Source organism: Peromyscus californicus, unplaced genomic scaffold, assembly GCF_007827085.1.
Source record: "Peromyscus californicus insignis strain IS unplaced genomic scaffold, ASM782708v3 Scaffold_3__1_contigs__length_106647218, whole genome shotgun sequence".
NCBI classification, from domain to species: domain Eukaryota; kingdom Metazoa; phylum Chordata; class Mammalia; order Rodentia; family Cricetidae; genus Peromyscus; species Peromyscus californicus.
The window spans coordinates 7,720,448-7,826,704 of NW_026294551.1; the positions used below are offsets into that span (position 1 = coordinate 7,720,448).

The 106,257-nt window shown below is 51.0% G+C and overlaps 4 protein-coding genes across 5 annotated transcripts; 1 reads left to right on the forward strand and 3 right to left on the reverse strand.

The window, feature by feature from the left end:
• Nucleotides 1–14,216: 14,216 nt before the first annotated feature.
• Nucleotides 14,217–17,297, reverse strand: Gpr142 (G protein-coupled receptor 142). Its single transcript, XM_052755944.1, has 3 exons — nt 17,273–17,297; nt 16,334–16,495; nt 14,217–15,076 (listed from the first exon to the last, which is right to left on the reverse strand). The coding sequence occupies exons 1-3, from the start codon at nt 17,295–17,297 to the stop codon at nt 14,217–14,219; spliced, it is 1,047 nt and encodes a 348-aa protein (XP_052611904.1).
• A 6,843-nt stretch (nt 17,298–24,140) lies between these two features.
• Btbd17 (BTB domain containing 17) lies at nt 24,141–30,084 on the forward strand. Its single transcript, XM_052758496.1, has 3 exons — nt 24,141–24,331; nt 26,632–26,908; nt 28,783–30,084. The coding sequence occupies exons 1-3, from the start codon at nt 24,247–24,249 to the stop codon at nt 29,855–29,857; spliced, it is 1,437 nt and encodes a 478-aa protein (XP_052614456.1). The 5' UTR covers nt 24,141–24,246; the 3' UTR covers nt 29,858–30,084.
• Nucleotides 30,085–30,652: 568 nt separating this feature from the next.
• Kif19 (kinesin family member 19) lies at nt 30,653–57,690 on the reverse strand. The gene is given in 21 exon segments (XM_052758277.1): nt 30,653–31,379; nt 31,589–31,748; nt 31,977–32,374; nt 33,460–33,547; nt 33,688–33,793; nt 34,022–34,155; nt 34,746–34,867; nt 34,959–35,229; nt 35,674–35,869; nt 36,009–36,183; nt 36,727–36,892; nt 38,395–38,517; nt 39,316–39,462; nt 39,888–40,010; nt 40,012–40,083; nt 40,431–40,556; nt 42,221–42,357; nt 42,653–42,740; nt 43,429–43,539; nt 55,203–55,283; nt 57,111–57,690. Coding segments are annotated over 21 exon segments (2,994 nt in total). The 5' UTR covers nt 57,150–57,690; the 3' UTR covers nt 30,653–31,248.
• A 7,878-nt stretch (nt 57,691–65,568) lies between these two features.
• Dnai2 (dynein axonemal intermediate chain 2) lies at nt 65,569–99,859 on the reverse strand. Of its 2 annotated transcripts, none has more exons than XM_052758913.1 (13): nt 99,045–99,859; nt 92,622–92,821; nt 89,745–89,906; nt 88,718–88,839; nt 86,471–86,613; nt 84,499–84,612; nt 80,415–80,554; nt 79,192–79,314; nt 74,159–74,382; nt 71,879–72,014; nt 70,880–71,026; nt 68,718–68,945; nt 65,569–66,302 (listed from the first exon to the last, which is right to left on the reverse strand). In XM_052758913.1, the coding sequence occupies exons 2-13, from the start codon at nt 92,802–92,804 to the stop codon at nt 66,186–66,188; spliced, it is 1,839 nt and encodes a 612-aa protein (XP_052614873.1). In that variant the 5' UTR covers nt 92,805–92,821; nt 99,045–99,859; the 3' UTR covers nt 65,569–66,185. The 2 variants fall into 2 exon arrangements, with proteins under 2 accessions (XP_052614873.1, XP_052614872.1); XM_052758912.1 differs by having other exon boundaries at nt 98,799–99,859.
• Between the last annotated feature and the right edge of the window lie 6,398 nt (nt 99,860–106,257).

Here is a 106,257-nt window from a genome sequence, read left to right on the forward strand (position 1 = left end):
GGAGCAGGGCTGAGGCTCACAGATCCTTGGCTGTCTCCCAAAGTAACCAGCAGCTATGTGCAGAATAGCAGCTTGCTTCTCCAAATACATCGCCGCACCACCTCTGCTGAAAAAAGAACCCTATGTTTGGGGAATAAATGTGCATTTTGCTAGGAGCCAGGCACTCATCGACAGCAGATGGATGGTGGCCCAGGCTGGCTGAGTGGGCCAGACTTCAGCGCAGGCAGACAGTGTGAACCAGGATGGGGACGGGAGCCAGCCGAGGAAAGCGGAACATCGGGCTGGTTGGAGGTTTGCATCCCAAGAGCTTCGTCAGCATCTTGTGAAGCTTGATGTAGTTGAGAGCCACTCAGAGAAATGTGTCTGAGGAAGGGCAGGCTAAAGAGAATCACAAAGAGACACTGACTGTGTAACAGTTCAGGTGTCTTAGAACAGTGATTCCCAACCTTCCTAATGCTGCGACCCTTCAGTACAGTTCTTCATGTTGTGGTGACCCCCCACCATAACATTATTTTTGTTGCTGCTTCGTAACTGTAATTTTGCTACTATGAATCATAATGTAAATATTTTTGGAGATAGAGGTTTGCCAAAGGAATCGCAACCCACAGGTTGAGAACCACCACTTTAGAACTTATTTCTGGGGGCAGGAGAGATGGCTCAGCAGTTAAGAGCACTGGCTGCTCTTCCAGAGGACCTGATTTCAATTCCCAGCACCCACTACAGTTCTAGGGGATCCAGTGTCCTCCTGACCTCTGTAGGCACCAAGCACACACATGCTAACAAAACACTCATACACATAAAAATAAAACGCTAATAGAATCAAAACTTTTTTCTTGCATAATAGAAGAAGTGGGTGATGACTTTGCCCCTCACTGTGATTGATCTTGGGGGTTACCCACAACTGGCAGAAGAGGAACTATGGAGGAAGATGCCTTCTTATGGCCTTGGCTCAGAGGAGGTGCGCTTGTGTCTGCTCACAGTCTAGTGAGGAGAACTTAGTCACGTGACTGGACACAGTCACAGGGTGCTGGGAATGCAGTCTTTGCTCTTCAGTGAGGACAAGAGTGGGCGTTCTGGCAGATAGTTAGCCGTCTCTGCCGACCGACCGCTATCAGGGCACCAAGGAAGAGCAACTCATGCTGAGGTATTTTGCTGCCTGATTGTTGTTATTTTGCTTTCTTTGGGTTTATTTGGGAGCTGGAGAGAGCCTGGGGCCTCACACATGCTAAAGGAGAGCTTTACCTTTAAGTCCTATCACAACCTTGTCCCCAGTGTTAAGAAGTGACAGGTCACTCATATACATAAGTGAAATAAGTATTTAAAAAAAAAAAAGGAAAGAAAGTTTCTCTCAGCCGGGCATGGTGGTGCAAGCCTTTAATCCCAGCACTTGGGAGGCAGAGGCAGGAGAATCTCTGTGAGTTCTAGGCCAGCCTGGTCTACAGAGTGAGTTCCAGAAGCTTATACCAGCACTGTTGCCTTTTGTTTTGTTTTGTTTCTGTTTTTCGTTTTTTAAGAAAGTGTCTAAGAAGGAGTCTTCTGCTTCAGTTAGGAAGTCCTGCTGGAATAACTAGAACAGAATTTGCTTCTGTGAAGGATTGATGGAGCTGAAGATCTGGCTCAGCGCTTGTGTGTATGGCTTTTCTTTTTTTTTTTTTTAAGATGTATTTATTTATCTATCTATCTATCTATCTATCTATCTATCTATCTATCTATCTATCTATTTATTTATTTATTTATTTATTTATTTATTTATTATGTATACAGTGTTCTGCCTGCACACCAGAAGAGGGCACTAGATCTCATTATAGATGGTTGTGAACCACCATGTGGTTGCTGGGAATTGAACTCATGACCTCTGGAAGAACAGCCAGCACTCTTAACCTCTGAGCCATCTCTCCAGCTCCCCGTGTGTGTGTGTGTGTGTGTGTGTGTGTGTGTGTGTGTGTGTGTGTGTGGCTTTTTCAGACGAACTAGGTTCAAGTCCCAGCACCTACATCAGGTGGTTGGCAACAGTCTAACTCCAGCTCCAGGTAGTCTAACGCCTTCTTTTGGACTCTGAGGGCATCTGCACTCACACATCCACATATCCACATGTACACATGATTAAGAATAAGCCTTTGAAAGAAAAAGGAATTTATGAGCTTCCGGTTGAGTCTCTAGAGGGTTCTACAGGATCCTTAGGACATCCCAAGGTCAAGACCTAGGCACTGGTTTGGCTGAGCTCTCCTGGAGCCTTGAGGAATGTGGTGGTTTGGAAGAAAATGACCCCCCAAGGGAGTGATACTATAGGAGGTGTGGCCTTGTTGGAGGAAGTGTGTCACTGTGGGGGCGGGCTGTGAGGTCTCTTTTGCTCAAGCTTCCCTCAGTGTGACAGTCAGTCGACTTCCTGTTGCCTGCAAGATGTAGGATTCTCAGCTCCAGCAGCATGTCTGCCTGACGGCCGCCATGCTCCCCACCATGATGATAATGGACTGAACCTCTGAAACTGTAAGCTGTCACCTCAATGAAATGTTTTCATTTATAAGAGTTGCCATGGTCATGGTGTCTCTTCACAGCAATAAAAACTTAATTAAGACAAGGAAGAATCCCCTTTCAAGGTCATTTGGGCATTGACATCTGGTCCTTTGGGATGGGAGGACTAAGGTCCCTGTTCCTGTGTTGACTACTGGCTGAAGAAATAAAATGTTTCATGTGGCCCGCTTAAGGTGCTTCAATCTCTATTGTGCTTGGGATCTCTTGACTTCTGCTGCTAAAGAATTCCCTGCTGTTAATGAAGTCCTGTGATTTGATCAGGCCCACCTAAACAACCATCCTATTTAAAGATTCATGCGATTATTTTATGTGTCTGAGTGTTTTCCCTGTGGGTGTAGATGGATGTGTGCCATGTATGTTCATGTTCCTGGTGCCCCCAGGAGATCAGAAGAAGGTGTCAGATCCCTTGGAACTGGAGTTTCAAATGATTATGAGCTGCCATGTGTGTGTTAAGAATCAAACCCGGAGCCGGGCGGTGGTGGCGCACGCCTTTAATCCCAGCACTCGGGAGGCAGAGCCAGGCGGATCGCTGTGAGTTCGAGGCCAGCCTGGGCTACCAAGTGAGTTCCAGGAAAGGCGCAAAGCTACACAGAGAAACCCTGTCTCGAAAAACCAAAAAAAAAAAAAAAAAAAAAAAAAAAAAAGAATCAAACCCGGGTCCTCTGGAAGAATAGCAAGTGCTCTTAACTGCTGAGCCATTGCTCCCGTTCCAGGACCATGTTCATTAAAGCTAAACTGACTTTTGTTTTCTGCCTGGAGAGCTACTCACTTGGAGTGACAGATGGGCCTGGCCACAGCCTTTGCCATATACAGGGGCCATCTGGGAACAGAGAGGAAATGTCCTTTCCCCCTGCAAGCTCCTCTCTCTAAAGCTTCATAGAGACCAGACTCCCTCAGGAAGAGGCTCAAGATGGAATAGAACACATTGACCCCAGAGAAATACTCCTGGCCCTGCCACTGGGGGTCTACTGGACACTCCTTCCTTCTTAGGCAGGCCTGGACTCAGTGTCTACAGGACTTGGCAGCTCCCCGGGCATTGACTGGCCTACTTTTGATCTAGTCCGGAGTGGTAGCTGCTGATTTGTTCCCATACATGGTCCAACATAGAAAGGACGGGGAGCTGGATGACCCTGCTTGTGAGGCTCCCCCACAACCATCTCAGCACGGTCTCTTGTCAGACTATTGGCTTCCAGATTCCTTAAAGGCCCTTTAGAGCACCTCCAGGGGTTTTCTAAGCGTGATTCTAGCTCCTCCCCCAGCCAGCCCCTGCTCTCCTACTGGGCCTGCCCCCTGTAGTTACACAAGAATGTGGGCACCTGTAGCAACAAGTTCTAGGAATGTTTTCTTAGCTGCAGGGGAGGGGGGGGGGCGGAGGGGGCGCTGTCCTGGGGTGCCAGGGAGCTAAAGGACCCCTTTGTGTAGCTCTCTCCTTCCAGCCTGGAGCTGCCTTCTCACATTTATCTTCTTTCTCTCCTCCCTGGGGGGTTTTGGGTCTTGGGGAATTTCAACAAGGTCCCTCATTGCACCAAACACATGATGCTTAACTTCCCATGAGACACCTGTGTGATCTCTTCCCTTTCTCCTGGGTACCATGGAAAGCAGCAAGAGGCATGGCAGAATTCTCTGAAGGGAATAGGACCAAGGTAGTTGAAGGACCCCAGCAGACCCCAAGGTTCTGCAGGATTGATGCATCGACTGCAGAACCAGACTGGACAGGAGGCAGTACAACCTCAGCAGCGAGGTGTGTGTGTCTGTGTGTGTCTTGCCTTTGCTGCACTTCAAAGCCGCAAGGGCAGTGGTGGATAGATGTCCTACCTGCCGGATAGCTTCTTACCACCCATGTATTTGTCAGATGCTGTGTTAGGTGCTGAGAATTGTGTGGGCAATCCGTAGGCTCGGAGTCTGTTGGGAGCTGCTTTAGGGAGAGGTGGGAATGAAAAGCTGGGAAATCAGGAAAGCAGGGTTGGCCATACTGAGTTACAGGATTCATCCTGGAGGCCTGAGAAGCCACTAGAAGACTTTATGCTGTGACCGGGTCAGGAACGCTTCGGGAAAGATGACTGACCACAGAGAAGAGGCAACCTGCCACCAAAATCCTGCTGCTGTGACAGAGGCCACGGGCAAGGTTCTCCCTGTAAGCACCCATAATCCACTATCGATTCGTAATGGAAACAGAGTGTGCCCTTTGCCAGTCTGACTCGGCACAGAGCAACTGGTTTGCCACGAGTCTGCTGTTACTGCACTTTGCCATCCTGTCTCCACCAAGCCTTCTGGCTTCTAGACAAACATCCACCCCACCCCCCCTTCCTGCAATCCGATCCTCTTGGCATCCTTAAACCTCTCCATTGTCTCTCTCCTCCTCTGCCTGCCCAGCCACAGGGCATTTCCCCCCTCAGCCCTCGTGAACTTTCTGCAGAAAAGGAGAGAGGAGGGAGGTTGAATGACGTCAGTAACGCAGGCAGTTGTAGAGGGAGCTTCCACCCCAGAACCCCCTTGCTTTGAGCTCCATACATGTTCCTTTCCTAACCGAGCACTTAGTACCTGGGATCCTGTTTCATTTATGTTGCTATGATAAAAATACCTGAGCAAAGCAACCTAGAGAAGAAAGTCCCGTCCCTCACCTCCATCCCACTCACACTTCCCGGTTCCAGTCCATCACTGAAGGGAAGTTCCACACAGTGGTAGCAGATGACGGGTCACATTGCATCCATAGTCAAGAGGCAGAGAGCAAGGACCGCTGTATTCAGCTCCCTCTCCCTCTTTTCTTTCTTTCTTTTTCTTTTTCTTTTTCTTTTTTCTTGAGACAGCATTTCTCTGTGTAGCCCTGGCTGTCCCGGAACTCCGTCTGTAGACCATAGACCAGGCTGGCCTCAAACTCAGAGATCACACGCCTCTGTCTTCCGAGTGCTGGGATTAAAGGTGTGTGCCACCATGCCTGGCTTCCCCTTTTCATTCCATTCCAGTCTGTGAAATGATGTGATCCATACTCAGGGTGTGGGGGGGAGCCTTCCCACTTCATTTAACCTAGTTGAGAAACTCCCTCATCAGTGCGTCCACAGGCCAACCTAATACAGACAATCCCTCGTTGAAGACTCCCTTCCCAGATGAGTCTAGATTCTGTTAAATAGACACTAACTACCACAGACCCCCTACACACACACACACACACACACACACACACACACACACACACACACACACACACACACACACTCCTTGCTGCATACTTGCCCAGAGCCCACTGCTTGCTCACAGTGGATCCACTCTGGACTCTCACTTTGCTTCCCAACAAAACCCCCTTAATGCTTTGCTGTTTGCGAGTACTCCTTCAGTTCTTTGAACTAGACTCCAAAAAATCTAGACAGACCACCTCGAACAGCCTCACCTACCCAAGGCTGCATACAATCTCCCTGCTCACCCCAAGCCCTGCCCCTGTGTGATAGTCTGCAAGGCTATGATGGGGTGTCCGGGCACTACACTTGCCTGGACTCATTCAGGTGATGGGCTGCATCCTGTGTAACCAGGAGGTTGGCTGGATGTCCTCAAGCTCTGGGATTGGAGAAGCCTTCCTCAGATTGCCACCACAGCCCTTCTGCATGGCCTGGGGGAGGTGTTCAGCCAGCGGTAAGCAGAACTGGAGTTCTGGAAAAATCAATGGCCTGCACCTGTTGCTCACCAGGCATCTTTTCTCCTCCTAGGTGTGGTCCTCTTCCTGAGCTCCTCCCCCATGAGGTCACTCTTAGGGGAACCGGGGAGGAGGGAGCCGGAAGTAGTGAGAATCTAAAAGGCTGCCCACACTGTGGCCACATAGGAAGTGGTTTCTGCTTTTTTTTTTTTTTTTTTTAATTATGTTCACAGAACCAAGGCGCCGCCTGCGTGCACCTGACCAGGGGAGCCCAGGGGAGCTGGCCTTAATCCTAGCTCCTCTTGGGCTCTAAAGAATTCCGAAGACAAAAGGTTGGGTTAGATTACTTGGGTCAGCGCCTGCTTCTGCTTCCCAAATGCCAAAACTGGGCCTTGAGGAGGGATGGTGGCCTAGGCCACATGGCCATGGCAGGACAAGTCAGGTCACCTGATACCCAGGCACCACCGACTCCCTGTGGCTGGTGCCGCACAGGATAAGACTCCTTTACTGTGTAACCACAGATGAAATAGAGTCTCAGGAGTCACACGGGTCAGCACAGAGACTATGGGGGCATCACGGAGTTCTGTCCACCCAATGTCTGAGGGTTGAGTCCCTCCCTATTACTGGGGTTGTTGAGATCGGAGCCTGGTCCCCATCAGCTCTCACAGGCCAGTCTTCATCACCCATCCCCACCAGACCAATTAGACAAGTTGACAAAAAGCAGAAAAAAGAGATTGACTCAATGTGGCTACAGTGGGGAGGTGAACAGAGGACCAGTGAGGCTTTTCCCCCAAGTTCACCTTCAGGGTCCCCGCAGGAGGTTTAGTTTAGCTGGTTTGTTTGTTTGTTTGTTTTTACTTTCTTTCACTTTTGAGATTATAATACAGTTACATCATTAGATAATTTCTTTTGAGATGAGTTCTCTCACTGGCCTGGAACTCCACCAATTAGGCTAGTCTGATGGCCATGAAACCCCAGGGATCTGCTTGTTTCTGCTTCCCCAGCACTGGGATCACAAGTATAAGCCACCACACCCAGATTTTTCTAACGGATTCTGGGGAACAAACTTGGATCCTTGTGCTTGCCAGGCAAACTCCGTGTTTTTCTTTCTTTCTTTCTTTTTTAATTAAGGAATTTTTTATTCATTTTACACACTAACCACAGATCCCCTTCTCCTCCCTCCTCCTGCGCCTCCAGCCTCCCCACACCTCATTCCCTTCTCCAAAAGAGTCCATCACTGAGGGGAGCCAAGGCAGGAACCTGGAGGCAGGAACTGAAGCAGCAGCCGTGGAGGAACACTGCCTACTGGCTTGTTCTCCGTGGTGTGCTCAGTCTGCTTTCTTAGACAGCCCAGGACCACCTGCCTAGGGGCACTGTCTACATGGGCTAGGCTCTCCCACATCAACCATTCATCAAGAAAATGCCCCCACAGACGTTTTGCCTACATGCCAATCTGATGGAGGTATTTTCTCAGTTGAGGGTCCCTCTTCTCAGATGACCCTAGCCTGTGTCAGGTTGATAAAAAACTAAAAAAAGGTAGATTTCCTTTTCTGGCTCCTATTTGTTGTTATTTTGTGATAGAGTCTCTTGTATCTCAGACTAACCTTGAACTTGTTGTGTAAGCAAGGCTAGCCTGAACTCCTGAGGGTCCTCTACCTCCCAAATGCTGGGATTACAGGTATGTGCTCATGTGCTATACTGCACCTGCCTGTTTGTGTTTGTTGTTGTTTTTGTTTTGTTTTTTCAAGACAGGGTTTTTCTGTGTAGCCCTGGCTGTCCTGGAACTCACTCTGTAGACCAAGCTGGCCTTGAACTCACAGAGATCTGCCTGCCTCTGCCTCCTGAGTGCTGGGATTAAATGTGTCCACCACCACCCTCTGACTTTGTTGTTGTTGTTTGTTTTGTAGGATTTATTTATTTATGCATATGAGTGCTCTATTTGCATGTATGCCTGCATGACAGAAGAGGGCACCAGATCCCATTACAGACAGTTGTGAGCCACCATGTGGGTGATGGGAATTGAACTCAGGACCTCTGGAAGAGCAGCCAGTGCTCTTAACCTCTGAGCCACCTCTCCAGCCCTGTTGTATTTTAATTCAGTGCTGGGGATCAAACCCAGGGCTTCTCTTCTTGCACACTAGGCAAGCACTCTACTGACTAAGCTAAATACCCAGTTCTGTCTGTCTATCTCTCTGTCTGTCTGTCTCTCTGTCTCTCTGTTTGTCTGTCTGTCTCTCTGTCTGTCTGTCTGTGTGTCTGTCTGTATCTATCTATCTATCTATCTATCTATCTATATCTATCCATCCATCCATCCATCCGTCCGTCCGTCCGTCCGTCCATCCGTCCATCCATCCATCTGTCATCTGAGGCAGGGTCTTTGTGTAGATCTGAGGCTGGCTTCAAACTCATTACAGCCCATGCAGTTCATGAACTCATGATTCTCTTGCCTCCGTCTCCCCAGTCTCAGGATTGTAGGCATGCACCCACCACCATGCCCAGCCTTCTGTGCTCTTTGAATAGAAGCTGGGGACTCTGGAGCAGGTCTCAGTTGGAGAGGGTCCTGGATGGCCACCCATCCTTCTGCCTGAGTCTTCTTGCAATTCTTTCCCACACAAGGAGCTCCAGAACTCAGCAGCCTACCACAGCCTGCAGACTTGGCAGGGTGGGTAGAAGACTCCTTCCTGCTTTGGGGCAAGAGGAAGGGTCCCAGCAGAGACTCTGGGGGTATCTCTAGGGACAACAGTGGTGGGTGTGGGATACAATGAGTCCAGTCCTTTTCCTACTCACTGTGTCGTGACCCACCTTCCTGTCAGGTCAAATCCCCTTGGAGGGCAAATGCCCAACAGCTGCCCCAGACAGAAATCATTCTCATGGGGTAGGGGTAAGGGTCCTGGTGGAGATGGGGTGGTGTGGAGCAAATGAGACCCCAGAGATATGGACTGGACCCAGATGGACCAAACTCCCCATGGTGGAAATGGAGACAAGCATTGCTGGGGTCAGCAAGAGGGCCTGGACCCTGCTAGTGAAGAGGTAGTGAAAGGAGCATTCTCCATACAGCCACGCTCAGGAAATCACCAGACTGGCCAACCCTGGTGTGGCAGAGGGAATGGGACTTCAAAGACAAGGGGACAGCTAAACTCTCCCGTCCACTAAGTCCCTGCTGGCTGTGGGCCCTGTGGCAGTCACTTGGGTTTTCCTATAAAAAGTCAGTTGAAAGGGCCTCTGGCTCTTGCACCAGATGGGTCAGCCAGACAGTCCTGCAGCGCCCCCTGCTGGAGAAGTTAACAGGGGTGTTGGGTAGCGGGACTCCCCCTCCTGGAGGCCACAGGACAGACCCAATGGGTGACTAAGAGTCCCGAGAGACTCCCATGCCAAAGACGGCCCCATGGTCGTTTCAGAACAGCATCCTGGACAGCCAAGGGACTCAGTTCGGAAATTAAGCCTGGGAAGACAGCTCGGTGCAGAGTGCTCACCTAGAATGAATGAGGCTCCAGATCTGAGCTTCAGTGGGAGTAGGACGTGTGGGTGTGCTCCAGGGTGAACGAGCCCATGGGAACTAATTTGGGGTATGCTGGCTGGTTCGAAGGCCATCTTCAACTACTCAATGGATTTGGGTCCAGCCTGGGCTACATGAGTCCCTGTCTCAAGAACAAAACAAAAAGTCAAGGGTCTTCAGAGCTGTGGGAAAATTCACTTCCGTTGTTTGAGCCCCAGACTGTCTGACTTTGTGATGTCAGTCTTAGAAAACAAACGGGATGGGTCCAGAAAATCGTTCTCCAGCCAACTTCCAATCAAACCAGCAGAAAACCATATAAAGACTTGGGAGGAGGTGGGAGTGAGGGCCCACGCCTTTAGTCCCAGTACTTAGGAGGCAGAGATAGGCAGATCCCTGAATTCCAAGTCAACCTGGCCTACAGATTAAGTTCCACGACAGCCAGGGCTACACAAAGAAACCCTGTCTCAAAGCACCCCCTTAAAAAAAACGCTTAGGAAGAAATGGGAGACCTTTGACAAGTGACTGTCCCCCAAAGCTAATGAAGCTAAGTGATTGTATGACTGACTGACTGACGCATGGTCACCTGGAAGCCAGGACCCCAAGGAAGGACTTTATGACTCCAAAGTAGATTCCCATCAGTCCAGATGTTTCAGCAGGAGTGTGGGTGAGTGGGTAGAGAGTGGGAGGGAGGGGGAAGGACAAACAAACTATTAGGGGGAGGTCTTCTTCTCCTCTAAAAACCATTTGAGAGTTTATCAACAAGGAAATGCTTCAAAGAAGGTATGGCGGCTCACATGGTGACCTAGGCAACTGTGGCATTGGGAATTGCTCTAAGTTCAGGTCATCCTGGGCTCCATAGTGAGGTCTGGTTCCAATGGCCCCCACAAAAACCCTTAAAAGTTCACAAAGAAGCGAGAACAGATTGTTTTGGGAGTTTGTTTTGTTTTGTTCATTTGATTACTTTGTTTTTGCTATACAACCAGGCTGGCCTCAAACTCATGATCCTCCTGCCTCAGTTTTTCAAGTACTGGGATTACAGGTGTGTATCAACATGCCAAGCTGAGAGCAGATATGTGATGGCATTTGTCATTTATATTTCAAGGTTACACTTAACAAAATGATCGCTGATTAATTTTTAAATTTATTTTTATTTTATTTTGAGATAGGGTCTCACATAGCTCAGGATAGCCTCAAACTCCCCATGTAGCCGAGGATGACCTTGAACTCTTGATACTCCCGTCTCCACCTCTCCAGTCCTGAGATTACAGGTGTGCACTGTGTCATCACTCCTGTCTATCCGTCTACAAAAATGTTAAAAGTTGTGACCCAATGCATTTCCTCCTTATTTTGAAAATCTTATTTTAATTCTTTTGTGTGTAATTGTGTGTGATGTGCAATTTTGTATATATGCGTGTACGTGTGTGGGATGCACTGAGCCATCTCCTCAGTCTCACATTTTTTTACTTATTTTTAGACAGGGTCTGGATATGCTACCCAGTGGCTCTCCACTTCCTGGACTCAAAAAATGCTTCTCCTTCTGTCTCCTACCAAGCTGAGACCACTGGTGTTTCCCATGGCACCTAGTGTCTAATGTGTTTTGTTAGGGAAACATGGTCCCAGGTCCCGAGTCTGTCAAGCCCAGGACTAGAGAGTTAGAGACAGAGCAAAGCATCCCTGAAACACCTTTGCTCTGCATCACAGAACACCTGGCTCATGCTGGGTGGACCAGGAGCTTGCTGGTTTGAGCCTTAACATTGCTCTGGACCAGCTTTGGGGCTTTGGGCACAGCAGTTAACTGCCCTATGCTTCCCGTTCCTCAGTAGGCTAAGTGGTTATGGTACTTCAGTGTTTGAAAACAGATGCTAGCCAGCATGTGAGTACAAATGGAGTCATCTTTGCATTAACACCCAATTTCTGGTGGCTCAAAGTCGCCACCGGTGCTGATCTCTACCTGCCTCAACAGTACCTCTCCAGCCATTTTGAGGGAAGGATGTTTCTGGTTTCACCAGTGCTCAGGGACAGGTAAGAGCATTTACTTTCTCTGGTCTCCCTGGGAATGGGAGCACCTGGCATTTGGAAGAAGGGTCCTGTAGCTGGCCCAGCCCCTGATGTGGTTGTCTGCTGTGGGGTGTCCTTCTGTACACTGTGAATATGTGTTGCTCTCATTGCTAATAATAAAGCTGATTGGCTGATAGCCAGGTGGGAAGCGTAGGCAGGACAACCAAACTAAGGAAGGGAAGAGAGCTGCTGAGTCAGGCAGCCGCCAGCTAGTCGCCGAGGAAGCAAGACATACAAAAAATGAGGTAACAAGTCACGACTCATGTGGCAAAGCATAGATAAGAAATATGGGTTAAGTTAAATGTAAGAGCTAGCTAGTAATAAACTGGAACCATTGGCCAAGCATTTATAATTAATATAAGCCTCTGAGTGATTATTTGGAAGTGGCTGTGGGACGGGGCGGGACAGAAAAAAGCCTCTCTTACAATTGTCGTTGCTGTCTGTGAAGACAACTGCTTGTCCCTGATCCTGGCACTCCCTTGTAGGATTTCAAAGGTTTCCCACCGGAGAGGAAGGAAACCAGTATTCCATTTGGCTCAGTATGAAAGGCAACTTTTGCTTTCTCCCCAGAGACTCCATGTAGGGGATGGACTAGTCTGAGCTGAGACAGACACTATCCATTCCTCTTGGGGTTCCCTCTTCCCTAGTTGCCTGCACTTGCACCCCCTGTACCCTAAGCAGGGAACAGAGCCCCATGTATCCACCCTGCCCTGCACACATCTGTGTGCGCACACTGGAGACTGATGCTCAGTGCCGACTGTGGCAGAGCACATGCAGGCAGCTCCCAGATTCCTAGCCTCTTCTCCCATCTCAGCATTGTGTGTGTGTCTCAGAAGCAGACCTGGTGGCTGAGAACATGCACGCATCTGCTCTCACAGGGTGTAGCCAGAAGCCCCCTCCCCCATCCCCAAAGGCCTAGAGCGGCAGCCTAGCAGACACCAGCACACCAAAGCTGCATCAAGACTAGAAATCATCTCTCAGTTCAAGTCGTGCTGTCACGACATGCTTGTGACATCCTTGGGGACATTTTGCTTTTTCAGAGCTTGATGGCATTGAGCATGGTGGCTGAGGGATAAGGGTGACAACTCCCATTGTCCTCTTTCCAGAGGTGGTTGAAGGCTCCTGTCTGAGTGCACTGCTCTCCTGACAGGTGAGAGAGGAAGGTGGGGAAAGCTGAGTATTTATTCTGCACCAACTGTGTGTCTGGCCTCCATCAGCTCTTTGGCTTGCATCACTCAGACAGTAGCAATGAAGGTAGGTGCAGCTCAGCACAAAGCACCTACTTAGGAGAGAGGTCAACTCAGCCTGAATGGGAAGCAGCAAAGGGCCCCGGCTAATGTGTTTACCCAAGGCCTGCAGCAGGTGGGCGGTCCATCTGCTGGGTTTTCCCTGCTGAGCCCCAGGACGGGGGAGGGGGAGGCAGTGCCAACAAGAGGGGCCCAGCAGGGGTCAAGGGACTGGGGGAGACTTTCCAACCCCATTAGCTCAGCCACTCTGCCTCACTTCCTGTGCTGGAAAGAGACCTTCCTCCGAGGCTCAGGGGTTGACGGTACCTGTACACACACACACACACACACACACACACGCACACGCACACGCACACGCACACGCACACACGCACACACGCACACACACACACACACACACACACACCAGTTTCTAGCACCCTGGGCTGATGATGGCAAAGCAAGACCCATAGACTCACTGTGGTGCTGGTGCAAGGAGACATTCAGAATCAAATTAGGGTATCTGAGACCAAAGGGATTGCTTCTCCCTGGCTGGGAGGACACCCACTCTGCTTTAAGACACTGGGGACCTCTCTTTCTCATCTAGGTACCTCCCATTGCTCAGCCAAAAACATGGGCTCCCTCAGCCCAGGAAAGGCTTGAGTCTCTGCTGATAGCTTCCTTTTCAGACTCCAGCTTTACCACTGGACGCCAAAGAGGCCACCAATTTAGGGAGCGGGAGGCAGGCCAGGTTCACATGAATATGTGCATCTGTCCATCCATCCATCATCCCATTCATCCATTCGACTAACATTAATGTTTCCCCTGCATGTGCCAGGTGGGAAGCCCCTTACAAAGGGGTACCCCAGCAGCTGTTATGATGTGTGGGCCAGCAGAGCCCTGTCCTTTCCCCTAGAAAATGGGAATTGGAATGAAGCTAGCCTATGGGGTGGCTAATTTTTTTTCTTCTTTCTACCTGGAATCACCCAAAGGGGGAGCCTTTTCCTCTCCCCAGATTGCAAAGTTGGTGAAATGTTGATGGATACAACCACAAAGGTCTCAACAGGAGCGGGGGAACACGTCTTTAATCCCAGCACTCAGGATGCAGAGGCAGGTGGATCTCTGAGTTCGAGGCCAGCCTGGTCTACAAGAGCGAGTTTCAGGACAGCCAAGGCTACACAGGGAAACCCTGTCTTAAAAAATCAGAACAAAACAGTTGCGAAGGTCTCTTTGCAAGTGGCCCTGAGGCCCCTGGGATATCTAGCCCGGTCCCCTTTCTCTACAACTCTGTCCCTACGGACTTCAACACAAGTTCTACTACTGTGCCCTTGGGCGGTGACTTTAAGGTACAACACATGTGGACGTCGCGGATGACCTGACGGACTGTGGCTCTGAAAGTCTTGCTGATAAAGCAGTAGAGGCCAAAGTTGACAGCTGTGTTGAGCATGGCCACCATGTTGGCTATGTCCAAGGCCAGGTGGACCCTCCAGTCCCGGTGGACGGGGGCCACGTACAGGTGGTACAGCATGACACAGATGCGCGGTGCCCAAAGGATAGCGAAGAGGGAGGTGACACCCAGGAGGATGGCTGTGCTCTTGCTCACCCAGGGCTGCAGCCCTCGCTGGCTCTTCTTCCGTAGCCGGAAGACGATGGCTGAATTGGTGACCAGGAAAACGTTGCAGGGGATGAAGTAGACAACGAGGCAGTGAGCCCACTTGAGGAGTTTGTCCATAGTGCTGGGGGGGTCTGCGTCCCTCCACACATCCAGCCACCAGTAGAACGGGATGCCGGTCAGCAGGGCCGTGCTAAAGACGGCGGCAATGGCGCGGTGGGACCTGCCTGGGGACGAGGTGGCCCGATGGCGCAGGGGACGGCACAGGGCGTTGTAGCGGTCCACTGTGAGCAAGACTGCAATCCAGACTGAGGCGTGATTGGCAGCAAACTCCAGGATGTTAGCCGTGCGTACCACAGCCTGGGGCACCTTTCGGGCCAGGACGGCTCCCTGCAGGAGGAAGCCCACGAACACGATGACCACTTGCGTGACGATATCTGAGGCTGTGAGTGCCAGGAGGTAGTGGTAGGAGGGCTTCCTGGTCCTGGCAGCGAGGCGGGCCAGGGCCACTGTAGTCAGGACATTGACTGATGGAGCCCCGCGTCATGGAAGGGAGAAGTCAGAAGCATTAGAAGGGGTGTTAGAAGTGGGCTTCTCAAGATGTTTGCATGGCCCCTCCCACCTGACATGGCCCCTCCCATCTGGCATGACCCCTCCCACCTGACATGGCCCCTCCCACCTGGCATGGCCCCTCCCACCTGTGTGCTCTGTTTCTAGTTCCCTCTTTTAAAAAAAAAAAAAAGATTTATTTATTTAATATGTATAGTGTTCTGTCTGCATGTATACCTTCAGGACAGAAGAGGGCACCAGATATTATTACAGATGGTTGTGAGCCACCATGCCGTTGCTGGGAATTGAACTCAGGACCTCTGGAAGAGTAGCCAGTGCCCTTAACTGCTGAGCCATCTCTTCCGCCCTTCAGGCCCTCTTTACCTCTTCCTGCAGTACTGGAAGCTGAACTCAGGGCCAGACAAGTGCTATACTATCGCAGTACATCCTTAGTCCAGGAGCCTTTTTTTTACTTTGTATTTTGAGACAGAGTCTAAGTTGCCCAGGCTGGCTTGAAACTCACATGGTATCCTGGTAGGCCCTGCCTGTACTTTCTGTTTCTGCCTTCCCAGATCCAGCTGACCTCAAACTTCCTGTAGGGTTGAGGATGACTTCGAACCTCTGATCCTTTTGCCTGTATCTCCCAAGCACTGAGATTACAACTGTGTACCATTACACCCAGTTTATGTGGTGCTGGGCTCGAACCCAGGGCTTTGTGCACACCACCAAAGCCCTCCAGCTTGTTGGAAGTCTAGTTTGAGTGGCGGCTCACTTGCCTAGCACACCAAAAGTCCTGGGTTCTGTCCCCAGTAAGCACAGAACCAAGTCAAATGAAAACCAAGCAGACTCCGTCAAGATGGGTGTCTAGTCAGCCTTGCCCCATCGCACCCCAGGCCATGGGCCATGTTGGTAACAGATGGGCTCATCTAGGTGGGCACTCACATGTTGGCATTCCAGCCTACGTCTTTCTCAGGATTGTTATGTCCTTCAGAGCAGAAGGATAGCCTGGGAGCCAGGTGTAGGTTCATTTACTAGATTTAGGGAGTGCACCCTGAACAAGGCCACTGGCCTTTCCTACATCAACACGCTGCCCCCTCCTCTGGCTCCAATCTGCACAGTAGGTTACACAGGGATTGAGACAGCGCTGCACTGATCCTCTGTGACTTAGCCATCTTGAGAGAATCTGGACTGGATGAAGGAGGGCCTGAGGTCCCAGACCCTAGCTCTCCACTCACCAGGCAGACCCAGGCTCAGCAGGACACTGTAATAGATGACAGGGATGATACCAGCCACGCATGGTGACCTCTCTGGAATCTCGGGCCAGTGGCCATTCACATCATCGTGTCTTGGGTTACTCCCATTGAGTGTAGGCAGCGGAGTCACTTGTGGCTGCCCAGCTAGGAAGGATGGAAAGGCAGAGTGACAGCAGTTACTTTTTTTTTTTTTTTTAAAGATAGGAGCTTGATTGACAGCAGTCCCTGTCTGGCCCTAAGGCCCTTCTATTCAGTACTGCTCTGTAGAGAGCCCTGGGACAGCTCCAGCCAAATGTGGTCTCTGTTGCCCGTGGCACTCTCACCTCCTCCACCCCATCTGCTCTCTTATCAATCCAAAGAGCCCTTGGCAGGGGCCTACCTCCCCTGCATCATCATCCCTGCCACTAAGGAAACTGGCTGCCCTGTGGTAGCTGTGGACACCTGGGGTCTGGAATGGGACCGGAGTGGCTGCATCTTTAATAAGGATGCTGCGTGACCAACCGGCGGCTCCCGGCAGCTGCTCAGTTCCATTCACCAGCCAGCCCCTCTCAGGAAAGACTAACTGGGATTCCTTCCTTCCTAAGCCAAGAGTGTCCCTCTTCACAGGTTACCACTACTGATGCTCAAATGACTCAGCTTGCCCCATGGGGAAACTGAGTCCCAGAGTAAGGTGGCACAGTTGTCTAGGGGCTAGTATGGAATGACAGTCCCTACACACATCTTCTTTGGCCTCTGGTCATCTCAAGTACACTTTAAGTCTTTTTAGAATTTAACTTACAGCGTTTTCTTTCCTGCTCAAGATGAGTGGAGGAGCCTCCCTCCCCCTCCCCCCTCCCAGTTCCACCATCTCCTCCCCCCCTCCCCATGTCCTGCACTTGCCCTTTATCTTACTACTCCTTTCCCCATTGGAAAATATCTTACCTGTCTCTGGTCCTGCAAGCCCCATAGTGTTGAGTCCTGGGCCCCAGGTCACCAGCAGCTTTTCCTTGAGCTCCCCACAGCACCTTGCGGCATCACAGGCTGTGACCCTCACTCTGGCTCTCTGAGGGAGGGTTATTTGCCTGCACGCTCCTCCCCGTAGCTCTTAGTCTGTTGGTGCAGAGAGTGGGGGAGTGGGGGTGGGGAAGGAGACAAGGAAGAAGTGGGAGAGAGGGAAGGAAGCGCGAGGGTCCCAGCCATGGACCCTCCAGTGGATCCAGTGGGAACACAGTGACTTCTCCTATGGTATAGCACTGGCAGAGAAAGTCTGCTGGGTAGGGGGCTTCGGGACAGAAAGGCTGTGGATCAGGATTTGCTTAAAGAGGTATGTCTGGGCTTGGAGGAAAAGGGAAGGGAGGTGAAAAGGCGGGAAGGTGGGCCCAGCTCTGGAGAGCTGCCCTGTGCTCAAGGACCCATGGCAAAGTGGCCCGACTCAGTGGGGGCAGCCACACCCTGGAGTTGAGGCTCCTGGGGAAAGCTGAAGGATGCAAGGGGCTGATTCTATGGGCATCCACATGATGCTTCTAGAAAGGAGGACATTTGTGTGCCGGAACTGGGGGATTAGCACCAAGCCTTAGAGGAAGGCAGGCAGGGCTTAGATCCCCAGAGAGGTCCCAGGGATTAGGTTCAAAAAATTCTTACCTGTAGACACCACAGTGGGTGGGTAGGATGAGGTCCAGGCTACCTGAAGGAGCAGGGATGTCAGGACAAAGGCCAGCAGGAAGCCATGTGCTGTGCTACTCCCAGGAGAAGGCTGACCAGACTGCTAGCAGTGTGGAGCGCACAGGACCCTGTGCTCTAGCAAGCTGGCTTTTTTTTTTTTTTTTTCCTGGACGTGGCGCAGCCAAGCAGCTCTCAGGAACACCATTCTATGGTAAATAAACACCAGCCGGTGCCAGCAACGCTCCAAAGAAGCTGGAATCTGTGGCCGGCAGCTCCCTGCACCTGGGTGAAGAGTAACCAGGTTGGCCTACCATGTGCATCAGGACACAGACTCCAGGGGGACTGCCTGGGGTGCAGAACTGAGACCTATTCTCTGGAGTCACTTTTCATGACTGCCCTAGTCACTGCTCTATTGCTGTGAGAAGACACCATGACCAAGGCAACTCTTATAAAATAAAGCATTTAACTGGGACTTGTTTACAGTTTTAGAGGGTTAGTTCATGGTCATCATGGTGGGGGTAGACAGGCATGGTGGTGGAGTAGCCACTGAGAGTTTTACATCCTGATCCACAGGCAGCAGGCAGAGAGTGGGAGATTGGTCCTGGCCTGGGCTTTGGAAACCTCAAAGCCTACCCCTAGTGACATACCTCCTACAACAAGGCCACACCTCCTAATCCATTCCAAACAGTTCCATTCACTGGGGACCAAACTTTCAAACATATGAGCCTATGGGGGCCATTCTCATGCAAGATACCACAGTGGTAGTGGCTTAGTTTCTGGAAATGTACCATAAAGTGTGGCAGGGAATGATGGGAATTTTCTGGCACCCTAAGGTAGAGCCCATGGCTCACTGTCATACTCCCAGCAGAAGTCTGTGCCTGCCCTCTGGTGGCCACACAGGGATCCTGCAAGCTTCCACCAAGCCTCCTTGGCAGCAGGGAGACTGGGGCAGGTGCTGTCTGCTCAGGACAGGTCCCCAGATGCAGTGTTGGAAATTCAGCTCAGAAAAAGCAAGTTCTGGGGCTGGAGAGGTGGTGGCTCAGAGGTTAAAAGCATTGACTGCTCTTCGAGAGGTCCTGAGTTCAATTCCCAGCAACCATATGGTGGCTCACAACCATCTACAATAAGATCTGGTGCCCTTTTCTGGTGTGCAGGCATATATGCAGATGGAACACTATATACATAATAAATAAAATATATCTAAAAAAATTCAAGTGCCACAGACAGGTCCTGAAGACTTCCGCCTCCCTGCACATGAGTCAGGAGTGACTTAGAGGCAGACCCTGCTTCAAGATGCTGGGAGGACAGCCATGTCTGAGGAGCAAGGAAGGCTACCTACGCCATTTCTACTTTTTTTTTTTTGAGGGATGTAAACTTTATAGGGAAGCTTAAGTGTTCTTCAGACAGAGTCCAGTACTCTCCATCACAGCTCTTCAATGACCTGTACAGATAACCAGAGCCTTTGGATCAGGGGTGAGTCCAGTACTCTCCATTACAGCTCTTCAATGACCTATACAGATAACCAGAGCCTTTGGATCAGGGGTGAGGCAAAGGCAGGGCAGAGGAGAGAAGCTCCATTTGCTAAGGACACCTCTTCATCTGTGTCTTCAGCTAGCTTAGCTCTTCCAGCCTGACCTTGACCCTTGGGTCCCTCCCTGTGGAAGGGACTTTCTATACAAATATATATGGTATATAACTACAGCCTATTTGGTCTTGCAGAGGACCCAAGTTCAATTCCCAGCACCTGTGTCTGGTGGCTCTCAAACTTCTGTGTGACTATAGCTCCAGAGGGTCCAACACCCTCTTCTGGCCTCCAAGCACAGAGAGAGAGAGAGAGAGAGAGAGAGAGAGAGAGAGAGAGAGAGAGAGAGAGAGAGAGAGAGAGAGAGAGAGAGAGAGAGAGACATAAAAATAAGTAAAAATTTAAAAATTGCCTTGGAACTGGAGAGATGGCTCAGCAGTTAAGAATACTAGCTACCCTTCCAGAAGACAGGGTTTCAGTTCCCAGCGCTCATAAGCTCTAGCTCCAGGGGATCTGATGCCCTCTTCTGGCCCCTGTGAGTACTGCATGCACATGGTGCACAGACATGCATGCAGGCAAAGCACCCATGGATATAAAATAGTAATAAAATATTTTAAAAATTGCCTTTGAATCCTCATGGTGAAGGTGTGACTTTCTAGACAGAAAGTGCTGTAATTCAGGGACATGTGGGTCCCAGGACCTTTCACACCCCATAGAAGATGTCATGCCTGTCAATAGCATTGAGTTCCACACAACAAGAGCTGGGGTCTGCAGGATCCACAGCCAGGGGGACAGCACTCTCAACACTGTCACAGGGGATGGCAGTACTTGACAGGACCTAGGTGGTGGGAGGGATGGGGCCACCAAGTCATCACCAGGCACCGAGCCTGTTCGGAGGTAAATGGCCTCTTCCTGGGGAGGGAGATTCCTTCCTACACTGTGTCTGTGTCAGTGGCCAGGGTGGGCCAGCAGAGGAAGGGACTGTGCCCTCTAGGCAGGTAGCTATGACCTAGCTGGGTAAGGTGAAAAGTGTTACCAACCAACAGCAACACCTCAGTCTCATGGTCCTCAACAGCTTCAGCCACCACCGCCCATCCAGAGCTACCTGGTGGGAGCATCATGTGGGTCACACACCTCTTGCCCCTCCACTGCTCATCCTTATGGCAGCCCCGTTAGCTATCTGCCTACCGGCATTAACACACGAGGAGACCAAGGATCAGAGACAATAAGCACGTTGGTGGGGGTCACACGTGTGGAAGCTGGATTCAAACTCAGGTTCATTCCTCCTTCTGTCTCCCCCAGGCTGTTCTATTCACTCCCTCACACAATGTGCTAGGGAAGAGTGGCCACTGTCGGCTGAGACTCCAGGGAAGAGAGGTCTGTGGACCGGAGGGCTGACTCTGTTGGATGAAGAGGACATTCCGGTCAGGTGAAGGACATGATCAAGGGTGCTGAACAGGAAAGAAGCTGTGACACTGTGAGCTGCCCATAGCATGGTAGTGACTTTAGGGAAAGATCCTCTACCCTTTGGAGATGGGTCTCTCATAGCCCAGGCTGGCCCTAAGCTCCCTAGGTAGCAGAGGCTGACCTTGAATTCCCAACTGCTTTGACCTCACCTAGCCTTTCTTTTGTTTAACTTTAGTGAGCCTATAGGGGTGTTAGCCTGGGACCCAAACTCACAAGAGTTTCTCTTCCCCAGTGAACTGAGTCATTCGTGAGTGGACAGGAGACATTACGGGTGTGAGGACGCTGCTAGGTAGGGGCAGGCTGGGTCTCAAGTCCACCCTTCCTCTATGTTCCCTCAAGCTCAGTGTCAGAGAGATCTTCACCTTTGTGGTTTCTAAAACAAAACCTCCCTGTCCATGATGGTAGACATTTCTGGTTGCTTCTAGACCCTCTTGAGATACCTTGCTATCCACTAAGAAGATCGTGTTCCCAGAAAAGCTATCCTGAGCTTTCGGACATGTATGCCCTGGCTGTGCCATCTCTGGCTGATGATGCACATGTACCCTGGGCAGGAAGTCACACTCTGCTGGCTCCTCTCTGGGGACTGTTCTTGCTTGTGAGATCTTCAGACTTGTGCTCAAGGAATGACGGAGCTTCAGGACCACGGTGGTGGTAGAGTGGAGGATGAGGAACAAAATGTGGTGGAGTCCATCTGTCACCTGAGCACTCTGCTGTACATATCCTGTTCCAGACATGTATGAATACACAGCACGTACATGCACACATGCTTGCACACACTGTGGCAATGGAAGCTTTGCCTAGGAAGTCAGTTTCTAATTCATTAGAAGAGAGGCAGGGATGAGGGGAATTAGAATCATGGGAAGGGCCTGTCAGAGGTGGGGGGTGGGGAGTCTTCTAGGTAGCCTGAGACATCCTGGCTCCTCACACTTGAAATGCCAATCACCTCTTTCTAGTGGGTAGACCTGTAGCTAGAGTTTTCCTGCCTGGCCCACAGTCAGGACAAATCTCTATCACCCGCCAGTCCCACAGCCACTCAGACCCGACCAAGTAAACACAGAGACTTATATTGGTTACAAACTGTATGACCGTGGCAGGCTTCTTGCTAACTGTTCTTACAGCTTAAATTAATCCATTTCTATAAATCTATACCTTGCCACGTGGCTCGTGGCTTACCGGCATCTTCACATGCTGTTTGTCATCGTGGCGGCTGGCAGTGTCTCTCTGACTCAGCCTTCCACTTCCCAGCTTTATTCTCCTCCTTGTCCCGCCTATACTTCCTGCCTAGCCAATGACCAATCAGTGTTTTATTTATGGACCAATCAGCAACACATTTGCCATACAGAACATCCCACAGCATAGATCATTGCCTGAGGTGTCTGTAACCATCCATTGGTTTGCTTAGGAAACACAACATCCAGGCCCACCACTGGGAACGCTGGGCAAGTAGGCCAGACATCTAGAGGGACTGGTGAGGAGGGACTGGTGAGGAGGGACTGGTGAGAGTCCCGTGGAAAGGGGGTGAGAAGCATTACCACTGAATAACAGTCATTCTTGTTGATGGGCATTGTGCATGGAAGTGAGGCTGCCTCCAAGGCTGGACTACCCTGTTGCACACAGGCTCAGACAGCTTCAGTGGAGCCTAGGTGTGGTACAGTCTACAGGAAGGGTAGGCAGGCAGCCAGCGGGAGATGGATGGTCCATCTGGACAAGGGAGACCAGGCGTGAGAGAGCCGGGAGGCAGTTCCGCTAAGCCGGGCAGCTCTGATTTTGCCAACCCGGACAAGGTTGGTGCCAGACCCAGTTCTTGCTTTCTCTGTGGCTCCAGGAGGATGTGAAGCTGTCGGGTCTCTCTGCACCAGAAAGAGACAGAACTCAGTGCAGAAGCTGGTCCTGGGGATCCAGAGAGCAAAGGCAAGAAGTTCCAACATATCCCCAGAGCAGGATCTGGCCTCTGAGAAACTTAGATTTCCCGGGATCTGCTGACTTCCATGTGTCAACTTCAAGGGAGTGTCTCTCACAAGGAACTGGGGCAAATCCTGTTGATTCTATGCAAAAGTGAGGTCTCAACAGCACACACACACACACACACACACACACACACACACACACACACAAATGAAAACACACATGCATGTACATACACACCACACACTTTTGTACACACACCCTCAGACATGAAAACACACATGCATGTACACACATCACACACTTTTGCACATACACACACACCACCCACATAGACATGCACATACAAACACAGGACTTTAGACACCCTCCATCTCCATTGCCTTTGTTCTCAGAACATTTCTTTGTACTGTCTGAGATCGAAATCTAGCTCCCTGCCTCAGTTTCCCTATACATGGACTATTGTGCCAGGTTTGCTGCACAGTTTCTTGGAACTTTGGGAAGCGGGGCGGGGTGTGTGTGTGTGTGTGTCACACACCTGGAAACTAGGCAGAAGCTGGTGAAGACATCTTCTAGGGAGGGGAATTCTTGAGACATGGGGCCATGCATAAGGTGAACTGAAGACTTGGGCCTCCTGGGTAGGGAAACAGGCTGTGTCCCTAGAGCAAGGGCCACAGTGTCCCTGGAAGGAGATGGTCAGTCCCTGTGCAGATTTCCAAAAGGCTCATCACCTTTTCCAGAGCGTGACAGGAACTCTCTTCAACAAACAGAATGAGAACAATCTCCATTACCCCATACTCCCATTCAAGGTCCTTATCCTCTCCTCTGGAGAACTGGCCCACCCTAAAATGAGAGTGGGGGAGGGGTAGAACCCGAGCCAGCTCCTCCTTGCCTCTTCCAGTCTCTCCCTTTGCAGCCTGCTCACCAGGACACTGCCAAGTATGCTCTGTGCCAGGATGGAGGCTGGGCCTGGGGGCTGGGGCCTTGGGGCTGGTGGCTGCCAGGGGTCCCGAAGCCCTTAGCTTGCCCTTCAGAGAGCTTAAAACTTCCCCAGAGAGGAACAGCTAGCCTTGCTGGGTTGTCCAGAGAGGTGGGGGAGGAGGGTGTCCGGATCTCTTCCCCTTGGGGGCCCAGGCCCACACAATAGCCCCTGGGGCTGCCACACTCTGGCTTAAGTAGTTGCCTAGGCAACAGCAGGGGCCAGCTTCAACCAATCCATGGCAGAGACTGGTAGGGGGAGGGAGGCAGGGCAGGAAAGGGGTGCTGTCCCCTTGATGGATCCTATATAAGGAGGAGCGATGGGATTGGAGTGCCCTGGACTTGACTGTCCCTGCAGTGGACTTGGGGGCAGAGCACAAAGATGCTTAGGAAAGGCCACCGCAAGCCTGGGTCCTGGGGCAGCTTCTGGGCTACCCTGGCCCTGGTGGGACTGGTCACTCGTGCAGGTGAGTAGGCCGAGGCGGGATTAGGTGCCTGGTAAGGAAAAAGGAAAGGGGTGGGGACAAGAACTTCTTCTAGGAGCTACATAGGGCAGCCAGTTGGTGGCGTGGTCCAGCCAGCCACGGAGAACACTGGGAGACCCGACATCTCCAAGGACAGGTCTTCAGAAGGGAGAGGGGACAGACTGCCTCCAGGAAAAGAGGGGCTGGGCAGCAGGCAGGGGTCTTAATGACAAAAAGGCCACTATTATCTCAGGCAGCTGGGTCCAGGCAGAGGCCGCACGGGGATGTCATCAGCATTCAGGTCCTTCAGAGTGACAGCTGGGGAGGCAGGGCTGGGAAATTCACCAGCAGCTGCTCCCTTTCTTCCCGGGCCTCCCTCTCCCACACACAGATGCTCACTCCTGTGAGCCTTCCTTTCAACAATCCACACATAAGCCGCATGTCCACCGTGTGTGTGTGTGTGTGTGTGTGTGTGTGTGTGTGTGTGTGTGTGTGTGCATGTGTGTGTGTCCACATGCACTGGGTCTGTCTGCCAGTGCCCTTCTGCAGTTCTCAAACTGTTAGACACCCCCTTTTCTCACTTGGCAAGGCTCCCTGCACACTCTGGCTGGGGGCTATCTTTTCTATAAGGCAGTTTGTGTCCCCATCTGACCCCATGGCCTCCCTGAGAACATAAGAGACAGGCCTCCCTGGAAGGGGGACGCCAGCTTCAACACTCAGTTACCCAGAGAGTCCTGTTCCTTCACCGGCTGGTCCACCAACCAGTGGTACTTCCTTAGGCCCCTTATCTGTCTCACAGCCGGGAAACCCAGTAGAACAGAGCTGGGGCTGTGCTTCCTAGTTGGGTGTGGTGGTGTGACCCTGTAATCCCAGCACATGGGTAGGGGGAGGATCAAGAGTTCAAGGCAAACCCCAGCTAGTAATGAATTCAGGGCTAGCCTGAGGTACAAGAGACCCTATCTTAAAAAACTAAAAAGAAAACAAAAGAGGGGGTGGGGAAGGGAGGGAGGGAGAGAGGGAGGGGAGGGAGGGAGGGAGGGAGAGAGAGAGAGAGAGAAAACCCATGCCTGCTGTCTCAGCTTTGATCTCACTTTGGTCTCCCCAGCCCTGTCCCTGACCCCCAGCCCCACAAGCCCATTCCCACCAAGGGTCTTTCGTGGTTTCTCCCTTTGTCTCTGTGCACGCTTTCCCGGGCTGGCTTCAGAGCGCTCACTTGTGCATTTATTTATTTTTAAAATTTATTTACTTTAGAGTGTGTGTGTGTGTGTGTGTGTGTGTGTGTGTGTGTGTGTGTGTGTGCATGTGGAAGCCTGAGGTCAAGGTACGGTTCCTCAGGTACCCTCTGTCCATCTCCCTTGTATTTTGAGATGGGCCCCTTACAGACCTGGAGCTCATTGATTAGGGTGAGCTGGCTGAGCAGAGAACCTCAGGGTTCTCCGCCTCCACAGTGTTGGGATTACAAGCATGTGCCACCACACCCAGCTTGTATACCTGGCTTCTGGGGATAGAATTCAGGTCCTCAAGCTTAGATGTTCTCTCTAGGAACCCTCCCCTCTTTAGTCACATTTTATTTATTTTACCTTGTGTGTGTGGTGGTGGGGTGTGTGTGCTCATGTGCCACTGCACACAGGCAGAGGTCAAAAGACAGCTTTCAGGAATCAGTTCTCTCCGTACACTATGTGTGTCCCCAGTACCAAATTCATGTTGTCAGCAGGTACCTTGACTGGCTGAGCCATCTGGTGTCCCCCACTTTTATACTGAGTCTTGTTAAGCAGTGGCACTTGATCTGATCCTTTCTATGTAGCTCAGGCTGGCCTTGAACTTGGGGCAATCCTTCCGTCTCACCCTTTCATTTGTATACTTGTTACATATCTATTCTGGTCCTTTGAGTTTTCCTGAGTGTGAGAACTGGGTTTGGCTCATTCACTGCCACCCAGCAGCCGCATGACAAGTACTCACTACACAAGAGTGTGCCACTTCTGACAAGTTTTTGAGGAGGTGAGGGAGGTGGGGACCCAGAGTTTTCTTCACCCTCCCCTGGAGGTCTAGTATCACGGACACAACAGCTGTTCCATGACTTCCTCCCGACCAGAGCCCACCTTGCTTCTAAGGACTCACTCCTGAGTCTGCATGGGGCCACCATGCCCAACCCGGATGAACTCTTGGACACTCATGCACTTCGTGCATGCACACGGCCCCCTCCCTATGCTGGCACCAAGTCACTGGTTGGTCCCTTTGCAGCCTTAGTTGGAGGCCCCAGGCCGGGTGCCTTCTCAGGCTATTTTATGTCCCTCCTGCTGCAGCTCAGAGAGCCGATGTGGGTGGGGAGGCGGCAGGCACCTCCATCAACCACTCCCAGCTGCTGCTCCAGCGACTGCAGGATCTGCTGCGGCAGGGCAACGCCAGTGATGTCGTCCTGCGAGTCCAGGCTGCGGGCACCGATGAGGTCCGAGCCTTCCACACCCACCGCTTGCTGCTGGAGCTGCACAGTGAGCTTTTCCGGGAGCTGCTGAGCAACCAGAGCGAGGTGCTACTGCAGGAGCCCCGGGACTGCGCGGCTGTCTTTGACAAGTTCATCAGGTGTGTAGGGGAAGGGCACCGTGCTGCACCCTGTCCACAGTCCCCCGGCTTCTCCACCTCCAGGGTCACAGAGGTCTGGCCTTAGAGGTTATTATACCTACTTTCAAAAGCCATAGCGTGACACACAACACACACTCCATTATCCCTGCTTCCTCTGCCCTCCTTGCTGTGGCCTGTGTACCACTTCCTGCCCTTGGTATTCCCTTCTGAGTCTACTCAGGCCAAGAGAACTTATAGAAATGATAGATTCTTAGATGGATTTCTTTCTTTTTTTAAGATTTATTTATTTATCATATATACAGTGTTCTGCCTGCATGTATGCTTGGATGCCAGAAGAGGCACCAGATCCCATTATAGATGGTTGTGAGCCACCATGTGGTTGCTGGGAATTGAACTCAGGACCTCTGGAAGAGCAGCCAGTGCTCTTAACTTCTGAGCCACCTCTCCAGCCAGAGACCAGCCATTTCTTAAATCTGCACATGGCTTTGGAACCACAGGGCTAAGGAGTAGAAAGGTCATCCAGGTCTGTGTCACCTCTCTGTTTCCTGCACAGGGGAAGACTTGGAAAATAGTCTAAGGAGGTAACCCTATTCTGATGCCTTTGACATGGTGACTGCAGGATTCCAGACATTACTTCCAAGTTCCAGACAACGGGAAGAGGGATAAAACAGAAGGGTTTCCCATAGAGCCTAGTGGGGGCCTGTGAGCCAGTGGGACAACCAGGAAGAATGAGGGGAGGGGTGGCGGGGGTCGGGGTCGGGGTGGGGGTGGGGGTCACTGTAAGAGAGCCAGAGACAGTAAAACAACTAACAAGGAAGGAGAAAACAGACAACAAGAAAGGCCCCACTGCAAAGAAAAGGGGATCCGGTGATAAAAAGTAGCCTGGGTTGGCTGTGTACTCTGCAGCAAGACTTTTCACTGCCTCTCACCGTGGCAACATTCCCGAGGGGGGCTCTCCCCCTTCCCTAGATATGTTTAAGATTCATCTAGGTGAAAGGACCTGCCTTGTCTAGTGGCGTGGAGGAGGTCAGATGGGCATCGAAATCCAGACTGTGAACTCCGAGGTTATCAACGGCCCCTTCTCATTTTAGCTTATAGTTAGATATCTAGGAGATGCTCAGTAAATGCATGTGATTTCCACAGCACCAGAAGCTAAAAGATATTTGAACAAGCTGTGAGGGAACTTAAGAGGGAAAGACAGGAAGCCTCAGGGCCGGTTCATCCTGTTTGTTCCTGGTTACAAAAAAGGCCCTGTTCTGGGAAAGCCAGCTAGGGGTGGAGTGGGTGGCCTTGTCTGGACCCAGCGCTGCCAATCTTCCTATCTTTATTTTTATGTTTATTATTATTATTATTATTATTAGGTTTTTCGAGACAGGGTTTCTCTGTGTAGCCCTGACTGTCCTGGAACTCACTCTGTAGACCAGGCTGGCCTCGAACTCAGAGGTCCCCCGCCTCTCCCTCTAGAGTGCTGGAATTAAAGGCATGTGCCACCACCTCCTGGCCTCTATTTTTATTTTTATTTTATTTTTTTTGTTTGTTTTTTTTTATTTTTTGAGACAGGGTTTCTCTGTGTAGCTTTGCGCCTTTCCTGGAACTCGCTTTGAAGACCAGGCTGGCCTCAAACTCACAGAGATTCGCCTGGCTCTGCCTCCCGAGTGCTCGGATTAAAGGCGTGCGCCACCACCGCCCGGCCTATTTTTATTTTTAAATCGTATTATTAACTTGTACGTCTGTGTGAGTGTATGCCATGTGTAAATGGGTGCCCTCCTCCAGCCAGAAGAGGGCTGGATACTGGAGACCCAATTCTAGTCCCCTGGACAAGTGCTCTTAACTGCTGAGCCATCTCAACGGGCCCCTTCTCCACTCTCTTATAGGTACTTGTACTGCGGTGAGCTGACAGTCCTGCTGGCCCAGGCTATCCCGCTGCACAGGCTGGCCACCAAATACCGGGTGGCATCCCTGCAGCGAGGTGTGGCTGACTACATGCGTGCGCATCTGGCTGGAGGCGTAGGCCCAGCTGTGGGCTGGTACCACTATGCTGTGAGCACCGGGGATGAGGCTCTGCGTGAGAGCTGCCTGCAGTTCTTGGCTTGGAACCTTTCCGCCGTGGCTGGGAGCGCGGAGTGGAGCGCCGTGAGCCCGGAGTTGCTGGCGCAACTCCTGCAGCGCTCAGACCTGGTGCTGCAGGATGAGCTGGAGCTGTTCCACGCGTTGGAGGCCTGGCTGGGTCGTGCGCGGCCGCCCCCCACGGTGGCCGAGAAAGCGCTGCGCGCCATCCGCTACCCCATGATCCCGCCGGCACAGCTGTTCCAGCTGCAGGCGCGCTCGGCCGCGCTGGCGCGCCACGGCGCAGCGGTGGCAGACCTCCTGCTGCAGGCTTACCAGTTCCACGCCGCCTCGCCGCTGCACTATGCCAAGTTCTTTCACGTGAACAGCAGCGCCTTTCTGCCGCGCAACTACCTCGCGCCTGCCTGGGGCGCCCCGTGGGTCATCAACAACCCGGCTCGCGACGACCGCAGCACTAGCTTCCAGACGCAGCTGGGTCCGAGCGGCCACGACGCGGGTCGCCGGATCACCTGGAACGTGCTCTTCTCCCCACGCTGGCTGCCCGTTAGCCTGCGGCCCGTCTACGCGGACGCTGCGGGCACTGCGCTGCCTGCCGCGCGCCCCGAGGACGGAAGGCCACGGCTGGTGGTCACGCCCGCTAGCAGCGGTGGCGATGCGGCGGGTGTGAGCTTCCAGAAGACCGTGCTGGTGGGTGCGCGCCATCAGGGCCGCCTCCTGGTCCGCCACGCCTACAGCTTCCATCAGAGCAGCGAGGAGGCTGGCGACTTCCTGGCCCACGCAGACCTGCAGAGGCGCAACTCAGAGTACCTGGTGGAGAACGCACTGCATCTCCATCTCATTGTCAAGCCCGTGTACCACACTCTCATCAGGACTCCCAGTTAGCCTGTGGACGGAAAAATAAAGGCCTGGCCTGGATGGCGCTCCAGGGTCTGGGGAGGGGTAGGCTGGAGGTAGAAGTGACTGTGGGTGACCAGGTACAGCTGGTTGGGGCTGGGGTGGAAGGCAGGTGAATGTGGTAGACAAGATGGATGTGGTTTCAGGAACGCCTTTCCCAGCTGATTGGAAAGGAGTGCTCTTGGTACAGAATAAACCGATGCTCAGAGAGGCCAGGGCCTGAAGCAACTCTGGGGTCTCAAAAGTCTGGGGTTCACATGCCCTCCACTGAGCTTTTCCCTGAGAGTTCCCACCCAGACATGAATTAGAGCAGGGAAGACGACCTAATGGTCGGTGATTGATAGCCAGCCTGGGCAATCTCCCTCTTGGATAGGAACTTTCCCATCTTGAGCTGCAAGCTCCAGTGGGCAACCGCCCTTATAGCTTGTGAGGTTTTTTGCCACTGCCTGCATCAAGTCCTTGGCCTCTTGGGGAGGGATCCATGCTAGTCGGAAGGCCTTTGAGAGACTGCCGCAAACTAAACCTTGATCTAGCTCCATCCTTCTAGGGAGGGACAGTCTTGGAATCTTAAGGGGAAAAAAACCCATCCCTCAGTTATTTGTATGTTTGAGCCAAAGGAGTGCTTTGAGATGGGGTGCTGGGAGTGAAAGGGCCCGGAACTGGGTGAATCTTAGAACCAGACACGACACATTCCAAAAACTCCAAACACAACCATCAAAACCCCAGTAGGACTTTATTTATTTATTTATTTATTTATTTATTTATTTTTTTTTTTTTTTTTTTTTGGTTTTTCGAGACAGGGTTTCTCTGTGTAGCTTTGCGCCTTTCCTGGATCTCGCTCTGTAGACCAGGCTGGCCTCGAACTCACAAAGATCCACCTGGCTCTGCCTCCCGAGTGCTGGGATTAAAGGCGTGCGCCACCACCGCCCGGCAGGACTTTATTTAAAAGAAAGGCAGAAAAAAAAAAAAAAAAGCAACAAAGAATTTACAAAACCTGAGTCCCTCCCCATCCCTTCCTACCCTGTGTGAAGTCCTGTGGACTCCTTCCCTGTCCCCAACCTCACCCTTGCCCAGGGGTGGAGTCCTGTCAAACAGCTCCTCTTCCCCATTGCCGAAGTCAAGATTGATCCCAGGTCTGTGCAAGTTTTGGCAACAAGGTTCTGTCCAAGGCTGGGAGGCCAAGCTGCTGGGGCCCCCTCCTTTCTAGTGGCATGGAGAGCATGGAAGAGTTAAGCAGACAACCCCACTGTTTCCGGGTCACAGGAGCCCAGCTCTCCAAGCTCTTGCTCCATGGAATCTCCATCTGCCTAGCTTCCACCTCCCAGTCCCTGCTGCACCCTGTTCAGTCCTGGGGGCAGAACAGTAGGCGCCAGGGCCCCTCAATTATGCCGGAGGCGTCCATCTTTGCCAAGAGTGCTTGAACCATGGGGCAGGCTGGGCCCACGTGTAGCTCTGCGGGAAACACCAGCTGGGTTGGGGGGAACAGAAAGGGGAGAGGGGTTTCCAGAGCCTATGACAGGGGAAAAGCCAGGATCAGTTGTTGAGGAACGCCTTCCCTCCCCACTGGCCTTGAACTTCCTAGCGGAGCAATCCCAGTTTGTTAACCCCACCAATATTGTTCCCTGAATCATGTTTCCAGTAGGGGCAAGAGCCCTGCATATTTCCCCTCTGAGCTGGTCAAGGCCCCTCCTACCTAATCCCTCCTTTGTCGGTACTGACCTGTATTCTGGCTTGGAGGAAATTTGATCTTGGCCAGAGGCAGTGTGACCTTTCCCAAACGTCTGACACCAGGGGATGGCCGCCCACACACTGGCATCCTCCGGTCTGAAATGCCCTCTGAGGGATGAGGCCCCAGCAGGTGTGTTTTGGGACGAGACAGCTGTACAGTTGGAAAATAGTGGAATTGGATGGAGAGATGCTCAGCGCTCAGCTACAGAACCCAGTCTCCTAGCTACTTTATCAGGCTGGGGACAGTTGTGTTTCAGATCAGGGCCTCTGGGTGTAGTGAAGGGCTAGAAGTGCCCTGTACCTTCTTGGGGGAGCTATCCCTCAGGGCCTCGCCCATTAGGAACAGGCGCAGGCATCTCACCCCTGCGTCTTGCCTCACCCCTTGTCCTGTGACCTCGAAGGACCGAGACCTCCGCTTCCTCCTCTTCGCCTCCAGTGACTCCTCCCTTTTCTTGCTGAGGTTTTTCTTCTGACCCCGCACCCAGGGCCCAGTGCCATCACCTCGAGGACCTACTGCCCGAGAGGGGCCCTCGCCAGTGCTGCTGGATAGATTGTCTTCGCTGACATCATGTTGCAGGGTGGGGCTGGGCGGCCGCTTGCAGGCCAGTGGACCAGATGGACGAACATCATCAGCCTCGCTCAACGAGTGCAGGGACAGGCTGCTGCGTTCTGTGGCAGGTGCCAGCAGGTGGCGCCCCTCTGATCCCAGGGCCCGAGAGCGCCGCTGGGCGGCCTTCACCGAGATACACTTGGTCCGAGTCAGGATCTCTTTCTTCTCTACAGCAGATACCCAACCCAAAGTCAAGGCCACTTCCCACACCCCTTCCTCACAGGTCAAAAGTGAGCAAGAGCCAGGACTCACAGATTTCACCCCCAGAACTCTAACTCGCTAGCTCTTTGAGAAACTTGGGGCACCCCCTCAGAACCTGAATTTCACTTGTAAATGGGATTGCAAAAATGAAAACTCCGGGGCTACTTCAAAGATTAACGGAGGCACTGGGAGTCTAGACTGGTGTCGTAGGCCTGTAATCTTTGCTCCTCAGGAGGCTGCGGCCGGAAGATCAAAAGTTCAAGGATGCGGGCCGGGCGGTGGTGGCGCACGCCTTTAATCCCAGCACTCGGGAGGCAGAGCCAGGTGGATCTCTGTGAGTTCGAGGCCAGCCTGGTCTCCAAAGCGAGTTCCAGGAAAGGCGCAAAGCTACACAGAGAAACCCTGTCTCAAAAAAACCAAAAAAAAAAAAAAAAAAAAAAAAAAAAAAAAAAAAAAAAGTTCAAGGATGCCTGGACATGGTGGTGCAGCACGTCCTTTAATTCCAGCACGTGGAAGGAAGAAGCAGGCGGATCTCTGTGAGTTTGAGGCCAGCCTGGTCTATAGAGTGAGTTCCAGGATGGCCTGGGCTGCATGATGAGACCCTGTCTTTAAAAAAGGCCTGCCAGCTGGGCAACTTAGACCGAATCTCAAAATAAAAAGCGAAAAAGGGACAGGGGATAAGCTTAGCGGTGAAAATGCCTATTGTGTGTGAGACCCTAAATTCAATCTCTATTAACGCCCTTCCTCCAAAAAACCCCAAACCGTTTGGACAACGGTTTTAGTCTATTTGTCTAGGGGGCAGAGATTTGAATAGAATTAGCTAGAATCCAGTGGGCAGGGGGTGACAAGTGTCCCTATTTTAATTTCTGATTGTTCCCCATGTCTGTGTGTCCTTAGGCAGGTGGCCAGTCCTTCTGGTACAGCCAATGAATAGATGGGTACCTTCAGCAGGGGCAGAGAGAAGGAAGGAGCTTTGGGCTTGGTCATCTGAGCAGTCTAGACAATGTCAGGCAGTGGGGGCCAGGGCATGTGACATGAAGGGCACACTCACCTTTATGGGACAGAGGGATCTCTGACAGGTTCTCACTGCTGTCCGGGGAAGAGGTGATCTGGCTGCCAAGGCTGTCCCGTGGTGGGGCCTAGGGGGTGAACCGTTTGGAAAGAGGAAGGCCTTGAAGACAGCAGGGACCCCACAATGCACTCTACAGAGGCTGTGTGGCCTTGGGGGTGCTAGCCATTTTGGAAGAAATCTACCCACTGCTGGGCACCCAGAGCTCACCTGCTGGGTCACCAGGGTGCCCACCTGGATGGGAAGTGGAGTGGGCACAGAGGAATTCTTTGCCTGCCAGGCCTTGGGACTGGCCTTGAACACATGGTAGGACTCACTGCAGTTGGCAGAGGAACAGGAGGCAGCTGTTAACCAGGCTAGTCCTACCCAAATCTACCCCCACCCTAGAGGAGAAACTGTTGGTGCCAAGGGAGAGAGAACCCACAAATCCTGGCTGCAGACCCATGCCATCACCTCACTATGCGTCTGGCCCCATCTTCCCCACTGAGCCCTTTCCAGGGCTGACATTCCTCACACAGGTTAGGTAGCTATCAGCAAGTCTCACCTGTCTGTGCCAAGTGGGGGTAGGGCGTTGTTTTGGGGGCGCTGGGTCTCAGAACTCAGTGTCTTCACACTCTCCAGGTCAGAGTCCGGGGTCAGTGTGGTCCCTGCTCGAATGATTTTAGGCAAGGAGCTGTCCTGTGGGTGTATTGGGGGGGGGGGGAGTCAATGACAAGTCCTTGTCACTCAGTAACAACACAGAGTGACAAGGGCTATAAGATGGGTTGGGTGACCCGGAGGGCACCGGGCCTATGAGCTGGGTCCCCAGCAATTTGGGGTCTGCTAGGCAGCCTCAGTGGCACAGCTCAATGGCCTGGTCCAACTAGAGCATTAGGTCCACTTTTTTCCTTGATTTTTTAGAAATCAGTTAATTATTCCATCTGTTTATTGTTTGAGACAGAATCTTGCTGTACAGACAAGGCTGGTTATCTTTCAATCCTCCTGTCTCAGCCTCCCAAGTGTTGGGATTAAAAACTATTCTATTGACTAGTGATCACTTGTGAGATCTCAGATGGCCAGTCCTGACCTTGTGACCCTAGGTGGGGCCAAATGTCAGGCCAGTTAGTAATGCCCAGAAATGGGAACCCTCACCCAGGTTTGGCAAGGCAGAAGGTGGGAAAGAGAAAACAAAAGCAAAAAAAAAAACAAAAAAAAAAGCCAACTGTTGGAACTTGGCTGGCTTGGTGGGGTCCCCATGTCAGCGAATTTAGGCCGGTCCAAGCGCCCACCTGCAGGGCCCTGGAGGCCACGCGGTCCATGATGGTGGCCCGCTCCAGGCTGCCCTCCTCCAGCTCCCGAAGGTAGACTTCATAGAGTTCCTCCAGGTGCCGAGGAACCTCCAGATTGTAGTCTGTACGTGGGGGGAGGGGAGCAGAGGGCTCGGCATGGGCTCAAAGCCCCTCAGACGACGGCCCAGGCCTTGCGGGGCGGGGCGGCCCTACCGTCGATGATCTGCCGCTGGCCCTGGATGATCTCGTCGCAGAGGCTGCGGTGCTGCTCCAGGAGACGTACAGCCTCGCGGCGGTGGCGCAGAGCACTGTCGCGGAGCAGAGCGTGCGACTGCATCTCCGTGTTTTCCACCTCCAGCTCGTGCACTCGGCACAGCAGGCTGAGCACCTCGCGCTGCTCCTCCGAGCCGATGCGCCGCGGCAGCGTCTCTTCCAGGCTCCGGCCCCGCGCTCGCAGCTCCCGGCAGCGCTGCTCCAGCGCCAGCTGAGGGAAGGAGGGAGGCACCGGTCAGCGCTGGGCCAGTCCCACCGGCCCAGTCAGGCCCTGCTCTTAGGCTTTCTGACTGGCCATCAAAACTTACATTTTTTGGGTCTTGCAACTATTCGGCGCTTATGTGCCCACTTGACTCAACCATGCCCTGCGACAGCCCTTATTCCACCACAGAAGATAAAAACCTGTTATTATATTGACTACCATCTTCTTAATCCTTGCTTTATGCCAAGCATTAACTTAACTTCCAGAGACTCCTTTTGGGCATCACCATGGGTGCTCCCATTTTAGAAACGGGAAGTATGAGGCACACAGAGATGCAGAAACTTGGCAAGGTCACCCGGGATCTGTGGCTTGAGCTCTCAGGCCTCCCTCTTCCCCAGCCAACCCTCAGCCTCCTCTTCCTCACTCCCTCTGCCTGCCCCCAAGCCCGTATACCTTCTGCTTGCGCAGCTTCTTCTGTTCACCCACCAGGGCGGCGATGCTTTCCCGGGCTGAGGCCACCTCTGGTGGCTCCAGGTTATCTGGCTCATCTCCTGTGTCTGAGTCCTTCTCACTGTCCTCTTTGGTGTAGGATTCCTTCCTTCGCTCCTCCCGCCACTTGAGAGCCCGACGTGACTTCTCATGCTCCCAGCTGCCGGCGGTCCCCACCCAGGAGAGACACAAGATTCAGCTCATGGGGACAGGGCATTGTGTTTCGAGGTGCCAGGCTCCTCCATGACAAACCTGAACCTGGGGTGGGCCTGGAGGGTCCCAGGACAGGGCAAGCATACCCCGCGATAGTGAGTAGGTGACGGGAGGTGTCAATCTGGACTTCCATGGCCTGGTTCTCCAGCTCCAGCAGACGCCGCCGCACATCCATCTGCTCGTGGAAGGCGCTGATGAGCTGCTCCCGAAGCTGTCCCATCTCCGCCTGCCCTTCCTGCCCGCTGTGTAGCTGTACCTCAGCTGAGGAGTGGGAGAGGTGTGAGCTCAGGCGGACCTGGGGCTCTGTCCCCCAGTTCCTTCCCAGATCACTGCTTCCATTTCCGACTTCTTGGATTCCTCTCCTCCCACCCTTCCCTCCCACAATGTATCTTCAGACAGCTGCCCAAAGACAACTCTGGATCTTCTACATGAATTGAGATTGTGCTAGTACCTCTCACAGCATCCTTGTGCCAAGTACAAAAAGGTGTCCCTGTTTCTCTGCTGTCTTTTGGAAAACCATCACAGCAAACAGGCAGGGCTCAGTGAGGGGTACACGCCTCCTAGCGGCCCACAGGGCAGCCCTCCGTATAAGATCCTCAGATCATCCCATCTCCAGCTCTGCACAGCAGAGATGCGGTCCCATTTAACGCTGGGGAAGGTTCCAAGAAGTGGAGTAACTAGTCCGAGGCCACTCAGCCAGAGGAGCCAGGGTTAATGCTACTGGTCCTAGAACCTCATAAGGCTGCCCCAAGAGGGCTGCTGGGAGCAGCTCCCACCTCCAGACCCACAGGACCATATGCATACCTTGGATATGGCGGATGTCACCTCGCTCAGGTCGGCCCCGGGCCTGGCCCCGCCCCGCCTGCTGGTCGATCTTGCACTTGAGTCTCTGGATCTCACCTCGCAGGTCAGCAATGATGCTAGTGTACTGAGCGATGTGGTAGGAGACATTGAGCAGGTTCTGCTTCACCTGCAGGGAGTCCAGGGTGAGGGGTGAGGGGGTACGGTCACCCCAGGAGACAGGCCTGCCTGTGGGACCTCCCTTTCTCTTCCTTCCCCTTTGCCAGTCCTTTTCAGTGGCAGCCATGGCCTCCTTGCCTCCATCACCATAGGCTCCTCTCACATCTGCATGCCTCTGTCAAACTTATAATCCTAAAATTCCAGCTCTACTCTCAACCTCAGTGGCTCCCTATGGCCTAAGGAGCCATGCCTTCTCCTGGTAGTGAAGTCTTGCCACTGGGATTCTTTTCTCTTTCTTTCCAGATTTGATCTTTTAGTCTCACTTTATGTGTATACATGTGTGTCTGTGTGGGAGTACGTGCACATGAGTGTGGGTGCCTGAAGTAGGTGTAAGATCCCCTGGAGCCGGAGTTACAGGCAATTGTTAAGTGCCTGACGTGAGTGTTGGGATCTGAACTCAGGTCCTCTGGAGGAGTAGCAAGTGCTCTGAACAGTTAAACCATCACTCCGGCCCTATGATTTTTTTTTCTTCTTGGATTCTGTTTCTGCATGCGTGTCCTGTTCTAGTCAGGCAGTTCTGCTGGTCTCTCCACACCCACAACAGACAGCTCATCTCTACTTCTTCTTTCCCTAGTTTGCCTTGGCACCTACTGATAGCATCAATTAAATAATTACCTGTGGGTTTTTTTTTTTAAAGATAGGTCTCATGTAGCCCAGGTTAGCCTTGAACTTATTGTGTAACCAAGGACGACCCTGAACTCCTGATTATCCTGTGTCCACCTTCTAATACTGCGTTGCGGCGTTCACTAGCATGCCAGGGTAAGCTGCTTCTGCCTGACTAGTCACAGTCATGTGGCCTGTCCCTGTGAAGTTCCTGGAGACTGAGTGACAATGTTGCGGGGAGCTGTAGATATTGAAAGAGGGCTCACTGCACACTACTTCAAAGTTAGCCATTCTTCGCTCAACACCCACAGAGGCTAAGACTGACTTCCTGACCAGAGAACATGAGTTTGACCATGAGCTTGGGAACCAGGCAGACTCAGCAGCTCCTGTTGCCCTGTCCTCAACTAACTGTGAAGTCACTTTATATCCTTAAGCTTCACGATCCTAAACTGTATGGTGGGGAAGCTGTAACTCCTGCCTGGCTCTGAGGTCAAATGGGACAGGGTGTTGCAGTGCTCTGAGTGGCACTAGATAAGGGAGCCTTTTACTGTGACCACGGTGACGACATGCTTTGGACATACAGAGGACTGAGTAACCTCTGAAGAGGAAGAGGAGGCAGAGGGATGGAATGGAGACAAGCCTGGGGTGAGAGGCACAAGAGGGTGTTTGGGAGCCAAGGGCTCCAGGCAGGGAGTCAGGGGCTGGGGGTTCAGGGAAAGGGCTTGGAGCAATGTTGGCCTGGGTAAGGAGGTCAGTGCAGAGAGAGTGGAGTGGCTGGCAAGGATCCCCACAGGACCTCAAATCTCAGTCCAGGAGGGTGTGCCTTGGGGGTAGTCCAAGGGCCCTCACCCGAGTCTTAATATTCTTGGCTCGGCCGGCGTAGGTCAGGGTATTCCGGGACTCCTCAAAGGCAGTGCTCGCTGGACTGATGTGGGCGATCATCACTGTGCGGCTGTTCCCCCCTAATGAGTCCTGGGGGGACAGAGATGTAGCTAGAAGGCTTCCCTGGGTATACATACATGACACACACACACACACACACACACACACACACACACACACACACACGCAACATGAACACATGCATAGAGCGGTAGTCCTTTTCAATTATGCCCACTTCCCTGGCTTGTGGATGCAGTCCTCATGGCAGGCCGATGTGGACCTTCACAAACCACAGGCCTCTGCTGGGATCTTGTTTCAGCGATTTCAAAGTTTAAGCCTACAGGGAAATTCTTTAACCTGTCTGTGCCTGGGTTTCCTCATCTGTAAATGTAATACTTCCTAACTCACAAAGTCACTGGGGAGGCTTTTGGCCTGGTGGGAAGAAGCCCTTAAACACAGCAAAGCATGGGAACTCATTGATATCAAGTCTATAACTGAAAGCCAAGAGTGGCCATGTCATGAGTAAGCGGTCCCCCAAAGCAGCTCCATTGGTAATAAGGCTGACCACCACAAAGGTCCCAGATCTAGGTTCTCTTTGACTCACAGCTCTGGGAGGAGGTCCTAGCACAGCTCTTATTCCTTCTCTACCCATGCTTTGGTTAGAGTTGCCAGAAATGTAGATGGCACCTGCTTGCAATCAAATTTCAGATCAACAGTGAGCAAACTGTTTTAGCTTAAGGGAGTCTCAAATATGGCATGAGGCATACTGATACATAATAAACTTGGTGATTCGTCTGAAATCCAAGTGGGAATAGCTGTGCATTGTTTATGTATGGTCTGGCAGGCCCACTCTTAATGCCAGTGCCCAGGTCCAGCTTGTTTGGGTACCTTCAGGAGCCGGGTGAGTTTGCTGTCCCGATAGTTGATGTACTTATTGCCACCCTTGTCGCTCAGTGCGTTGATGCAGTTGCCCAGGGCTAGCAGAGAGCGGTTGATGTGGGCCCCCTCCTTCATGCGCTGCCCCCGGTTCTGTGTCTGGGGAGACAGCAGAGGATATGGCTATGGCCTTGGGGGATAACCTACTGAAGCTTCGTTCATCTGCCTAACAACACCCCAGTGACCCTGGTTATAGACCACGGCCTCTCTACCGAGGTCCCTGACGGTGGAGGTGACAGGGCACGGAAGGAAGCTTTGCTCTGCCTTCTCCCCGTCCTCTCTTCCCTGAGCAGGCTGTCCCTTCAAGATGTCAGGCCCATTGCTCAGCCCCTCACTCTGGGGACTCCACTTGTACCCTGACATCCTTGAGACATTCTCCCTTCCCAACTGCCCCATTCAGCTAGCCTCTCCCCGAAGACTTTCCTCTTCTGAAATCTGGCCTCCCCTGGAGGGCTATCACCCCTGCCCTGATTGCTTCTCTCTGGGGAGCCCTCACTCCTCTGCACCCTTGGAGCAGGCCTCACCTGGGAGGCACGCTCGGAGCCGGCCAGGTCAATCATGAACAGGCGGCCTTGCCGCACCTCCTGTAGGATGCTCTTGACCCGGCTGCGCTGGCGTACTGCCACCTGGAGCACTGCGTGGGAGCGGGGAGGACGTCTGGTTGGCAGCCGTGGGCTCCTGTGTCCTCTGCCGGTTCCCCTTCATCAGCAGCTGCATGATCTGGGAAGAAAAGATGGAGGTGACTTTGGGGGACCCTGTAGAGAGAAGCCTGAGGTTGGTGGGAGAGGTCCAACCTATTAGCTTTCCAGGGTGGGCTAAGGGGCCTGGACAGTCCTCTGCAGACAGGTCTCTGTGTAAATGGAGACTCAGCTGTGTGGCCTGGCTACTTACTAGAGTGAGCATGCTAGGGTATGATGAGTATGTTAGGGCGTCATGAGGGTTGTGACTTCTCTTGCCACCACTCAGGGTATCTCTGTCTCAGCAGCTCCCTAGGTTTGGTCCCTTGTCCTGCTCCCCTTAGAATGATTGTCCTGCCTACAGTCCCTAGCCAGTTGCTAGAGACTTGCCTCCTTGGCATTGATGGTAGAGACTTCAGTGATTCCAGCCACTTGGATCACCCCTTTGGAGTCCTCCCTCAGCTCCAGGTACCCCAGGGCGGGGTTCAGCAGGTCCCGGATCATCTCATTGTAGATCTGATGGGACAGCAGGGAATGGGGAGGGAGATGAAGGACAAGAGGTCCAGGCCTGGAGCAGCTGAGGGGTTCCCTCTCCCCTAAGAAAGGAAGGACCATGTGCTTCTGTTTGTTGGAGACCAGGCCCTGTGTGTGGGAGAGAAATTCTAAGCGGGGGAAGCACTTCCTTTCCGTGATGGTAGAGGCTTCAAAGCCAGTGTTGCAGGGGGTTTCAGAATCACCCGGGGCTGCCTTTGCAGAGAGGCCAGTTCTGGGCTGGACACATGGACCTGATCCCTGGCCAGATGAGGGAGCTCAGCTTGTTTGCTAGGCAACCTTCCGGCTGCTTCTCTAAGGTGTCACCATCCCCCACCCCAATCAAGGCAAGCCCAGCTGGCTGAGTCAACACCTGCTGGCTGCTCCCCAGCTACTCCTTCAGAGCCATCGTCACCCCATCACCCCGGAGATTATCAGCTCCCAGAGGAGCCAGATGGAGGCTGGCTTGCTGGCTTAGATGTCTCCCCCCACCTCCTGCCTCCTTCTGTGACCACCTCTCAACCCATGAAGTCCTTAATGGGAAGACATTTGCTTAAGGCAGTTCTCAACCTTCCTGATACTGTGACCCTTTTTTTTTTTTTTTTTTTTTTTTTTGGTTTTTCGAGACAGGGTTTCTCTGTAGCTTTGCGCCTTTCCTGGAACTCACTTTGGAGACCAGGCTGGCCTCGAACTCACAGAGATCCGCCTGGCTCTGCCTCCCGAGTGCTGGGATTAAAGGCGTGCGCCACCACCGCCCGGCTCTGTGACCCTTTAATACAGTTAGTTCCTCATGTTGTGGTGACCCCCAACTGTAAAATTATTTTTGTTGCTACTTCATAACTATAATTCTGCTACTGTTATGAATCATAAATACCTGATATGCAGGATATTTGATATTCGACCCCTGGCAAAGGGTCATTCCACCCCCAAAGGGGTTACGATCCACAGGTTGAGAACCACTGGCTTAAGGAATGGGCTCAAAGGATTAGGACAGGTGAGCTTTTGAGGATGGTAGCCCAACTGCTTGCTGCCCAGGCTACTGTGAAGTGCAATACCACGTTAGAGCCACAGGGTTCCAAGTTGGAACCTCTGCTCTGTCATCATCGTGTACCACAAAGGCAGTTGCCTAACTCCATGTCTCTCTCTCTCTCTCTCTCTTTTTTTTTTTAACATTTATTTATTATGTATATAGTGTTCTGCCTGCATGTATACCTACATGCCAGAAGAGGGCACCAGCTCTCACTATAGATGGTTGTAAGTCACCATGTGGTTCCTGGGCATTGAACTCAGGACCTCTGGAAGAGCAGCTGGTGCTCTTAACCTCTTAGCCATCTCTCCAACCCCCTTGTTTTTATTTTTTGAGACAAGGTATCTCTGTATAGCTCTGGCTGTCTTGGAACTTGCTCTGTAGACCAGACTGGCCTTGAACTCAGAGATTAGACTGCCTCTGCCTTCCAAGTGCTGGGATTTGAGGCATGCACCACCATGCCTGGCCCTTGAGTCTCAATTTTTATCAAGTGGGGCTAATGCTATACATGTGGGGTGGGCAGCAGACATACTGAGCACTCCAGGAACTTCCAGTGACTGACTCTAGGGAGGTGGACCCTCCTATCTTATATGCCTCCTATCCAAGCCTGGTGGGGACTTACCTCCAGGTAGGACATGGACACCTCATATTCCATGTCATTGCTGGTCTCCTCGATGGCTCGGAACAGGTCATTCAGGGTCCGAACATAGATGCCCGGCTCATGGTCAGTGCCCAGCATGGTGTAGGTCTTCCCACAGCCTGGATAGGACAGGCATGTGGTCAGCAGGGCAGGGGCCAGGGGTGAAGCCTTATTGGGGAGGTACTCTGGAAACCCTGAGCTGTCATGTGTGAGGACGCACCCTCCTAGATGGCAGAGGAATGGGGCCTTTGTGGGAGAAAGGGTCTGGGTGAGAAAAGGTTTGGATCATTCCCGTGCTCTGTTCCTGAGCCTACTTGGCCAGGCTGGTGCTCTGATGAAGGGTGAAGGGCTCGGTTTTCAGGGGACACAACAAGGGTGCTGCGGTCCTTGACTATGTCCGAGTTTCCTCCTCACCTGTCGGGCCATAGGCAAACACAGTGGCATTGTACCCTGAGATGACACCTTCAATGAGGCTCTTGGTGGTGGCCTGATACACCATCTCCTGCAGGGGAGAAGAGACGTGTTGGAGGTCTGAGACAGGACCAAGTTCTGTCTGGGAACAGGTAAGTGTCTGTCTCTGGAGCCCTCAGCTAGAGGTAATTGAGTGGGGGAAATGGAGGAAGGGAGTCTCTGCTTACACCCCTCAGGGGTGACACCAGTCTGCAAGAGGGTTCAGGACACTGGAGAAGCCTCTTTTACAGGCAGCTCCCCCACCCCACCCCTGCTCTGAGGGTGCAGAGTCAGCCCCTGGGAGCATCTGAGCATCCGGAAGATAGACAAGATGGGATCCCTGGGAGGGTGTCAGTTTTCTCGAGTCTCTCCTACACCTGCTCTCTCTGTACAGATGGGCTTCACAGTCCTTCTGGCCCACGGAGGCCAGCTGTGGGGTGTCTCAGGTAGCTACTGTATGCAAGTTGGTATGCGAGTGCTAACTGAGCGTGCTTCTGCAGAAAGTCAGGCGTGCGGCCCTACAGGTGTACAGGCAGTCTGTCATGCGGGGTCAGGCCACGTAAATGTGCAGGTGAGGTCACGCAAGTACTTGTCGACTTTCACAAGTGGGCAAAGTTCCAGAAAGTGGATCGTTGAGTAAATGTTGGAGAAAAGGTGAGCAGGGTCCCCTGAGAATCCTCCCTTGCATGGCCAAGTGTGAAGGGGTCTCTCCTGTGTTTCCAGACCATGCTCTCCCTCACCTGGGTGGCAGTGAAGTCAAAGGCCACGTCAAAGAGGTATGACTTCTCCCGGGACCGGTGTGCCCGCAGGATGTCATCAGGGTCCTCCATCGGGTCCATGAGAACCACCATCTGCAAATGTCCCCGAGGGGGGAGACCACAGTCACCTGGGGTTCCCACAGTCTGGAGACCTCTCCCAGCACTGTCGGCTCTCTGGGCTTCAGGGAGACAAAGCCTCTTTAGTGATGAGTGACTGTCGCCTGAAGAAGGTAGCAGAGAATGCTGTGTCTGTGTGTGAGGGGTGGCATGTGAACCCCAGATCCAAGGCCTCTTCCACAAACCACAGTACCCATGCTGTCTTTACTGGCGGAAGAACTGCAACACCGCTCGTTGTCACAACACACCTTTTGTGACAAGATCCATGTTGCCTACCACACCCCCATCTCTAGCACAGCCTTGCTTTATCCCATTTCAATAGCAGCAAAGCACATGCTCCTGCCTGCCAGGTGAGGAATTCAGGGTCCGGAGATACTTTTCAGGCTACACACTAGCTTATGGAGGGAACTCAGAACCCAGGACCTGGGTTCCAAACCAGAAGACTTTTTTCCCTCCTGAGACAGGGTTTCACTGTGTAGCCCTGGCTGTCTTGGAACTCTCTTTGTAGACCAGGCTGGCTTTGAACTCAGAGATCCATTTGCCTCTGCCTCCCAAGTGCTGGGATTAAAGGCATGCGCCACCACTGCCCTGCAAATCCAGTAGACTTAGCCGAATCTCTGCAGCTCGGTGGCCCTTGGACCCTGCCTGACCCTCCATGACTAGCCTCTAGACCATTGTAGAACAAGGCAGGTTAAGAGCGGCTGACAGCTGCTGGCATGTATGAAAAGAGCAGGTGGGCTTGGGTCCCTCCTACATGAACTTAAAATAACTGCATCCCTGGCCAGGACCTAGGACTAGAAAGAGAGACGGCAGGACCCTAGGCTGGCATTCTACCCTTGTGGGGTTGGGGTAGCTGTACTCCATGTATGTGTGTATACACATGCATGAAGGTGCAGAACGGGGCTGGGTGGGTTTCTCCCCTGTTCTAAGAACAATCTCTGAGCCCACTTCACTCTGCCCAAGCATTCTGCCCAGGTCCCTGTGCTGAGCTTTGCTGAGGGCTCTGAGCAGGAATACAGGGCAAGCGGCTGGGTTCTTGCTAGGGTTCCTGGTCTAGGGTAGGGTTTGAGATAGGAAACATCAGAAAACACTCAGGTACTCTGGGGTGAGGGGTGTTTGAGTTTCAGGGAAGGACAAAGGGAGTAGGCATAGAAAAGGACACTAGGGACATGCTCTGGATCCCAGCCCTGCCTCTCATTAGCGGAGTGGCCTCATGCCTGCATGGGGACCTGCCTGAGCCTCTGTCCCCTCCCCAGGGGAGGAAATGGTGGTGTCATCTCTTTCAGGGCTGTGCAGAGCCCATGAGACAAAGTGTGTGACACACGCCGAGTCTCAGCGACCCTCTTTCAAGGAGCTATGAAGAAAGAGAGCGGGCATGGAGGCAGGGGAGGGACAGGGAGGGTAAGTCACTAACTGCCTTAACCCAAGACGCTGCTGTCAAGCGGAGGGTGGTAAAATGAAATAAACAGAAGACAGGCTGAGAGTGGCAACATCGGTGGCTCCCTTACACAATATAGGTACCCCTGAGAGCTGCCTGGCACCTGGAGTGCCGGGCATGGTTCCCTAGACACCAGACTCTGCCAGACAGCCAGGGGAAATAAGCCGTCCCATGATCCTTACTTAATGAGGTGGGGCTGTTCCCAGGGGCCAGATGGTGTCTTGCCTTAGAGCCCATCCTCTACCAGGGAGGGGAGGGGCAAGGAGAGAAGAGGGGGCACCTTCACTCCCAGTGCACACTGCCAGCACTCCTGGTGCACACTAACATTCGGTCTTGGGCACACTAACAAGCACTGTTTCTTTCTTTCTTTCTTTCTTTTTTTTTTTTTTTGGTTTTTTGAGACAGGGTTTCTCTGTGTAGCTTTGGTACCTGTCCTGGATCTCGCTCTGTAGACCAGGCTGGCCTCGAACTCACAGAGATCCGCCTGGCTCTGCCTCCCGAGTGCTGAGATTAGAGGTGTGTGCCACCACCGCCCGGTCAAGCATTGTTTCTTTATTTTTCTCTTTTTCCTTCTTGTCTTGTCTGTAGCCTTGTTAGCTTTGAGCATAGGGCAATCCTCCTGCCTCAGCCTCCTGAATGCTGGGATGACGGGCATATACCACTATACCTAGCCCCTTAACATGGATTTCTCATTATTACTCTTGGCCAGGCATCTCGTTGCTTGGAAACAGCAGAGCCAGAGATGGGGATTCTGGCTACTTGGCTCCCAGGCTGGTATCAGCGCATCTTCTGAAACTTCCCTAACCTCTCCTGCTTCCTCTGCTGTCACAGGGGCTGGTGGGTGCCTTAGCAGTTTTCATGGTCTAAGTACCCCCCCACCCCCCACCCACTTCTGCTCACATTAGTGCTCATTCTACCTGAGGGAATATGATGCAGTACAAGTAGGTAAACTGAGTCCTCACAGAGGGCCAAGCAGGAAGGGGCTGGATTTCACAGGGCAATTGAGAGAAGGCAGAGACAATAGCCATGCCCCCAATCCACCCCTCCCAGGGAACAGCAGGAGAGCCAGGGCTCATGACTTTTCCAAAGGCCTTGTGAATAGGCTGGGCATGGAGATGCAGAGGTGACCGAGGTTGATGATGAAATTGAAGATGAGGCTGTAGGAGACCAGCCTACATGCTCAACTGAACCCAGGAGCTTAGGAGGTCCCAAGTGGATTCCTCTGAGTCTCCCAGTCAGGCCTGAAGATTTAGGAGGACAAGGGCCTTGGGATTCCCAATAGACTCCACTCCACATTCCATGTGCTGGGATCAATAACACCCCCCACACACACCCCACACACTAGTCACCTGGAGCCGCCTGCACATGGGCTCTCTGAATTCACCTGACCTCAGACATCTGCAGGACCCCTTCTGTGGTTCTCCAGAGGAGGGTGACTCCCCAGAAGACAGAAATCTCTGCCAGTCAGATGGGGCTCCTGGTGAGCTGGCTGGAGGGGAGGATCACAGACAGGCTGGGTGATGGCTTTGTGCAGGGAAAGGCCACCAACTCTGACCCTTCCCAGGTGGCTAAAGGCTAGCAGCCACTGTGATCTCTGTGCAGAATGACTGGGCTTGCACTGCTCCCTGGGGACTTCACCTGTCCTCAGCTGCAGGTCTCTCCTCAGGGCATCAGCCCTAAGGCTCTCCAAGCCTTCTGTAGGGTTTGATTCCTATCCCAGGCTATCAGCAGCTTGAGCCCTGCTCGGATTTCAGACCTAGATGAAGATAAACCCTGGCTCTGAGGGCCCTGGCATGGGTCTCCAAGGGCCGCAACAGGAGCAGAACCAGCTATTACAACTGTCATCTTGGGTACTGGGGTTCCTGTGGACACAGAGTCTCAAGGGATTTTCATTAGGGAGGGTGAACAGCATGTATTGTCACCCACCATAACAGATGGCCTTTATATAACTTCCAGGCATTGCCAAGTTCACCTGGACACCCAGTTTCTTTGATGTTGGAATGTTCCTGCAGCAGAGCACTGTCATCCCACCTGCCACCACCCCACTTAATGAGGGCTTTGTTTGGGCTCCATCTGTCAGGACCCCCCTCCCATGCTAAGCCCCAGAATACCACTGTTGTTCCTGGCCACTACAGCACACAATGGAGCCCTTGTGCCCCTTGACCAGGTGAACCAGAGCTGAGCCAGGCAAGAAGTCTGGACTGCCATGGAGACTGGCTTGGGGTGTTCAGACTACAGCAACTCATTTGTGGAGCACCTACAGTGTACCCTAAACATGGGAAAGGCCTTAGAGAAACTGAAACATGAGGCCTGGTTTCTTGCCTTCTGACACTCTCAGATTCATGACTAGGAGAGAGCTGGTGTATAGAGGAGAGACCCCCAAATCCGGCCAGGACAGGAAGGCGGCCTGGAAGGGATGATATTGGTATTGTATCTTCAAGGATGAGCAGAAGCAGCCAAGAGGAGCGAGGCCGGACATGGTCTTCGGTCTCTAGAGAGAAATGCAGGGTGGAAAGAAAGCCTTATTTTTGCCTTTGGTCTTTCTTGCTGGGTATCCTCACAGTGCTGACCCAGGGCCTGCTGTGAGCCTGCAATGACCCTCTGAATATCACCCTGGCTGGTACACAGCGTATGCCCAAGGACATTTGCTGAATAAGGCTGCTCTTGGAGGCAGTCTGGGGTGTACCAGGCACCACGCTAAAGGCTTGGCATCTCATTTTCTGTGGCTTTCTCTCCTTCCAGACAGGGTTTCTCCATGTAGTCCTAGCTGTTCTGGAACTCTCTACATAGACTAGGATGGCCTGGAACTCAGAGATCCACCTGCCTCTTCCTCCTAAATGCTGGGATCAAAGGTGTGTGCCACCACCGCCCAGAACGACCGTACTCTTACTATGACCTCATCCTCACTTAAGTAACTACATCCACGGTATGTATTTCTTGGAAAAGTCCTTGTTTAAGATCCTAGAGTTAGGACTCCAACATACAAACTTGGAGTGGAGAAGGGGGACACAATTAAACCCCTAGTGAGTGGGCTTCCCCCCCCCCGCCCCCGCCAGCTGTTTTCCCAGTCACTCACTGGGGGCAGCAGAGATGGGTGGGCTGAGGAGGAGGAATCTGGGTCCTGGAACTGAATTAATTTGCATCTAACCAACCAGTGCCCTGCACCGAGAGCACAGTTTAATGTGGTCCACGTCTCCGCAGCCCAGCCACAATGGACACCTCATCACAAAGTGCCAGGGAGCCAAACCTGACGGCTCCTACCTGTCATCCATGAAGGAGGCAAGAGGCAGGAGGATCACAGGAAGTTTGAAGCCAGCCTGGTCCACACAGGGAGACCCTGACTGAAAGAAACAAACAATACAACCACAGCTCTGCCTAGGTGGTTTGGAGAAGCAGGGAAGACACAGCCATTTATGAGCCCACCAGAGGGGTCTGCACAGCCTTCTGGCCACCAAGCCTGGAAGACAATAGTCATTAAGGCCACACAGCCCCCAGACACCTCCTTGCACATGGCAAGCTCTTGTATGGGTTCCTCAAGGCAGCTCCCCTGCCTTACAGAAGTGGGTGTGGCCACAGCCCAAAGCAGGTGCGGCACAGGCACCAGGGCCTCTCACGCCCTTGGCCAGGAGACTTCACTGAAGACACAGTGAGAGACGGTAAGAGAAGAAGTCAGGCAGCCTACCGGTCTCCTTCCCCATCGGTGAACCCCTGCCCGGACTTGAATGACACTCACCTACACACCCAAGTAGCCCCCTCCAGGCTCAGCTGCCCTACAGCCCTTGGGCTTAACTAGGCAGAGGGCTGGGCAGCTGTGGGCCTCCCCTTCCGGTCTTCACTCTAGCCTGGCTCTTTGCTCCATTCAGATGTTATCAGGAGTTCTACAGTCACCATTGGAGATGTTCCTTTCAGATCTCAGAGACAGTGTTTCATGTGACCTTGAGTGTGCCTTGAGCCCAAGACATCATTTCTGTGGGTCTGTGAATCTGGCCCAGTTGGAAGTAAAGAGGGGACTCTCAGGGCTGAAGCCATGGCACAAGAAGCCACACTGACACCTCAGCTTACTCAGGAAGCCTCAGGTGGTCTCTGGCTTCATCCTCAGTCGAGAGACCCAGGCTCACGGTCCCTGTATACTGACAGGTGGAAATAGAACAGAACCCCGATTCTGGGTGGTTGTCAGACCTGCAAGACTGATTCCGGAGTTTTGTTTGCTAATGAGAACATCTGTTGCTTGTTGTATTTCTAGCTGTAGACACAGAGACCAATGAGCCCTCACAAAAGTAGACTTTGGTGCCAGGAAAAGCAGAGCCCACTGGGCCCATAAGGCCACCAAAGCTCAGCCAGCTGCAGAGGGCACAGCTACATCTGACTGATAGCCTAGTCAGGACCTCATCTGATTCCAGGACTCTGAGGACCCGAGGCTCCAGATGGTGGGTGGCGTGACCTAGAAGGTAGCCTGATGTGATGTCTCTCAGGGAACCTGCTGATTCCTTTATCACAGATCCCCAAGGGATGCTGCTTGTAAACCACAGATTTCCCAGATACCACCTAGAATCACATAAAATCTTTGGAGAGGTGGGCCCGCAAGTCTGAAGTAACAAGCACCTTCTCCTTGTACCCACCCAACTGCTAGGTGTAGGAACCCTTATATACTTGTAGCATTATGCATCAGAGCCAAAAAAAAAAAAAAAATCAGAAATAACTAAAATGCCCATCAACTGTTGAATGGGCAAACAAGTTATGGTATGTCTACACACTAAAATATAACTTGGTCATGAAAAAGATTGCTATTCTAGTATGGGCTATAATATTCATGAACCTTGAAAATGTTACACTAAGGAAATGAAGCCAGACATGAAGGACCACAGAGAGTATGATCCAATCACATGGACATACAATGGGATAGAGAGATAGGAAGCAGCTTGTGATTGCCTGGGGATGCAGTTAAACTTGCTCTATTCCCTGTTCATTTCCCACTATGCTCTGCTCTTGAGGAACAACAGAGTCTAGGAGCCTCTATATGGCTGGCACAGAGAGCCTCATATTCCACTGTGCCCAAGGCAGCAAGCAGGCTAGCTTCAGCTGCATCTTTGGAATCTGTTGCTTTACCCTGTGTTTGTCTTTCACAATGGCCTCTGTGCCTGGTCTATAATCCTCTCCACAGCTCTCGAGGGAGGTGGAACAGGTGCTCCCTCTCCAGTGCTCTGACAGGAAACAGAGGCCCAGGGAGTTATTAGTGGCCCTCAGGCACCCAGCCAGGGATGACAGCCTTTCTATCCCAGGCCACCCTCCTGCTCTGCACTTTCCCCTCCCCCATTGCTCTGGCCCCTCTGTGGGCCTCCTGGGGAGCCCTTGTGTGGTTCCACAAGACTCCAGAAACGGGCAGTCGGACAAGTGCTAATTATGGGATTATACATATTACTGGTTGATTTAAATCCTGCAGATAAACACAGTCTGGGGAGCTGGGAGGAGGCTTGGGGAGGGGTGTGTGGGAGAAGAAAGTGACTGCACCACCCCTACCTGGCATACTTTCTAGACCCCTTCTGATTTCTTGGCCTCCTTGGTGGGGGGTGGGGTGGGGCAGTTTCTGGCTTCAGGATCCATCTCAGGAGGGCACCCACTGGGAGGCAGTCACAGGGGACTGAAGAGAGCTCAGGCAGGGGTTTACTCAACCCTGCGGCCAGAGCCGCCCCACAGTTCAGCCTTTGAGAGAAGTAACTCTTATGCCCCCTTCCTTAGGGCAGCCGCCATGTTTAAGCATTCACACAGACCCTCCGATGAAGACTCTTCTAACAGAGGCAGGAAGATCACTAGGGCTCTGTGATTTCAGGCCCTAGAAGCCACTGGAACCAGCCCCTTAACAAATCCAGTGGAACCAGCCCCTTAACAAATCCAGTGGAACCAGCCCCTTAACAAATCCAAGACCTGCTTCAACTTTCCCAGAATCCAGACATACATTGGCCTGCTGTTTTCCTTCCTTCCTTCCTTCCTTCCTTCCTTCCTTCCTTCCTTCCTTCCTTCCTTCCTTCCTTCTTTCCTCCCTCCCTCCCCCCCCCCCTTTCTCTCATTTTAATTTATAAAGAGACAGAGTCTCATCATGTAGCCCAGGTTGGTCTCACATTTGCTATTCTCACATTTGCTATATCAATGAGCTTCTGATCTTCCTGCCTCTACCCCTCAAGTGCCAAGGGTACAGATGTGCCACCATGTCCAGTTTCTGTGGTGATGGGGATTGAATCTACGACTTTGTGCGTGCTAGGCAAACACCCTAACAACTAAGATACAGCCCTGGATTCACACTGGCCTCTTGATGTTCAGGGACTTTGCCTGTTGACATACCCTCTTCTGTTAAATCTCATTGCTATAGGTACCAAGTTCCAGATGTCCCAAAAGGATATGCTCAGTCCTAAGGCAGGCTCAGGAACCCTCACAGTGACTGAAATCAGTGAGTAACTGCGTCCCCTCCACTTCTCCCTACTTAGGACCCATGGACACGTGGGCTATGGAAGTACCCACTGTCTGCTGATGACCAATGGGCTGGCTGAGCTCCTGGGAGGGACTGTACTATAGCCTTGGATCACCTTACTCTGAGATGACACCCACAGAGAAATCCACTCAGCTCGGAGGAGAAACAGAAAGCGAGAGGCAGGACCTACCACCCAAGGCCCTAAGGAGTCTGCTTGGCAAGCCCCTCAGAGGGGCCAGGACACAGAGGCCATGACAGCCCCAGCCCCAGGGATAACCACCCTACCTGACCTCTTCTTCAGAAGAGGCAGGGCACTGTGCTGACCACATGAGCCCAGCCACATCACCATTGCCATACTGTCCCGGGTTAGCTCCCAGCTCACCCCACTGCCCAGCCATCATGCCCGACGTCTGCCAAGAGAAGAAAAGAGAAAACTGGCCTGACTGAGCTACAGCCCCAAGCCCTCCTCTGGGCCAGGCATCCCTGGAGAGGGACAGGCGAACAGCAGGGTTCTGAGAGAGGGGCAGGACCAGGGTGCTGATTAGAGCAGGAGGCAGTGAAGTCTCTCCTCCATGTTGGTTCTTGGATTCCTGTGACTTAAACACCTAGTTGCCAGGGCCTATGTGCCAAGGGCGGCTTCCTCAGGAGGCTGTCAACTTGGCTATTGTTGGAGCCACTCCCAGGCAGCAACGAGAGGGGCTAGGCCAGGCCCTCCCGTACAAGCCCCTGGGGAGCTGAGGGCAAAGTGTGCAGGGGGCAGGGTGGAGAGCCCATAATGCTTAGACAGCGCTCTGAGAGCCTCGGCTGACAAAGAAACAGACTGTTGGGTTGGCCCAGCTCTGGCCTGGTGGGAGGTGTAGCTCACTGGGGTAAGCTCGAGCCAGGCCGGGCAGCCCTCCCTCTGCCCTCATAGACAGAAGGAGCCAGTGTCTGACAGGCGTGGGTACTTAACAGGGACTGTTCCCATCACTTCATATTGATCAACCCCCGAGGTGGCCCGGAGCCAGGAGCAGCCGAGAGAGACACCATTGTCCCAGCCCACGAACCTGATATCCTTGGCGGCAGATGGACACACAGGGAGTGGTCTTGTCCAGGAGGAGGCTTCTCCTCCCAAGTGCTTTGACTCTTCCAGCCGTCCCCTCTCAGCAGCCCACACAGCAGCTCTGGGGGACCCCCTCTCTACAGACCAGAACTGACATCCATGGAGCTCTTCCTGTGCACCAGGCACTGGGCAGGCACAAGTAAAGACCTTCCAAAGAAGTCCTTTCGGGGGGTCTAGAAAGAAGGCTCAGCTGGTGAAGTTGCTTGCTGCCAAGTCTGATGATCTGAGTTCGATCCCAGGGAGCCACAGTGGGAGAAGATTACCAGCTCCCCAAAACTGCCCTCTGACCTCCAGACATGCACCGTGATGTGCGTGTATCTGATCCCTAGCCCCACTCTGGGATAAAAATAAAAGTTTTTGTTTTAAAAAAAAAAAAAAGAAAGAAAGAAAGAAAGAAAGAAAGAAAGAAAGAAAGAAAGAAAGAAAGAAAGAAATCTTGTTGTAGAGTGTTTGCCTAGCCTGCACAGAACCTTGGGTTGAATCCCCAGCATTTCATAACCTGCGAATGGTGGTGCACACCTATAAATTTAACACTTGGGAGGAAGAGTCGGGAAAATCAGGTCATCTCTGGTTATGTAGTAAGCTCAAGGCCAGTCTGGGTTGTATGAGACCCTGTCTCAAACAAACAAACACACAGCATCAAATACCACAAACCAGTGAAAAAGAAGGCAGCGGGCTGTCTTCCGCACTTAGGGTTGAGACTCTGATACTGTCTACGCACATTCTCTCTGCCCCTACTCACCATATGGGGTGCTTCCAGGCACCTCCATTTCCCCCAAGGGCTTTGTGGAAAGGAGCAAAGGAGAAAATCATCTGGGCCTTGCTGAGCCCAGCCCAAAGGACCTGGCCCGGGCAGCATCTGTCCACAGCCTTTCTCTGCAGCTCTCACCCCATGCTCCCTGACCCCAGAGCCCACCCCACCGCACAGGCAGTGAGCCCTGGCACTCAGAGCAGCCAGCCACACAGCTCTGAATCACAGGCAAGGGCCACTGTCAGGCTGCCACACCAAACCTGTTCCAGTCTCCACCATTGTGCCCAGGATCACTCTAGTACCTGAGTCTCAAAGTACCTACCCAAACCAACACAAAACAGACATCTTGACCATGCTGACCAAGAGTTTGGTTTGGGCCCTACCTATATCACCCCACCTCATGCCTCTCACCCCCTTCCTTGAGCCACAGTAGCTTTTTCTCAATGATGAAGTTGCACTGTGGCCCCACCTCAAGGGTCTTGCACACTGCAAATCCTTCTGGTTGCAGTTTTCCCTCTTGAGTACATCCCTAAAGATCTCTTTATCATCATCATCATCATCATCATCATCATCATCATCATGTTATTATTCTCATTATCACTTTCAAGACAGGGTTTCTCTGTGTAGGCCTGGATGTCCTGGAACTCACTCTGTGTAGACCAGGCTGGCCTTGAACTCACAGATCCACCTGCCTCTGCCTCCTGAGTGCTGGGATTAAAAGTGTGCACCACCACCCAGCAAGATCTCTTCTTTATAATTCACTCCAGTTCCAGTTAAGACAGGATGTTGATTTGAAGCACATGGTAGCATAGGATTCCTGATCCTCCTGCCTCGGCCTCATGAGTGTTGGGATTACAGACACATGCCACCACATCTGGGTTCATCACTACCTCTCCTTGTCTTTTTCTTTCTCCTTTTTCACGTGTATGTGTGTGCGCGCACTTGCATGTATGTGGGTATGAGTGCATTGAATGCACGTGTACACGTCTAAAATTGATGTCAAAATTTACTGTATTTCTCCTGAATTACTCTTCAGCCTTCTTGGATCACTCTTCCACATTATACATGAAGACAGGGCCTCTCAATCAAATCCAAAGCTACTCTTGTCAACTAGCTCACTCTGCAGGTTCCCTGTCTCTGCCTTCCAAGACTGCCACCACACCCACAAACATTTTTGTAGCATTTTATGTGGGTTCTGGGGATCCAAACTCCTCATGCCCATGAGGAAGCGTTTTAACCATTGAGCTGCCTCCCTAGCCCTCAACACTGTCTCTTAAGGGAGCCTCGGTCCAGTGCCCCTTACTCCTTTCCTGGCACCAGGCTCTTTTTTTTTTCTAGCCCTCCTAGGCTGCAAATCTTCATTTGTTTTAATTCTTATGAGCGCCTTGTCTTCTCTCCCCATAGTAAACTTCTGCAACAGAAGAAGGACGGGGCTTTTCATGTTGGAGGGCTTTCCTAGTTCCCAGCATGCTTTAGGTTCCTTATGAATAATTATTGCCGCGTATGCCCTCCCTCATCATGGTGACATGAGGACCAGGAGAGCAAACGGTGAAGGACTTTGCCAACTTTGCATGTTCTAGAGGTGAGCTTCTGATAGACCACCTGAATATGTGCTCTGTGGTTAGCAGGCGTATTTGATGGGAAAATTCACACCATGCGCACCAAGATATATTTTATGTTCTGGGCCCACCCAGGCTCTGAACGCCCTTAGTTTTTCTTGGGCTGATTTAGGAAGTCTTCCCGGGAGAAGAAAGCTTGGTGATGCTGTGGATAGCCCACCCAGAGGTTGCTGCGGTGAGATACAGAGCTCTTGCTGTCCTGCCAGGTGTGCCAAGCAAGCTGAGCAGGGCTCCACCCTGCAGTGCCTGGCTGTGGCCCCAAGTACCTGCTCGTCCACCTTGTGAGCGATGAGGGTAGCTCCCTCCTCCAGCTCAGCCACGTTGATGGGCCGGACCCTTAGTGCCACCTGGGAGGAAGATTAGAGCCCTGGGTTAGGAGGACCACACATGGCCATGGAGGGAGGGAGGAGGTCTTTGAGTTCCTTCCCCAACAGTCCTGTGTTCTCCAGTATCCAGCCATCTCTGACTCCTTGGTTCTGAAGAAAACTGTGAGTCGAGGGCATTGCCTAAGGCAGAGGGCAGCAGGTCCATAGGGTGTCTGGCTGAGTCTGAGTTTATGTCTCGTCTCAAAAGCCTGTACCTCAGGGGGAGCCCCAGGGGAGAAACTGTCTACACAGGCTGCATCAGTCACATGCCCAAATTAAACACTTGCCACTCCCTTGGGCTTAAATCTGGAGTCTTGGGGACCAGGGCCACCTGTCTGCATCTGTGAGTGAGGTGCTGCTGGGAAGCGTGGTAGGTTATGACAGGAATGGCTTGGAAATTATGATGGGATAGACATCTTCTCCTTGTTATCCTAACAACCTGAGACGACATCCTACCACTCCCAGGAGAGTGTCACCAAGGATTTTCTTTGCTCTTTATTTCCTGGCCAGTGAGAAAGATGGTGGTTCTTTGCCCTATACATGTGTCTCCCAAAAGAACAGAGTTGGCCGGAAGGGGGGGGGGGAGCTGGAGAGATGACTTATCGGTTAAGAGCACTGACTGCTCTTCCAGAGGACCCGGGTTCAATTCTCAGCACCCACATGGCAGCTCATAGCTGTCTATAATTCCTCTTCCAGGGGATCCAATTCCCCCATACAGACATACTTGCAGGCAAAATGTTTATGTATATAAAATAAATGTTTTTTTAAAAAGAAGAACAGAGTTAGGGAGTGGGGAGATTCCCTTCTGCTGGATGCTGGGTGGACCTAAAGGGTCCTCAGTTCATTTCATCTGCACAGTCTTTCAGATTGTCCTTATCAGCCTCCTGGCTGGACCTCCTTGTAGGAGGGAGAGAACCCTCATCCCTGCCCTAAAGACAATGAACATTCTGGAGCAAAGCCTTTCAAAGAAGCCTTTTTTGCTGCCAGTGAGAGTACCACAGAGTCTGGGACTGGCCGCTGGGGCTGGGTCCAAGCTTCCCTTCTCTTTGCAGAAGCAGCTTCCCGACATAGAGCGGGCATTGTAGTAACATTGCCCTGCATCTGGCTACCATCGTCTTCGGCTGCTGCAGGACCATTTGTAAGATCAAAGGCTAGGGGCTAGGAGAGGGAGATCTCCACTGGTCTCCCAAGTACCAAGGCTTCTCCTTGTGGTTTCAGCCTCCATCCCTGATAGCCAAGAATCTCTCTCTGTCTGTGGTCCTACCCCTACCCTTCCTGCCATGTTTTCATCCATCACAGGCCAGGAGACCCTAGAGACTTTCCAAGTGGCTTCCAGCATTCCTCTAAAATATCAGGAGTCCTGATTTAGACAGAGCCTGGGTCACAGCTCGTAACTCGCTACTCCAGACTTAGTGCTGGCTCTGTTTTAGCGGGGGCTTTTGTCTTCCTCATCTGTGGCTCCAGGCTTCTTTTAAGCAAGACCTGGCTGGGTTTAAGTTCTCTCGTTCACTGAATACTCCGGCTTTTTTTTCTCAGGCAACAGCTCGGGCCTCTTTTGGGTCTTGACCTCTGAGTCTTGGCCTAAAGAAGGCTCTTCTTGGAGGGAGGGAAGTGGGGTGCTAACTTCTCAGCTTCAGGAGGTGTCATCATACTTCGGGCCACCTGTTGTCTAGAACTTGGGCAAAGTTGTTCTGCACAGTCCCAGACCCCTGTCTCTCACGTGTCCTCTTAGTGGACATTAATGTATGAGGCTGTCAGGTCCCAGGACTGGTGAAGGGGACCAAGAAGGAGCTTGGTAGGGGGTCTCACCATGAGTTGCTGGTCCTTGGAGTCGCCATTGTCCTTCATGACTGCGGCAGGTGGAGAGCCTCAGGCCCCGACAGCTGGCATGGCCGAGACGCACCTCCACCGTGGTCACCTCCTCGGGTCGCTCTTCCGCCTCCGCTGCCTGACAACCCGAAACCAACAACGCGCTTGTAGCCCGGGGGCTGACCAGGAGGCGGGGCCGGGAGGGCTCGGCCGGCTCAGCCCCGCCCCCTGTGCTCGCTCCGCCCCCTGCTCTCCGCCCCCTGAACCTGGGCGAGCAAGATGTCTCCACCCAGAACGCCCCTCGGGCTTGCGCTGCTGCGGCAGTGACTGCTGCTGGTGCTGAAGCGCTCCGTCAGACTCAGTGGACTCCCGGCCTCAGCGTCCGGGCCTCCTTCCGGCCCAGCGGCGTCCGTTTGGTGGCTCCTCCGCACACACCCGTGCCCAGGCTCGCGGCTCCTGGCTTTGTCCTCTGCGCTCCCGGCATCCGCCTGGCACGCGACTCGCTGGGCGGACGCACCCTTGCCCCGATCATCTGTTGCCCTCCTGACTGTTGCTGGGCGTCTCCAGAGCGCTCCAGGCAGCCTCGGGTTTCCATGAGCGATGCGGGCACCGCGGCTGTGGAGGCTAGTGCCCTAGGGTGTGGATGGCTGCACTCACTGTCCAGAGGCAGAGAGGATGAGACCACGGGTGAAGAACTGTGCCCTCACCCTGTGGCACCTGGCTTGGTGGGATGTGTCTTATGGAAAAGTCCCCTTGGTGTTGGCCCACTAGCAAACCACGCCTGAGGCATAAACCCAGAATCTAGGTCAAAATGGATGGACCCAGACTGCCTGCCAGGCTAGCACCACCCAGGAGAGACCACCGTGGCCCCAGGTTGCATTTGACTTAGGTTAGTTGTGGATGTGGGTCAACACAGTCATAAGCTTACTTAAAACATTCTGCGGGCCTTCTAGATGGCACGTCCTGTAAGGGAGCTTGTCCTGTAAGGGAGCTTGTCCTGTAAGGGAGCTTGTCCTGTAAGGGAGCTTGCGATCAAGCCTTACTACCTGAGTCCAATTCCTGAGACCCACGTGGTGGAAAGGCCAGAACTGGCTCCCAAATGTCCTCTGATCTCCACATGGGCACTCTAGTACATATGCATAATACATAAAAGTAATTTTTTGAGTAAAAATATTTTTGTGGGGGGAGGAGGGGGTTGGAGCTAAGAGCTCAGGAGTTAAGAGCACATGCTACTTTGGCAGAGGACCTGAGTTCAGTTCCCAGCATTGATATCAGGCAACTCACAACGCCAGTAACTCTAGCACCAGTGAATGGATGCTTCTGACCTAGGCACCTACACACACCACCACTACCACCACCACCACCACCACCAACACACCATTAAAAATGAGTCTTTTTTGGGCGGTGGTGGCGCACGCCTTTAATCCCAGCACTCGGGAGGCAGAGCCAGGCGGATCTCTGTGAGTTCGAGGCCAGCCTGGTCTACCAAGTGAGTTCCAGGAAAGGCGCAAAGCTACACAGAGAAACCCTGTCTCGAAAAACCAAAAAAAAAAAAAAAAAAAAAAAAAAAAAAAAAAAAAAAAAAAAAAAGAGTCTTTTTTAAAATGACAAGTTTCTTAATTTTTATTTTTTATTTTTTATTTTTTAGGCAGTGTTTCTCTGTAGCCCTGGCTGTCCTGGAAGATCAGACTGGCCTTGAACTCAGTGATCCCCCTGACTCAGCCTCCTAAGTTCTGGAATTAAAGGCATGTGCCATCACCCAGCTTGTTTTTTGTTTTTGTTGTTGTTGTTTTTCTGGGTTAGAGAGTTTCTTGAAATTAAAAAACAAACAAGCAAGCAAGCACACACACACACACACACACACACACACACACAAACAAAAAGTGCATGGCACAGTTCTCCACTGTGAACTTTGTAGATGTCAAAAGGCTTGCCAGGGGGCCAGGTGAACGGTGAAACAATGGATAAACAGTTGCAATTGTTCATAACAGTAGCAACAGTTCTACCCTGGGTGGAACAATGGATAAACAGTTGTAATTGTTGGTAACAGTAGCAACAATTCCACACTCGAGTGGAACAATGGATAAACAGTTGCAATTATTGGTAACAGTAGCAACAATTCCACAACTCCAGGTGCCCAGTGGAAAGATTCCTTCCCTCAGGAGGCCTGCATAAAGCAGGATTCTAGTCCTAAGGTTTTCTTCCTTCAACCGGCTTAGCTTCTGGGAGCCTGGGTTTCCCGTCCTCATTGTGTCCCCTGGATAGTGTTGGAACTCTTCCTGAATATAATGATGTCCTTTTTGTCATCTGTCTCCACTGAAGCTGAGCCCAGAACCCCTGCAAAGAGCAGAGAGGGAGATTCTGTGGGGTTCCAATTCAGGGAAGAAGCTGGAAAAGTCAGCACTCCCATCCCTCGGGGCTGTGGTGGCCGCCTGGCATACACCCAGAGCCAGAGCACGATGTCAGCCCGTGCCTTGGGACTGGTTTCCTGGGCTTCCCCCAGGAGCTTGTGTTAGGGATAGTTATTAATAAACAGCAGCAGGAAGCAGCCGGCAGCCCTGAGTTTGATAAATATATAATCCTAGCTAAGCTTGGAACCCAAAGTCTGTTGCAGGGGGTCCCCAGCTTTGCCCTGTTCTCTGGCCCCAGCAGCCTCGGAGACTGGCCAGTTTGCAAATGGGAGGTATGGAACAGAGAACCCGGCTGTGAGTTCAGAGTGTTTCCTACCTGTTCATTTTGTTCTGAGATGGAGAGCCAAAACTGTTAGTCTAGGCTGGCCTCAAACGCACAATCCTCTGTCTCAGCCTCCCAACTGATAAAATTACAAACATGTGCCACCACTTCCCATTCAGCTAGCATTTTAGACCCTGAATCGACTCTTTGGGTCACTTAGAAAAGTCTCTGCTCTGTTGGGCTTTGTCTAGTTTTCTTTGTTATTCCTCCACACCCATAAACCCCACCCAAGATGGCCCATCGTGACTGATGAGTAAAAAATAAGCAGATTTGGAGGCAGGTATGGCTGTGTCTATGTGTAATCCCCGCACTCAGGAAGCTGAGGCAGGAGGATTGTAGTGAATTTGAAGCCAGCCTGGCTTACATAGAGAGACCTCATCTCAAAACAAATCACTTCAAAGCTAGAGGTCTCAGCCCATCTGACATGGAGTCTCATCTCGAAGATGAGTCTTGTCTACTTGCAAACATTCTCTTCTGTACTGAAGTTGTAGTCATTATTTTTCAGTTATTGTGACCAAACTCCTGATGAGAGAAACTAAAGAGAGGTTTATTTTGGCTCAAAGTTTGGGAGTTCAGTTCAACATGCAGGGCCAGGCGGTGGTGGCACACACCTTTAATCCTACACTTGAGAGGTAGAGGCAGGTGGATCTCTGTGGGCTACAGAGCAAGTTCCAGGATGGCCAGGGCTGTTACACAGAGAAACCCTGTCTCAAAAAACCAACAAAATGAAAAAGAAGAAAGAAAATAAATGGTGGTAGCTGTTGCATGAGGCAAAAATTATATCCCCAATAAGGAAGAGGGAGGAGGAGGGGGAGGAGGAGGACAGGGGAGGGGAGAGGAGGGGACTGGGCTGGTCCTGAACTCCAGCCCTTGGGGATGGCGCTGTCCACATTCATGGTGCTTCCTCTCCACTCTGGTAAACCTTTCTGGAAACATCTTCAGACTCAGAGGTGAGTTTCCACACTGATTCTGATGCTAAATCCATTACACCCGTCACTAACCCCCTCTCCCCCTCTAGGGGATGTGGATGAAGCTCATGACAACACCCTCTCCTGTTTTCATGAGAGTTCTCAGACTGGGCAGTGTTGGGATGCTGCAGATATCAAGGGTCACTATGAGCCAAATTGAGCTCAGACTTTCTGAGTTCGTTGAAATCTTCGCCCACTTACTTACAAGCCCTGCCTTTGCTAATGGAAAAGCCACCGTGGTTGATGTACGATTACATGTCTACACAGGTGGACAGGCACATGTGTGCAAATGTGTACAGAAATATGCTGTACACCACCTGGCTGCCTCACACTTCCCCTTGGGGTCTCAGCTTGTCAGTTTCTCATGGAGGGCACCTGAGAGCTTCTCCCTATACTCCTGAGAATCTAGGACCTTTCCTCCTGTTATCCCTCCCATAATGCCCTGTATTCCTTAAAAATGTCACCCCAGGGGGCTGGAGAGGTGGCTCAGAAGTTAAGAACACTGGTTGCTCTTCCAGAGGGTCTGAGTTCTCAACAACCACATGGTGGCTCGAGACCATCTATAATGAGATCTGGCACCCTCTTCTGGTGTGCAGGCATACACATAGGCAGAACATTGCATGCATTTAAAAAAAAAAGTCACCCCAGAGGCTGGGGATGTTGGTCAGTTGGTAGAGCGCTTGCCTAGCACTCATAAAGCCCTGGCTTCCATCCCCAGCACTGCATAAACAAGCATGGTGGTATGTACCTGTAATTCTAGCATTCAGTGGAATTAGGAGTTCAAGGTAATCCTCAGCTACATAGAGAGTTCAAGACCAGCCTGGGCTACATGAGACCCTGTCACAAGGCAAAACAAAACTTCATTCTTTTGCCACCATTGTGTGAGTTCTAGCCCTCGGAGGGTGGGTTCAAATCTGTTTTTTTCAACACTCCACGACAAGGACCCGGCTCAGAGCTGAGTGAAGTTACTGTTAGTCAGGCAATAAGCACCCCACTTGCATTTATTCCTGTCCCATCTGTAAACTTCCTGTTGTCCTTGGCTCCCAGCTCAGTCTCCCAGCTCATCAACAGACCCTAGCACTCAGAGGTGCTTCTCTTAGCTTGGATAGGGATGACGATCTGACCCTGGGAGGGCACTAGCAGTCATCCCCTGTTTCAGCGTTGTGCCCATCCCATCAAGCCTAGGGGCTGCTTTATTTGGTTAAAGATGAAGGGTGACAGGGTTTTCCCTCAGCATCCTGCTCTGGGACCCCAGCACCCAGTGGCCTCATGGAAGAAATGGTGGGCAGCTTGACCTGGCAGTCACAGGGTTGTGGTGGCTGCAGTGACACTCTCACAGGCATAGGATGGGGACATATAACTGTGTGGACACAGGGGTCTGGCCACCTTTCATGCAGCTTACTATGACTCTCCATAACTAGCCTGGCGTTGGCCATTTCCAGACCCTCTTTTGACCTCTGTGGGCACCAGGCATGCCTGTGGTACATGTATACATAGACAACACTCATGCCATAAAATAAAAATAATAAATCTTTATATATATGCATATATATATACATACATATATATAATTTTTATAAGGCAGAGAATGTATAGCAGTATAGGTGGCTTGTGGCTGCGTCAGCACGTATGTGAGGCTGCTTGCTCATAGCTGGATGGACCAGGAAGCAGAAAAGGGAGATGGATACAGGCATTGGGTGGCTTTCCCATGTTTCCCTTTTCATTCACTCTGAGACCTGAGTCCATGGGATGGTGACACCCACATTCAAGGTGGGCCTTCTCTCAGTTACACCTTTTTGAAAACACCCTCATGGATAAATCTAGAATTGTGGCTCTTAGGTGATTCTAAATTTAGTCAAGTTGACAGTGAAGATTGTAAGCATTGCAGCCTGAATGGAAAGGGATCCTGGAAAGGGATCCTGGCAGTCGGGAGCCAAGGAATACCAGAGAGTTACTGTAAGTGTATAAGTGCAGCAGCCTACAGCTCTGTTCCAAAAAAAAAAAAAAAAGGTTTCCCCAGTGTAACAACTCTGCTGGGCAAGGGAGGGTTTCCCAGAGAAGTTGTTACAGCTCTGCCCAGGTCTGGTGAAGTGTTTCAGCGCTGCTCCACCTAAGCACTTAAGGGAAAGTTTCCCCAGTGAAAGTGTTACAGCTCAGGTTAGGTCCCCCAGAGTGTAACAACTCTGCTCTGCTAGGGGAAAGTCCCTTCCCATCCCGGGTCTCCTCCCCATCCCCAGAGCAGAGTGTTTCAGTTCTGCTCTGCTCTAGCTCCAGCGAAAGTTGTTATTTCTCTGCTCAGCTCCACTCCTGTGCAAGAAGGTCCTCACCCAAATCTCAATCAAGAGATTTATTGGGAGGGAGGAATCCAGGAGGGTGGCTGCCTCTAGGGTAAGGCCTCAGCGAAATGAACAGAGTAGTGCAGAGCTTATATAGGGTTCCTGGTGGGGGTGGGGGTGGGGGGGTGGGAGTGGGGTGGGGAGGATGGGGTACAGTTTTTAGAGTGGCTTGGGATTGGTGGGTTTTTGTGCTCAGAGATTGGTAGGATTTAGTGCTCAGGGGGCTCAGGGATTGGTGGGATTTCAATCCCTGTTCCCAAGTCAAGGTCAGGGTGTTTGTCCTGGGCCCTTTTCATCCTACAAAGATTGACCACCACAGAGGGAAATGGACAATAGCTGTCAGGTGCATGAGGCCAAAGAAGGTCATTGCAGTAAGGATGGCAACAGGGACACCATGTGCACAGAGCTCTCCAGCCTCTTGCCCAGCACTGTCCGCAGGCCTTTTTCTTCCCACAGTTCGTTCTGGAATGCCCTCCTGTCACAGTGGCACCCTCTGTACCCACAGGAAAGGATTTTCAGGCCCTAGCAGGTGGCCCGCTTTTGCAAGCACGAAACAAAGGCCAACATTCCAGAACGGCCTTGAGTTCTTCTGCCTTGAGTGCAGAGTGGCAGCCCCTCAGAGCGGCCCATCAGTGTCCAAGTCAACAAGCAGCTGCATCTTCCCCCAGAACACTCCATTTCATTGATTTTGCTCTCCAAATTGGGTTGCTGCACCCTGACTCCATCTCATTTTGCTTGTTTGTGTGAGAGAGTCTCTTGTAGCACAGGGTGGCCTTGAACTTGGTATGTAGAGACTGTGAATGTCTGATTCTTCTGCCTCTTCTTTCTTAGCGCTGGGATTGCTGGTGTGCCACCCACCCCCTAGCTTCTCTAGTGCTGGGGATTGGATCCAGAGCTGAGGCAGGCTCTACTCCAGCCTTCTGCTGACACTTTGGACAAGACCATTCTTTGTGGTGGGGGTCTAGAATCCTGATAACCCTAGAATGCTGAGCAGTACAATACCCAGCTCTTTCTGTGTGTAATGCCAGGAATAACTCACTTACCAGGTGTGTTAATTCAAAATGTCCCAGATGTTGCCAGTGTGGCAAAATCCACCCCACAGGGAATCACACCTTTGAGAAGAGAGTCCCTTAGGGCAGCATGGGTGGTCCCCGTGTCTCCTCTCTTCATCTTATGGTGAGGAGCCTTCTGCTTCCTCCAGTCCCCTTTGCCCGCCGATGCAGCAGCAGGTATGGAGCAGGGCCCCTGCTGAGCCCACTGTTGAGGCTGGAGGGAGGAGCTCAGAGTGCCAAGTGTGTGATACATGCTTAAGGATCATGAACAACCCTGAGCTGAACTCTCAGCTCTATCGTTTGCTTTTACAAGACCCAGCAAGTTCCTCTGCTCTCTGTCACCTGCTACACTGGGGATGTGTGAGAGGAAGGTGGTGAGGCCGGCTCTTCCTGGATTCGTGTGAAGATTGAACCCTCAGTAAACACGAACAATGATTGAACCCTCAGTAAACACGAACAATGACTACTGACATCAAAGTCTAGCCAAATGCAACAACTCAATGTCTTCTCTCTACAAAATATCCAAATGCTAGCATGTGGAGGTCAGAGGTCAACTTTGAGTGCCATTCCTTAGGATGGCATCTATCTTATTTTGAAACAGGGTCTCTCACTGAAACCTGGAGCTCACTGATTCATCTAGGCTGGCTAGGCCGTGAACCCCAGGGATCGGCCTGCCTCCACCTCCCTAGGCTAGGATTACAAGTATGTGGCGTCATGGCTGGCTTTCTTTCGTACATGGGTTCTGGGGGATCAAACTCAGGTTCTCATGCCTGCACAGCAAGAACTGTACTGACTAAGCTAGCTAGCTCTCAGGCCTTTGTTCTGCTTGTTTATTTGTTTGTTTTTGAGGCAGGGTTTCTCTGTGAAGCCCTGGCTGTACTGGAGCTCACTTTGTAGATCAGGCTGGCCTTGAACTCACAGAGATCCATCCTACTTCTGCCTTCCAGGTGCTGGGATTAATGGCATTATGTGCCACCATGCCCAGCCAATACTATTCTTAATGCAGGCACTTTGAATCTCTGCTGACAGCCACAGAATCCATGACCCTCTGGGACTTGTATGGGGACAGAGCTGGCTCTGAGGTGCCCTCTACCCACTTACTGCTGTATGGAGCCATGGCTTTGGGGCCCAGCCCAGTGGTTAACCCCAAAGGGCCTACTGCTCTGCATAGCACCTGGCCCACAGTCAACTGCCTGAGCTCTTGTCCCTGCTCCACTCCGCAGCACCTGTGACCAGGTGACTCTCCTAGAGCCTCAGTTTCCTCTTTGGTAAAATAAGGGCTGATCAACACAAACCTCCCAGGAACTTTGGAAGAATTGTATGAGATCAACGAGAGGCCCCGAGTGTGGGATTCATGACAAACACTGACTGCTGTTATCACTGATTTAATTTTCACAAGATACATAGCAATAAAAAGCATGCATGTACAAAGGGAGCCAGGTTTATCCTACCTACTCTCTCAAGATCACCCTCATGCGGCTGCATGTCAAGATACCCGCTGGGGGTTGCTGGGAGAGGCATTGGAGAAAGGGACAAAACTTGGGCTCCTATTTGAAAGTAGGTGAGGGAAGTGGAGAGGGAGAAAGAAACTTGCCCCTCTGTAGGTGCCCCTGTACCATGAGGGCAAGCTCAGCTGAGCTCTGGAAGCTTCTAGAGAAAGGCGTTGGTAACTACTAATTGGAGAACCTGTGATAAGCAGAATAGGGATCTATCTAGAGTCTAACGGAAGGCTGTGTGGGCCCTGAGTCAGAGTGAACCTCAGTGTAGCTGAGGCCAAGGGAGCTAGCACAGAGACAAGCCCTATCCCCCCACCCGAGAAAGGGGTGCACTCGGGCCTTGTCCCCAGTATGGGCTAGTGACTTGTCCCTGATCTGTCTCCATCAAAATTTATCGAAGAAAGAAACTCAGCTTGCACTTGTCAGAAGAGGTGGCATCGAGAAGGCCAGCAAGGGACACAAAGGGACAGGGCTGTGGGCAGAGGCTGCCCTAGGTGGGTAAATCATCTTCTCTCTCTTCACCTGCATCTTCACCCGCTTCCTCCTCCTCTCCGGCATTGTCTTCCAACAGTTCCTCTCCATCCTCTGTCTCTAAACTTGGCTTTTTCTTTTGAAGCAAAAACAGAAATGCTGGTGAGGAGCGGGCCCTCCCTATTTCCCAGAGGTAAAACCCTGAAGGCCAAGGGCAGGGAGCTGTCGGGAGACCAGAGAGTAAGTCCCTAGGCGCCTGTAGTGCCCGCTCCAGGCTGGCCCAGCAGGTGCTCAGAGCCATGGGATGGGGGAAGGCAGGCAAGACTTTGGGCATCTCAGAGCCAGTCTTCTGCCACTTACGGAGTGGGTGACCTTGAGCCTGCTCCACATGGGGCACCTTGCCACCCTCACCTGTGATGTAGGCATGACATCTTGAGGGCTAGGCTTACAGATAAGATGAAAGGAGACAGCATCTAGAGACAGCCTCCATCATGGGGTAGCCTCCCCCCTCCCCTGGCCCCTTTTCGTTCTTTTGAGACCAATTCTTGTAGTATAACAGAGGCTGGCCTCAAATTTTTTGCATTCTCCTGCCTGGGCTCCCCGAAGTGCTCAGGTTACAGGTATGGATTATTCTTCCTAGCTTCTGAGTGGCGCTCTCTGACACCCCCAGAATTTCAGGCTAACTGCAAAGACTAAGAGAAGAGGAGGTATGGGATGGGCAGAAGAGGGGCTGAGTCGGTGAACTTCAACACCTTCTCCAGTTCAGCTTCATCTGGAATGTTTAAACTTGGCAAGGAAAGCATTGGAAAGCATTTCAGGATGTAGGGCACCAAGCACATGCCTGCTGGCCTCCTGGAAGGCGCTGTAACCTTTGCTTTCTGAAGGATGGGGTGGATCAGGAGTGGCAGCTGGGAAGAGCCTGGGGCTTCAGGTCAGAGAGTCAGGACTCTGGTCCTGCCTGCCTGTGCTGTCAGTGGGGGCTCCCCTCTCCACTCACAGGTGTGGCTCTCAGTCAAGGGCTTTCCAAATACAAACTGCATCACAAAATCACTCTCTGTCCTCAAGCAGTGGGAGAGAGACAGAGCAAGTGTCACCAGACAGAATGAGGGGGTACTAGAGAGATGTCTCAGTGACTAAGAGCACTCTTAATCTGTGTTCAGTTCCTAGAACCCGTGTCAGATGGTTTGTAACCACCTCTAACTCCATCTCCAGGGGGTCTGACAACCTCCTCATGTGACATCACCTTCCTGCCTGGATCTCCAGATGTTGGCATGACAAGTGTTCATGATCCCACCTGGCTTATGGTATGGAATTAAATATGGAACCCAGTTCTTTAGGAATTCGAGGCAGGTAGTCTAACTAAGCTACATCCCAGACCCTTCTAAATAGTTCTTACATTTATTCATTTGTGTGTGTGTGTGTGTGTGTGTGTGTGTGTGTGTGTGTGTGTGTACACATATGTGATCATGCATATGACCTGAATTCCACAACATCTTGTTGCAGTCAGAGAACAGCTTGTGGGACTTGGTTCTCTACTTTCACCACGTGGGTCCCCAGGAATCAAACTCATCATCAGGCTTGTAGTAAGTGCCTTTACCCATGAAGCCATCTTGTTGGCTCCACTAAAACATGTTTATTTGTTTGTTTATTTTTAATGCATATGTGTGTTTTGCTTGCATGCATGTCAGAGTACCACATGCATGGCTGGTGCCCACAGAGGTCTGAGGAAGGCATTGGATCCCCTGGAACTTGAGTTGAGTGAGACAGTTGTCTGGGGTCCTCTGGAAGAGCAGCCAGTGCTCTTAACTGCTAAGCCATCTCTCCAGCCCCTCCCCTAAATGCTTTTTAAACAAGGGCCCCACCTTTTCACTTTGTCCTTAGACCTCATGACACAAGTTAGAAGAGCAGGCGCTGGAGTAGCCTGGCTTCATTGTTTTCCTGTATCTGGCCCTCGTCTCCTTCCTACCTGGAACCCTAAGAACAATGATGTGGACGGAGAAGATTCTTTTTCCCTCTGTCCCCAGACGGTGACCAGGCACCGTCTTTACAGTGCGTTCTTATTTCCCAGATGGCAGCTGAGGGATTGAAAAGCAGAGTGAGAGGCCGGAGGACAAAGATAGAAAATGCTTGCGAGCTGGGGCCAGGGGCAGGGGAGCAGTCACACTCCACGCTCCTGTCACCTGCTAAGCCAGAGCAGTGCACAGAGGGCAAATATCACAGCCCTGTCCTCCCCTGGGCCTCAAAGCCCTCACTCACAGATTCCCAGGGCCCTGATCCAGGAGGTACCAACCATGTTAAGATGAGCCTATCATGCGGAGGAGGCCAGCAGGAGGCATGGAGCTCCGGCCCTCAAGGAGCCTGGTGTCTCTTGGGAAACAAATTTCCTCAGGAGATAGGAGTGAGTCCGCCCTCTTACCAGTGGATAGTCAAGATCCATCCAGGAAAGCTACTGGCTCAAGGTCACCCAGGAGGTCAGCAGTTGGGCAGAACGCAGGCCTTAGGGCTTTCTCCCAAACCCCAGCCCACCCAGGCCCCTTGCTGAGGTCCTTACGGGCTTGGCTTTCTTTTTCAAAGCCTCCACTTCCTTCTTCTTCAGCTCTGCGAAGATGACCTCGAAGAACTCCTCCTCGGCTTTGGCGACTAGCTCATTGAGGTCCAGGGCCAACTCCTCATCCCTCTGGTCGTCATCCTTGCCCTCTGCCTTCCCTTTCTCCTTCAGCCTCATCTCACGGTGTCTGGCCTCCAGGATCTTTTCCCGCCGGGTCTCACGTTCAAATATCTGGGACAGACAGGGATAGGCTGGTGGCGAGGGAGGCAAGGAAATGGCTGGAAACCCCAGAATAGTCTGGGCTTCTATGGAAATTTGTCCCTGGTGAGGTCTGCTGGGGGTCATATCAAGAAAGGAGGGTTGGGGGCTGGAGAGATGGCTCAGAGGTTAAGAGCACTGGCTGCTCTTCCAGAGGTCCTGAGTTCGATTCCCAGCATCCACATGGTGGCTCACAACCATCTGTAATGAGATCTGGTGCCCTCTTCTGGCGGGCAGGGGTACATGCAGACAGAACACTGTATACATAATACATACATACATACATACATACATACATACATAAATAAATAAATAAATAAATAAATAAATAAATAAAAGAAGGGTTAGGCCAGGAATGGCGGTGCATACTTACGATCTCAGTGCTCAGGAGGCTGAGGCAGGAGGATTATTGGAAGTGTAAGCCAGCCTAGGCTTGTTGCAGGGTATTCTGCCACACTGTGTGAAGATGTGTCTCTGTTTGACCTTGCCTGCCTAAGGTTTAATAAAGAGCTGAACAGCCAATAGCTAGCTAGGCAGGAGAGACTAGGCAGGACTTCCGGGCAGAGATAGGAATTCTGGGATGAAGAGAGGTGGATTCACCAGCAAGACACTGAGGAAGTTGGACATACAAAGGAGAGGTAAAGAGCCACATGGCAGAACATAGATTAATAGAAACAGGTTCATTTAAGTTATAAGAGCTAATTGGGAACAAGCCTAAGCTAAGGCCAATCTTTCATAATTAATAATAAGTTTCCATGTCATTGTTTGGGGAGCTACTGGTCCCAAAAGAAAGTTTGACAGCATCGGCTACTTAGCAAAACCCTCTCTCTCTCTCTCTCTCTCTCTCTCTCTCTCTCTCTATATATATATATATATATATATATATATATATATATAAATCTATGCCAGAGCCGAGAGATTTATTGTGTATTGAACTATTTTCTATGAAATTAAAAAGATGTCAGCACATACTTATACATCAAGTAAATTCGTGACTGTGAAAATACAACTCCAATTATGTAAACTTTTAACATCCGCTTTCATTTATTTGTATTCATGCATTGGAAAAAAACAAACAACTAAGCCAGATATGGTGGCGCACACCTTTAAACCCAGCACTCAGAAGGCAGAGACAGGTGGATCTCTGTGAGTTCAAGGCCAAGCTAAGGCTACAAAGTAAGACCTTGCCTCAAAACAAACAAATCCGCACTTACTCACAGCACTAGAGATGTAGGTCAGTTGTTAGAGTGCCTGCCTGGCAGAGACCCAGCTGTGTAAACGGTATGGTGACACACACCAGCAACCCCAGGACTTGGAAGCAAAGGTTGGTGAATCAGAAATTCAAGGTCATCCTTGAGCAGGGCCACTGAGCTACTCAGTTCCAAGGAGCCCCACATACATAGGCTACAGTGAAGAATGCCCTTTGGGATAGGCAAGATGGTGATTTTGATCCCCAGCTCGGGGGTGAGGCCTCAGCCTCAGGCACAGCCAGGAGGCTAGCCTAGCCTCAGCATCAAGAACTGCAATCCCAGCGCCCCCCATGCTGCTGGGGAGTGAGCCCCAGGGTAGGGAGAGGGGTAGCACAGGCTCTATCATCAGGCAGGTCACTTCCATTGTCCTTTTTGTGGGCAGCCATCAGACCTTCCACTGAGAAGCTTTGCTGCCCAAAAGTCTCATTGTTATACTCCGTCAAACTGCTTTGATTTACAGCTGAGACACCAAAGCCTGGGCACGCTGAGTGACCTGGCTGGGACTTCTGAACGCTAGCAACGGAGCAAGGACGGATTGACAGTTGGGTGACACTACGCTGCCCTTGCCAACAGTGGCAACCCATTTTGCCTGACTTGGTCTCTATGTGACCAGCCAGGTCTCAACGTGTACAGAGTGGGCCTCGCCTTGGCACTCACCGAAGAAGCTATATTCTTCTCATTCCTCTGCAGGGTGGAGAGACTGCTGGACACTTCCAGCAGAGTGGTCGTTCCAAGCTGGGAGCCGCAGGCGATGAGACACCCGGTGTCCTGAACCCGGAGGCAGAAGAGGGCCTCGTCACACACCTGTTGAAGGGGTCAGCAGAACCAGGTAGGGTGGGAAAGAAAACCAAGTTCACGCATATCCTATTATCTGGCCCTCTTGGAACATCCCCAGTGATACATGCTTCCATGGTGGATGGAGTTCACTTGCTGCCAAGACCCTTGGTCTCCAGCCTCGTTGTTGGTCTAGCTCCATGCTACAGACCGCTGAGCTCCCTCGCTTTCCATGGCCCCAGCCAGTGGGTCTCAGCTACAATTTGCTAATATACGGTGATGGGGGAGCTTCAGAGAATCTGAGTATTGGGGTCTGAGTATTGGGGTCACTACTGGGGTGAGAGAAAATGTTTACTTCTCTTGAATTCCTCCCCGCTTTATTGTTGTTTGAGTCTGGGTCTCATGTCAGGCTGGTCTTGAACTCACTATGTAGACTAAGAATGAATGACCTTGAACTTCTGATCCTCTGGCTTCACCACCACGCCTGGTTTCTACTGTGCTAGAGACAGAACCCAGGGCCTTGTGCACACCAGGCAAGTGTCCTACCAACTGAATGAACTTGTTTCTTGTGGTGCTGGGCATGGAACTCAGACTTGATGCACACTAAGCAAGTGCCTTGCCACTGACTGGCACCTCCAGCCCTTCCCTTCTATTTAAATTCTCTGGGACGATTCTTCTACATCATCACAGCTACAGTGCCCTGGCCCCTCACTTCTGCAGGAACCCATGCTCCCAAGGCCAGAGTGCAGGTGGGCAGCAATCAGATTACCCAGAGTGACCCTGTCCAAGTGTGCCTACCAAGAGCAGCAACAGGACACACATACACACACCCAACCCTGGACCCATCCAGGAAGGACCCCAGAGGGAGGGGGGACATGTGACCTTCAGGCTGAGGGCAGGGTCACACTGCTTGAACACCAAGTCCCAGATGTCCAGGGTCCCATCCATCTTGGTGGTGAAGAAGACGGCTGGTCTCACAGGGCTCCAGGCTCCATCAGAGAGGTAAGCCATGTGGTACCTGTTGGAGCCGGTGTGGTGAGTCAGAGCCCGTGGTGGGGGAGGACTGAGGCTTGCCAGCCCGAGGCTCCTCTCGTTGAGGCTCTCCGGGATCCAGGGTCTCTGAGTCTTCCTGGATAGGAAGTTCTCTTTTGGGCCTGACTTCTAGCCTGCCAGCCTCACTCATCTGTGGTTCTCAGGCTGAACTTTACAGGGATCTGGGGGTGTGGCTCTCCCCCACTGGCTGGCTGGGCATTGGTATTTCTCACAGTGTCAGACCTGCTGGAACTGGGATCCTGGGTGGGGTCCCAGGAAGGACGTGCCCAGGAAGTTCACAATTCTGAGATGGGGGTTGGCTGTACTTCCTTCTGGGCCTCATTTGGATTTTCAAAAGCTTGTTTGGTGGACAGGAAATAACTCTGTTTAATAATTTGAAAACATATATTTTAATGTGTATGTTTATGTGTGTGTGTGTGTGTGTGCATTTGGGCCATAGCACCCATGCGGAGGGCAGAGGACAACTTGCAGGAGTTAGTTCTCTCCCTTCCCCAGGAGGGGTCCGGGGCTCAAACACAGGCTGACTGTTTGGTAGCAAGTCTTCATCCACTGTGGCATCTTCCCAGGCCAAACAAAGAGTCATCCCTCAGAGTGGGACAAAGTGAGTGGAATATTTTTAAAATTCTCTCTCTGTGGTGATATTTTGTTTGTGCCCTAACAAATAAAGCTTTCCTGAAGGTCAGAGGGCAGAGCTAGCCACTCACTAGATCACCCTAGAGGCCCACACCTTTAATCCCAGCACTTGGGAGGAGGAAGCAGGAAGATCAGGAGTTTAAGGCCACCCTGGACTACACAAGATTGATCCAGTCTAAAAGAGAAACAGAGCCGGGCAGTGGTGGCTCACACCTTTGATCCCAGCCCTTGGGATCTCACGCCTTTAATCCCAGCACTAGGGAGGTGGAGACGGGAAGTGATATGGCTGGGTGAAGAGAGGAATATAAGGCAGGAGGAGACAGGAGCTTGACTCCTTGAGGCTGAGGATACAGTAGAGGTAAGAAGTCTTCCAAGTGGCTGGCTGCTCTGCTTCTCTGATCTCTCAGCTTTCACCTTGATATCTGACTCTGGGTTTTATTATTAAGACCAATTAGAATTCGTGCTACACTCTCTGAGTTTTCTTTAACTCATTCTCCCTCCTCCAAAGAGGTATAGCTGAGGCAGTATCTTAGGGCTTCTATTGCTGTGGTAAAACATGACCAAAAGCAGCTTGAGGAGGAAAGGGTTAATTTCCTCCTTTTGTGGGCAACAGCCATCATCCAGGGAAGTCAGGAACTCAAGACAGGAACCTGGAGGCAGGAACTGAAGCAGAGGCCATGGAGGAACAAAGCTCACTGGCTTACTCCTCATGACTTGCTTACTCTGCTTTCTTTATGCACCCCAGGACCACCTGCCCAGGGGCAGCACTACCTTCAGGGGACTGGGCCCTGCCACATCAATCATTAATCAAGAAAATGTCCTATAGATTTGCATACAGGCAGTCTGATGGAGGCATTTTCTCAACTAACAAAGTCTCTTCTCAGGTAACTCTAGCTTGTGTCAAGTTCACAAAAAAAAAAAAAAAAAAAAAAAAAAAAAAAAAAAAAAAAAAAAAAAAAAACCAAAAACAAAAAACCAAAAAATAAAACCAAAAACCAAAAACCAACCAGGACAGGCAGGCTGATCTCTGTGAGTTTGAGCCCAGTCTGGTCTACATAGAGAGTTCTAAGCCAATCAGGTCTACATAGTAAGAACCTGTCTCAAAATATATATATTCTCCAGTACTTGGGAGGTAGAGACAGAAACACAAGGAGTTCAAGGTCATCATTAGAACATCCTTTAAGAAAAAAAATCATTTTAAATGAAATTTAAATTTCACTGGGAATATGGTATATGTACAGGCATTAATGGCTTTTTATTTTTGCTTGTTTATTGGCTTTTTATTTTTGTTTTGTTTGTAGTTTTTGTTTTGTTTTATATTTTAGACAAGAACTTTCTATGTAGCTTGGGCCGCTCAAACTTTCAATCATCCTGCCTTAGCCTCCAGAGTGCTGGGATTACAGGCATGAGCTACCATACTGAGCCTCTGAAGTGGGCCCTTGTGTCCTCTCTGCTCCTCTGTATCCCTCCCTTCACCTGGTCCACATGATAGATGACTCCCGACTATCCTCAGACCAGATGCGGGCTGTCCAGTCACCAACAGTCAGGAAGTTCTTTGGGTAGAAGGGGTTTCTCTGGAGGGCGTAGATGGGGCCATGGTGGCCTGAGAAGGTACAAACGATCTTCTCGGCTGATGTCTTGGCCTTGCGGTTGCAGGAGACAACGATGCCCTGCTCGGTGCCCACCATGAACTTGGTTGGCTGTGGAGGGGGTGACAAAAAGGCAGAGGTGTCATGAGACATTAGCTCTAGGCTGGACCCACATGACCTGCAGCCTGCTTCAGCTCTGTTCAGGCTGAGTCCCATCCCACTTTGCAACCTTACTGTAAGTATTCTTGAGGCCTTCATTCATACTTAATAAGGGCTTCCTTAGCTCTTCTGGTCTCTAGAGGGTCATTACGAGGCCCCTCCACAGGCATCACTGCATGCACTACGTGTGTGTGTGTGTGTGTGTGTGTGTGTGTGTGTTGAATGTGCATTTGTATATGTTGGTGTGTAGAGTCCAAAGGAGGCTTTGGGTGTCTCTCTCTATCACACTGCCCTATTCCTTTGAGGCAGGGTCTCTCACTGAACTTGGAGTTCTTGTTTTTCCGATTGGCTGGCAGCCAGCAAGTCCCAATCATCCTCTTGCCTTGGTTTCCTCACAGCACTAGACTTAAAGGAGAGCGGGTACTTTTAGCCACCGAGCCACCTCTCCAGCCCCGGTAAGCATTCTGTCATAAGGATTTTGGATGTTTGTTTATGTGTAGAATAAACAAGGCCCAGAGTGGACACAGTGTGGCTCTGATCGTGCAGAACCCTTCTCTGGCACCACAGTGACATTGGCTCAAGCATTGTCTAATCTGATGTCACTGTGAACTCAGAACAGGTGCCAGCCAGCTCTCATAAAGCCACCTGGAGGTCAGTGATGCAAGTTGTCTCCCCTAGTTTGTGAATTCCAGGAGTTGTCTCTCTGTGCAGCGTACCTCCTCCCACCAAGCCTGGAAATGCACCTTCAACCATCTGGGGCAAGGCTCTGTCTCAAAACAAAAAAACAACCGACCAAGCAGGAACCGGAGACGGGGCTCAACAGCACTTGCTACCAAACCAAGGAGAGAATCAACTCCTGCAAATTGAGTTGTCTCTGAGACCTCCACAGGCGCATTACATACACGTGCACCAGTGTGCGCGCATACACACACACACAAGTTAAAGTGAACTTTAAGAAATAAAAATAAAAGCAAAGCAAGAAAAGGGCTAGGAATGCAGTGCAGTTGGTAGAGTGCTTATCTGGCAGACACGAAACCCTGGTTCAGACCTTACACAGCAGACATGTGGTGGCTTCCTGAAATTCTGTAGTCAGGAGCAGAGTCAGGATCAGAAGTTCAAGGTTACCCCCAAATACTTAGCAAGTTTGAAGCCAGCCTGGACTAAATGAGACATTGCTTAAAAAGAAAGAAAGAAAGAAAGAAAGAAAGAAAGAAAGAAAGAAAGAAAGAAAGAAAGAAAGAAAGAAAGAAAGAAAGAAAAGAAAGACAATTGCTGTATGACTTCTCCTTAGATGCCCCCAGAGTAGGCAAGGCCATTGAGGTAGAAAGAGTGATGAGGATTGCTGGGGTCTCAGGGAGAAGGAAATGGGGAACCATTTTTCTCATAGGCACAGGGTTTCAATTTGTTTTGTATTTGTTCTGGAAGGAAAGTTGGTTATTGGGGAGGAAACCACATGCTCCATTTTGAACATTTGAAAATCAGTTAAAATGAGTGCTAGGCAGAGGGGCTTGATGGGATTTTTTCTTTTTCTTTCTTTTTTTGAGACAGGGTCTCACTATATAGCCCTGGCTCTCCTGGAACTTGCTGTGTAGACCAGGCTAGCCTTGAACTCCCAGGGGTCTGCCTGCCTGCACTGGGATTAAGGCATAAACCAAGCCCAGCTTTACTGGAAATTATAAAAATAGCCAAAGTCTTTTGAGGAAGAGCCATGTTAAAAGTGTGAGTCACCAGAACCCACACAGCTATGAGGAAGTACAATTATATTTATCCGTAACACAGAGGGCAGGGCTCCTGCCCACCCAGGTTCTTTCTATTCTGTCTGGCTGGTAAATAAAATGTCACAATTTGATAAAGAGCTTCAGCTTTGAAAGACGGGAAACTTCCAGAGCCAGCGGTGGGATGGTTGTGTGATCCTGGGTGGAACGCTGCTGAATGGCTCTTCGAAGTGGTTAAACCAGCCCAGACCTGGCAGAGCACACCTCCAACCCAGACCCAAGTGGTGGAGGTAAGGGCATCAGAAGTTCAAGGTCATGGGTCTGGGAGATGGCTCAGCGCACAAAGGCCCTAACTGTCAAGTCTGACAACCTGCATTCAGTCCCTGAGACTGACACGGTGAAGGCGAGAACTGACTCCAAGTTGCCCTCTGACCTCCACAAGCATGCCCCTCCACCAAAAAATAAACACTTAAAATGTAATATCTTCTTTTTTTAAGTTCAAGGTTGTTTTTGGAAAAATGATAAATTCAAGTCCAGCCTGGGATACAAGGGACATATCCAACATAAAAAGTTGGCAGGGGCTGGAGCAATGGCTCAGCAGTTAGGAGCACTTGCTGCTCGTGCCGAGGACCTGGGTTTGACTCCCAGCGTGGATGTGGTGGCTCACAAACATCTGGAACTCTAGCTCCAGGGGTGCTTTCTTCTGACTTCTTCAGGTACCAGGATTGTATGTGGTACACACAAATTCAGGCAGAAAACTCACACGAGCAAATAAGTAAATCTTTAAAATAAATGAATAATAATAAAGAGTTAAGAGAGTAAGTGGAGCCGGGTAGTGGTGGTGCACGCCTTTAATCTCAGCACTCAGGAGGCAGAAGGAGGTAGATCTCTGAGTTCAAGGACAGCCTGGTCTATAGAGCCAGTTCTAGGCCAGTCAGGGCTACACAGAGAAACCCTGTCTCAAAAAATCAAAAGAGAGAGAGAGAGGAGAGAGAGAGAGAGAGAGAGAGAGAGAGAGAGAGAGAGAGAGAGAGAGAGAGGAGAGTGTATAGGTGGTAATTTTATGAGTTTTTACAAAAAAGAACAAAAGCATGCATAGACTGGAAGATGGCTTAGTGTTAAATGTTGGCCCCAGATTCAATATTCAGTAACAAGAGAGACAGACAGACACAGGAAGAGAATGAAAACACAAACTGAGCTACTAAGTTGGGCATCAGATAAAAAGACCAAATTTGGGGGGTTCTGTGAAACAAGCCATTAAGCCAGCCACAGGGAACCTGTAAGTGGTCAGGGACAGGCCACCCAGCCTGCTGTCTCAGACATCACATTGGGGTGGAGATAGGATCAGAGCTGGGGGCTCAAGTTCCAGCTTTACCGTGTGCCAGGGTTTCCTGTCACCAAGACTTCTCCTGTTTGTGGGGAAACAGATAAAGTCAAGGTCTCACAGGAGCACAGTGGCTGCCCATGTCTGGCAAAGGCTGTGTACTCAGGGACTAGCATGGAGAAGAGGGAACATTGAAATCCCAGCATTGGGGCACAAGGTCTTACTGAGCCCCCCCACTCCCAGAGGGGCCCTGAGCCCAGGGCTCCTCCTATGCTGTGGTGGCAGGGCACCTGGTTTGCCTTCCACCTTATCCTCTCAGCGTTGAACTCTGGTCAGTGGCTGAGAGTCCCCAGGGCAGGTGTGAGGTCAGAGCCACCCAAGGTCCTAGAAATGATGCGATAGGACCCTGAGCAAACAAATGACACCCCCAAGGTGCAGGTAGGGGAACAAGCCTGAACCACAGCAAGATACAGAGGAGGAACCAGCCCAAGCCAGAAGCCTCCTGGAAACAGGATTTTCTTGCCTTATTTAGTGAAAGAGTGTTCATTTTCTGCTGCTGACCCCTTCCTATGAGTGATCCACTCAACTTCAAGCTTTGTGATTTGATTTTATTCGTTTTTGGTTTTGTGTATTTGAGACATGGTCTTACTATGTACTCTTGGCTGGCCTAGAACACTCTATAGACCCAGCTGGTCTTGAATTTTCAATGATTCTTCTGCTTCTGGCTTTAATTTTGAGTTTTTATTTCATTATTATTTTTCCCCCCGAGACAGGGTTTCTCTGTGTAGTCTTGGCTGTCCTGGAACTTGCTCTGTAGATCAGGCTGGCCTCAAACTCAGAGATCCACCTGCCTCTGCCTTCCCAGCACTGGGATTAAAGGTGTGTGTCACCAAGGCCTGGCAAGTTTTAAAATTTTTATTTACCATCATCACGATGTGTGTGTGTGTGTGTGTGTGTGTGTGTGTGTGTGTGTGTATACATGAATACCATGGCATACTATGTATACATAGAGGTCAGAGGACAACTTCCGGGAGTCAGTTTTCTTCCATAGTGGGATCCAGGAATTGAACTCAGGTCATCAGGTTTGTGTATTAAATGCTTTTACCCACTGAACCCTCTTCACCGGCCTCTTGTTTTCTATTTTCTTGTTGTTTTGTCTTTTTTTTTTTCAAACAGGACCTCAAATTTGTTATGTATGACTTTGAACGCTTGATCTTTCTGCCTCCAGCCCAGAAGTGCTGGGATTACAGGCATACACCACCATTCCTCGATTGTGCGGTTTCCTTATCATTCCTTGTCACTTGAGAATTGCCTGTGCGATTGAGAATTGTCTGTGCTCTGTTTTCCCACCAGGCTCCGCTGCTCTTCCTTCCTTCCCCAACACCTCTTTCGTTCCCTGAGGAAGGGAAGTGATCAGCCTAGGGCCTCAAATGAAACCAAAGCTGTGTGGATACTGGTCCTGGCCAGCAACCTTCCTCTGAAACTGCTTTTCTGGTTTTAAAGCTTGCCCCTGCTGGGAAGGGCCAGCCTCAAGCCAGTGAGAGTGGCCGTCTTTCTGGAGGTGTTCTGCTGCCCCCTGCTGGAGCATCACGGTAAAGCCTCCGCGTGGAGTAAGGCTGCCTCAGGAGGGAGGGGCCTCCTTCCTGCATCTCCTACACCAGCCCCCACCTGCCCATAGCCCCAGCAAGTGAAGATGAGGAAGGAAGAGCAAGAAACACCCACCAACGTAGACTCAAACTCCAAGGAGATGGCTCCCAGGGCATTCTCCAGCTGTTCCTTTCTGGAGATGTCCATGATGACCACCTCGGTGGGCTCGCTGATCTTGCGGATGTCCCACCACATGACCTGGCATGGGAAGGCGACTGAGACCTGGAGGACCCTGGCTTTTGTCCCCCAAGCCATCCAGGGCCTCAAAGGATGTGGGCCCAATGAGAAACAGACGTATCTGGAAGACTCACAAAGGCAAACTGTACAGTTCAGATGCAGGCACAAGTCACCTCCTATATAGCAATATCTAGCAAGATGAAAACTATACACAGGACCCAGGCATGGTGATATGTGCCTGTAATTCCAGCATCCAGAAGGTGGAGGCAGTAAGTCCAGCAGTTCAAGGACAACCTGGACTACATGAGACCCAATCGCTAAACAAAACAAAAACAAAAACCAACTAAATCGAGCTAGCATTCTCACTGCCAGCAATATATGCTATATATGCAATATAGTGTGCAATATATGCAATATAGTGTGCAAGGATCTAGGCACAGATGCACTTTTCACTGTTCCTTTTCTGAAAATCTTCTTAAACAAAACATGATATACCCACACCAAGCTGTCAACAGGTACAGAGTCACGCTTCACGAAAGTTGAAGCAGCTGCTGAGTGGGCTCATGGAACACAGCAGGTGCACACAGGTGTAAAATGTGCAAGTTGGGGGAGGAAGAGAGAGATGGGTGTTTGCTGGACTATGCAGAGAGCATCTTTCAGGGCAGACACAGAAAACTGACATCCCAGGGAGGGCTGGGAGGCTGCGGATAGAGGAGGCATTTCAGAATCTTTGGGATTATTTGGGCCCTTGAATCTTTGGGATTATTCACTACTCAGTGTTAAAAAGGGGAGAATTTAGGTCAGTGAGATGGCTCAGCAGGTAAAGGTACTTGCTACCAAGCCTGAAGACCTAAGTTTGATCCCTGGTACCCACATGGGCACCATGGTACACACCACGGCCCCCAAATAGGCTCGCTCGTTCTTCCTTCCTTTCTTTTTTTAAAGGGGCAGAGGGCTGGAGGTGTAGCTCAGTGGTAGAACACCTCCCATGCATGAGGCCCTGGGTTCCAGCCCCGGCACTAGACAATAAAAGAAATGACAGAAAACAGAACGGAAGGCAACGTTCTCTGGATGCTTCTCATGGGCCCTCCTCTCCTCTCCAGGGTCCAGCCAGGTGGTACCTGCCCATCCGTGGATGCTGAGAAGCATTCGGTGCCCGTCTTTGACTGCAGCCAGATGGTGCCGTACACTGGGTCTCGGTGGCTGAACTCGATGGTGGACAGCTCTGCCACCAGGCTGCCCTTCCGGGTATCCCAGCAAGCTGACAGGGGAGAAGATGAGGCTGTGAACGGAAGTTCCCAGAAAAGCAAACCAAACAAACCTATGATAAAGCTTTTCTGTGACTGAGGAGAGTTGAGACTCTGAGCTCCAGGCCAGCCTAGTCTACATAGCAAACTCCAGGCCAGCCAGGGCTGCATAGTGAGACTCTGTCAGAAGAGTATCATCAGATAACATGTGAGGCCTGTAACAGGCTTCCTGTACTGTTATAACCCACCTGCCTGTTAGTTTCACTGACACTTGGCAGAGGGAGGTGGGTGTTCATTTGCTGTGTTTTTGGCTCCACAGCTTTCTCTGAAAAAAGCCTTGGTTAGTGGTTTTCTGTTGTGCAGCTCTAGGAACTTTGTGAAACTGTTTTTACATTGTTACTTAGTATCTGGTGTAACACATCCATGCTTCTGGACCATGGTCATTCATATTTGACTCTAGAACTAACTGTCTCTCATTTCCTTTTGAGAGGAGAGCTGTGTTTGGCAGTTGGTGTGTGTGTGTGTGTGTGTGTGTGTGTGTGTGTGTGTGTGTGTGTGTGTGTGTGTGTGTGTGATGGGATTCTTTCCCCAGTAAGGAGCTGAACTGGAGGAATGCTGCTTCTCTGATTTTGGATTTTTAGAATCAGGGCTACATTCACACCAGCCTACATTTTCTATCATCCTCACATAATCTATGCAGAAACTCCTGGAGTGTAGGCTTCATTCACTCCATTGTGCCCCAGGCATGTCCTAAGATCACCCGACACCCTGGTGAAGCTCCTGGGAATGGACCAGGCTCAGTACTGGGAGAGGCAGGAGTCGGGGTGGGAGGTAGAGAGGCTGGGCTGGTCAGGAAAGGTCAGTAGGGGAAAGTGGCAGGGAGTTAAGGTTGAGGTGGAGCCAGCCAAGCAAAGGGGTGAGGCAGGATCCAAGGCAGAAGAAGCGCAGGCAGAGGTCCCCAGGTAAGAATGTGGGCGGATCTCCCTGCTGCGTGTGAACGTGATGCTGCAAGAAACTCACGCAGGGGCCACTGAAGAGATGGGTCAAGGCTGTCACAAAGCCTGGCCACCTGGGTTTGATTCCCAAAACCCACCTGGTAGATCACAACCATCTATAAATCCAGTTCCACCAATACCTTTTCTGGCAACTAGACATACACATGGTGCACAAAATAAGATAAATAAGTCTAAAAAAATTTATAGTGAACAATAATAATAAACAAAGAGGGCTGGTGAGGTAACTCATCAGGTAACTACCACAGCCTGACAACCTGAGTTGAGCCCCTGAGATCCACAAGGGAGTAAAGAACCCACTCCTTCAAGTAGTCCTCTGACCTCTCCATGCAGCTGTGGCGTACTTGTACCTCTTCTGTCTTAGGCTATTATCATCATGGCGGGGAGCATGGCGGCATGCAGGCAGACGCGCGGTGCTGCATGAGAGTGTTACATCTTGCAGGCAACAGGAAGTCATCTGAACTCTGGGCAGTATCCTGAGCATAGCAAACCTCAAAGCCCGCCCCCACAGTGACTCACTTCCTCCAACAAAGGCCACACCCACTTCAACAAAGCCACACTTCCTAATAGTGCCACGCCCTATGAGATTATGGAGGTCAATTACATTCATTCAAACTACCACACCCTCCAACACAATAAATTTTAAAAATGTAAATTAAAAGTTAAAAAAAGAGACCTGGAGAGATGGCTCATTGGTTAAGAATGTATGCTGCTCTTACAGAGGACCAGAGCTCTGTTCCCAGTATCCACACTGGGTGGCTCACAACTCCCTGTACCTCCAGCTGCTGAGGACCTAATGCCGCTGACCTCCGAAGGCAGCAGGCACACCCGCACAGAGACAAACACACGTGTACAGGATTTTAAATGCTAAAATAAAGACGGGGCTGGGAGGTGGCCCGGTGGTTAAGAATGCTTACTGCTCTAGCAGAGCATTGGAGTTTGGTTCCTAGGACCCACAAAACACTAATGCACATACAATTAAAAATAAATTAAGAAAGAAAGAGAGAGAGAGAGAGAGAAAGAAAGAGAGAGAGAGAGAGAGAGAGAGAGAGAGAGAGAGAGAGAGAGAGAGAAAGAAAGAAAGAAAGAAAGAAAGAAAGAAAGAAAGAAAGAAAGAAAGAAAGAAAGAAAGAAAGAAAGAAAGGAAGGAAGGAAGAAAGAAAGAAAGACTCACGGGCATGCTCAAGCCTCTACTGTGACTCCATCTTTCCCATAAAGCCTGCCTGCTTCCTGCCCTGCTGTATCTGGCTTTCCCCTCCTCCTGAGGGTCATCAAGGGCCCACATGCTTACTCAGAGCCGTTTCTGGGAAAGGTGATTTCCTGAACCAGCAAACGTACTTACTTGCTCATAAGCTTTGACCTAGTAGCCCCCAAGTCCAAGACTTTTGTCCCTGGTCAGGCCAGGCCCAGAAATGTGCTTCTTTGACTAACTGCTCTGCAAAGCAGCACTCCAGGGTGGGTCCTGTGATCCCAGATGTCACAGCTGGAGTCTCCTTCCTCTGGTAGCAGGACCCCAGAGCTGAGCTGTTCTGAGCCAGTGTGAAAAGCCACTGAAAGGGGTCATGAATAATGAGTGAGGAGGGCTGCTGAATAAGTCATGACAGCAGCTTGGCTGTGGTCTTTATGGTGCAGACAGTGGATGATATGGCAGGGAAATGTATGGAGCCCATAGCTGTGACACAGCCTGGCTGCTCCCCGGGGGATGCATTAGGTCTGAGAGACAGACCAGGGCTTTTTTTTTCCTCAAGGAATCAGGAGTTTAAGGCTAGCCTGGGCTAGAAAGTAAGACCCTGTCTTTAAAGCAAAAATACACCAGGAAGCTGGGGAGATGGCTCAGTGGTTGAGTGTATACCACTGCTCTTGCAGAGGATGGCACCCATCTGCCTGTAACTCTGATGCCCTCTTCTGGCCTTCAAGGGCACTGCACTCATGGGCACATTCCCACACTTAAATAACAAAAGATAAAAGTAAATCAGAAAAACAAGAGCAATTAAACCCAAAGCAAGAGGCAGAAGCAGATAAATCTCTGAGTTCGAGGCCAGCCTGGTCTACAGGACAAGTTCCAGGACAGCCAGGGCTACACAGAGAAACCCAAAACCAAACAAACTAAAACCCCCTACATTTTATTTATTTATTATGTATGTATACGTGTGTGGGTGCATACGTGCTATGGCATACATGTAGGTCAGAGGGCAACTATTCTTTCTGTCCACCATGTGGGTCACACAGGTCAACTCAGGTCATCAGGTTTAATGGCAGGCACCCTTACCAATGGAACCATGTGTTGCAGGATATTTGATCACACTGTGAACCCCAAGATTGCATTATTTACTGGAAAAACCTGTTTCAAGTTGTGGTGTGGCTCAGCCCTAGCACACACCTTTAATCCAAGAGCTTTCTGCTCATTGTAAACGGGATTTAATGAAGTCAATCACAGGTCAAGAGGCAGAGCAAGCAACCAGTTGGCAGGAAGTGAACATAGGATTATTAAGAAAAACCATAGAGAGTAAGAGGGAGTCAGGAGGATGGATAGAGAGACGCACAGGAAGTAAAAGGGGGGCATTCAGTTTGAGGAGTCTGGTTGGACAAGGCAGGAAGCTTTGGCTGAGGAGGAAGGTCAGCTGGGTGCTTTCTCTGCCTCTCGGAGCTAGCAGGCTTTTCACCCCAGCATCTGGGGTGGTAAAATCTAACGACTGAGATTTTGTTAAAAACAGCCATCTCCCTGGCCTGAATTATGATTTTTAAAACCTTCTTACTGCCTACTAACATTAGACTTACCTGAACGATTATGACTGGAGGCTAGCCCAAAGTGTCAGCAAACCTTGACTCCCAGGGGACTGCAGTGTTAGCTTCCCGAATGGCCTGCTAAGTCCAGGTTAGCCCTGGTGGACATGTGGGTTAGCGGCGCCCTGCCTGGCTGCTGGCCGGGGCAGGGGTCTCCTTACCTATCTGCCCATTGTAGCAGCCCCCTAGAAGGACGTGGGAATCCTTGGGGTTGTACTCCAGGGTGACAAGAGGAGAAGAAGGCTTCAGGACAATTTCTGGTCTGTTGGGGTTTTCTAAAATAAAGAGGGGGGCGGGGAATCCATTAGGTCTACACAGAGGAAGGACCGGGCCGATCAGTTTAACTGATTCTATGTGCTGCAGCGGGGGATAAAGACAGCCCCGGAATCCTTCCTCTCCTTCTGGCCTCTCTTGCCTGAATCTTGGCGACTGGCTTTATCTGGGGGCAGTGAGGATGAGAATCAGGATTTGGGTGTGTATTCGTATATTGAATTCCAGTTCTAGTCCATTCCCCAGGTTGGTATGAAATGAAATTTTGATCGTAAGGCAGAAGGAGTGGAGGAAGTCCGAGTGAGTGAAGTCCTGAGTGAACGTGTGCATGTGTGCTGTTGACATAGGCACAGCCATGCCAAGGACCCCAGAACCTCAGACCCAGGGAGGAAGGGCAAAGCCTCACCTCACCCCCATCCCCTGCTGGGAGTGAGGCTCAGAGGGAAACGGTAAAGCTTCCTTCGCCAGACTGAGAATGAGTGTTGATGGTGTGTGCAGAGAATGTCTACCATAGCTTTCTCCTCACCAGGTATTTACAGACTGAAGACCGCTGGCCTACAGAGATCGCTCCTACCAAGGTTACCTAAGCCTGCCTCTTTGATTCATCTGTATGTGCTACCCCCGGATCCTTGCTCAGCCATATGCAATAACCTCACATCTCTGTTCAACTCTGTACAGCAAATACACTGAGCTTGCTGGACACTGAGGTGTCCCCAGCAGAGAGTCTAGACTGCCCGCCTCAACTTTTCAGTGTGTGTCTGTCTGTCTGTGTTTGTCTGTTCATCATTCCTTGGCTGCTTCAGCCAACTCCAAGTCCCCGGGTGGTCCGTGAATTAACGGCACTGAGGTGTTACATCAACTCTACTCTTGGGGCCAGTGAGATGGTCTAACAGGTAAAGGCACTTGCTGCCCAAGCCTAGTGTGGCCCGAGAGTCCTCCGAGATAAAGGTGGAAGAGAAATGACCTCACCAAGTTGTCGCCTGACCTCCACAGGTGCACTGTGACACACATGCCCTTCCCACAAACGGCATCGATCTGTAGGGCTTGCTTATTTGTTTGTTTTGTTTTGTTTTTATAGACAGGGTTTCTCCGTATAGCTTTGCACCTTTCCTGGATCTCGCTCCATAGACCAGACTGGCCTCGAACTCACAGAGATCCTCCTGGCTCTGCCTCCCGAGTGCTGGGATTAAAGGCATGCGCCACCACCACCCGGCCTTTTTTTTTTTTTAATAATCTACTCTCTGTCAATTTCTTCCACCCAGGTCTGAGGACCAGGGTTGAAACTGGAGCGACTCTGGGCAAGGGTGGCCTGCTGTCAGAATTTGATGAGCTGCGGAAAGGAGCGGAGTGTCAGTTCTGAGTTGTGCCTACACATTTACCGTCATTACCATTTCTGCCTGTGGAAAATGGTCTTTTAGTCGCTGTCTGCCACGTGTGAAAGGCAAGTATCAGAAAAGGGGAACGGTTTCCCTCCACTAGGGCCCCCTCTGGTCAAGTAGGAAACCTTCTGGTACGGGGAGCCTATGGATCCGGGATCCCATGGATCTTAATGCCCCAGATTAACAATCTGGAGTTGGGCTGGGGAGTAATAACTCCTAACACTCACAAGGCTGTAGAGTCAATCCCCAGTGTGGAAGGCAAATGTAGAGTGGATGGGAACTTTGTGGGTCTGCTTTGGCTCTGCGGAGGTGTGCCTGCCTGCTCCCACGCAGGGAGGAGACAAGAGCCTTCCTCCTGCACCTGGTCCCCACCACGGAGTGTCTTTGATCCCTTGTTTGTGCTCTAGGCTCCCTGAGCTTTGCTGACCTCTGACCTGGCCCCTCAGCCCTCCCTGGCCTGTGGATGGAACCACCCGTGTCTCACCCAGGTCCCAGATGTAGGACTCGTGGCTCATGCCCAAGGGGGCTCGCTGGAAGTTCAAGCAGGAATAAGCTATTGCCAGTTTCCTGTTGCCATCAGGGTGCCAGGAGAGGTGTGTGGCTGTCCGCTTGATCTCCTGAGGGTCCCTGGAGGGAGAGCAGGGAAGGCAGGGGATCGGAGGGTAGGGTTCCCCCAAATCTTTGTTTATCAGACTCCTTTGCAAAAAATCCAAGTGGACCTAGGCAACCACATTCACTCAGGAACTTATTTTACAAGGTTGAGCTGGATGACAGGTAGCTCCTGCCTGTAATCCACAACCTTCGTTTAGTCTTCGGAGCAGACAGGCCTTGTCTCAATAAATGAGTAAGTAGATACATAGATAAATAAATAGATAGATACGTGGATAAATAAATAAAGGCAAACCCCACAGAAACGCCAAAGTTGACAAGACTCCCTTAAATGGAAAGCCAGTCTCAATGGTTCCACCTAGAATGTAAGAGGAAACAGCCAGGGAAGCAAATGAATGAAGTTTAGGCTAATAATATACATATTTCTGAGGCAAGATCTCATGTACCCCAGGCTAGCCTTGAACTGAAGATGAGGTCCTCCTGCCTCCACCTCCCAAGTACAGAGATTATAGGCATGCACCAGTGTACCCAGTTTACAAGGTACTGGGGATCGAACCCAGGGCTTTGTACATGCTAGGCACGCACCAACTCAGGCTGTGTCCCTAGCAAGGCAATGCCTGTACAGCCCTGACTGATCTGATACTCCTATGTGTCACCATGGTGAGCTATAGTTTAACATGTTTCTTTTTTCTTTTCTTTTTAAAGACTGTGTAGCCCTGGCTGGCCTGAAAGTTACTATGTAAACCAAGTCAGAGATCTGCCTGTCTCTGCCTCCCAAGGGCTGGGATTAAAGGTATGTGCTACCATGCTGGCCTAGTTTAAACACTTTTACCTGATGAAAGTTTTGACTGGGAGCCTGATTCCACAGTTATCAGCATAAAAGAGGTAGAGAATCCAGCCACTTCACTACTTGGTTTTTGCCCAAATGAGTTCAAAACTCCTGTCCAGCTAGACACGGCAGTATACACCTATAACCCTGATCCCAATCCTAACAATATGAAAGGGGGAGCTGGGGGGGGGTAGTTCATTTGCTAGAGTTTTAGCCTACAAGCATGAAGCCCCGAATTTGGCCCCCAGCTCTACATAAAACAAGGGCTTTAATTCTAACACTTGGGAGGTAGACAGAGGGATCAGGAATAGCGTTGGCTACATAGTGAGTCTAGGCTAGCCTGAGCTACAGGACACCCTGTCTCAGAAAAAAAGAAAAGAAAAGGAGGGAAGGAAGGAGGAAAAGAAGGAAAGAGAAGGGAGGAGAGAAAGAAAAGATTCAGAGAAACAAGCTCATTAGTGAGTAAAGAAGGCAGACTAACCGGACCACAAAGAATACGGCATTGTGTGTCTTGTAGAAGTTGGTGATGATAAAAAGATCAGTGGGCACCAGGAGTTGGAAGGCAGAAGAATGAACAGGGAAAGCAGGAAGGACTTTTTAGGGCAGTGAAAAACTGCTCTGCATTGGACCTTGGTCCAAATCCACAGACTGAGGTCCAAGATTGCCCCCTAGTGGAAACCATGGCCCCTGCATAGTGGAGATTTGGTCGATTGGTTAGCTGATTTTTGATTTTTGATTTTTTTTTTAAGACAAGGTCTTATGCAGCTCAGGCTCACCTCAGACTCCCTACATATCCAAGTCTGAGGATGACCTTGAACTCCTGATCTTCCTGCCACTGCTTCTCAAGTGCTGGGATTACATGTGTGTACCATCTTTTTTTTTTTTTTTTTGTAACCCAGACTGGCCTAGAACCTTCAGTCCTCCTGTCTCAGCCTATTGAGTGCCAGGACTACAAGTGTGTGAAACGTCACACTGGCTTGATAGAAAGTCTGAGGTTTGCCGTGCGGTCAGGGCGGGAGTGACGTGAGAGTTCTCTGTACTCCTACTCAATTTCGCTAAGAGCAATGACTTTTTAAAATAGTTACTTATTGTATGTATATCAGTGTTTTCCCTGCATGTACGTATGTGCCTCACATGCATGCCTGGTGCCTGTGTAGCATGCCTGGTACCTGTGTATGCTAGAGAGGGTATCACATTCCTGTAGAGAGCCTGCGTTGGTTCCCAGCATCCTCATATGGGCAGGTCACCTGTACTCCAGCTCTGGGGGACCTGGCACCCTCCCTCTGAAGCTACCTGAAGACGTTGATGGTCTTGGCTGACGGTGCCTCTTCGGTCACCTCCACGCCGTCCTCGTCATCAAAATACTCCTCGTAGATGTCGATGGCATTGTTCTGTTTGATGCAGTGTTCCATGATCTGTGGAGACACCCGGAGATCTTAGGGGTGAAGAGAGCTCTCTTCCAGCCAAGCAGGGCTATCCTGCAGCCTGAGAAGGACAAGAAAAACGGAGTGGTCCCTGCCCTTGTTCCGTGGGGGAAGCATCACTTGCAAAGAATTACAATTGGTTCTTGGGGACACAGGCATACAAGCATGGCTCACATCGCACTTATGTCAAGGACAAACCACCCCAAAGGCCCGCCCTGTCATTTCTGATGTTCAGCAAGGTCTAGCCCAAGCCCGACACCCTTCTAGGAGTCTTCTTTGACTCCTTCAGCAGGAAATTCATTCCTTATGGAGCAAATGGGCAAGCCTATGTCTCTGACAGTGTTTCTTTTAATGGTATCTGGCAAAATCTGTCTGTCTGTCTTGGACTCTCAGAGTGAATTACAGACTCTTTGGGGACAGGAAGCATGTGAAATTCAGTTTACAGTCTGCTGTGTCTGGCAGAGACTTAAAATTCAGTTCTGTGCATGAGTGAGCATTACTGACTGACAAGCTCTTTTGGGGTACCCATTACCAAAGGGTCTCCCTGCATCTTATTTATTTAATTGTTATTATTGCGTGTGTGCCTGTGTTTTGGGGGATGTCCTCACCATTGCACATGTGTGGAGGTCAGAGCATACTTTACAGGAGTGAGTTCTCTCCAGCTATCATGTGGGTTCCAGGGCTCCAACTCAAGTGATCAGCCTTGGTGACAAAGGCCTTTACCCGACGAGCCATCTTGCCAGCCCTCGTCTGGCATTTAGACTCTTTTCTAAAACCTGTTTGGCTATAGGCCTAGCTGGAAGCCACAGAAGCCTACATGGGGCTCGGCATAGCCTGGGCACAGTCCAAGCTGCGGGAGCTGGGGTCGGACAGCTGGAGCTGGGGGGGAGCCTAACCGAGCCCAGCTGCATGACGGCATTGATGTAGTTCTCATCTTTCTCCACTTTCTTCCGGAAGCGGATGGTCTGCTCCAGCTCCTGGGGGTTCACATCCTTGGGCCAGCCCCCCTCGACATGGTTGACCCCACAGCTCTCCATCTCAAACCGCTCTGTGTTGGCCTAAACGGAGAACCACAGATGAGATGTCACAGGTCTAAGCATTCAGCCATTTCCCCAAACCCAGATCTTGGGGTCCCAGGACCCTGAGCTCTTAAGGAGATACTGAGGAAGAGGTGCCCTGACCAAAGCCACCAAGTGAGGCCCTCTCTGGTTCTCAGGTGACAACAAGTGGCCTGAGCAGCACTACCTTGACAGCTTTGCAGGGGGCAATGGTGGTCATGGAAAACCCAGTTCCATCTTTATTTTTTTTTTTTCCCCTGAGACAGGGTTTCTCTCTGTAGCTTTGGAGCCTGGCCTGGAACTTGCTCTGTAGAACAGGCTGGCCTCGAACTCACAGAGATCCACCTGTCTCTGCCTCCTGAGTGCTGGGATTAAAGACATGTGCCACCACCAACACCCAGCCCATCTTTATCTTGAATAGGCTCCAGAGCACATCCACCCATCCTGGGAGATAAAGTAACAGTGATTGGTCCTCTATCCTTTAGCTTCAGAGAGTGCAGATCAACAGCAACTCAGAATGTGGGGTTGCCTGATGCATTCTGCGTAGCTGGCAGGACAGTTTTCCCAGCAAAAGTTGCCTTCATTCATTCATTCATTCTTTCATTCATTTTATATTTGAGACAGGGTCTCATATAGCCCAGGTGGGCCTCACACTTACTGTGTAGCTTGAGTATGACTTTGAACTTCTGATCCTCCTGCCTCTGTTTCCAGGGTGCTGGGATTACAAGCATGTACTGCCACACTTGGTTTTATTTTTATTTTTTTATTTAATTTTTTTATTTTTTTGGTTTTTCGAGACAGGGTTTCTCTGTGTAGCTTTGCGCCTTTCCTGGAGCTCACTTGGTAGCCCAGGCTGGCCTCGAACTCACAGAGATCCGCCTGGCTCTGCCTCTGAGTGCTGGGATTAAAGGCATGCGCCACCAACGCCTGGCTTTTTATTTTATTTTTGAGACAGGGTCTCACTATGTAACCCTAGCTGACCTGGAACGTGCTATGTGTCAGTCAAGTTGGCCTTGAAGAATCACCTGCCTCTGCCTTCTGAGTGCTGAGATTAAAGACATGCACCACCATGCCTGGGTCACACTTGGCTTTATACAACATTTGGGGTGGAACCCAGGGCTCTCTACATATGTTAGTCAAGAACTCTACCAACTGAGCTACATCTCCAGAAAGTGTGGTGCAGCCATCACCTCTCTGTAGTTCCAAAGCTTTTCATTATCTTGCGGGGAAGGAATCCCCATGCCCATGAACTGGGTGCTCCGTCTCCTTTCCACACTTTAAGCCGGCTCTCCTAGAGTGAGATGCTCTGAAGCACAGGGCTACAACTGGAAAGCCCTGAGGGATGTGCTGTGCCATGAGCACTGTCATCCTGGGTCCGGAAGCAGTAATTAGGTTGAAAAAGCAGGAAGTTCATTCATGTGAGTCACCAAGATCACTCATGCCCAAAAGATGGTGAAGGTGTTTGGGCCAAATCAAGTGATACTTTCACTGGCTGACCCTGGGCAGGATAAGATGGGTTAGCACATTCCACATGATTCTCAGTGTGGCTGACAGAATTGGAGTTTGATCCCTTACTTCACAGAGACACAGTGTTCCTGGGGCCCTAACCCATTCCAGTGGGAATTTTCTAGGTAACACTTCCTTTTTCTCAAGCACCTCTGGGTAGTTCTCTCAGAAGGGTCAAATGCCCAGAATGACTCCAGTGACATCTCTGAGGCCTTAGAAGCCTTGGGAGGAACATTTCAGTTCTAGACATGTCCAATCTTTTTGATACTGTAATAGGACCCAATACTGTCATCCACAAAGTTCATTTCAGTAACCACATGATTGACTCTCTGTCTTTCTCTCTCTCTGTCTCTCTCTGTCTCTGTCTCTGTCTGTCTGTGTGTGTGTGTGTCTCTCTCTCTGTCTCTCTCTCTGTGTGTGTCTCTGTTTCTCTGTCTCTGTCTCTGTCTCTCTCTCTTTGTCTCTCTCTCTCTCTGCTGGACAGAGGAAATAGATGTAATCTTTAAAAATCAGACATGTGGCCGGGCAGTGGTGGCACATGCCTTTAATCTCAGCACTCAGGGAGGCAGAGGTAGGTGGATTTCTGTGAGTTCAAGGTCAGCCAGGTCTACAGAGTGAGTTCTAGGATAGCCAAGGCTAATACATAGAGAAACTCTGTCTCAAAAAACAAACAAACAAAAAAAAATCAGACTTGTGAGATGGAGGCAGGAGGATCAGAAACTCAAGGTCATTCTTGTCCTGGCAAGTTCAAGGCCAAGCTGGGTGTGCACAACCCCTCTGCTACAGACTTTAAAAAAAAAATCACACATACGAAAAAATCATCATAATGCTTTAAGTAGATTTGCCAGCTTGTATTGCGCCACATTCACAGCTATCCTCAGCCATGTCTGGAGGTGACTGAGCCCTGGAATCCACCCACCCATGCTGGGAGATATCATATTAACAGTGACTAATTATCCATCCTTCAACATCACAGAAACTGTGCATCAACAGCAATTCAGAGCGTGGGCTTGCCGTGTGCACTCCGTGGACACACCTGCTCTGGCCCAAGAAGAGTTGGTGTTATCTACTCCTGATCCTGGCACAAGGGTGAGTCTTGGGATTCCTCTACCCATACACCTCCAGCACCAGCTCTCGTCCTCTCTGCCTAGTTTCCAGATAGGCCAGTTTCCCCACTGACCACCCTGGGTCTCCAGGGTAGGCACTCACCTCGTGTTCTGACATACTGGCCGAGCACTGGATGCCCGTGTCCACTGGGTTCCGCTCCACATACAGTGTGGACAGCTCAGGGTTGGGCGGGATGTCGATGTTCAGCTCCGCCTGGCGGTCTGAGAAGTTGCACTGTTTCCCAAACTCGCTGCGCTTCTTGACGTACACGTAGACGATCTCCATGGCGATGGCTGCGACCGCTGCAGCAGGATAGAGGACAGTCTGAGACTGGTGAGGGGTCCCACCCAGACACCGCTCATCTCCTCAGGTCCCACTGGAGGCGGGGCCACGCTTTGCATCTGATTTGCAGGGAGCCAGGTTAGGGAATCCTAGGGGATCTCTCCAGAAGCTACACCTGTATTTTTAAAAAATAATTTAGGGGCTAGAGAGATGGCTCAGTGGTTAAGAGTACTGGCTGCTCTTCCCGAGGACCCTGGGGTCCATTCCTGCACCCACACAGCTGCTCACAAGCACCTCTGACTCCGGCCCCAGGGGACCCGACATCGCCCTCTTCTGGCCTGCATGGGTAGTGTACACACATTGTGCACAGATATACACACACAGGATGCAGGCAACCCCCCCCCCCCCCACACACACACACACAGACACACACTTGTAAAAATAATCCCATTCAGCAGGGCACTTTGAAGATGGAGGCAGGAGGATAGGGCTTTAAAATCATCCTAGGCTACATAGCAAGTTCAAAGCCAGTCTGAGCTACATGAGACCCTGTCTCAAAACACAAAACATAGAAGCAAAACAAACAAACAAAACCAAAACCAAAAATCTCTCATCTGAAACCAAGTATGATGGTTCACACTTGTGCTCCCAGCCCTTGGAAGACTGAAGCAGGAGGACTACCGTGAGTTCAAGGCCAGCCTATGCTTCAAAAGCAGCCTGTGATATATAGTGAGACCTTGTCTAAAAGGGGCCTGGAGAGATGACTCAGTGGTTAAAAGTACTTGCTCCTCTTACAGAGGACTGGAGTTTGTAACTCTAGCTCCGGGAGATCCAGGGCCACCTTCTGGCCACCGTGAGCATGTGTGTATATGCCAATCCCTCCTTCTCCCACACTTTTCTCTCTCTCACACACACACAGAGCTACATACATCTTATTTGAGACAGGGTCTCACTGTCTGACCTGGAACTAACCATGTAGACCAAGCTGCCTTTAAACTTGGAGATTCACTGGCCTCTGTATCCTGAATACTGAGATTAAAGGCATGAGCCACCATGCCCAGAAAAAACAAAATCTTTAAAGAAACAAAATAAACCAAGACAAAACATCAAGAATAACCTAATCCATCTGAGTGCTGACCGTATGCTAAGTATAAATTCCACTTGTCCTCTGAGGTGAGCAATGAAATCACCATTTCACTTGAACATTCCTACCTTTAGGTGACTTTCCTGGGGCCACATGGCTGACAAGTAGCCCAGGTGGTCTGCCTGGCTTCAGAGTTCTTACCCACAAAATTACACACTCTCCACTGAACAATACACTTGCTGGGAGGCAGGAAGTGATATTGGTGACCACGACTTTGAGCTAAACCCACCACCACCCTCGAGATTTGAACCACATGGTACACAGATTAGAGAAACCGGAATCTCTTAAGAACCCCCAGCCACTTCCACAACTGTTCAAAGGCTCATCCAAGCCAGAGTGCCAGATTCCCAGGCTCGACACCTCCTCTGGTGGCCGCAGAGGGAATCTATGCCTTCTGCATAGCCCTATGCAGATCTGTGAGCCACTTTGAGAAGGACAAAAAGTCAGGCGGCTTCTTCAACAAGCAGAACTAGACAGTCACTGGTTTGTGCTCCTTAGCCATGAGAAGCAAGAACGGTGTTTGTGGCACAAGCCTCAAGACCCGGGTTCGATCCCCGGAGCCCATGGTGGCAGGGGAGGGCTATCTCCAACAGGTGTTTTCTGACCTCCACGTGCGCATGGTGGCTTGCACAAGCACATGCACATGCACACACTCACTCTAAATTAAAAAATAATAATAATTATAAAGAAGGCTGGTACCAGCCTGGGCTACAGAGTAAGTTCCAGGACAGGCTCCAAAGCTACACAGAGAAAAAAAAAAAAAAAAAAAAAAAAAGAAGGCTGGTAAGACCCTGGAGTTCGGGCCCTGCCTTCATCAGCAGTGTGTCCTTGGCTGGGTCACTCAGTCTTTCCAGGGCTGACCTGCAGCTGCAAAGGGGCTGTAGGGAGGCTGGCACACAAACAGGGTGTGAGGAAAGGCCTCCTTATCAAAGTCCTGAGAATACAGAAAGACAATGCCAACCGCCCTCCACTCTACACAAAGGGAACTTCTGACCCTGTGCATTAGGAGGCTGAGGACAGGTGGCTGGTCATCTGGCCATCTGGGGCATTATACTGTGGACTCTGAGCTTCAGTTTGAGCTATGTCAGACTCTGTCTGGTGCTGAAGGGATGGCTGGGTGGTTAACAACACTCACTGACTGCTCTACAGAGGACTGGAGTGTGGTTCCCAGTACTCGCATGTCACAATACAGACAGACAAGAGGGCAAGCACACATACACATATATAAAAATCAAACTTTCAGCCCGGCGGTGGCGGCGCACGCCTTTAATCCCAACACTTGGGAGGCAGAGCCAGGCCGATCTCCGTGAGTTTGAGGCCAGCTTGGGCTACAGAGTGAGTTCCAGGAAAGGCATAAAGATACACAGAGAAACCCTGTCTCAAAAAACAAACACACAAACAAAATTAAACTTTCCCAGAGGCTGGGGAGATGGCTCAGTGGTAAAGAGAACTGGCTGCTCTTTCAGAGGACCAGGGTTTGAATCCCAGCACCCACTTGGCAGCTCTCAACCATCTGTAACTCCAGTTCCAGGAGATCTGATGTCATTCTCTGGCCTCCGAGGGCACCAGGCTCACATGCAGGCAAAACATACACATAAGACAAACATTTTAAAATCTTTAAAACAATGTTTTTAAAAATTAAAAGATCCTGGCCGGGCGGTGGTGGCACACGCCTTTAATCCCAGCACTCGGGAGGCAGAGCCAGGCGGATCTCTGTGAGTTCGAGGCCAACCTGGGCTACCAAGTGAGTCCCAGGAAAGGCACAAAGCTACACAGAGAAACCCTGTCTCGAAAATCCAAAAAAAAAAAAAAAAATTAAAAGATCCTATCTCAAAGACACACATACAGAGAGGAGAGAGAAGAAAGAGAGGAGAGAGAGAGGGGAGGGGGGAAGGGGAGATAGACAATAAAACTTAATTATGAGCCGGGCGGTGGTGGGGCACGCCTTTAATCCCAGCACTCGGGAGGCAGAGCCAGGTGGATCTCTGTGAGTTCGAGGCCAGCCTGGTCTACAAAGTGAGTTCCAGGAAAGGCGCAAAGCTACACAGAGAAACCCTGTCTCGAAAAACCAAAAAAAAAAAAAAAAAAAAAAAAAACAAAACTAATTATGCACTAGACATGGTGGTATGTCTATAATCTCAGTGCTGAAGAAGCAGAGGCAGGAGGATCACTGTAAGTTCTAGGCCAGTCTGGTCTACAGAACGGGTGTCAGGGCAGTCAAGGCTACACAGTGAGACTTAAACTCAAAACACTCTTTAAAACCGGTCAACTAACCAACCAATCAATCAATCCAACCACAAGTAATGAAGGCGGCGATGTCCTGATGCAAGGGGACACATGAGCGAAGAGGCGGACCGAAAGCTCAGGAAAAAACCTTCGGGTTCGTGGTCAGCCGATCTCTGACGAACCATCAAGGGATGTACCAGGGAGGGAATGGTCTTTGATGATGCTGGGACAACTGGGTGTCCCCAAGCCAAAGATCAGAAAGCGCCACACCGCACACCATATGCAAAAATGAACTCGAAATGGGCTGTGTGGACCTAAATGTAAGAGCAGAAACTATAAGGCTCCGTGACTACAAGAAGTCAGACCTACGGCTGCCTACTGAGTCCTGGAAACTGAGAGGCTGAGAGCTGGGCATGTCCATCTAGAAGCAGGTACCAGAGTGCAAGGGAACAGCTGGAGCAGGGGGTGAGTGAGAAGACGGGGGTGGGGGGATGGGGTGGGATTAACTCCCCAGTCTCTTGGCATCCATATATTGCTCCTTGAAGCAGCATGACCTGCTTGGTGTGGTGACACATGCCTGTAATCCCAGTACTTGGGATGTAAAGACAGAAGAATCAGGAGTTCAAGGCTAGCCTCACAGTTCAAGGCCAGATGGAGCATGAGACCCTGTCTCAAAAACAACAAAAATAAAAGCATGCTTCAAACCACCCCCAAAGCCAACACAAACTATACTCTTCGAGAAAGTGGTTTGGAAAGTCGCCCTTATGGGCAGGAGCGATGGCTCAGAGGGCAGGAGGGGTGGTCAAGGCAGCAAGTCTGCGTCAGGGTACCTGCCGTCTTCATTCTGTGTGGATGAAATCGAAGCCTTGGGGAAAAGAATGCAAAGTCAATTAAATTCTCTGTCTTCCACCAATCGTGAAAAGCACCCGTGCCTCCCAGACCCAGCAGCTGGATTCAGGCAATTAGGGGCTGTCTCTCTCCATCTCCAATTGCTGTGGCACAGCTGACTCCTGGGGCAACACAAGGACACTTAAGAGAATGGGGAAATTCTGGGAAGGAAAAAAAAAAAAAAACCAGCCTCTTCACCCCCGATCAGATTCTAACAGCTTTGCTCTCTTCCTTGGTGTTTCCCAAGGCCAAGCCCGCATGGAGAACGGAGGCATTGTCTGGAGGCAGACAGAGGGGACATTTAAAGGCCAGCCTGGTGACAGGAAGATAGCACATTCAAGGACCCAGCAGTGCAGGCTTTTCTCACAAGCTAGCACGGTGCAAAGATAAGTGACAAGGTCATCCAAGGGTGTCACAACAGTCTTTCCCCTCTTTTGGGAGATAAGTGCTGCAGGGTGGGGCTTCCCCAGGGTCTGAGCAGAGTGTCTGCAAGGGCTATGTGTGTAGCACTGGGGACCAAGAGTATTACTGTTGCCTAGGAGTGTCAGGGGGAGATTGCCTCTATTCTAGAGACCCAGAAGCATGAAGAATCGCAATCTCCCCCTCCACATACACTCTGTGTGTAACACGAACTCTAGAACCTCACATATACCGGTGTTCTACCACCTTGCTACACCCAGCCCCCACAAATCTCAAACCCAGAACCACAAGGAACCTCTATAGCCCGGTCCAAGCACCAAAACATGTGACCACTTCCTGTATTCTGGTGGGTCATATGAGGATGATGAGCCAAGTCATTCCTAGAGAGAACCCTTGTGGTTTAACAGAAAGCGTGGCACAGAGCTGGGAGGGAAACCCAGGGAATGGCAGGAAGCAGGGGTGTCAGCCCGGAAAGAGGCCAGGAGGAGGGCCAGCCTTTGTCTCTGGGGGCAGCTCATCTGTGTGCCTGGAACTGAGGAGCCTTGCTTGAGGGAGGAACGCAGAGGCAGGGCTCCTTTCGTCCTTCCCATGTCTTTGAGAACCTTCTGGACTAGGTTAATGTTTCAGGACCCTAGTGGGCATGGTAAGGCCAGCTCTCAGACCGAGGGGCAAACAAAAGGATGCATTCACATACAGTATCTGTACTCAGATCACAGTACTCTTGTGATCTCCCACAATTACTCCCCCCACCTCACTTTTCTCAAATTGGCTTTATTTTTAAATTTAAACATGTGTGGTGTGTGTGGGTATGTCTGCATGTGGGTATGTGCACACAAGTGGAAACCAGAAGTGTCAGATGCCCTGGAGCTGGAGTTACAGCGGCTGTGAGTCACCTGAATCAAACTCTAGTCTTCTGCAAGAGCAGTGCTCGCTATTAACTGCTGAGCCGTCCCTTCATTCTTAGGCCAGATGGCCTGGAACCTAATGAGTAGTCTAGGCTGGCCTCGGACTCTCGGCAATCCTCCTGTATCTGCCTACCGAGTGCAGGGATCATAGGCATGTGCCTTTCCCTCTCCCACTCCCTTCTCTTAATTGAAAGCTCTCTTTTTTTTTTTTTTTTTTTTTTTTGGTTTTTCGAGACAGGGTTTCTCTGTGTAGCTTTGCGCCTCTCCTGGAACTCACTTGGTAGCCCAGGCTGGCCTCGAACTCACAGAGATCCGCCTGGCTCTGCCTCCCGAGTGCTGGGATTAAAGGCGTGCGCCACCACCGCCCGGCGAAAGCTCTCTTAACAGCCCCATCCTCCCCAGGCAGAACGTCACCTGAAAGCCCGAAAGAAGTCCCGCCCACTCCGGGACACGGTCAGGGTCAGGGCCTGGTGGGGTAGTGATGCAGAAGGCAAGGTGCTTGGGGATTGCAGAGGTCCTAGAACTTGGAGAATATTCCGGGCAGCGAGGATTAATGCGGCGGGAAGAGCGCTAGGGAGCGCTGGTCCTGATTCCAGCATCCAACAATTCTCCTAGAAGGAATCTATCTCCTAGGTTTCTTGCACTGTTGGTGATTATTACCCTCTGGGGCTCTTTCCTCCTCTCGCCAGGTTTCCTTTCAGGCTTGGACGTCCTCCTGGGCTCCAGTCCCTTATTTAGGCTCAGTTTCTCCTGCTACACTTCGCCCGGGAAGCGCCCAAGCCACGTCCCGGCTCCAGCGCAGCTTAAACGGCTGGGAGCTGTGGAGTTTACCGGTTGCCTAGCAACCCCAGCCGGGCCGAGACACGGACGGTTCGGAAGGCGATCTGGAGCACGTGACATAGGTCCCCCTGGTCGGAAGCAAAGCCCTTCTTTCCTCCCTTTTCTGGAGGAGGTCTGCGGAAGAGGTGGAGGAAAGTTAGCCAACTTTTGAATCCCGCTAGTGGTCATAAGGGCTTGGCCAAAACACTTACCCAAGGCTATAGTTATGCATCCGGCGAAGTCCCTTGAAAACGCAAGCAAAGTGACCAGTGCGTGGGAAGGCCTGCGCCTGGGTTAGTGAAAGCCTGCTCTGTTCAGTTCTGATCTTATCTGATTTGTCACTGTTTGCTGCAATGACCCGGTCTGTTCTGCTGCCACATCCCCTGCACCACCACCCTTCTGAATACATCTCCAGAATGGAAATTCCTTGAGGGTCAGGCTGAATGCATGCATGGCTTAGCTGTGTAGTTGGCACACTGTAAACATGGTTTCACTGCATGAATGAAAGAGCTGATGGATGATGAATGACACAGTGAGAGACGTTTTTCTCACGAGCTCAAGGCAATGAAGTGAGAAAATACAGGAGGGATTAGACAACCATACCAAGGGCCGACAAGACGGCTAAGTAACAGGCACTCGCTTCCCAAACCCGACAAACCCTAGAACCCACGTCAAAGTGGAAAAAGAGAAAGGATTCCACAAAGTTGTCCTCTGACCTCCTACACCTGCCATGGTGCACACCCACAGTAATAATAAGTCAGTAATTAAAAAATTAAAGAAGGGAAGTTTAGTCCTATATATAGGATTGACGAGATGCTCAGTGGGGAAAAGGACTTGTCACCACTTCTGATGACCTGGGTTTGAGCCCCTGGACACACATGTGAAGGGGAGAACTGATTTCCCAAGCTGTCCTCTGACCTCCATACTTGTGCTATGTATGGCACATGAGCGCACACACACACACACACACACACACACTGTGATTTTTAAAGAGAAAGAAAACTACAGAATCCCAGACAGCTTCCCAGAGGACCCTAAGAGCATTTGGAGCTGGAGACCCTATATTGTTCATTTATTTATCGTGTTATTTTTAGCAAGTTTGTCTCCCCTCTCTCCCCCGTGACGGCTTGAATGAGATTGGTCCCCACAGGCTCATAGATATGCACGCTTAGTCCAAAGTTGGGCAAGCTGTCTGGAAAAGATTAGGAGGTGTGGCCTTGTTGGAGGTGTGTCACTGGGGGTGGGGTGGGAGTGGGCCTGGAGGTTTCAAAAGCCCACACCAGGCCCAGTGTCTCTCTCTTCCTGCTGCCTATGGATCAGAATGTAGTCTCTCTCAGCTACTTCTCCAGGATTGTACCTGTCTACATGCAACCATGTTTCCTGCTGTGATGATTATGGACTAACCTGCTGTGGGATGTTCTGTATGGCAAATGTGTTGCTGATTAGTCAATAAATAAAACACTGTTTGGCCATTGGCTAGGCAGGAAGTGTAGGCGGGACAAGGAGGAGAATAAAGCTGGGAAGTGGAAGGCTGAGTCAGAGAGACACTGCCAGCCGCCATGATGACAAACAGCATGTGAAGATGCCGGTAAGCCACGAGCCACGTGGCAAGGTATAGATTAATGGAAATGGATTAATTTAAGCTATAAGAACAGTTAGCAAGAAGCCTGCCACGGCCATACAGTTTGTAACCAATATAAGTCTCTGTGTTTACTTGGTCGGGTTTTAGCAGCTGTGGGACTGGCAGGTGAGAGAGATTTGCCCTGACTGTGGGCCAGGCAGGAAAACTCTAGCTACACTAACCCTCTGAAATTATATAAGCAAATCCCCAATTAAAAGCTTTCTTTTATAAGAGTTGCCTTGGTCATGGTATCTTTTCACAACAATCCAACAGTGTTAAGACATTCCTTCAGTATTGGGATTGAACAGTTCCTTGCATATGATAGGCTGGAGCCCTACACTGAACTACATCCCCAGCCTTAGTTTCCATTTCTGGGACTAAACTTTCTACATCTTCACAGTAGGAGAACAGTGACAGTTCTTCAGGGTAATGGGAAGATCAGACACAGAGAGTCCAGCCCACATTGCGGCCCGGCCAGCACATGCTTGCTGCTACAGGCTGCAGAGAATGAGGTGAACCTGAGGCCAGGCGTGGGCACTGGAGATTTGGATGAAGCCAGGCAAAGCATGAGTCACCAAGATGTGGGATATGGAGTTGGAACTGGGCCCTAGAAAGTGGTTTTGAGTTACAGGGGAAGGACTCCAGGAGTGGGGGTGGGGCACAGTGCGAACCAGAGGAGTAAACTGATCTGTTCCAGGATGAAGCAAACGTGGCTGGCTGGGATTGCAAGCTGGGGCCTCTCTGACGACATGTGGGCAGGGAAGCGGGGGTGGGGTGCAGATAAGAAAAGGGGGAGGGGGAACTTGGAAAGGAAATGGCAGTCATTTTTATTATGACAATGATTTTGTTCCTGGCTCCCCATCCCACACCACCCTACCCTACCCTACCCTACCCTACCCTCACTCAGACCTGTGCAAAGCCAACCAATACTGGAAAGGGTTACCTTGCTCGCTGGCTTGCCCCCTCCCTCACTCGCTCTTAGTTCTTAAGCTCTTGGCAGGTCCAGTTCAGCCACCATGGGAGGCCAGCATGAGGTCATATAATTAGGAGTATTCATAACGTCCTGGTTTTTCTTTTCTTTTTTTTTTTTCTCGGCTTCTCGGATTTCCACCCAATCACAGTGTAACTGGGCACAGAAGTTCCTGCTTAGATCAACCCCTGCCCTGGACAAACTCCAGGTGGGTCCCTAGTCCATTATACCACTGGCTTTCTCCACCCCCGCCAACCACCCCCATTTTCATTTTTTTAAGACAAGGTCTCATGTAACTCAGGCTGGTTTTGAACTTCTGATCCTCCTGCCTCTGCCTCCTAAGCGCTATAAGTACAAGCTCCATCACACCAGGCCTTAGAACTCTTCTACAGAAAGATTAGTTAGTGATTTTTTTTTATGAGTGTAGATTATATAAAATAGTACAGGATAAGGGCTTTCATTATACGTACACACATGCACATGTGTATAAAATGTGCTTTGATGCTATCCACTCCTCAACACCTTCTGCTTTCACCTTTGTTGTTGTTGTTGTTTTGTTTCCTGTTTTTCTAATTTTAAAATTGAGTGAAAACATAATAACTTATGCTTTTGAGCTGGAAGCAAGAGAATCAGAAGTTCAAGGTCAACCTTACATACTAGGTTTGAGGCCAGCCTAGGCTATATGAAACAGTCTCAAAACAAACAACAAACAAAACTAGATCAAGTTGGGTGCCTTTTGATCCCAGCACTCCTGATGTAGAAGCAGACAGGTTTCTGATTTCCGGGCTAGCCTGGTCTACATGGTAAGTTCCAGGTTAGCCAGGACTATATAGTGAAACCTCGTCTCAAAGCAAAACCACCAAACCAAACACATAACACACACACACACACACACACATGCACACGCACACGCACACGCACACGCACACGTACACGCACAGAGAGAGAGAGAGAGAGAGAGAGAGAGAGAGAGAGAGAGAGAGTGAACTAAAACAGGAAGCTCAAGATCATGGGAGTTTGTCCACAAAAGCTACCCTGTATCCAAGCAATCAGAGCTGGTTCTTTTAGATGATCATTTGTAAACTCCTTCCCATACCGTGACCTTGACTTCCCAGATACCTCTGCTACTCTTGAACTGAGAGAAAGTAAGGGGATATCAAATGTTTAGGCTTTGTGGGTTAGGAGGCTGGTAAGGACCGTTCTGATGGGGGAATGTCTTTCTGAACGCTGCGAATATGTGTTGCTCTGATTAGTTGATAAATAAAGCAGTTTGGCCTATGGCAAGGCAGCTTAGAGGCAGGCAGGAAATTCAAAGAGAGAGACAGGAAGAAGGTGGGGAGAGATGCCAGCAAGCTGCCCATGTAATGGGATGCAGGTAAAGCCACGGAACATGTGGCGATACGTAGATTAATAGTTATGGGCTAATTTAAGATATAAGAGCTAGCTAGCAAAAGACTTGAGCCATGGCCATGCAGTTATAATTAATATATAAGCCTCTGTGTGCTTACTTGGGGGACGCAATGGGAGAGATTTGTGGACACAGGAAATCTTCCGACTACACAGTTTGTCTTATCTGAGTGTATTGGGCAGTGAACATGGTTGGCCACTTGAGCACTGTATGGAGATAAGAGGTAGTGCTGAATTGGGAGTGTAGCCCAGTGGTAGAGCAGGGACGTGGCATGAGCAAGGCCCTGGGTTTAATCTGAAGCACTGGGGCCCTGTGGGAGTAGAGCTAAGCATCAGGGTATTACATCCGTTCCCAAGGAAGCCTGCGCTCACTGAGGGCCTCTATGGAGTCCTGCTTTTCCCCGGGGAGCAGGCTAAATAGCAGTCCTCTTCCCACAGCTGGCTCTTTCCGGGTCTGCAGTTATGTCACGGCCAGATGACAGTCAGATGAGCCCAGCAGTGGGCAGTGACACAGTGACCTCGCAACACCACACCACTTTCCCCTGGCGTGCAGCTAGCGTGTGGTTCTTCCTCAGAAAAGAGAGGTGACACGGTGCTGACCCGCTCACCCCTGGGCTTGCGGACTCAGAGTCACCTTCCTATTTTTTTTTTTTTAAATGAAAGAACTAGAGCTTTGAGTTTATTTTGTTTTACGTGTATGGCTGTACTGATTGCATTTCTGTCTGCGCACTATGTGCATGCAGTGCCCACAGAGGCCAGAAGAGGGCGTAGGACCTCCTGGAACTGGAGTTACAAGACAGTTGTGATCTACCAGGTAGGTGCTGAGAATGGAACCCAGGTCTTCTGGAAGAGCAGTCAGTGCTCTTAACCATGGAGCCATCTCTCCAGTCCTGACGTTCCTACTTCTCACAGGCCTTTTGCAACTCAAGTTTCATCTAGTTTTCAGAGACCATAAAAGCCCCCACAGCCCACGTCACCTGGGTGCTGAGCCAGTTTTCTCCAAAAATCAAAGTGGTTATGGGAGTTCCCACACTGTTCTTACTCATCTCTCCAAGGCTGTGGGTTCCCTAGGGTAAGCAGAGCACAGGAAAAGCCACAAGACCATGTGACCTCCTGAGCTGCTGAGGTCATCTGCATATGACTCTCAGCTTCTCCCCTCAAGCACTCCCAAAGGTTACAGTAATTTACCCACGACTTCCACTATGTTCCAGGGAGTTCTGGAAGCTCAGCTACACATGAGTATGAGCAGCTCCTTGGCCTGTGGGGTAGCACCAGAGCCGGTGCTGCTGAGCTAGGAGGGGTGGGGTGGGGTGGGGTGGCTGCCCCAGAGACATTGTGTTCAGGCATCCCTGGCCCACGAAGCAACCTATGAAGGTGAGGTGCTCAGGAGTACAGCACGGACCCATGAACTGCTGCCAGTGGAGGAGCACAGTCTGGGTAGCTCCTGCCTGACCACTGCCCATCCCATGCCCACCCAGAGGCACCCAGCACAGGGTCCAGGCTCTGTGTGAGACCCCCTGGTTCTGTCCCCAGTCCAACCAGGTCCTGACCCTTGATGCACCTGTTAAAGCAATGGTTTTATAGATTTCTTCTGAGGGTTAATGAAAACTTAATATCAATACCAGAGAGAACTGCTGGCTCCTGGTGAGCACTTAATAAAGACTACTTACTGTTAGCAGCCGGATGAGCAATGGATGACCTTCAGGGAGACCTCTGGAGAAAGCCCAGAGTAGAAATGAGGCCTAGCCCTGGTTCTGTAAGAGGAGCTACAGGCAGAGGTTAGGGAGATGGCTCCTGAATAAGAGCTTTGCTGTGCAAGCATGAGGACCTGAGTTAAAATCCCTAGCACTCACCTAAAAAGCTGGGTGTGACTAGGTACATGACTGTAACCTCAGCCCTGCAGTGGGGGGGAGACAGGAGGATTTCTGGCTGCCAGCCTAGTGAGAGACCCCCATCTCAAGGGAATAAGATGGAGCGGGGGGGGGGGGGGGGGGGGGGGGGGCGTGGTAGAGCAGAAGAGCCAATGTCCTTTGTCCTCTGGCCTATGTGTGTAACACACACATACACAACACCACACACACACATACATGCAAGTAATCCCACACACATACACCATCACCACCACTACCATCACTACTACCACCAGCAGCAAATAAACAAAAAACAAAACAAAAAAAAAATAGGTAAAGGCCACAGGCACCTGTGACTTTAGATATTCACTCATAGCCCCCCTCTTTTTCTTAAAAAAAAAAAAGATTTTATAGTTAGGTGTGGTGGTGCATACCTTTAGTCCCATCATTTGGGAGGCAGAAGTCACCAAGGCTAGCTGGTCTACAGAGTGAGTTCTGAGACAGTCAAGGCTACATAGAGAAACCCTGTCTCAAAACAAAACAAAACAAAAAATGTTTTATTCTGAGCATAGTGGCACATACCTTTTAGTCTCAGCAGTTGGAAGGTGGAGGTAGGCAGGTCTCAATGAGTTCTAGGCCATCCTGGTCTACACAATGAGTTTCACGTCAACCAAGGCTTCATAATGAGACCTGTGTACGAGTGTTTTCCTTCATGTATGTGAATATGTGTGGGTGCCCATGGAGACCAGAAGAGGGCATTAGATCCTATGAAACTGGAATGACAGATGGTTGGGAGTTGTCATGTAGGTGCTGGGAACCGAACCCGGGTCCTCAGCAAAGGCAACAAGTGCTCTTAACTACTGAGCCATCTCTACCACCCCAAGACTTGCTTTTTGATTTCTATTTCTGTGTATATATGTCTCTCTGTGCGTATGTCAGATATATGTGGTTATCCTCAAAGATCAGAAGGAGGGCAGTGGATCTCCTGGAGATGGAGCTACGGGAGGTTATGAACTGCTTGATGTGGGTGTTGGGAACCAAACTCAGATCCTCTGGAAGAGCAGCAAGTCCTCTTACCTGCTGAGCTGTCTATCCAGCCCCTCATAGCCCCCTGTCTCACTTCTCATGAAATCTGATACTGCTGCTGGAGGAGTCTCTTGTACACCCTCCCTCTATGACCTCTGTGGAGGGGACACGCACCTTCGC

Excerpts from the sequence above, each read along its gene's own strand:
- Gpr142 (XM_052755944.1), bottom strand. The coding sequence starts at position 17,297 with ATGGGGCTTGCAGGACCAGAGACAG. Across the intron at positions 16,496-17,272 it reads GCTTGCAGGACCAGAGACAG|CTGGGCAGCCACAAGTGACT; the intron begins GTAAGATATTTT and ends CATCCTTCCTAG. Across the intron at positions 15,077-16,333 it reads GCTGAGCCTGGGTCTGCCTG|TCAATGTCCTGACTACAGTG; the intron begins GTGAGTGGAGAG and ends GGGCTCCATCAG.
- Btbd17 (XM_052758496.1), top strand. The coding sequence starts at position 24,247 with ATGCTTAGGAAAGGCCACCGCAAGCCTGGGTCCTGGGGCAGCTTCTGG. Across the intron at positions 24,332-26,631 it reads GGGACTGGTCACTCGTGCAG|CTCAGAGAGCCGATGTGGGT; the intron begins GTGAGTAGGCCG and ends CTCCTGCTGCAG. Across the intron at positions 26,909-28,782 it reads GTCTTTGACAAGTTCATCAG|GTACTTGTACTGCGGTGAGC; the intron begins GTGTGTAGGGGA and ends ACTCTCTTATAG.
- Dnai2 (XM_052758913.1), bottom strand. The coding sequence starts at position 92,804 with ATGGAGATCGTCTACGTGTACGTCAAGAAGCGCAGCGAGTTTGGGAAA. Across the intron at positions 84,613-86,470 it reads GTCCTACATCTGGGACCTGG|AAAACCCCAACAGACCAGAA; the intron begins GTGAGACACGGG and ends TCTTTATTTTAG. Across the intron at positions 71,027-71,878 it reads ACCCTGCCCTCAGCCTGAAG|GTGTGTGACGAGGCCCTCTT; the intron begins GTCACATGTCCC and ends CCCCTTCAACAG.